Source organism: Watersipora subatra, chromosome 2 (genome assembly GCF_963576615.1).
Source record: "Watersipora subatra chromosome 2, tzWatSuba1.1, whole genome shotgun sequence".
NCBI lineage: Eukaryota > Metazoa > Bryozoa > Gymnolaemata > Cheilostomatida > Watersiporidae > Watersipora > Watersipora subatra.
The window spans coordinates 7,580,370-7,688,801 of NC_088709.1; the positions used below are offsets into that span (position 1 = coordinate 7,580,370).

General features: G+C 34.7%; 3 protein-coding genes across 5 annotated transcripts; 1 reads left to right on the forward strand and 2 right to left on the reverse strand.

Annotated features, from left to right (window-relative positions):
• Positions 1–3,129: 3,129 nt before the first annotated feature.
• LOC137387909 (FMRFamide-activated amiloride-sensitive sodium channel-like) lies at positions 3,130–24,605 on the reverse strand. Its single transcript, XM_068074422.1, has 12 exons — positions 24,545–24,605; positions 12,883–12,996; positions 12,564–12,713; positions 11,974–12,120; positions 10,784–10,981; positions 10,068–10,231; positions 9,064–9,197; positions 8,599–8,714; positions 7,240–7,315; positions 6,955–7,012; positions 5,545–5,740; positions 3,130–3,248 (listed from the first exon to the last, which is right to left on the reverse strand). The coding sequence occupies exons 1-12, from the start codon at positions 24,582–24,584 to the stop codon at positions 3,130–3,132; spliced, it is 1,512 nt and encodes a 503-aa protein (XP_067930523.1). The 5' UTR covers positions 24,585–24,605.
• Positions 24,606–32,953: 8,348 nt separating this feature from the next.
• LOC137387657 (FMRFamide-activated amiloride-sensitive sodium channel-like) lies at positions 32,954–58,973 on the reverse strand. Of its 2 annotated transcripts, none has more exons than XM_068074138.1 (13): positions 58,829–58,973; positions 50,933–51,282; positions 47,215–47,343; positions 42,037–42,186; positions 41,796–41,942; positions 41,142–41,351; positions 39,990–40,153; positions 39,072–39,205; positions 38,409–38,524; positions 36,275–36,350; positions 35,778–35,835; positions 34,966–35,167; positions 32,954–33,381 (listed from the first exon to the last, which is right to left on the reverse strand). In XM_068074138.1, the coding sequence occupies exons 2-13, from the start codon at positions 51,144–51,146 to the stop codon at positions 33,224–33,226; spliced, it is 1,758 nt and encodes a 585-aa protein (XP_067930239.1). In that variant the 5' UTR covers positions 51,147–51,282; positions 58,829–58,973; the 3' UTR covers positions 32,954–33,223. The 2 variants fall into 2 exon arrangements, with proteins under 2 accessions (XP_067930239.1, XP_067930238.1); XM_068074137.1 differs by lacking the exon at positions 58,829–58,973 and adding an exon at positions 51,366–51,388.
• A 411-nt stretch (positions 58,974–59,384) lies between these two features.
• LOC137387266 (dnaJ homolog subfamily B member 6-like) lies at positions 59,385–89,939 on the forward strand. 2 transcript variants are annotated; one of them, XM_068073610.1, is made up of 8 exons: positions 59,385–59,546; positions 65,649–65,771; positions 74,147–74,250; positions 75,147–75,335; positions 84,067–84,093; positions 85,532–85,691; positions 89,261–89,371; positions 89,470–89,939. In XM_068073610.1, the coding sequence occupies exons 2-8, from the start codon at positions 65,677–65,679 to the stop codon at positions 89,624–89,626; spliced, it is 843 nt and encodes a 280-aa protein (XP_067929711.1). In that variant the 5' UTR covers positions 59,385–59,546; positions 65,649–65,676; the 3' UTR covers positions 89,627–89,939. The 2 variants fall into 2 exon arrangements, with proteins under 2 accessions (XP_067929711.1, XP_067929712.1); XM_068073611.1 differs by lacking the exon at positions 84,067–84,093.
• The last annotated feature ends 18,493 nt before the right edge of the window (positions 89,940–108,432 follow it).

Genomic DNA, 108,432 nt, shown 5'->3' on the forward strand with positions numbered 1-108,432 from the left:
TTGTTCTTACGCGTCTATTTTATCGTCATTGTAATGCTGTCACTTTTAGCACTGATATCTTATAACTTACCGTAAAAAATCGTTAAACTTTTTAACCTTGCCTCGAAGGAGTACATATCATTGTCTGATAATCATGACGAGCCTGTTGGTCACCCGTGATAATCGAAAAGTGCTGCAAAAATTATTTGCGAAGTATGGGTCACATGATCAGAGAACGACTTGACGATTGAATTATGCCGAAACAAAACTGTGAAGTAGCGAGCATCTGTATTTGATACGGGGTCTTCGGTAAAACCCGAAGTGTTTGTCATAAACTAGCACTACGATAAGTTTTATATTGAGCTTTGTATTGGCCTTTCAATTCATGTGAGAACATACGTGACAAGACGATAACCAAATTTCGTGGCTACGTCATCAAAATAAAGAGATTCCAATCTACGGCCGCTTTTTGTTTTTGAGCTTTTAAGAGCTTGTAATCACATTTCCACATATTTGGTACTTACAACACAACAGAGTAAGACATAGTGAATCTTTTGATACCAAATAACTGTAATGAGAATTTTGTTGCTAGTCAACCTTTAACAATATAGAGCTTACATCGGTGGATGGATGTCTAGGAGAATTATTGTCTCATGCACAGTGCATGCCACCAATCTACTCAAAACTATAGTAAATCGCTATACTAAAATCAGAATACACTATGCCGCTTCAAAGCAGGAATCTAGTTCAACCAACCTTAGACAAAAGCTATCTCGTCTAGTTATTTTCAGTCATGTCTAATGGGTGTTTAATACAGTGGTCCAACTTAACTGCTTCTAAATCTCATTTGATTCATTAGTTCGTTATTAATTTAATTTTTATTTGGTCACTCTTTGTATTATCAATGATATAGAAGCTTCTAATTTCATTGGTATTATCCACTACCGTGTGTCTAAGATTCTTTCCTTTCTCATCCAAAATCAGTTTTATATATTATCAATAAAATATGCAGTCTCAGATGCACAAACTATGGAAAAATTGAGCAGTTTTTAGTGTTAAGTCAATAGGAGTTGATAGATCAGCTCATTCGCTTTACACATCACCATGACGTTGCGTCATGCTAATTATAGGCCTCACTTGTTTTGATTATTCTATAGTATCTATGGTTACGTCTATAATTCCTGGAGACTATGTCTGCGGTTATGGAAATTGTGTCAACTGATTGATCAATGAAAAGATAATAGAAGAAAAACGGTAAGAAATGATGCAATAGTAGTGTTTCGATGAACACTGGCTGTAAACTATCCTACTGAAAAGTGTCATCTATCAATCAAAACTAAAATCGGATGAATATAAAATAAAAATATTTATTTCATCAATCTATTAGCTCTCAGCTTGTAGGAAAATTCTCCTGCAGGCAAAAATAACTTGTAGGTGTGATTTCTTGTAAGCAAAATCACTTGTAAGTGTACCCTCTCGTAGGCGCAATGTTTTGTAGGCGTGTCTCTGGACATCCTCGTCAACTGAAAACCAGCGTGTTAAATTGTCTTCTCTATCATGAAATAAAGTGGACAAGTCAGGATGAGTTTAACCGTTCATAGTTTCTTATAAGTACAGTCACTGCATATTTTCGGCATTCTTTTTTCCCACATTATTCACTGTTAGCAGCTTCTTAACCAGTCAATTTACATAAAAAATGAAAGCGTACAAGGTATAGATTTCAGCTACTATTACATTTATTGCATTTTATTACATCTACTTATTACATTTATTGGAGTAAAAGAATATTTTGAAAAAAAACAGACGAACGTCTATTTGACACTGGACTAAAGCAAGATTTTATAGGCATGCTTTTTTTAAGGTAATAGCTAGATGTGATGACAGCCTGGTAGCGACATCTCATACTGCCTCATCCGTGTGCACAGTACAGCCTTTATTGACAGTTAGCCTTCTACATATATATGTAGAATATATAGATGTATATCTATATATTCTACATATATATGTACACTGTAGAATATATAGATGTATATCTATATATACTGATATTTATATAAATCTCAGTGTTTGTTTTTTAATCCTGTGTCCAGTTAATCTAGCGATAAACAGTATACATGAACTGGATTTTGTCTCTGAACATCCAGATCTAGAGGCGGCGAGCTTAACCAATAGACTACTGTAACAGTACCCAAGTGATAGGCCTAAATGATTTTTATGGCATTCATTACATCAGTTAAAATACTCACTTGAAGTCATTAATTAGCAAGGTTGACAGTTACGCCGAACAGAATTATTATTAAGTCGTCTGCAAATATGGCAATTGCTCTAGTAAAGGTAAGCTTTTTGTAAAGAAGTAGCTTACCAGGTAAGTTACTCAAATTCATTGGGTAATATTTTTATTCTCCATGCAATGCCGGGCATTCACCTAGTTTACATATATGTCTGGTGAAGGTCATAAACCTCAGATAAGTAATCATAGCATTGGGTGCAATAACACCTGCACATCAAATGTGGCTTGCTAAAATACCTGCGATCATCAACACATGTAAGTTACAGAAAAGCGGCTGTTGAGAATAGCTAAGATCTTAAGGCCATGCTCAAACTCCCAGGTTTCGGGTAGGAGACCAGAGCTCGAGTAGACATTATCATTAACTTCTAGGTTAACTGGGGGAGGGAAACATTTTATATGTGTATATAGAATGAGGTTTAATAGTTCACTTCTCGTACTCACGAGAAATCACATGATATTTTATAGAATATATTTAAATATGGTGACTGAACAGCAGCCTTAAGCATTGTCAATAAATTAACCAGATATCAATAGCAGTAACTTCATCTATGATAACAGCATACCATGTGAGAAACAAGCTTATATTGAATTGAACTCAAAGTTTTATTCAAGCAGATACATACTCACTAAAAGTTACGTGGCTACCACAAAAAACAGAGCCTAAAATATTTTTGTTCACATTGACATCATAGGAAGTCATAAAGTACAACCTTTTCAAAAAAATTTATAGTTTTGGCACCATATAATAAAAATGAAAATTTTAAAAAAGCGATCATAGAAAAAGAAGTACAATTTGTTGAAGTATAGAGTTGATAAACAGCACTTCAGCCTTCTATGCTTATTCGTAACTATGGCAACAACTATGAGTGTTTATTTACGCTGCACCTGCAGCACACATAGGTTAGCAAGTCAATGGCAAACTCAAAGATCTCAAAGAGTGTCAGCGCAGACCATCCGATCCATAGGCCAAATGCTCCTCCTACAATATATTGTAGCAATTAACTCTAGTCGCAGGAACACCTTTCTTAGGGTGATAGAAAAGTAAAGATAAAGCTGGGAAACGAATCTCCCATAGAGAGGCTGAAAAATGGGAAATGAGGAACCTGATTTCATTTTTTAATGCAGCTATAAAAAAATTAGATATGTTTTGTTTTAGCTTATCTGTAAGGGACTAGCAGAAAAATTATTTGTCTTGAGTAATCAGACATCTATCAACTGATTTATCATAGTCTAATACTTGTTAGCCTTAGGGTCAGCTTACAAATATTTGATATAAAGACTGCTGATGCCTACGTTTAAACAGTATGAACTGAAGCTATCATAACATTATCAGGAGAGTAAACTGCATTTGAGTGGGAACAACACTAGTCATCAATAATTTCACCTGTTATGAATAGATGTACATGAAATATTAAAATGCTGTCAGTTAACCTTTAACAATAGCTCATAATGTAGTCGATTCAAATAACTCTGTGATGCGAGTTCACTACATACATTGTAAATACAAACTATCAAACGATATACGCAAAAAGCATAGATTTATATGCTCACTAATTCTTGTCTCTGCATATAGTGTTACAAGTTCACAACATCACACATTACACCGGTAGATAAGAGTATTGTTGAATACTGCTTTGCTTTTTGATTAAATGCAGTCTCGCAGCTGTCAGTCTGAAGTTTCAATAATTATTAATAATTCAAGTTTAAAAAAGGTTTTGGTTTTATTGATGTTCTATATTATTGGAAACATAGACATCAACATTTGTAATTAGATTTAGTTTAAAGATATGAAATCTTGAATGCCTTTCCTTAGCTCGCACCAATAGAATGAGTCATCTTTTTGTAGATTACAACAATAGGAGACATGTATTCTGGTTGAACATCTTCACATATCATAATTCTGGTGACAAATGCAATTACTAGGTCTCTGTGATTAGACTTGGCTCTTTAAAAAAATCATTGTTTCCTAGTAATATCAGTTATCAAAAGCTTGTTATATAAAATGTTTGTTCCAACTGTCTCTTATGTTATTCACAAGAACTCTTGAATGTATATTAGCAACTGTAATTGTCTGCAGAATATTGGTTTGTATAATTATTTGTGTGAATATAAATGTGAGAGAAAAGTGTTTTATTATGACCTACAGGGTTGGCATAGTATTGCCCCGTGGCGGTTATTACCGCCGGTTTATACCGGTTTTTACCGCCCCAGGAAAAACTCATTTTTGTCCAAAAGTGGAAAAAACTAAAAAACCTTTTTTTGACAAGTTGAGTAATGCTTAAGCAAAGAACAACAATACAATTATATCATTAGCTGTCAAAGAGCTTCTTTATGGCTCTTTAACAGTACACAGACTAAAAAAGCACATACCCTTTATAACTGGTTTATTTACTAAATATTGAATGAAAAGACCAGATCACAAGATAATATTCGTTTATTTACATATATTAAATAGTAATATTAAATGAAAAGCAAAATTCATAACTGTGAAACATGACAGTAAGCATAATGCAACAATTAGAAAACAATTGAAAAATGGAAACACATGAAGATAATGCCAAGTAGTCCAGACCGGTGAACTGAACAAACAGATTAGAGTAGTTAGAATTGATTGTCTAAGAAAAGTTAATCCTCGTATTCGACCGAATCATACTCTAAAGAAATTGTTTTTAGGTTTTGGTATCAAGCTACCAGTTTGGACGCTTTCTCCATTCCAAGCCTGTTGCGCAGCTTGGTCTGCACTAAGGAAAAAGTGCTAAACAATACACATCAAAACAGTTATATTATTGAACTGTAAAAGGCTCATCGTTATTTAACGTTGGCCCGTATCTTGGGTGTTGGTTTTTTCTCCTTTTCCCAACTTTTCATCACTATTTTATCTCCATTGCTATTGATTGATATAAATATGGAGTCACACAACTAATTGTTTAGTCCAATTTTCTATTTTTATTAAATTTCATTGTTTAGTAAAATATTTTGATAAAAATTCTGGCGTTATAATATTTCCCAGTTGTTCCCGGTTTTTACCAGTTGTTCCAGTTTTTACCAGTTTTTTCCGGTTTTCACCAGTTTTTCCCGCTGCCCTGGGAAAAACAGTTTTGCCCGGAAAAAATGCCAACCCTGATGACCTAATTATGAACAGCATGGTTTGTGGCTTTATATATTAGTCTATTTAAGTTTGCAATATCATACTCGTACAGCCGGGCACTTCTGTGCTCCTAAACATGTGTATAGCATGCACTTTGTTCCTATTTGTCAACTGTCATGACACTTACCTAAGTCAGAGACAAACTGATAATCACCATAGCTCGCAACTTCAGTATATGTCATATAGGTCATAGATTGGTAATAGACGTTTATCTTGAGAAAATTTGCTCTAATGCCGGTAGCTATCTGGTTTTTGCCATATATATTAGTTAAGGAAGTCATTAAGGAGCCATGTGTTGCATTCAGAAGGTTGATGAAGTCACTCTGCATAAAATAAGGGATTTGTAAGTAGCGATAATAAAATCATTAGAATGGGAACTAAAAAAATTGATCTGGATACTGTTAGAATAATCACAAGTGTCATTACAGACAAGTGTGATTATAAAGAAGCGTGGTGATAAACAAGCGTTATTACAGACAAGTGTGATTATAAAGAAGCGTGGTGATAAACAAGCGTTATTATAGACAAGTGTGATTATAGGCGAGTGTGATTATAGACAAGTGCTATTTTAGACAAGTGTGATTATAAGCATGTGTGATGGTAGACATTTGTGATTATAGACGAGTGTGATTATAGACGAGTGTGCTTATAGACAAGTGTGATTATAAAGAAGTGTGATTATAGACGAGTGTGCTTATAGACAAGTGTGATTATAAAGAAGTGTGATTATAGAGATGCGGGATCATAGACAAGTGTTATTATAGGCAAGTATGGTTATATACCAGTGTGATTATAGACAAGTGTGATTATAGACAAGTGTGATTATAGACAAATGTGATTATAGACCAGTGTGATGATAGACGAGTGTGCTTATAGAAGAGTGTTAGTAAAGACAAGTGTGATTATAGACAAGTGTGATTATATACCAGTGCGATTATAGACAAGTGTTCCTATAGACAAATGTGATTATAGACAAGTGTGATTATAGACATGTGTGATTATAGACGAGTGTGATTGTAGACATGTGTGATTATAGATGAGTGTGCTTATAGAAGAGTGTTAGTATAAACAAGTGAGATTATAGACAAGTGTTATTATAGAATAGTGTGACTATAGATAAGTGTGCTTACAGTGGATTGTGATTATAAAGGAGTGTGACTATAGATAAGTGTAGCTATAAAGCAATTGCGCAATGAGTAGATCTCAAATATTTCTTGTATAGATTGGCAGACCCTGTCATCTTGTTGATGTTTCAATACTAAATGGCTATGTTGAGCTGAGAGTTCTGAAAAGTTAAGTTTTTTGGATGACAATAGATGATCTATTATACAAATTACCACAGTAGTGTCATTACTCTCATTAAGTTGACACTTGTACTAGGGAATATCAAATATTCTACTCAGTTATGTCAGTACTGTAATGCAGAGTTGAGCACTTTGTAAATTGAACAAGTTCTTAAAACTCGACCCACACAAGGCACATGTGAGTAGAAAAGGACGAAAGTTACACAAGCCTTGAAAATGGTAAGGATACTTACAATATAACTAATTGCAGGATAGAGGGAGGTGGATAATGAACTTTCAAAGGTAGATTCTCTGCAAAACAAAAACCATTATTTGTCAATGAGTGAGCTTTCAAATGATATAACACATCACACCTTTGAGATACCAACTAGTCCAACAGTTTTTGATTTTGTTTATGCGCTAACCTAATACAATACATACATGTATATGGAGCAGTCACTGCAAAGCTCTTAGTGTTAGAACTCTGAGATAATACTTGAAGACAATATATAGTTTCACAGGTATCAGGTCATACGTACACACACGGCTGAAAACATTTAGCGCATGGAAGGCTCCGGTCTGCAAAGTTCTCTTTTACTGTTATGGTACAGTTTGCTAAAACACAATGCATAGGCATAAATGTTAAAATACAACTATTATGAGTTTTGAAGATAGATTCCTCAAAGATTTCTAAAGTGAAAGTATTCTAAAGTTTGCAATTATATTCTGGTCAATTAGTTTAAATAAGTATGTGGTTGTGAGCCTACATTTCTTGAATTAGGTAGTTGAACCAAAACTGTGAAAAGAGCCTCTAGAAGCGCCTTACAGTTTGAAAGGTTGACTTGCAACAAAATTCACATTAGCCTTATTTGGTATCAAAAGATTCACCATGTCTTACTCTGCCGCGTTGTAAGTGCAAAATATGTGGAAATGCGATTATAAGCTCTTAAAAGCTCAAAAACGGTTAATCGCCGCCATCAGGAAAACGCTGTAGGGTGGAATCAGTTTATTTCTCTGACATACTCAAGCAATTTGGTTATTGTTTTGACACATGATGTTATCACGTAAATTGAAAGACCATTAAAAGGCTCACTATAAAACTTCTCGTAGCACTAGTTTATGACAAACACTTTGGGTTTTACCAAAAAGCCCGTATCAAATATAGATGCTCGCTACTTTACAGTTTCGGTTTGGTCTAATCGTCTAGTCGTAATCTTATCATGTGACCCATACCTCCTGCCAAACAGCGTGAACAATTTTTGCAGCATTTTTCGACTATCACAGGTGACCAACAAGCTCATCATGTTTATCAGAGGATGATATGCACTTCTTCGAGCTAAGGCTAAAAAATTAAACAAATTTTTACAGTGGGTTTTGAGATGTCAGTGCTAAAAATGACAGCATTACGATGATGATGAAATAGAAGCGTAAGGACAATAAACATAGTTTTATTGAATGTGAGAAGTATATTTGTGAAAATATTTCGACGAATGAGGTTGCATGAAAGTGCAAACAGAAGCCATCTTGTTCAGCTATGTCCCATTTGAGCCGTTTTGTAAAGGGATTCTAAGCTACGGCGTTTTCGTGATGACTGCGATGAACTGTTTGTTTTTGAGCTTTTAAGAGCTTGTAATCACATTTCCATATATTTACACCTAAACACAGCAGAGTAAGGCATGGTGAGTTTTTTGATACCAAATAACTGTAATGTGAATTTTGTTGCAAGTAAACCAACTCAAAAGCTGTTACACTGGTTGAAGAATAAATATAAGGTCATAGAATTAAAAACAGCGAGCTATGGCAAGTAAGGCTTACAAAACAGCAGTAAATGTGTAAACCATAGCACAACAATTAAGCTTGCTTGATAAAATAATTCAGTATTCGTAACGATAACTCACTTTGAATTACGTTGTTTAACCTGCAAGGACCTGAAGCTGAAGGGAGGCCGTTAAACACAGGTGAACTCGAGTCATACGGCAGATCTGGATGAAAGCATCTACATAGATTTACTAACCTGTAAGCATTTCATAGACCACATTGAATCACCCATAGATTATTAGCTTCCCATTATATCACAGAAACAGCCAAAGTTGGTTTTAATTTATTCTTTGAAGTTATCTCACCTTAGTAAAAACAACTCTTATATGCAGTTAAAAAGATTGTTGTGGAGTCAAACACGTTTGATCAGTATTGAAAGTTGCAATTGTGTAAATAATCATTCTACAAAAAAGGCATCTTTGTACTGTGTCAACTAGACGCTAGCAAGAATACATCGCAGTCCTGGATAACTACTTGTTGTAGTTCTGAATAATAGTGGAGAACAACGGTGGGCAGTGCTCTAGCATCTGCATGGATTGACTCACTCTTTCTGGTAACACGTCTGTAAGCAGGCCCATTGGGTATAGCTCACATTATATGGAAGGTGGTACATATTTTCATTGTTTTGTGTAGCTGTTGTACAGTTACCATATTTTCCAGATTTTCTTGTTGTAACTATCTACAATATGTGAAGGAAAATGTGAAAACATGTGAAGGAATGGTGAATAGGCTAAATATACATTAAGCAACTCTACAATGATGTGAAGCAGATGGATGTAATAGTGAAGAGAGCTAATTGATGTAAAGGTTGGAGAAACTGATACAAGCACACATGGATAAAAATATGGATGTCAAATGTGGCCAAACAGTTTGAAGTGAAACTGATTAAAACTAGTAGATGTAAAGCTGATTGGAATAGATAGATATGTGCCATAGACATAGATAGATATGTGAAACTCAGTATAACAGACTAGCGTATCTGATCAATATTAACACCTGTAATTTGTCAAACACTGTTGAAAATTAGAGTATAATCCTAAATGCATGTGAGAACATGGAAGAGTGTTAGCAAGCTGTGGTAACTAGTGATTATGATAGTGTGGACTACAGTAGCATTACATATTACTCTTTCATCTTATACACACCTAGAAATATTTATAACTGTGTCATGTTTAGCATTCATAGATGTATGCAGCATTAACCAGTAGAATATTAATAGTTTTGTTTCATTGTTAAATTTTATACTCTGTTAATCGCATCAGGGTAATTTCCTTAACTCGTTAGTACTACTAGAGCTGTTTAACATGTTATATGACTGTTTGCACGCGTTACAATGTGATGAGTGTTGGGTACTGTTGATCGAGGTCTAATAGTATAAATGCGACAGTATTTGCATATCTCTACCATTGCTTCCAAATGAGGAAGTTGGAGATATATCTGAATATCATGGTGAGAAGCATCAAGAACATGCAGTGTAACAAGAATACATACTGAACAGTAAAAGTACTGATACATGCTCATGATAAGGTAATAATGCAGCTGCGCTTACCTTTTTAAGAGCGATGTTACTAATTTGACCAGGTGAGGCAGTTATACCATCTCGATCAGGAAACGGCATGGCATCCTGATCATGAATGACAACTCTTATTCCAGCATCCTCAGTCAGAAAGGGCAGGTAGTCATACTCACCAATATTAATTGTGAGAGTTAAACCTGCAATATGTAATAGGCCGCCATAGTAATTTCAGAATTGCATAGGGTATTCCTACACTGAAGACAGTAAATAACTTTTGCAAGAAAACAAAAAAATAGGTAGTGCCCAGGTTAATATCATGCTTGCCAGCAAGCATTTTTTACTATAGCATAAAAGCAAAAACCATTTAAAGCCTGCTTAAGCAATCTCGCATTTTCTCTCAATCATGACAACAAGCTGTCAAGTTGTATGTTGAAAACTCAGCAGCATGTGATGTTAGTCAAAGGGATTTGTTTGATGGTGTTAATAGGCTATTTTAAAGATATGTGTATTTATGATAATAAACATGAATTGTATCATAATATGATAATATCAAGTTAATGCTTACTGACAAACACAAACCTACCACCACCTGGAATTATAAGGAGCGAAGTTCAAAATAAAATCAAAAACTTAGCAAACTTGAAAAACTCTACAATAAAGCTGTCAACACTACAGCATTAAACCATGCTTGTTACAACTTTTCTTACAGTGGTTTGAGTTGTCCTACTGTCATGCTTGTTATATCATACCATTGGAAGCTCCAGCCAGGCTGCTCTTGGCAACACCAAATTTTCCTGAATTGAATGTGTAGCAGTTTCCATAAGTGCTATCAAAGTGTCTCCAGAATGTTCCGGCACAGTTCTCACTATTATAGGTGCAGTAAATAAACATGTCAGCCTGTGAGTAGCCTAATAGTTCTTTTTCTGCTTCATTCAACAAGGCAATTTCTGAAAGCAGACAATGCATACCAATAGTTGTCTTCTCAGTTGCAGGACAACTCCTATTACTAATCTTTAGATCCACCCTGCTTCACACATTTTAGCATTCATTATGGAGCTGAAGAATTTGCATAATGTGATGTTTTTAGCAGACCAATTCAGAAAACGTTTGAGAGATGACTGAGACACTTGAGAGTGGGTATATGCTTTCTTTTTAATAAATTTAAAAGTATAATTTGCTGTTAAAGCCTTAGCAACCAATAATGGATGCTTAAAAGCTAGACAACAGACACACTTCACTTTTTAATTCTACATCAACTTTGCCTATGTTTTAGAAGTAGCAAAAGAGCTTAGTTTGTTTCTAGATTTGTTATGATCTGAGCATTAGAGTCTAAAAATAAGCTGTTTTAATTGATTAGCAGCGGATACTCCATTAAAAACTCTACATTGTAACGTGTATTTATTAACCGTGATACAATATAATGTACAGGTTGATTATCTAAAAGTAGCATAACTAACAGGTTTGTTAAGTTAACTAGAGATAAAGTGAGTAAACTGAGAGAAATATGTAGACGTACCATTAATTTGAATCTTGGGCAATATGCACAATATATGCTATATATTATCCAATATTGACTCTGTGTACAGTGTGCGTGAGAGCTGTGTATATTATACAACTGAGTAAACCTTTTGCGTTGATGGTTCATATTTTAGTTACTGAATAACAATTATATTATTATTATTTATGTAATGACTAAATGTAATCAATGATAACAATCGTGCAATTATACATGTAACTGCTAACTGTAACTAAGAAGACTCCCAATTGAGGTATATAATTAATAATATTTTAACACTTAGGAAAACACATTCCTAGTAGAGTACTAGGTGTTAAACACAAACAGGCTGTTTACAGCATAATTAAGATCTTTTCTGTCATGAAGCATCGAATTGGTGCTGTGTGTCTACTATATGGATTTTATATGAATTACTAGAACGACCTTCAGATAGCCTTTTGTATGTAGCTGTATTTGATCGAGTTGTCTGAGTGCCATTCAATAGGCCCTCCATTCTACTTGTTATTATCTCCAACAGTTGAGCAGGAATGTTTGAGCTTTTAAGACCATTGCTGTTGCAAACTGTTACGGCTGCAAAATATTTTAATAGAAATTACTAACTTTGACAGACAGGAAAACTCTAAGATACATTAACCATAATTACATGTTATAAAAAAAATCTACACTATAATGAAAGCCGTGCACATCTGCTTGTCCTAAGCTTGGGTTGGGAAAAAAGATTGCATCATACAGGTTTTGAACTCACAACTTCAAGCATAAGTCTGGCACTCTAACAACCACACCAATCAACAGTCAAATCACATTGCTGAATAGTGTAGATACGGTTGCTACACTTGACTATGTGTCCAGGAACACTTACTAGGCCACCACTTTAACTTCTGAGACAACCAATCGACTTTCAGCGTTTTGTAATAATTGTATGTATAGTTATTACACCTGATGATCTCTCATGGCGCAATAGACTTCCAGGGTACTAGTACAATATATTCTAATGCAGGATGCATGATGCTCACCTGGAAAGTCCATAGAACGAGACTCAACAACCGCTACATTGGTGAGAACATCAAAAGAGATATAGCCGGTGATGAGGTATATGAGATGAAGTATTAGGGACGTCAGCGATGCCAGTGATAGTAAGGTCCATATCGACTTTTTAATACTGCCTTTAGAATAGACCAAAACACTCGTATATATACAGAGCGATTGCAGGTTTTTGGTAAGAATACACTTGTGCTGTAAAACTACTACTAAGCCCTGATAACACAAAGAGAAAACACTCATTGTTAGTTCCCATTGTTTACTCATACATCAACACAGACAGCAGTGGTGTACCTTTAGCTTGGTGTATATGGGAAATTCCATGCGAGGTAGTGACTTCGAAAAAACCAGCAATAATAGTGCCTGAACTTAAAATTTCTTTCCCTTGTTCATCTTCTGATGTTCCTTCTAAATATAACAATTAAAATTCTCATGTCAAGAGTCTAAGTCAATAAGTTGATTCTAGAATCTCCTTCACTTGCCGTACACATAGCATTCTAGTCAAAAAACTCAATACGCATCCCATCATAAAAGTTTTTATGGAGTAACAATCATATTCATTTGGCAAGCTGGTAGCTCTCTGTTAGGTAAATGCGTGTGAACATATCAATTTACAACACCTCAATAAAAGGAAGTTGAAGGATTTAAGAAAGTTAAGGAGTTATTTGATGCACGTTACACATTTGCAAGCTGTTTGTTCTTTACTGAACTGGCTTTGTAACAAGAAGTGTTTAGGAGTCAAACTTCTATTCTTTAAGATAGTCATTTGTGTTTTTATTTATTTATCATAAACATTGTGTTGTCATACTATACATAGTGCTAGCTATGTCATATATAGAAACATTGTGTTGTCATACTATAAATAGTGCTAGCTATGTCATATACAGAAACATTGTGTTGTCATACCATACATAGTGCTAGCTATGTCATATATAGAAACATTGTGTTGTCATACTATAAATAGTGCTAGCTATGTCATATACAGAAACATTGTGTTGTCATACTAGAAATAGTGCTAGCTATGTCATATATAGAAACATTGTGTTGTCATACTATACATAGTGCTAGCTATGTCATATACAGAAACATTGTGTTGTTATACTATACATAGTGCTAGCTATGTCATATACAGAAACATTGTGTTGTCATACTATACATAGTGCTAGCTATGTCATATACAGAAACATTGTGTTGTCATACTATACATAGTGCTAGCTATGTCACATATAGAAACATTGTGTTGTCATACTATACATAGTGCTAGCTATGTCACATATAGAAACATTGTGTTGTCATACTATACATAGTGCTAACTATGTCATATACAGAAACATTGTGTTGTCATACTATACATAGTGCTAACTATGTCAAATATAGAAACATTGTGTTGTCATACTATAAATAGTGCTAGCTATGTCATATACAGAAACATTGTGCTGTCATACTATACATAGTGCTAGCTATGTCATATATAGAAACATTGTGTTGTCATACTATACATAGTGCTAACTATGTCAAATATAGAAACATTGTGTTGTCATACTATACATAGTGCTAGCTATGTCATATATAGAAACATTGTGTTGTCATACTATAAATAGTGCTAACTATGTCATATATAGAAACATTGTGTTGTCATACTATACATAGTGCTAGCTATGTCATATACAGAAACATTGTGTTGTCATACTATAATTAGTGCTAGCTATGTCATATACAGAAACATTGTGTTGTCATACTATACATAGTGCTAGCTATGTCATATACAGAAACATTGTGCTGTCATACTATACATAGTGCTAGCTATGCCATATACAGAAACATTGTGTTGTCATACTATACATAGTGCTAGCTATGTCATATATAGAAACATTGTGTTGTCATACTATACATAGTGCTAACTATGTCAAATATAGAAACATTGTGTTGTCATACTATACATAGTGTTAGCTATGTCATATATAGAAACATTGTGTTGTCATACTATAAATAGTGCTAGCTATGTCATATACAGAAACATTGTGCTGTCATACTATACATAGTGCTAGCTATGTCATATATAGAAACATTGTGTTGTCATACTATACATAGTGCTAACTATGTCAAATATAGAAACATTGTGTTGTCATACTATACATAGTGTTAGCTATGTCATATACAGAAACATTGTGTTGTCATACCATACATAGTGCTAGCTATGTCATATACAGAAACACTGTGTTGTCATACTATACATAGTGTTAGCTATGTCATATACAGAAACATTGTGTTGTCATACCATACATAGTGCTAGCTATGTCATATATAGAAACATTGTGTTGTCATACTATACATAGTGTTAGCTATGTCACATACAGAAACATTGTGTTGTCATACTATACATAGTGCTAGTTATGTCACATACAGAAACATTGTGTTGTCATACTATACATAGTGCTAGCTATGTCATATACAGAAACATTGTGTTGTCATACTATACATAGTGCTAGTTATGTCATATATAGAAACATTGTGTTGTCATACTATACATAGTGCTAGTTATGTCATATATAGAAACATTGTGTTGTCATACTATACATAGTGCTAGCTATGTCATATATAGAAACATTGTGTTGTCATACTATACATAGTGCTAGCTATGTCATATACAGAAACACTGTGTTGTCATACTATACATAGTGTTAGCTATGTCACATACAGAAACATTGTGTTGTCATACTATACATAGTGCTAGTTATGTCACATACAGAAACATTGTGTTGTCATACTATACATAGTGCTAGCTATGTCATATATAGAAACATTGTGTTGTCATACTATAAATAGTGCTAGCTATGTCACATACAGAAACATTGTGTTGTCATACTATACATAGTGCTAGCTATGTCATATACAGAAACATTGTGTTGTCATACTATACATAGTGCTAGCTATGTCATATATAGAAACATTGTGTTGTCATACTATACATAGTGCTAGCTATGTCATATACAGAAACACTGTGTTGTCATACTATACATAGTGTTAGCTATGTCACATACAGAAACACTGTGTTGTCATACTATACATAGTGCTAGCTATGTCATATACAGAAACACTGTGTTGTCATACTATACATAGTGTTAGCTATGTCACATACAGAAACATTGTGTTGTCATACTATACATAGTGCTAGTTATGTCACATACAGAAACATTGTGTTGTCATACTATACATAGTGCTAGCTATGTCATATATAGAAACATTGTGTTGTCATACTATAAATAGTGCTAGCTATGTCACATACAGAAACATTGTGTTGTCATACTATACATAGTGCTAGCTATGTCATATACAGAAACATTGTGTTGTCATACTATACATAGTGCTAGCTATGTCATATACAGAAACATTGCGTTGTCATACCATACATAGTGCTAGCTATGTCATATACAGAAACATTGTGTTGTCATACTATACATAGTGTTAGCTATGTCATATACAGAAACATTGTGTTGTCATACTATACATAGTGCTAGTTATGTCATATATAGAAACATTGTGTTGTCATACTATACATAGTGCTAACTATGTCAAATATAGAAACATTGTGTTGTCATACTATACATAGTGTTAGCTATGTCATATACAGAAACATTGTGTTGTCATACTATACATAGTGCTAGCTATGTCATATACAGAAACATTGTGTTGTCATACTATACATAGTGCTAGCTATGTCATATACAGAAACATTGTGTTGTCATACTATACATAGTGCTAGCTATGTCATATACAGAAACATTGTGTTGTCATACTATACATAGTGTTAGCTATGTCATATACAGAAACATTGTGTTGTCATACTATACATAGTGCTAGCTATGTCACATACAGAAACATTGTGTTGTCATACTATAAATAGTGCTAGCTATGTCATATACAGAAACATTGTGTTGTCATACTATACATAGTGCTAGCTATGTCATATACAGAAACATTGTGTTGTCATACTATACATAGTGCTAGCTATGTCATATATAGAAACATTGTGTTGTCATACTATACATAGTGCTAGCTATGTCATATATAGAAACATTGTGTTGTCATACTATACATAGTGCTGGCTATGTCACATACAGAAACATTGTGTTGTCATACTATACATAGTGCTAGCTATGTCATATATAGAAACATTGTGTTGTCATACTATACATAGTGCTAGCTATGCCATATACAGAAACATTGTGTTGTCATACTATACATAGTGCTAGCTATGTCATATACAGAAACATTGTGTTGTCATACTATACATAGTGTTAGCTATGTCATATACAGAAACATTGTGTTGTCATACTATACATAGTGCTAGCTATGTCACATACAGAAACATTGTGTTGTCATACTATAAATAGTGCTAGCTATGTCATATACAGAAACATTGTGTTGTCATACTATACATAGTGCTAGCTATGTCATATACAGAAACATTGTGTTGTCATACTATACATAGTGCTAGCTATGTCATATACAGAAACATTGTGTTGTCATACTATACATAGTGCTAACTATGTCATATATAGAAACATTGTGCTGTCATACTATACATAGTGTTAGCTATGTCATATACAGAAACACTGTGTTGTTATACTATACATAGTGCTAGCTATGTCATATACAGAAACATTGTGTTGTCATACTATACATAGTGCTAGCTATGTCATATATAGAAACATTGTGTTGTCATACTATACATAGTGCTAGCTATGTCATATACAGAAACATTATGTTGTCATACTATACATAGTGCTAGCTATGTCATATATAGAAACATTGTGTTGTCATACTATACATAGTGCTAGCTATGTCATATATAGAAACATTGTGTTGTCATACTATACATAGTGCTAGCTATGTCATATATAGAAACATTGTGTTGTCATACTATACATAGTGCTAACTATGTCATATATAGAAACATTGTGCTGTCATACTATACATAGTGTTAGCTATGTCATATACAGAAACACTGTGTTGTTATACTATACATAGTGCTAGCTATGTCATATACAGAAACATTGTGTTGTCATACTATACATAGTGCTAGCTATGTCATATATAGAAACATTGTGTTGTCATACTATACATAGTGCTAGCTATGTCACATACAGAAACATTATGTTGTCATACTATACATAGTGCTAGCTATGTCATATATAGAAACATTGTGTTGTCATACTATACATAGTGCTAGCTATGTCATATATAGAAACATTGTGTTGTCATACTATACATAGTGCTAGCTATGTCATATATAGAACCATTGTGTTGTCATACTATACATAGTGCTAGCTATGTCATATACAGAAACATTGTGTTGTCATACTATACATAGTGCTAGCTATGTCATATACAGAAACATTGTGTTGTCATACTATACATAGTGCTAGCTATGTCATATACAGAAACATTGTGTTGTCATACTATACATAGTGCTAGCTATGTCATATATAGAAACATTGTGTTGTCATACTATACATAGTGCTAGCTATGTCATATATAGAAACATTGTGTTGTCATACTATACATAGTGCTGGCTATGTCACATACAGAAACATTGTGTTGTCATACTATACATAGTGCTAGCTATGTCATATATAGAAACATTGTGTTGTCATACTATACATAGTGCTAGCTATGCCATATACAGAAACATTGTGTTGTCATACTATACATAGTGCTAGCTATGTCATATACAGAAACATTGTGTTGTCATACTATACATAGTGTTAGCTATGTCATATACAGAAACATTGTGTTGTCATACTATACATAGTGCTAGCTATGTCACATACAGAAACATTGTGTTGTCATACTATAAATAGTGCTAGCTATGTCATATACAGAAACATTGTGTTGTCATACTATACATAGTGCTAGCTATGTCATATACAGAAACATTGTGTTGTCATACTATACATAGTGCTAGCTATGTCATATACAGAAACATTGTGTTGTCATACTATACATAGTGCTAACTATGTCATATATAGAAACATTGTGCTGTCATACTATACATAGTGTTAGCTATGTCATATACAGAAACACTGTGTTGTTATACTATACATAGTGCTAGCTATGTCATATACAGAAACATTGTGTTGTCATACTATACATAGTGCTAGCTATGTCATATATAGAAACATTGTGTTGTCATACTATACATAGTGCTAGCTATGTCATATACAGAAACATTATGTTGTCATACTATACATAGTGCTAGCTATGTCATATATAGAAACATTGTGTTGTCATACTATACATAGTGCTAGCTATGTCATATATAGAAACATTGTGTTGTCATACTATACATAGTGCTAGCTATGTCATATATAGAAACATTGTGTTGTCATACTATACATAGTGCTAACTATGTCATATATAGAAACATTGTGCTGTCATACTATACATAGTGTTAGCTATGTCATATACAGAAACACTGTGTTGTTATACTATACATAGTGCTAGCTATGTCATATACAGAAACATTGTGTTGTCATACTATACATAGTGCTAGCTATGTCATATATAGAAACATTGTGTTGTCATACTATACATAGTGCTAGCTATGTCACATACAGAAACATTATGTTGTCATACTATACATAGTGCTAGCTATGTCATATATAGAAACATTGTGTTGTCATACTATACATAGTGCTAGCTATGTCATATATAGAAACATTGTGTTGTCATACTATACATAGTGCTAGCTATGTCATATATAGAACCATTGTGTTGTCATACTATACATAGTGCTAGCTATGTCATATACAGAAACATTGTGTTGTCATACTATACATAGTGTTAGCTATGTCATATATAGAAACATTGTGCTGTCATACTATACATAGTGCTAGCTATGTCATATACAGAAACATTATGTTGTCATACTATACATAGTGCTAGCTATGTCATATACAGAAACATTGTGTTGTCATACTATACATAGTGCTAACTATGTCATATACAGAAACATTGTGTTGTCATACTATACATAGTGCTAGCTATGTCATATATAGAAACATTGTGTTGTCATACTATAAATAGTGCTAGCTATGTCATATATAGAAACATTGTGTTGTCATACTATACATAGTGCTAGCTATGTCATATATAGAAACATTGTGTTGTCATACTATACATAGTGCTAACTATGTCATATACAGAAACATTGTGTTGTTATACTATACATAGTGCTAGCTATGTCATATACAGAAACATTGTGTTGTCATACTATACATAGTGCTAGCTATGTCATATACAGAAACATTGTGTTGTCATACTATACATAGTGCTAGCTATGTCATACACAGAAACATTGTGTTGTCATACTATACATAGTGCTAGCTATGTCATATACAGAAACATTGTGTTGTCATACTATAAATAGTGCTAGCTATGTCATATACAGAAACATTGTGTTGTCATACTATACATAGTGTTAGCTATGTCAAATACAGAAACATTGTGTTGTCATACTATACATAGTGCTAACTATGTCATATATAGAAACATTGTGTTGTCATACTATACATAGTGCTAGTTATGTCATATATAGAAACATTGTGTTGTCATACTATACATAGTGCTAGCTATGTCACATACAGAAACATTGTGTTGTCATACTATACATAGTGCTAGCTATGTCATATATAGAAATATTGTGTTGTCATACTATACATAGTGCTAGCTATGTCATATACAGAAACATTGTGTTGTCATACTATACATAGTGCCAGCTATGTCATATACAGAAACATTGTGTTGTCATACTATACATAGTGCTAGCTATGTCATATATAGAAACATTGTGTTGTCATACTATACATAGTGTTAGCTATGTCATATACAGAAACATTGTGTTGTCATACTATACATAGTGCTAGCTATGTCATATACAGAAACATTGTGTTGTCATACTATACATAGTGCTAGCTATGTCACATACAGAAACATTGTGTTGTCATACTATACATAGTGCTAGCTATGTCATATACAGAAACATTGTGTTGTTATACTATACATAGTGCTAGCTATGTCATATACAGAAACATTGTGTTGTCATACTATACATAGTGCTAACTATGTCATATACAGAAACATTGTGTTGTCATACTATACATAGTGCTAGCTATGTCATATACAGAAACATTGTGTTGTCATACTATACATAGTGCTAGCTATGTCATATACAGAAACATTGTGTTGTCATACTATACATAGTGCTAGCTATGTCAAATACAGAAACATTGTGTTGTCATACTATACATAGTGCTAGCTATGTCATATATAGAAACATTGTGTTGTCATACTATACATAGTGCTAGCTATGTCATATATAGAAATATTGTGTTGTCATACTATACATAGTGCTAGCTATGTCATATACAGAAACATTGTGTTGTCATACTATACATAGTGCCAGCTATGTCATATACAGAAACATTGTGTTGTCATACTATACATAGTGCTAGCTATGTCATATACAGAAACATTGTGTTGTCATACTATACATAGTGTTAGCTATGTCATATACAGAAACATTGTGTTGTCATACTATACATAGTGCTAGCTATGTCATATACAGAAACATTGTGTTGTCATACTATAAATAGTGCTAACTATGTCATATACAGAAACATTGTGTTGTCATACTATACATAGTGCTAACTATGTCATATATAGAAACATTGTGTTGTCATACTATACATAGTGCTAGCTATGTCATATACAGAAACATTGTGTTGTCATACTATACATAGTGCTAGCTATGTCATATATAGAAATATTGTGTTGTCATACTATACATAGTGCTAGCTATGTCATATACAGAAACATTGTGTTGTCATACTATACATAGTGCCAGCTATGTCATATACAGAAACATTGTGTTGTCATACTATACATAGTGCTAGCTATGTCATATACAGAAACATTGTGTTGTCATACTATACATAGTGCTAGCTATGTCATATATAGAAACATTGTGTTGTCATACTATACATAGTGTTAGCTATGTCATATACAGAAACATTGTGTTGTCATACTATACATAGTGCTAGCTATGTCATATACAGAAACATTGTGTTGTCATACTATACATAGTGCTAGCTATGTCATATATAGAAATATTGTGTTGTCATACTATACATAGTGCTAGCTATGTCATATACAGAAACATTGTGTTGTCATACTATACATAGTGCTAGCTATGTCATATATAGAAACATTGTGTTGTCATACTATACATAGTGCTAGCTATGTCATATACAGAAACATTGTGTTGTCATACTATAAATAGTGCTAACTATGTCATATACAGAAACATTGTGTTGTCATACTATACATAGTGCTAGCTATGTCATATATAGAAACATTGTGTTGTCATACTATACATAGTGCTAGCTATGTCATATACAGAAACATTGTGTTGTCATACTATACATAGTGCTAGCTATGTCATATATAGAAATATTGTGTTGTCATACTATACATAGTGCTAGCTATGTCATATACAGAAACATTGTGTTGTCATACTATACATAGTGCCAGCTATGTCATATACAGAAACATTGTGTTGTCATACTATACATAGTGCTAGCTATGTCATATACAGAAACATTGTGTTGTCATACTATACATAGTGCTAGCTATGTCATATATAGAAACATTGTGCTGTCATACTATACATAGTGCTAGCTATGTCATATACAGAAACATTGTGTTGTCATACTATACATAGTGCTAGCTATGTCATATACAGAAACATTGTGTTGTCATACTATACATAGTGCTAGCTATGTCATATATAGAAACATTGTGCTGTCATACTATACATAGTGCTAGCTATGTCATATACAGAAACATTGTGTTGTCATACTATACATAGTGCTAGCTATGTCATATATAGAAACATTGTGTTGTCATACTATACATAGTGCTAGCTATGTCAAATATAGAAACATTGTGTTGTCATACTATACATAGTGCTAGCTATGTCAAATATAGAAACATTGTGTTGTCATACTATAAATAGTGCTAACTATGTCATATACAGAAACATTGTGTTGTCATACTATACATAGTGCTAGCTATGTCATATATAGAAACATTGTGCTGTCATACTATACATAGTGCTAGCTATGTCATATACAGAAACATTGTGTTGTCATACTATACATAGTGCTAGCTATGTCATATACAGAAACATTGTGTTGTCATACTATACATAGTGCTAGCTATGTCATATATAGAAACATTGTGTTGTCATACTATACATAGTGCTAGCTATGTCATATATAGAAACATTGTGCTGTCATACTATACATAGTGCTAGCTATGTCATATACAGAAACATTGTGTTGTCATACTATACATAGTGCTAGCTATGTCATATATAGAAACATTGTGTTGTCATACTATACATAGTGCTAGCTATGTCAAATATAGAAACATTGTGTTGTCATACTATACATAGTGCTAGCTATGTCAAATATAGAAACATTGTGTTGTCATACTATAAATAGTGCTAACTATGTCATATACAGAAACATTGTGTTGTCATACTATACATAGTGCTAGCTATGTCATATATAGAAACATTGTGCTGTCATACTATACATAGTGCTAGCTATGTCATATACAGAAACATTGTGTTGTCATACTATACATAGTGCTAGCTATGTCATATATAGAAACATTGTGTTGTCATACTATACATAGTGCTAGCTATGTCATATATAGAAACATTGTGTTGTCATACTATACATAGTGCTAGCTATGTCATATATAGAAACATTGTGTTGTCATACTATAAATAGTGCTAACTATGTCATATACAGAAACATTGTGTTGTCATACTATACATAGTGCCAGCTATGTCGTATACAGAAACACTGTGTTGTCATACTATACATAGTGTTAGCTATGTCATATACAGAAACATTGTGTTGTCATACTATACATAGTGCTAGCTATGTCATATACAGAAACATTGTGTTGTCATACTATACATAGAGCTAGCTATGTCATATACAGAAACATTGTGTTGTCATACTATACATAGTGCTAGCTATGTCATATACAGACACATTGTGTTGTCATACTATAAATAGTGCTAGCTATGTCATATACAGAAACATTGTGTTGTCATACTATACATAGTGCTAGCTATGTCATATACAGAAACATTGTGTTGTCATACTATACATAGTGCTAGCTATGTCATATATAGAAATATTGTGTTGTCATACTATACATAGTGCTAGCTATGTCATATACAGAAACATTGTGTTGTCATACTATACATAGTGCCAGCTATGTCATATACAGAAACATTGTGTTGTCATACTATACATAGTGCTAGCTATGTCATATATAGAAACATTGTGTTGTCATACTATACATAGTGCTAGCTATGTCATATACAGAAATATTGTGTTGTCATACTATACATAGTGCTAGCTATGTCATATATAGAAACATTGTGTTGTCATACTATACATAGTGCTAGCTATGTCATATACAGAAACATTGTGTTGTCATACTATACATAGTGCTAGCTATGTCATATACAGAAACATTGTGTTGTCATACTATACATAGTGCTAGCTATGTCATATATAGAAACATTGTGTTGTCATACTATACATAGTGCTAGCTATGTCATATACAGACACATTGTGTTGTCATACTATACATAGTGCCAGCTATGTCATATATAGAAACATTGTGTTGTCATACTATAAATAGTGCTAACTATGTCATATACAGAAACATTGTGCTGTCATACTATACATAGTGCTAGCTATGTCATATACAGAAACATTGTGTTGTCATACTATACATAGTGCTAGCTATGTCATATATAGAAATATTGCCTGTCTAGTAAAAGAACTACTAGGGCTAAACTAACTCGCTTGCATTCGAAGAGTTCTTCTGTTGACAACAGACATCTCATGGACCTCAGACAACCCCCCGTCACCATCAGTTATAGGACTCATGTCTGCTGCAAAGCCGCTAGCTGCAGTCGTCATATTCCACTTGGTTTCAGACTATTTTTGATTGTTCTGAAAGGAAATAACAAGGGTAAGTATTAAAAAGGTGAAAACCTCAATACATAAGCATATGCGCTGGTCGCACTAAAATTTTATAGTCTTGTAGTGAAATTTTATAAAAGAAATATGCCAAAAAGACACTAATTTTTATTTTAAACAATTAACTTTATTATATCTATGCAGTGCCTATAAAAATCTTATTGATCATTTTGTAGTAGTTTTGCACTATGCAAAAGATTTGCTTTTAGGGCTATTTGCACAGAACAGGTGTTCTTTCTAGTTGCTGGAATAAGCAGAGCTTTACTACAGAGAGGGACAACTCTCGATTTGATGTCTTAGTGCTTAATTTATTTAAATCAGATTTTGCAAGCAGTTTTTGCAGAGCTTATGGCGCCACCTTCTGATAGCTAAATTTCCACTTGTGTAGAAACTTGCTGCTCTTGCAGTGATTGGCTCTCCTTACATACATGCATAAAGCTGGGAAAACTTGGGGCTATTTTAGTTTGTTTTATCTCCAGAGTTTCTTGTGGCTATATTTTCCAAGTGCTGTGAGCTTTATATCCAGCTCTTCTAAGCACTACTCTATTGTTTAAAATAAGATTTTTTGGCAGATCGTTAGACACCCGAGCTATAAAGATCTTCACAGTTTTGTCATGATATAGTTCGGTTTGTATAAGTATCGTACGTTTCGGACTATTAACCGCACCCCTATATAAGCCGCATTTGCTTTTGTTTCCAAAAAACCGATAATTAAGCAATACATAGGCCGCACCTTTTGTATAGGCCGCAGAACTTATGACGGTGTATTTTAACATGGCAGCAACGTCGCTGGTTAAAACGGAACAGTGCCGTTAGGCACTCTTCCGTATTAACCAACGCTTTTTAACCCAATGCCTAATGCATCACTACCGTTAGGCATTGTTTCGTTTTTTCTTTCACCACTAAAAGCACACTAACTGAAGATTCCGGTTAATGCTACCCAGAGGTGAAAGAAAAACCACGGAATAGCCGCACCCTTGTATAAGCCGCATGGCTCAAAACATCAAAAAAAAGTAGCGGCTAATAGTCTGAAAACTACGGTAGTATGATGAATTCAAATTTGCTATCATTCTTTTTCACCTTTTACAGTTACTGGAAAGTCTGTTCAGAATAACACATATAATTAGCCAGTGAGTATGAGAGTAAAATAAAACAGTTAACTAAATCATTGGTTGAGATTTGACCTTCACCTAATATATTCCGGGAGGCAACTGCAGCTGCTGGTTACTAACTCTTTAAAAAGGCAAAGAGTTATATCAAAACTCTAACCAACGTATCTTCACAGCCGTTTGATACAACCAGCCTTTTAATTTCTTGTCATTAAAGAGCAGCCATGACCTAGTGGTCTAGAGTGTCGGACTTATTATCAACAGGTTAGGGTTCAATACCCAAAAAGATCACTAGTGGTGACAAGAATGACATCCAATCTTAAATTGCTATATGCAACTGAGCATGTCCCCAGTCATCAAGGTTCTCTTCACACTAGGTTCAGACAAGTCTGGTAAAGATCACAGAGCCATCGTTTGTGCAACTATGCTCTTAAAACACGCGCAGCTTCTACTTGCTGTAAGCTAAGCAAACATCGTAATCAATATTTGAGAGAACGCTTACACATATTACTGCTAAACATGGACAACTACTCCTGGAAGTCTTTGAAATTAACCATTTCTTCAAGAGTTTTGTTTTGAAAATTCAATTTGGTTTTTGTTTAAAATTGCTCCAAGGAAGGCTGTATTAAACATAAGTGGCTTTAAACTGGTACTTAGGCTAACAATAGCAAACAGTAGTTCTTATTGTACTGTCTAATTGGCCGGCAGAACAGAGTAAGTTCAGTAGGTAAATTGCTATCATGTGAAAATAGAATTATATTTATATTACTGAGACAAGAAAACAAATCATAACATTGTGTACACTGTGCCAACGGCTTTATAATTCTTTGTGTACTGATAGTTCACACTCCATGATATTCCTGTGTTTACTAGGTTTACAAGGGCTTTATTTCCTGTCAATTACCTGTCGATGTGATTCAGTTCACACAATGTTACCACATGAAAAGAAGTTGTCTGTTTACGACAAGAAATTCCTGCGTTACCAAATTGCTTTGGCTAATAATTATGAGGGATGTTAGCTTTTAGCAGGCTCCTTTGTTGATATTGCATAGACTGACACAAGTTCAATAAAGTTCAATATATTTATAACAAATGGAGATTGTCATAAATGTACCAATGGAGATTGGCACACACTTCTTAAGACCACATTTGGTGAACCACTTCTCCTAAACGTAAGATACAAAGAAATCTACTGCTAGATCTGTAAGGAAAGAAGACTCCGATTTTAGTGATTTCGTTTGTTCTGTTAATTTATTATTTTCTTATTTAATTTATTTCTGTCTCTGTCATTACCAGGAGAAAGAGTCTATTAAGTGCAACTAAACATGAATAATGAATTGAAACAACAATGGCGTGTAAAAGTCGAAGAACAACAATTGTCGATAATGGTGATGAACTTGGTGTCAGGGCCGCAGTGGTAGTTAATAAAAGTGGGCCGATGTTCTCCAGTATTTCTCTCCGGTGAGTCAATAATAGGAAGACTCAAAAAGATGACTTCATGTATGACTCAAACTACCTATAAGCCGTATGATGATGCATAACCTCACAGCTGTCTCAACTGACTTGTACGACTAGAATAGGTGAGTGGAGATATTTACCAGACATTCCATTCCCTCTGCTGAAGCCAGACCTTATGTATGTGTAGGTTATGAAACCCCTAGCCTATGAATTAGGAGCTATTAAAAGCTCTGATAGCTTACAATAGCTTAGTGATTTGCATAGCCTTCTGGTATGTATTTGGCCTATTCCAAGGTGATCGACTGAACTAGCAGACAGCACGCGGCCTAAACTGTATGTTAGTCAAAAGGTAGGTACCTTGACACTCTCGTCATTCCTATATATATCACCTATGAGTGAGATTATTATGAACTAACAGATTAATCAGCTATGGAAGAGTTAACCATGATCTGGCTTACTGACCTGAGACGTTATATCACAGCATGAATGTTCATGTTTGTCTTTTTATCAAGCTCTGTTCCTGTTTGTCAGATTTACGTGCAGGTTACTCCTAGAGATTAAGATAACTATAGTTACACTACTTACCAACAATCCAGCCATAACTGAATTGTTCAACTATTTAGCCCTGGACTTACTTGTAAATAGCTTCTACAGCTCGAGGCGTGAGACCATATGCGCTGTATGACTGAGACTGTAGGCTACATTGTGGAGAGAGTTCAGTGCCCTCTCGTGATTATGAGGTACAATAGTCTGCCTTTTCAGAGTTAGCTGCCTTCGTTAAAAATTGTTTAATGAAGTAATGCTTTAAAGTGTGTCACCTTCTCTTAGGTAAGAGAAGGTAACTCTAATTTCTATGTCATCTGAACATAGTCAGCTCTTATTCAAATGTATAGTAATGCCTTAAAATTTATATATTACTTTGTGGGCAGTAATTTCATTTAGAACAGAAATATTTTTAAACCCTGTCATACAACATCCATAAAATGAAACAAAATGACAACAGCTAGTCACTAAAGAAAATAAACAGTTTAACGTTTAATATTCAAAATAACTGTTTCTGCTAAGAGAATGGATATTAGGTAGAAGATTGTTAAAGCAGCTAACAATGATTTTTTCAAAGTATTTGCTAGATGTTGCATGCAATTTGTTCATATCAAGTAAGTTGAAATGAGGTGAAAACCTATAACTGTCCCGTAATAGACTGTTGAAAATGGTCCAATTTTCACAACAGATCGCATCGCTAACTTATGTACTCATAAGGTCTCCGCAGCACGCTACTCTTCCAATTCATGCGATGCCTACCATAACATGCATGTCACATTTTCATGTTTGAACAGGTTAAAATGGTGTTCTGTAGATTACAAGCTTCATTTATACTTTTTGGTTTGCCTTGACTTTCATTAATCATTTTCTTTACATTTTAATGCTTATGTTTTGTACAAGTAAGAGCAAGGAATAAACCAACAGTGATAGTAGTCTTGATCAGAAAATGATGCCATCAGAAGTTGCAAAGCTTTCCCGGTTTGTGGTTTCTCATACTTTGCGTTGGCCACTTTTGTACACCCCTAATTAAGGACAAGATCATAAATGTTGAAATTTTAAAACAGACAGGCCTATTATCGATGGCTGATAGCCTTATTAAAAAATCTGAGATGATTGAGTCGTGTACACAGAGTGCAACAAGACCAGCTCCGATGTCAACTATTATCTAGTCACATCTATGTGATGGTAGGAGAAATCGAGGAAAGCCAAAACACTGCTCGAAAGATGTAGCTAAGAGAAATTTAAAATAGAGGCAAATAAATACAAATTCATGGCAGCTGATTTGATCTGATTAGAGATTTGCTGTCATATGCATGCCGCAATCATAGATAGTCGTAGTTACCTCGAAAGACTGCGAAAGAGAGATCATTAAATATATAGTTGAAGAAATCTTAGTCATTCATATTTTCTGAGATGAGGTCTATTTTTTTCCCAAAATGTCAACCGGAAATTCTGCGATGAAAAGCTTACAAAAGCGGCTAACAATGTTGGCTTGATTGTGTAGTAAGTGGCTAGAAAACTCTGAATGCTTACGGGCAGCTTCGATACTATGAAAGATGTGAGTGTTGTTACTAGGCAATGCTAGTTCTATGAAATAGAAAGAAATGGAGAGCAAAACTAACAACAATTCAGAACTAAAAGGTTCAGTCGTGAGAAAAACTCGAAGTAAAAACTAGGATTTTTGTCACAAAAAATAAGAAAGATTAAACAAGCTAGTTTTTAAAATTTCTATCTCTACATCGATGTCACTCAGAGGAAGCTGACAGCTCGATCAGTAGTAGAATCATATGAATAGGTGGTATAACTATTGTAGAATAAGAATAAAATCTTCACTCATCTGAGGGGAGTTGAGCTTCGTGTCTCATTTACCAAAACTATGTCAAGGACATGAGACTTATAGCACAGAGTATATAGCACAGCATAGACTTCTCTGAGCCCTTTGGGATTACTATAAATGCTGCTCATGAGACAAAGGTTGTTGATAATTATAATAGCTGTTTTAATTTTTCATGTGTTCTTCGGTGAGAATCACCAGACTGCATACAACTTCAGTTCATGCTCTGTTAACAAGTGTTGGTTTCCTGATTATTCGCAAATGTACTTGAAAAGGTTTGCTGCTCAATAATTACTAAAAATCGGTTGTTAAATACATTGCATCACACCATGAGCAGCGAAAAGCTTATATTCTTCAATAGAAAAGGAAGTAGGTAAGTAGCCAAGGCTTCAAAGTGTGATGAATTATGACGCTTTATTTCTGAAAGTTTCATAATCATATTCTTCAGGTTTATAACTTATAGAGTGAATTGATTGATAACCAAACAGTATCAATGTGGAGGAAACAACTCTTGTTTACATGTTTGTGGCACCTAGATATCTAAACGATCAGAAGAGCTACAGCTACTCATAAATCAGAAAGAGACTATTGACAACAACTTCACTCCTTATTTTTTTGCTGTTTGTGTCCTTTCTTGACCCATCTGAAAGTTCAGTTTGGTCTTTAACAAATATTACCAAGTTGGTAAAATTGTAAATAAGTTTGTCATTCGAGTCTTTGAAGCACAAAACAAAAGATGAAGCCTCCCTTGCTTTTCAATTAGATAAGCATTTTCCATAAGCACACTTGTCATGCTTCTCTTGCATCTCTTATGGGAATGAATACTTTATCTAACTAAGAGTCGAGAAGTAGTGTGACGAGCCACATTTCTTTTAGGATTGTACAGATGGACTTACGTGTCAGCTGGGCTGACCAGATCTACACTGTGTTGTGTTATCTCAATCGGATTTCACCACAACTATCTGCAAATCGCCAGCTTAGTTGAAGGAAAAGCAATGGCTTATGTGAAGAGAATTACATCATAGAAGGAAATTGAAAGAATAGTTTAACTCTAAACTTAGACAAAGAGGAAGTTGTTTAGAGGCTCCTTTAGGAACGTATTTACACTAGCTTTTTATCAAATGTAAACAGGCCTTTCCCAACTTATATTTACATGTAAAAAGAGACCTTCCTTAAAAGAACGCTAAACCCTGAGAATATCCTTACTTCTACACCTATGAATAACATCCAGCCCCATCAAACATATGGACTGAGAAGACACCGAAGGATGAAATCAAACGATACGAGAGCAAAGTTTGCTCCACCTATCTGTATAGATCCATACGAAGAAGATCTAGCGCAATAATCCTTACCTTTAGTCTGTGTCTCTACGGAACTGTCAGTGTGACTCAGCACTCATCTAGCCCGTTATCGTACTCCACCTATGAGCTCTGTCTGCCTTGCGCTGCTTAACTCACTGATTAACTCTCTTATCAACTTTCTATTTACAGTAGTCGTAACTCCTAAACTAAGTGTACTTAAATCCCTCAAACCAAACTCTCTCTCACTCTATAAATAGCAAGAAAGAAGCTGAAGACCGCTCACTAACCGTCATGGAGGTCCAATGTTAACACGCTGCCGCTTGTGTATACAATCAATATAATCAATATAATCTTGAATAAAAATTAGTTGTCAATCTTATTTCAACAGATTGTTTCATGTGAAGTGGTAATAGAATCCTGAAATCAAGAATAGTCTGCAATAGTTCTTTGATGTGGCATTAAAAGAGAGGTGATGGTAGACATCTATAGCAATCGGCATGAAACAAGCTTGCAGTCGTTAAGCAGAGAGGTGATGGTAGACAACTATAACAATCGGCATGAAACAAGCTTGCAGTCGTTAAGCAGAGAGGTGATGGTAGACATCTATAGCAATCGGCATGAAACAAGCTTGCAGTCGTTAAGCAGAGAGTAATTTCTTTGCTTTAGAGATATACAGTAGCTGTTATAGTTATAGATCTACCTAGTAATTTGTTGTGTTCTTCGTCATTTATGGCATAAACTCACTTTTTTTATTATCTCAGTAATAGTAGTGGTGTAGCCTAAGAGATTAAAAACTAACTTAAAGTGAGGGTGTTATGATTTATGTTTGTCTATATTCTTACAGCTATTTACAAATAACTATACAACCTTCGATGCCTCTTCATATCTTCTGAATAATAGCTAAAATGTGGGTAACATAAGAGTAGGTCATCATAGGCTTCATCTAATCATCTTTCAAAACTAAATCACTCAGGATTAGTAATTGCTTTTAGACTATACACTGAGGTTACTATGGCAACCTTGCATCCATATCCATACTCCTTCCTATATCTACTTAGTAACCTCGCATATATGTCCATATTCCTTCATATATCTACTTGGTAACCTTGCAAATATATCCATATTCCTTTATATATCTACTTGGTAACCTTGCATATATGTGCATATTCCTTCAAATATCTACTTGGTAACCTTGCATATAGGTATATATTCCTTCAAATATCTACTTGGTAACCTTGCATATATGTGCATATTCCTTCAAATATCTACTTAGTAACCTTGCATATATGTCTATATTCTTTCAAATATCTACTTGGTAACCTTGCATATATGTCTATATTCCTTCAAATATCTACTTGATAACCTTGCATATATGTCTATATTCCTTCAAATATCTACTTGGTAACCTTGCATATAGGTATATATTCCTTCAAATATCTACTTGGTAACCTTGCATATATGTGCATATTCCTTCAAATATCTACTTAGTAACCTTGCATATATGTCTATATTCTTTCAAATATCTACTTGGTAACCTTGCATATATGTCTATATTCCTTCAAATATCTACTTGATAACCTTGCATATATGTCTATATTCCTTCAAATATCTACTTGGTAACCTTGCATATAGGTATATATTCCTTCAAATATCTACTTGGTAACCTTGCATATATGTGCATATTCCTTCAAATATCTACTTAGTAACCTTGCATATATGTCTATATTCTTTCAAATATCTACTTGGTAACCTTGCATATATGTCTATATTCCTTCAAATATCTACTTGATAACCTTGCATATATGTCTATATTCCTTCAAATATCTACTTGATAACCAAGCATATATGTAAATATTCTTGAATATGTTTACTTGGTAACCTAGTACTGTACATATGTACATTTATGTGTATGTCTTTACTTTAATGGTTTCTCAGTGCCATCTTACTGTCAACAGTGTTTGACAATTATACACAAGCAATTGGTTGCGGAGTTAAAACTTTTGTTTTTCTCCATAAATACATAAAAATGATAAAAGAGAAAAATCGGCTCAAATCAAATGATGTCTAAAACGCCTATAAAAGCAGTTTCTTACACAGTTAAGCACTTAGTGCAAACTTGAATATAAAATTTGATTATCAAGCACCCTCGCGGACAGGAGATGGAGGTGAGTCAAGTGAAGTCTCACCAAAACTTAATAAACCTGGTAATTAAATACTATATAAAAACTTATGTGAGTCTAGAAATAGAGTCAATCAAGAAGGAGAAATGTTTGAATTGGATACCACTCTTTCTTTCGTGATTGGTCTATTTGAGTAGAAACAGAATAGATATACGCAAAAGTCTGAGAGGAGTCCAAAGAACTCAAAAGCAGTGATGACAGACCATCCCATCCACAGCCCAAATGTTCCACCTTAAATAATAGTGATACAAATCAAGCTTGAGGTTGTTGAGCAGAGAGTAATTTTCTTGCTTTTCAGATATACAGTAGCTGTTATAGCTATGGTTCTACACAGTAATTTTTTGTGCTCTCACATTCTTTATTATTTCAGACCATACTTATTCTACATATTTGAGAAGTAAGTTTTGTAGCCACTCTGTCACCAAAAGTATTTATCCTATCCTATTATTGACAATAAGGGCTGAGCAACTTATTAAGATGATACTAACACTACAAAAGCCACCAATTTTCTTTCAAATCGCTACACATATAAGCATGTTTAAAAATCATGTTAAAGTTGGCCCTATTTGTCGACGAGTATAAATTTAGCGTTTATGGAAGTTTTTATCATAATATGCAGACATTGCTGTTACTCCGAAACCATGCTGAAAAGGCAGTAAATATCAATTAATATTTAATAATATTCATTTGTAGAACATTCTTAGCTTTCCATTGATGCGTATAATACCAACATTTTAGATGGTCCTATAATGACAACCAGCATTGTAAAAAAAATTGTTTGGTAAAATCGATTATTGCAGACCCCATCCAGAGTTTTTCCTGATAATTATATTACTGCATTACTATCATAACTTGCACCAATTTTGTATTATCAGATGAAATGCAAGTTACTATCTACAACTAAAGATAAGTTATGACAAGCTTCCTGTCACCAGCTGTTATATCAAATAAAATAAAAATTTGTAGCTTTAAATTTTTATTGGCTTAAGGTAATTGCTTATAACAGTGATAACAATAATAACAGGAATAACAAGGATGACATTGATAACAGTAGTAACCGTAATAACAGTAACAACAGTAATAACAATAACAACAGTAGTAACAGTGATAACAGTACTTAATACTAATATACCTAATACTAATACTATATATACTAAGTACTAATATACAGTACTAAATGGGAACGCCTTTAACTAATTTGGCATGATACAGTTTGTGTGGACACCGCATAAGTTACATTACCCAAAAATACTGGTGCTTATTTTGATATATGTTTCAATAAACTTTTTTGTGTACCAGAAAAAAAACACGTTTATTTGCTTTGCGTAAATTCTATAGAATGTTTTAGTTAAACATATAGCAAAATCATAACACCCTTTTAGTTGAAATTTTGGACGGGTTTTCGTTACAAAGTAAGAAGTTTTTGTTTGTGCTTCCATTCTCAAAGTGGCATGAGCCAGCTTACTCAGCAATGGCTGTGTAATCCATAACAGTGTCTACGATGAACATGTAGCGCTTATGACAATAGCAGACTTGACAATTTTAAAAGTCTTAGCTAAGAATTTTACTATAATAAAAGCTGTGTCCACCCATCTGTCCAAAGCTACGCTTAGAGGTTGAGAAAAGATATTGCATTGCATGGGATTTGAACTCGGAACTGTCTCCTCAGTTTACCCACATCCAACAATCAAACCATTCACCCACTAGCATTTCAGAATCATAGTACTGTATGTATAATTATTACATATGACAACCTCTCACGGTGCACCGGTCTGCCTGGGTATGAGTAATTGTAGAATACAGAACACAACTTACCCAAATCAGAGACAAACTGGGCACCACCGTAGGCTGGAACTTGTTCGTACATTGAGTAGCTCATATCCTGATAGAAAATATTTAACTTGAGAAAATTAGAGGTTATAGGCTTCTCAGGGTCACTATCCAAGTTGGGATATTGTGTTTTGATGACTTCATAGAGAGACGGATGAGTCATATTGAAGTACTCGATGAAGCCATTCTAGAACAGGAGCTATTTTATATTAACAACTAGGTGAATGCCTGGCATTGAACGGGTAATAAAAAAGTTTTTGCATAAAAAGTTTGTTTTTAATTGGCTAAGTTTCTTTACCCAATGAATTTAAGTAACTTAAGCTAGTAACGTAAGCTAGTCTAAATCTTTACTATAATAAGAGCCATTATTATAACTTAGCCAGTGTTAAGAAAAAAGATTCCATCCTAATCTCTCACGAAATGATGATCTTCAAGTGTGCTAGGTGAAGAGTGAAGCATGCTATTTTAACCAAGCAGGATTAAATATTATTCCATTGTATAGGAATGTAACCGCTTGACCGGATAGACACGCCTGCCTGTAGACCTGGAGGTCGCGAGTTTGCATCCAGTGTGAGGCAGATTTTCCGTTCTTACAACTATACTTTATTGGAATGCAAAGCCTAAAACTGTAATGGACACACAAACGCCGAACAGACAAACACTGAGATATATATATATAGATTAAGATTATCTATACTGATGGTGTATATGATGGACCCTTGGATAGACAATCAAGCAAGCCAAAAGTTCTGGTGTTTTTGTTTACAAATTTCACATAATTCCTTTTACAGACTCACCATGTAACTGGCAGCAGGGAACATGGAGGTAGAGAGGTACGCATCAAACTTTATCTGCCTGTGCAATAGAACACGATAGATTTCTATCACACCAAGCAGTGTATAACTACTACATATAAATAATCTAGCATAAAATAAATAAACATTGATATATTTATAAACAACTATGTTATATGAATACAAAATAAATAAACCTTGATATATTTATAAACACCTATGTTATAAGAATATAAAATAAATAAACATTGATATATTTATAAACAACTATGTTATATGAATACAAAATAAATAAACCTTGATATATTTATAAACACCTATGTTATAAGAATATAAAATAAATAAACATTGATATATTTATAAACAATTATGTTATATGAATATAAAATAAATAAATCTGTATAGAATTAATAACGAATATCTTGAGAAATAGTTTATAGGTATACATAGAAGACATTCCAAGTAGTGCTGCCTCTGTCATTGCCTCTGTCACTACTTACTCGCATTGTTGGAAACAAAATTCACATTTGAGCTGCCGTGTGTTAAATGCTGTTGTGACCCTGTGCTTGCATGACTCTACAAAAACAACTAAAACTGTGTAATGCTGTAGAATTATTTGAGGATTTACTGTTATAATTGCACTGTGCACTTCGCCTAAGAATATTCCATTCATAACTGAATGACACTGGTTGTTGGTACGTAATCACAGGTGTGCATAGTACTAGTAGATGAGTCAGCATTAGAGTGGCTATTCATTTACATGACTTTTCGAACATTGTGAAGTTGAGTCAAATAATATAATGTTTTTGCTTATTGTATCAAACTTTGACAAAAAACAATAACAAGGGAAGATAAGTCCACAGCGTAAAGTGCAGCCTTGAATAGGAATAATTGAATTCAACTAAGCATCATCTGTGTCAGGCTATGAAAATTCAAATGAATCAATAGCTTTTCTTTTTATCGAATTATCAGAAGCACTGTTGTTGAATTGTGGTTAAAATGCTCAGATCAAGCAAAAGTGTGGTTATGACATCTATAATTGCAAAGAGACAAACAAAATAGAGACGCGTAACACTGTAACTTGAACACAATAGACGGTATCAACTATAACAACGGCAATAAGCAGTGACATCATTTCGGCATGTACTTTTTTTTGGAGCATTTTTACTGCAACCAAGTTTGGTCGATTTTAATCTGGAAACATCCTGTCAATCAGATTACCTCAAACACCAAAAAAAATCGCAAATGATTAAAAAATACTGATACTTTCTTAAAATTTATTATTTTATTAAAATTTTGTGTAAATTCATTTTTCAGTATTAGCAATTGATGCATCCTCTTCTCACTATTTAATTATTATATCAAAACTGCTTGAGCAAAATTTTCCATATAGCTCTTTAGGAAAAACGAAAACCAACAACAAAGCTTGTATGTGTTATTCTTGTTTTGAGACTGATTTGAATAGAAAAATGAAAATGAAAGACCTTTGAACAGAAAATATTTTGTCACAGTTAATTGGTATGCTTGTTACAAGCCAAAGTCTGCTGGGTCTAGAGAAATGCCAGTTTTTCGTTTTGCCAGAAATTGTCAGTTTTCTTTTAGAGCAACTAATATTATATCTTAAAGCGGAAAGCATTTGCTGTTATACACCAGAGCCTCTATATAATCATGTGAAAACAAAAGTTTATCTTCCAAGACTTACGGATTCCACAATACTCAGGTACCTCTTATGATTATTAATATAATTTGCTAATATACGCACATATGAACAATACAAATTTTTTATTCACTTTTGGAATGAGAATTTTTATTTTTAATTCTCACTTCAAAAAGTCATAATTACCAGAGAATTTTTAATTTGTTAGGAATTTAATTTAATTTTTAATCTGAAGTGACATAATCAGCAAAGATTACTGCAATATAAACAAATACTTGAGATATCTAAATTTTGAAGATCATTATTTAACAGTATAATATTATCCTTATAGTTATAGTTTTGACATCCTTATTGAATAAGTCTGAGGTGGTTGGTCCATGTACACAGAATGGAACATGACTGGCTGCCATGTCAACTATTATACTCGCAACTATATGATGGTGAGCAAAATCAAGCAAGGTCTAAATTCTGCTATAAAGATGTAGCTAAGAGGAGTATAAACTGAATGCAGATCAATACAAACTCATGCCAGATGACTGCTTGTAATCGAACTGATTAGAGATCTGCTATCATATGTAAGACACAACCATAGACAGTCCTAGTCACCTCTACTGACTGCACGAGAGAGAGAGAGAGAGAGAGAGAGAGAGAGAGAGAGAGAGAGAGAGAGGGAGCGAGGAGAGAGGGAGGGAGAGAACAACCCTTTTGTAACAACAAAAGGGATTGGATGTTACATTGGTTTGGATGTTACAAACAGCTCATGCCTTACTGTTTGAAGAAGTACCTCAATTATGCATGTATGTAGTATGTCTGTACCGACAAGATTTTCTGTAAAACAACTATCAAACTCCTGCAATGACTAGTGACATTTGCTCATAAAAATACACAAAAAACTCTAGTTATAGAATATGTACTACACTCGTTAGCGGCTATACGTGTATATTGTACATTATTCAAGCAAATCTACACCAACTTACGGTCATTGTCAATCGCCATTCGACAAGGCATGAAGACTGGTTCATAGTCTGCAAAGACTTGCGATTTGTTGCTATAGGGAATGCTTGGATCAAAGCACTTGCACATCCGCACTAAACTAAAATAATCAGAACTTCATGATCATCAGTCTGCACAGTTCACTTGTTTATATTATATATTACAGTTTAGTGCATCCCGCTTTATTGCAATTTTGCTAGTTTGCAGTGGATTCGCTGGTCTGATTTGCATGTGGAGGCAACTCCTCTGACAGCCTCTCCAAGGCTTCAACACTTCTATGATGCTTATGTGCTGCACATAGGGTTTCATCAGTCCTTGAGACAAGAACAAGAGCTGGTCTGCTGTATACTAGATAGAACTTCATGCAGAAGAAGTTCTTAGACTCATAGACTTAGTTCTTAAAATACACAACCAATAGATTGTAGATTTAGACTTTGTTCTTGCTATTTCAGTGTTTAATATAGAACTCATTTTTTTATTGTTTAAATTTTTAAGTAAATTTGTTTTTTACATAACAAGCTTTCACAATTTCTGTTACAGAAATATTGTGTTAATTAAAACACTATTTTTGAGTTGCTTGAAGTTTTTTCATACTTTTCTGACTATTATAAGTCATGCGGTGCTATTGTCCACTATAGAATACATACTGTTTCTGGTAACAGGTTCGAAGGCACGCCCATTCTGTATAGCCAACTGCAAAAGGCACTGCGTAAGCATTCTCACTGTTCATATCACTTGTTGTACAGTTTCCATAAGGTTCACTGAGTCTCTTCACTACACTCTACAAGGAACAACATACACGCATGTTGACAAAATTTTGTTTCCTTGTAAATCATTTCACACGCTGCTGTCATATTTGTCTCAATCTTCTTTTGTCAGTTTTAGTTCCTCTCACTGATGACTCCAGCCACAAATCACATTTGCTCCTTTTTACTATCCACACACATCCACATCTTTACTTTTTCCCACTCCCCCCACTTTATATCCTTGTTCCCTTAAATTTTCAAATCCTCATTCTTTCTCACCCACTTGCCATGGCTTTCATAATACTTCTTTGTCTGACTGTTGTGCCTAGCACACTCACACTATCTCAACTTTAGACCTGTATGTCTCTAGAACTTCAAACTCTAACATTCTAGCACATTGCTGCCTTTTACAGTCACACTCTCGCAATCTCATGCTCTCGCACTTTCACATTTTCACACTCTCACACTTTCTCCCACTCGCAATCTCACACTCTCGCACTCTCACACACTCGCAATCTCACACTCTCACACTCTTGCAATCTTACACTCTCACAGTCTCGCAATCTCACACTCTCACAGTCTCACATTCTCACGTTCTCGCACTTTCACATTTTCACACTCTCACACTCTCGCAATCTCACACTCTTGCAATCTTACACTCTCACAGTCTCGCAATCTCACACTCTCACGTCTCACAATCTCACGCTCTCGCACTTTCACATTTTCACACTCTCACACTCTCACACTCTCGCAATCTCACACCACCTTCCTAGCCATTTGTCAATAGATTCTCAGTACTTGAATAGCAAATTCTTACACCTTTCTTATGGCTATATCGCTTGTATGTCCAGGAGCTGCAGATATTCCAACTGCTTCAGGAAATGGCATTGCATTCTGGTCATGAATGACTATTCTGGCTCCTGCCTCATCGGTCTCCGACGAGAGATACTCATAAACTCCAAGGTTTAATATCAGTTTCAAACCTTTAAAAACATTAAAACTTTCTGTAGCCTTGAGTGTTGTGTTACCATGAACTAATACAATCTCTTGTGAAAGCCGTATAATTATAAACATTTCTGATGCATTAGCTATAAATATTTAAATTGCCTGATAAGATATCCTTGACTTTTGAACATCCTTGTATAAAATCCTTCCACTTTAAATTCTCTCCCAAGACAGAACTTAAGAGCTCTAATTGTTCAAGTATTGTTCTATAAGAATCTACCTTTTAATAGGTCGCTATTGCTAGAATTAAGACTACAAAAGTGGGTTATTTGTTTCAAATTAAAGAAAGCTTGTAACGGAAGCATAAAAAATGGTTTAACAACTGTGATGAAAATTTTGTGTGCCATTTTTTAATGGTGAGTTTTGCAGCTGCTATAAAGGTTACATATGTTTACAACATAATCACTGGCTTCCCAAACTTTGTATAATCTAAGTCTGTATGAAATTTTATCAGTTTCCTTTCATGAGCACTCTTTGGTCAATACTCCGCAAGTCTTAGCTTAGTCTGAAAGTTGTATGTTTGTAAGTTGCACACATGTAAGTTGTATCTTTGTAAGTTGTATGTTTGTAAGTTGCATGTTTGTAAGTTGTATCTTTGTAAGTTTTATTTTTGACTAACCTAGTTTAGTGCAAATTTTATGAACACTGCGGTCCTTAGCTCTCAGTTGTATAAACTATAAAAATGGTGATCACTAGCTCTCAGTTGTATAAACTATACAAATTGGTGGTCACCAGCTCTCAGTTGTATGCTATGCAAGAGTACCAGCATAATAATACAAACATCCAAAACAATTCACTTACAACCCATACTCCAAAATATATTTATTCTATCTGCTTATCTGGGACATAGTTATCAGAACTTGACAAAGACAAAAATAGTATCAACATCAGAAAGCTATTGAGAAAATGTTTACCAAGTAGAACCTAAGTAACCTCTGGTGTTGACCAGGGACCAGAATTACGTACCATATTTAGGCCCAGCTAGATAACTGTGCTTTACCATCAGAGAAGTGTCCTTGCCAGAGTTGAATGTGTAGCAGTTGCCATAGCCACTGTCATAAAATTGCCAGAATTCTGTCAGATTGCAGTTTATTCCATTATATGAACAGAAGATGACTGTCTCCTCCAGAGTGTAACCAAGGGCTATCTTTTCTTCTGTGGCCATCATAGCTAGCTCTAAGTAATATAGAGTCAATAAACCATTTAAAATATAATATGTATACATTATATATGTGAGTATATATATATACACATATATATACACGCGCACATATATATATATATATATATATATATATATATATATATATATATATATATATACACACACATATATATACACACTTAGTAAGCTATATTAGCTGGATACAGTTATTAATTATTTCGATGATGTCACTTTCAAAGTTTTAAAGAAAAAACTGTAAAGCTTTGAAGTTAGAAAACGGTCATAACTTTTAAGGTTTCAAAAAAATTTTCAACGTTTTAAAGTTAAAATATGCCATAACAATGGCTGCTATTTTGTCATATTTATGTCACTATGGCTGCTATTATTTCATAGTATTTTTTAAGCCAAAATCATAGTAGCAGATAATGAACAGTACTTATGAACGCATGCCTTACCTTCGGTAATGCGTATAACAGTGTCCATGTTCCAGACTCTGTCGTCAGATCCATTCATACGCATCACTTGATCCATATCAAGCAAACTCTGCAACTTTTTGGGGATTTTCGAGTTTTTTATTGCATTATTGTTGCAGATTGTAACAGCTGTAAAAAACATTGACAGAAATTTAATTTGTAAACTCACAAGAACTTATTTGTGCTTTAAAATATGATCGGTTAGGAGAAATTCTCTTATTACCTGGAAATACTAAAGAACGTTCCTCAAACATTTCAATATTTGTTGTGGCAGCAAAGCTGATATAGCTGCTTATGACAAACCGAAGATGGCCAATGAGAAAGGCAAATGTGGCCACAGACAGCAAGGACCAAACCAGCTTCTTTATAATACCTGAGAAATATAAAAAGCCTTATAAATGTACTTATCATTTGCATTTCCGCCGTCTCCTTGCTTACACACTGTCTTGTGACATCTTGACATTCCGTGAGCAGTATTATAGATCATTGGAAACAAGTACATGCAAAAGGTTTGATAAAGTCATAAGTTTGTCAACAGAGACTCTGCACGATGCCATGATATAACAGAGCTCTATAATGAGTGTGCTAAAGTGGTCAACGGCAGCAGGTAATTATAGAGTTCAATGTCAGCAGGTAGTCAGCATTCAATGTCAGCAGGTAGTCAGGGTTCGATGTCAGCAGGTAGTCAGCATTCGATGTCAGCAGGTAGTCAGAGTTTAATTTCAACAGATAAAGTTCTGGGTAGCTTCATAAAGAGATACCTTAACAACATCATTTATACCTTTCAAAAAGTTGAAAAACTTCATCAGGAAGTTGTAACTTAAATGCAGTACATCCAAGTAGAGTGTACTTATAGCACAGGGTGTTACAAATGAGATTTAATAACAGTACTAGAATAGGCTTTAAAATAACAGATTACATTTTTAGAATGAGTTCCATCAGTTTATCCATCGCCAGTACATCACTCCTTTAAAGAGTCCTGAAGACATAAGGCCTAACTAGCTCTAGTTTCGTACTATAGCAGGACTGACTAGCATTACCAACACATAACTATGAAAGGGAAATCGCTAGTCTTAAGGTAACACAAAGTAGAACTAGCCTTCCTATTGGTTGGTAGCTTGTGTACAAGCTCGACAAGACGAGTCATATCTATAGAGTATAGACACTATAGATATATATATATCTATGGTGTCTATAGAGTATAGACACCATAGATATATATATATATATATATATATATATATATATATATATATATATCTATGATAGACACTAACATCAGCTTCACAAACTAGCTTGTTAAACACACTGATTGGAGTTGACCAATGAGCAGTGACATAATAGACAATGAAAGCATCAGTACGCCCACACAAAATAGCTTTAGCTATCTTCTGACTTTTAGCTAGTTTGAGGTTGTTTATTTTTTGAGTTAACTTTTTCTGGTTTCTAATTTCCTCATATTTGAGGTCAACTCTAAGATAATGACCAGAATATCATTGCAAGCTGTCTATTCTTGTCATGTGAATCAGTTTGGCAAAACAGAAGGAACTTTTAGTGTAAACTGACAATCACTCATCTTTGAAAAAAACCTTCTGCTAACGATAGCATAGCTCAGAGATATTATGAGATATAAATTCTGCCGACTATGACATAACATAATATGAAACACTATGGTATAATGTAATATAAAATACTATGATACAATATTATATAATCTTTACTATAATAAAAGCCTTGTACGTCCGAAGGCCCGCTGAGAGCATTTGGAAAAAATGCATCACACAGAAAATGAACTAGGATACTCAGCCTGCCAGACCAACGTACTAACTACTGCATTACTCATCCACCTTCCCGTGTCTTGGACAAACTATGCACACACTTATTACACATGAAGATCTCTCTTACTACACGGGACTGCCAGGGTACTAGTCTATATATATAAATCCATAGGTGTTTGTTAGTTTGTTTGTTGCTCTGTCATATGTCCAATTATAGTGATAAAAAACATGAAAGGATCACTTTGCACTGAAATTATACTCAGAAGCACTAGTTTTGCAGATGGGCATGCTAACCATTATGACCCCGCCCCCCCCCTACTGCCACCTTGCCGTCGTATAGAATAATTGTGAGCATACCTATTACACATTCCAATCTTTACTGGTGATTAGTTAAAATACGCCCGCTGCATGCTTCAGCTAGCACATTTAAACTACTAGAAAATAAATATGTGCCAGATTTCTTCAAAATACTATAAATCTATATAAATTGCAGTGTTTGTCTGTCGTTTGTGTGTCCAATAAAAACGATTAAAATCTATGAACGAAAAATCTACTTTGCACTGTGTTGAACTTGGAACCACCAGTTCTGCAGACACCCGAGCTAACCACTGCATTACGTTGTCCTTGCCATACTATAGCATAATTGTGCATATACTTAAGCAGTTACTATTATCATGCTTAAAGATCATGATTACATAAGAGATCATGATGCGTAATGTGATGATGTGTAGCGACAAGCTGGCTTCACGGCTCTTATTATACTAAAGACTTAGACTAGCTTAAATTACTAGCTTAAGTTACTCAAAATTCATTGGGTAATTATATTACTACCCATTGGGAACTGCGGGGCATTCAGTAGTGTATGTATATATGCATGCATAGCATAAACTTAATTAAACCTATAGCACACACAGAAATAAACAAGCACTTTATTTAAAAGTTATAATGGTAAATTTTGTATATGTTGATTAAAAATAAATATTCTGTGCAAAAACCTTTTTATTACCCGTGCAATGGCAGACATTCAGCTAGTATAATATAATATACAGATTGTGCTATAGAAAGAGCTGTAAGAGAAAAGACACTGATTTACATATGGTTGAGGTGAATTAATAAAACTTTGTAGACAAACGTATTTGTAAATCCGTATGATTTCCTAGACTGCAAAATTGACTGAAAAAGAAGTTCTAATAATATTCTAACGTGTGAAACTTTAAATTGATCATACCCTATTGATTTAAAACTTGCAGCAACATATCCATATTTTACCTTTGGTCATAGCTTTCACACACTTCCTATCAATGGCCGCTTTTGAATTGTTAAATGTTTAGAAAAACAAATTTACTCGCGGTGTAACAGTATGATTTCTACAGATGGTTTGTGAAACAGAAATCGAAGTAACATACTATTACTATTGTTATTATTATGTTTAGCTAATAAAGGTAATCTTATAGTTTGCAAATTTCAGCAGTTACTAAAATCCTATTCATTCAGATTCATGTCAGCATGCTGACTTTTGAATGAGCAATTTGTAGACGTGACAGATTTTTAGCATGGGTTCTTCAAACCTTCATTTAAGGTTTTCTTGAATCCTCAAACTATAAAGAGCACAACCATCAAAGGAGTTTCCTGTAGACATATAATACCACTCTTGTTGCTTCACAATTTAAAAACATTCCTCAAAAGTGCTTCTAACACGATTAATGTTATTTTTATAGAAGCCATAACTTTACACATCAAGATATGCACTAATATGCTTTCTTAGAATACTTAACTATTGCCACGGCACACTGTGTACCTTGAGTATTATGTCAGCACACTGTGTACCTTGGGTATTATGTCAGCACACTGTGTACCTTGAGTATTATGTCAGCACACTGTGTACCTTGAGTATTATGTCAGCACACCGTGTACCTTGAGTATTATGTCAGCACACTGTGTACCTTGAGTATTATGTCAGTACACTGTATACCTTGAGTATTATGTCAGTACACTGTATACCTTGAGTATTGTGTCAGCACACTGTGTACCTTGAGTATTATGTCAGCACACTGTGTACCTTGAGTATTATGTCAGCACACTGTGTACCTTGAGTATTATGTCAGTACACTGTATACCTTGAGTATTGTGTCAGCACACTGTGTACCTTGGGTATTATGTCAGCACACTGTGTACCTTGAGTATTATGTCAGCACACTGTGTACCTTGAGTATTATGTCAGCACACCGTGTACCTTGAGTATTATGTCAGCACACTGTGTACCTTGAGTATTATGTCAGTACACTGTATACCTTGAGTATTGTGTCAGCACACTGTGTACCTTGAGTATTATGTCAGCACACCGTGTACCTTGAGTATTATGTCAGCACACTGTGTACCTTGAGTATTATGTCAGTACACTGTGTACCTTGAGTATTACGTCAGCACACTGTTCACCTTGAGTATTATGTCAGCACACTGTGTACCTTGAGTATTATGTCAGTACACTGTATACCTTGAGTATTATGTCAGTACACTGTATACCTTGAGTATTGTGTCAGCACACTGTGTACCTTGAGTATTATGTCAGCACACTGTGTACCATAAATACTGCGACAGCACACTGTGTACCTTGAGTATTATGTCAGTACACTATGTACCTTGAGAGAAGTAAATGTGGGGGATCCCATGGGAAGTACACTATGTACCTTGAGAGAAGTAAATGTGGGGGATCCCATGGGAAGTACACTGTGTACCTTGAGAGAAGTAAATGTGGGGGATCCCATGGGAAGTACACTATGTACCTTGAGAGAAGTAAATGTGGGGGATCCCATGGGAAGTACACTATGTACCTTGAGAGAAGTAAATGTGGGGGATCCCATGGGAAGTACACTATGTACCTTGAGAGAAGTAAATGTGGGGGATCCCATGGGAAGTACACTACATGTATATACCTTGAGAGAAGTAAATGTGGGGGATCCCATGGGAAGTACACTACATGTATGTACCTTGAGAGAAGTAAATGTGGGGGATCCCATGGGAAGTACACTACATGTATATACCTTGAGAGAAGTAAATGTGGGGGATCCCATGGGAAGTACACTATGTACCTTGAGAGAAGTAAATGTGGGGGATCCCATGGGAAGTACACTACATGTATATACCTTGAGAGAAGTAAATGTGGGGGATCCCATGGGAAGTACACTATGTACCTTGAGAGAAGTAAATGTGGGGGATCCCATGGGAAGTACACTACATGTATATACCTTGAGAGAAGTAAATGTGGGGGATCCCATGGGAAGTACACTACATGTATATACCTTGAGAGAAGTAAATGTGGGGGATCCCATGGGAAGTACACTACATGTATATACCTTGAGAGAAGTAAATGTGGGGGATCCCATGGGAAGTACACTACATGTATATACCTTGAGAGAAGTAAATGTGGGGGATCCCATGGGAAGTACACTACATGTATGTACCTTGAGAGAAGTAAATGTGGGGGATCCCATGGGAAGTACACTACATGTATATACCTTGAGAGAAGTAAATGTGGGGGATCCCATGGGAAGTACACTACATGTATGTACCTTGAGAGAAGTAAATGTGGGGGATCCCATGGGAAGTACACTACATGTATATACCTTGAGAGAAGTAAATGTGGGGGATCCCATGGGAAGTGGTGAAGTTAGCAAATCCAGCAAAGATTGCCCTACCAGTCAGCTGCTTGTCTTCCCTTTCCTCTTTAGTGATGCCCAAATCTGATGCTGACTCTAAAACAGAAGCTAACATTTTAGTGCTCGATAGATTACTCCTAGGAACTAGGGCTAGGCTATACTTGTTTAAAAAAGCATCTTATGACTACAAAATAGAAAATATTATGGCTTAAATATGCTGGGAGCTGACGTCTTTTGTAACCAGCGCATGAAGTAATGTTCAATTTTAAAAAGTGAGGCGTTCAACTGCTTTTGTAATGAAAAGAAACACATTAAAGATGGAGGTTACTCGTGTCACACAGCTACATGATATTCTGGAGATGTTGCTACTGGATAGTGGCTTGTTCTGTCAAGAAACATCAGGTTTAATGAATTTAACAGTGCTAGGGTTACGAGCATGAAATAGAAAGTGTCTCAAGTTAGCTGCTGCAGTGAACTAACTAAATATATATATATATAATTGTGAAAGTTTGTCGTCATCTGTCATCGTCTGTTTGAATGTCTGCCTGTCCGGTTATACTGTTATAGCTAGAATCTTCGAATGAAAAGAACTCACATGATTTGAATTCATGGAGATTGCAACCGCAAGCTTCAAATCACGTGTTTAGCCACTGAGCTATACAGTCCTTATCAAAGCTATTATCATATGTCATATATCATATACCACATACCGTACGCACACGCATACGGTGCAAAAGAACATACCAAATGTGCACTTTTGATTATTAACTAATACTACCTTTTGCATTTGTTATTTTTTGAAATTGTTTAAAAACTAATTTTTTGCTACTATTGCCTATTTTTTTAATTTTTAAATGTGCAGTTTCAATTTCAAACTTTTATTTCTGGTTAATACTTTTTACCCGGACAACTGTATTAGCTCAAGTAGGAATAGCCTCTACATTCTCGCTCCGTTCGGTCAGACAAAGTACCAGACAAAGACAGTCTGATATCTCATTTTTACATTTGTACCAGCATCGAGAAGTACCAGTATCTTTGTATTCAATGCTTAGATGAATAGCTTCTGCTGGAACAGTAACCTTTTTTATACACACAAACCTCTATGCACGAATTGTAATTATTAATTCAACATATCAAAAATTTTTATTTTGTTTTATCAGTTTGTATTAATGTATCATTAGCGAATCCTCTCTTATTGTAATCGTAGCAAAACAGACTTAATATAGCTATTAATTGCTAATTATTTCACATTTACGTTTAAACACATTTATAGTTGTTTAATTTTGTTTCTTAATTTATTTGACCTGCACAAAACATCTTCCTCATGATATGAAGTTTGGAAGTTACAATTGTTTGACAAAGTTTAAACACCTTTACAGTTGTTTTACTTTTTCTCATAATTTATTTAAACTGCACAAAACACTTTTCTTATAATATGAAGTTGAGAAGTTAGAATGTTCATTGTTTTATATGCTAAACAGAAATAAATTTTTTGTGCAAAAATTTTTATTACCCGGGCAACCCCGGGCATTCATTTAGTCACATAGTAAAAATGTCATGAAAAACACATGAGATCCTTTCACTCAACAAAGGCTGACCTATACAGGCAAACAAAGCATTGGTTTGCTCTAAAGGCAGATACTATTTGCAAACAAAAAAACTTTAATAATACTATTTTTCACCATATAACAATAAAAGTAATACACACGGTAGTACACTGATGGCAGAGTTGCTACTGGCACCATTAAACTAATACTGTTAATTATAATAACTATTGTTATTATATTCGTATGAACTATGGCAACACAAAAAGTTGAAAGACATGTTATAGAAGTATTAGAGAAAGTCACTTATAAAACTAAAATGATTGTAGGTGATACAGTGAACAGGCTGAAGCTGTACTCAACTTATCTGCAGGAATTAATAGCATTGTCAGAATATTAGCTGCAAGTATGAAGAGAGAGACAAGGAATGTGGAATAATAAGTACTAGAGTCAAGCTCACCAGAGTGCCCGTGCAGCTACATAGAAGGAGAGGAAGAAGAGGGTCAAGGCCAAGGGAAAAATTACAAATATTAACTGCCATGAAGAGTACAGGGAAAGGTTCTATGAGAAGGATCAATATACAGAAAAAACAGAACAGTAACAAAGATGCAGGATGGAAAATATTGATTATGAACTGTTCTTTAGACTACAGACTGAAGAAATTAACATTTAGAGAGATCAAAAAACAAACTAAAAAAAGAAACGGACAGTTTGCTAACTTTGGCGCAAGACCAAACATTCCTAGAGGTGCGTTTACACCAGAACGCTTTATTGGAGTTGCTTCAACGCTGACAAAGTCTGTTTGGCATAAAATAAAAACGGTTGACAAAAACAGCTTTAAACCCCAGTCACCAATGCAAGATTGGTGAAATGCCGCATGCTATATGTTAGCCTGTTTTTGATGGGCGTCGTTGACGGAGTACAACATGGAATTGACCAATCATAAATCACAATGTTAACAGCACCAAAAATACAAGCAAATGAAATGAATATAGATGTAGTATTTCATTGGCTAAAAGAGGTGACCTATTTTATATAGTCGGGGTTTGAGTAAAGTGTAAAGTCTCTGTAAAAACATCTATTTCAAATCATAAACAGACTAAAAGCCATTTCAACTCTATCAGTGAAAACACAACTCCGACAAATTGTTCTGTGATGAACCCGCTCTAGAAGTATAGAGAAAGTTAGACTTGAAAAAAGCAACTAGACACAATACTGCACAGAACGTGTGACGAATGAGATGCAGAAGTATTTTCTACACAGAGTGTTGCAGACTAGCAGGAAGTAAGTAAATACTTAGATATACTTACATTACACATACATTACATGTATATGTAATGTAAGTATACATAATGTAAGTATACGTAATGTAAGTATACGTAATGTAAGTATACATAATGTAAGTATACGTAATGTAAGTATACGTATTGTAAGTATACGTAATGTAAGTATACGTAATGTATTTATATAATGTAAGTATATGTAATGTAAGTATACGTAATGTAATTATATGTAATGTAAGTATATGTAATGTAAGTATATGTAATGTAAGTATATGTAATGTAAGTATGTGTAATGTAAGTACTATATCTAATGCAAGTACATGTATATGTAATGCAAAACATGAGGTTGATATGTTGAAAGCTGAGGACTGAACAAGGATTTAATAGATGACCAGAGCAGAGATAATGAAGAAAGGAAAAATGTTCAAACTAGTAGTAATTGAGTCAAGAGCTGATATGCTAGCAAGAGAGAAAAAGATTGATCTTCCCTCGTGAAGATGTAATGCAATGAAGATGGGAGAAATAAAAACACTGAAAGAAAAGTCAACAAAAACCGAGTTTTGATTAGAAGCTAATGAAAAATCTGGAAGTACGTGTGCTTATGTGATGCTGATAGCTATCAGAGCGGTAAGGGTATGACAAGAAATAACAAAGTAGAAGTACGGAGAGAAAATTTCATAGTATAAGGTTTGACGCTGTCAGAAGTGGTTATGTTAATGAGAATAATCCAAAACACCAGGCTCGTTATTTCAGTCTGGCCCGATCACTGATAATTCAATACCAGAATGTTCCAGAATATCTAGCTGTAAAGACTAGCGGTGATAATGGTAAACTTGGAGATGGAACAGACTTACAGACCTGTATGTATCTTGAGCTTATTCTGTTGACTTGGCACAGTTTGGGCACGTCGCACTCTGTAGTAGGTGGGAACACCGGTGAACCAATACCATTTCGTTTTGCGACGTTTGCTTTGATTTAGCGAATTATGATGCCTGCTACTTCGCAGTTCTTCTGAGAAGACAAGGTTTCTCATCCGCTTCATAGACATCCTTGGGACATCGCTGTCCTGCATAACTTGTTTTTTCCTTATGTTTTCTGGGTGTCAGAAGGTATCACATTACCGAGGAGTTGTTGACAGCGCTGCTAACTAACTTACAGTTAGTTCTCTAAGTTGATTGTTAAATGGAACGTCTGGAGTAAAGAGCTGCCTATAACAATATAAGTACAAAAGTATAAGTGATGCTGGCAGCTGTTAATAAACATGAAAAACGGCTCATGGTTAGTAACTCACCTGCCTCTGTTAGTCACTGTTGGTTATGAGACACATTCAATTAATACTAGCCGAGCTCAATGTTCTTACTACTAATAAGTCTAATAGATTTTGCAGACTATGACATAGTTATTTATGTGTGATTGCGGAAGTTTTAAGTATACACATATTGTGAGCAGTCACGCGTGGAGTTTTTTATTAGAAAATGCCTCTATATTCAGCTTTGTAAAGTTAGTTGAGAAGGCTTTTTAGAGCTTATCTACTTTTTAAAACAAGTGATTTACAAACCACTAATGTATTTTCGCTCTCAGAGCACTCACTGCTTGAAAGAGTTTGCGTCCAACACAAGTCTCAAATTGTTGATGTTTCGTGTTGACCTTGACAGTGAAGATTATGTTTGAGTATTGCTAAGTATTTAGAAATTAAAATATAGTTTTTTCTTATTGTTTGAGCATGTCTGTGCTGGGTTATTAAATTGTTTACTGTAACTTTAGATACCTCCATGTGCAGATGTTAATGCCTATACTTAAATCTTAAATTGATGAAGAGTTTTGGCTTTTCACTGCTAGTTTGACAGTGACAACTACATCGAGTGTTGATTAGGTAGTCAATAAAAGAAATAGTGAATTTATAGTTAGACGAGTAAAGTCTAAGTTTGAGTAGTTAATCTCCTTTACTGCTACGCGCCAAATTCTTTACTCGGTCAAAAAGATTATTAAAATGTATAATAATCTAACAGTAAAATTTAGTGGTGCAAAATTATCCTGAAAAAAATGCATTCTTCAATTTCTAATTAGATTTGTGCTAAGTTTTAAAAACTTTTTTACCAAATTATATGAGTAAAATATCGAAAAAGCAGTAACTACTGATAAGTGTTCACAAAGGTTTGTGGTCTGCGGTTGCCAGTGCCTTACATTTGCCGCTGTATAACATTGATCAATGGAAAGAAGATATAGTCAGTTACATATTGGGTTACTAACAAAAACCATCTTATTCAGACTACAACCAAAAGTTGGAATTTCTGTTATTTATATCTGCTATTTCTGATCTTTGTTAGCTATCTGCTAATTATATCTGCTAATTATATCAAATATTTATATTTGCTATTTCTGCAATATTCTGCTAGACTGAAATTTTTTATATTATAGTTGACAAAATAAAAACAAGAGAAGATTCTGCTGTGTATTTGTTATTTCACACGATATTTGCTAGGATTTGTTATGTCAAACTTTCATCAGAATCTTTGTAGATCGTAACCTTAGTGTATGCTAGCCATCACTACTTTAATGCTTACGTTAAAATTGGTAAAAATAGACCATAAAAACAAAATTATTGTTTTGTATGATCTTAGATAGGATATATTTTATTAAAATAAAACACACAGTCTATTTTTACGTATTTTTATGTATGGCACACGGTACACAAGACTGAGAAAATGGAGCTGGTGTATAAGTTGCTACAGCAGTACAGTACATTCCCTAACCTAGTCTGATCTATTAATAGATTTTTTGAGACAATCGCTGTATTTTAGATATTACCCGCTTAGATATCACCCATAAACAGTTCGTGGTGTAAAATAATAAAACGCCCTTGAATTTTTTTTCTAATTTTGAAACGGATGAAAGTATTTTACATTAATTATAATGCGAGAGTAAAATATGTACTCACCATAAGTCCTGCATCACAGTATAGTTAACATAACGTTTGTAGGCCCAGCAGCATCAATGCGGTAAACAGCCCTTACAGTTAGTTCTATTGTGAAATGCTATGAGAATGTAATGTATCAAAAGAATATAGTTATACTTACAATGTAAAACTAATAGGTTTCTCCATAAATTTTAATGAAATAGTTGAAGCTTCCAAGTTGTTATATACATGCCTTCGAGGAAACTGATGACAGTATACGTGTGGAGAGCAGCACGTGAGTGTGGAAAAAGTATATGAAAGCACAAGAGAACAGGAAAGGCTAATGAGAGCAGGGTTAGAGGGAGCAGAGAAAGAAAGAGATCAAGACAAGAGAGAAGGAGAAGTGCCAAATCAGGAAAAGAGAGTGGAGCTAGAAGAGACAGTGACTAGAATGAGAAAAGCAAGAATGAGAGAGAGGGGGGGAGAAGGAAAAAAAGAGTGAGAAAGCAAGACGAAAGAGAGAATGAGAGTGCAAAACCAGGGTCATCAACTTGCTGTTATTTCAAGCTAGCTTAGACTGCTTTGCTGTTGTCAATTGATGGTGTGCTTCCACACTAAGACAAAAACAGGCAGCTTTTTCTAGTTAATCTTGAGCAGTCTATTGAAAGCAACCCAGTCAGTGCCACAAGCCGCAAAAGCAATGCTTTCGCAAAAATATATACATGTACAACATAGAACTAGTTTTGTACACAGTAAGTACGAATCTAATGATATTTGGGAATAGGCGATGTTTGAATCTACGGATATCTTAAACCTTCACACAATTGAGAGAAAACAACTACTTGTATATTGTATATCAATGCCTTTTGTCATAATTAATTATGCAATTTAAGGTTTATGGCTTCATATCTTGGTGTTCTGCGTGTCATCTCGCATATCTTCACCCCTCATCATCTCTGAAGATTTTGCCATGAATAAGTCTAGTGGAGTAACGTCTCAACCTTGGATACCCATGACATGTAGCCATTTCTAGTTTTATGTCATCAAAGAATCAGTTTCCCTCATCACTAGCTTTCATCGGACAGGGTTCTGGTATGGTTGGTATTTAAAATGGTGACTTGTTCATGTTTTTTGTCTAGTTCAGGTCTTTAAAAGGAAAGCGAAAATCCCGTCTATAGAAAAAATTATCTTCACAATTGAATATGGTATAATTGAAATATCCATATGTATTATTTATCTAAATTATGATAAAATATTATTTAAAAAAGCATCTACTTAAAATTTCAACACATGTTCTTTCAGATTTTGAGTACCAGTAGGTGGCCTATTTCTGATGGCTTATTTCCAGAATACATGCTAACGCTTAATAAAAAGGAGAGAGAGAGTTTTGTTATCTGTTCATTTAATTATTTGAATGAACAAATACCAAAACGAACCACTCTTCACAGCTACCCAAAATGAGTATGCATGGCTTGACACAAAGTAAAGATATGTACTTCGAACAACTCTGGTTAAATGTACATTCTTTGTTTACAGAAACTTTGGACTAGAATACTTTGTTCGCCGTTCCAATGGCTTCGAAGATGGAACTGGTGAGACGATAAACCCTAGGAGAGTATTAGTGCACCTTAACTGGTAGAGGATCAAACGGGAAATATATTATAAGTTTTTTATTCTGAAACGGTTCTATAATATTGAGACTCATACCCGCATAATTGTCTCAGGACTAAAAAGCCCAAAAGCCCAGGCTCAACTTGAAACCAAGCATTCATATATTCAGCTTTTTCTGACATAAGGACTAGCTGTTGGCCAGAAGGGTGGATAAATCTTTCTACTCACTCATAGCATTTCTAATTTTTGTAATACTGTCTTATATAACCATGCAGGGCCTGCCAGAATTGGAAAACATATAACTCCCCAATAATCGGCATGATTAAATGACTGCGAAAATATTATCTCTGATTCTATTACAAAGATTTATGTGAAGGATAATCATAGACTGACCATGTTGCCAAGAAACCTCTGTTGACATGCTTTTAAACTTGAAAGGGAAGCAGGGTGTATTTTAATCACTTATCTTGATATTTATCAGCCAATACAATACTATCGCTCAGCCTTATTACAGTGCCTATGATTACGACACTGACATCCTTGACCCATCTGGTTATTAATGTTGATTAAACAGATTAATGCTCAGTGCAAGCATATGATAGTTCTAAAAAATGAGCTTGATGACCTTGCCAAGTTGGACAATTCTATAACTGTGATAACATTAATAATCTTATAGCCTTTATAATCTTATAGTCTTGATAATCTTATAGTCTTTATATTCTTATAGCCTTGATAATCTTAGTCTTGATAATCTTATCCTTTATATTCTTATAGCCTTGATAATCTAATAACCTTGATAATCTTATTACCCTTATAATCTTATAACCTTGATAGTCTTAAAGCCTTAATAATCTCATGACCTTGATAATCTCATAACCCTTATAATCTTATAACCTTGATAATCTTATAACCCTAATAATCTTATAACCTTGATAGTTTTATAGCCTTGATAATCTTATAACCTTGATAATCTTATAACCCTAATAATCTTATAACCTTGATAGTTTTATAGCCTTGGTAATCATATAACCTTGATGCGAAAAGGTTACACTTCAAGGTTTTTTTGCAGAGTGACACCTTACACATTGTTGCCTGCCTTATTTAATGTCCTAGACTCCTACTACTTTTAGTAGTAGTTCCTCTAGATTTTATGTATAGACAACATACCATTTCTGATTGCTATGGTACTGTTGTGTATTTCACAAGACCCAAAAATAATATCAATAATACCGATTCAGTCTAAAATAAATAGGCCTTAATATGCACACAAAAGGGATGTTATGAAAGACAGCTATGTCTTTGACACTCTCTAGTATGACAAGATCGAAAATGAGTTGTGCTTAGCAAAACACCGCCCTGTTCTTGAATAAAAAAGTTATACAAAGACATAAAAGTATTAAGAGTTATGCATTTATAATTTATTGCTGCCATATGATTTTATGTTGAAAAGATGAAGATATGCTATGATATGCTAAGACATGCTATGATAACAAATATCCTAATGGTGTTTATGGTGCTTTAAAACAGATCATCTGAAATGAATGAGTAATTGTAAGAAAAAGTTAAAATAAACGGTGATAACAGAGTAAAAAGCTAAAGATACTTAGTTGAAAAGATATTTTGGGGTCTGCACTGTTATCCAATTTTGCACTTAGTACGTACTTCATTCGACGACATGATCTACATATTTTGTCTCTTAAGGAAAAGCTTTGACAACATTTCTATGCTCTTGCTTTTCTATGATTGTCTGTGTTTGTTAAAACATACATGTAAAATACAAATGAATCAAAAAAACGAAAACCCTGAGTAACTTTTAACAGAACACGAATAGCTGACACTATTCTATTAAATTGACTTTTGTTGCAAAGAACATAGAATGATTATAAAAAGGTTTCCTGTGATTACTTAGATGTTGACCAACTCCTTCCATCTTCCAACTTTTCTGTTTTCTTAAATCGTCTCTGATTAAGTATTTGAATGTCTGAGAAATAGCTAAATAACGGAAACTAACTCACTAGTTGCAGATCCAAGGAGTCTTAGCTTAGCCAGTAATAGTTACCAGTCTCACAAACCGTCCTTGAATGATCACTTGGAAAGCATTTCTCAATTTTATATAACATGTTGCGATAAACTTTTTTGATATCAGTAGGCTTATTTTCTTTATCTTTATCAAAAGGCTAAAGTATTAATTCCTACCGGCACTGCTGCAGTATTCTACACTCACTATACAATGGCAGGAGTTGTCCTTGCTTTCTAAACAGGAAGGTAATTCCAAGTAGTATGTTTGTAGTCTCAAATTTCGACTGAAGTGTGTATTTTGCACATGCTGGTGTTTCAGTGCATGGGTTAAAGTTATAGTTGGAGATTCTCTTACTGCTATCAGGTGCCGCCAATTGACTATATTATTATATATATTACTATATATTATTACTATTATATTATTACTATATATTATATATATTACTATATATTATTATATTATTCGTTCAAAGTATATCCCCTAGAAATATTTACCAGTCTGTCATCCTTTCATCATTAATGTTGTTTGTGTTTTCTACTGTCAAAAGTGTAGGTGCTACTGTAAGTATAATTAACAAGTTTTAATTACACAAATACCCAAATGTTTTGCCTATGATTACACATACAAAAATTATCTGTAAACATGGGCTAACCAAATTTTTAGAGAGTATTCTACAGACGTGACCATAAGTATTAACACTGCTGCCTTCATTGCCTGGTCCATTTAGCAAAATTTGGATTAACTCTGAATAGACTTTACTTACTGCATAATTTATTTAAGCCATGTATATTGCACCTCATTAGAAAGCTGAGAATCAAATCTTTTCACTGAAGAATTGGCTTTAGAGATTGACTTAAAATTTTACAAAATGTTCTGTCGGTTTCACATGCCCCCAGAAACTGCTGGAATAGTTTTTGTTTTAGACAAAATATTTTTAACGAATATAAAATTTTTGGAAGAATCATTTGATGTATATATTGTCTGGTATGGGTAGCGCAGAGTGGCGGCCAAAGAGCAAAAACATAATTGATGTCACAAAATGATGAGGGGTGTTAATACTTCTGGCCATGACTGTATATGTTCAATAGTAATTATGACATAAACTTTCTAGCCTTTTATGCTGTAACCAGCTTGAATAATGAGAGGAACAAGCTGGGTTGTTCATGCCTTTTTGGTCTCTGTGATGCTTTCTTGCTCCATTCTTTGATTTGCATAGTTTCATCTCTCCAACTAGAAGCAGTTGGACTCTGGGATCGATTTTTTTTCAGTTTTATGTCTATCAACAGTCATGAAAATTTTTTAAATTATTATTTTATTGCACTTCTATTACTATTGGATGCAACTCTACATATGCTTGGGCCCTAAGGATGTACGCCAGTTCTAGTCAACATATAACTGTTTATTGTAGTGCTACAGATGAACCTTACCATCCCTACGTCCGATAGCAACAATGGATTTTCAAATGCAAGTAATTGTCTTCTGAGTTTGCGTAACTTAAATATTTTAAATCTCTGGACAATTTTAATTGAAGGAACATAAATTTACAATTACAAATGAATGGCAGTATGGTTTACAAGCTAAACATGTGGAACTGCCCGTCTTGATTGCTATAGAAAAAATTTGGCCACAGAGCCGACATAGCTCATTTTTATTAAAAAAATTAACCTAACAATTTCAGTTTAGTCGACTGCAGATATGCTTTGATGTGACATCTTACAAATAGAGCTAACCTCTGACACAGTGGGATAACATGAGAAGATGATTCCTTCCCAAATATATTGGCCTTTGCCATGGCAATATAAGTTGCTGTTATTGATGATCAAGAAAGTATGTATTTCACATATTTTTGCTAATAAATGAAAATAAAATGGTCTCAATATGTGTAAGCTATGACATGAAAAACAACCAACTATACTGGAGGTAAAAGCGCTATCGACAATGTTAGCAAGTATATATACATGTATATACCTAGCCGAATGCCCGGCATTACACGAGTATTAAAACCAGCTTATAACAGTTGCAAGTAATGTAGTTGCCTGCCACTTGCCATTAACCTGGCACATTGCCAATGGCTAATTTGAGTACGCTAGTAATGCTAAACTTACTAATAAGAGCAAGCATAAAATGATGTTGCGGCATAACGCAGAGCGGTATATGTATTTTTACCATAGACCTATTAAATATGCTTTAGTATACTATTAACTATGATTAGGTCTATGATTTTTACCCACAAAGCGACATAGCATATATCGCTCAAAGAATCCATCTATCTCGCGTAGCTCAATGGTTGAGCACATCGTCTGGGGAACAGGAGATCTCGAGATCAAATCTTCTTCGAAACGAATTTTTCATTCCAAGACTTTATTGGCATACACAGGGATTCAGATGTATGGCTGTCCATATACATGGACAGCCATACATCTGAATGGTACTGAATGAATACAACTGAATGGTCATATGGGGATGGTAGTACCATCCCCGTATGGGATACCATACTATCCTAGTATGTGATAGTACACTCTCGGTCGAGTTTCCCCGAAATGGATACCGTATATCATTTCACTAAACTGACGGCACTCACGAAAGACGATAGTGGCCTGAAAAGCTCTGAGCATTTGTACCTTCGCACTTACGAGAACTTATATAGACTTTCCGAATCTTTACCGACTATTCAAAATCGAAAGCGCTATTGTTGTCACAATGCACGCAACACTATTTGTAATCATTGCTGAATGACTATAAGTTGACGTCGTTGTTTTTAACGAGCATTACTTTGAGAACTGCTCACTCCGCTGCTGCATCGTTGTAAGGGTTGTTGCTAGTCCTTAGAGTTATAATAACCAATATTTTCTACTGTGTAGATACCAGAAACTTTATGTAGCCACTAGTATTGCATCTACAACACCAGCTTCTACGAAAAATCTGTAAAGTACTTATTTTACTCTGTAAGTATAGCGTCAGACATCTCTTGTCAGTTGGTCGGTATGATGAGAATCAAGAACATATTTACACTTTTGAGCCACTTTCATCCTGCTGTTGAATTCTGCTCGTATATCATTACTAAACTATTGTATCAGAGCACACTGGTTTGTTAAATAACATCTTTCTCAGTTTTACTACTCGGGTTTCTCCTTTGCAAATACGTTTTAGGCCGTATTAATTTATTGAGAATGGTTAAAACTAGTTTTACGCAACGAAATGCTTTGTTCTGTCAGTATACCTTTTTGCAAATTAGGCGTTGTTCAAAACTTATTTTTAGCGCTGTTTCAGTCGCACGCATTAATCTAGGTTTAGGTAAACAATATTTGGAACAACTAGCCAATCTTGTTCCAAAATTTACGACAAGGCTGCATTAAACAGATTGTTATTACTGTTGAGACTTGACTAAATAATTTTATAAAGTGACTAAACGAAACATGGTAACGTACAGTTTGTTAGACAGGAAAGTTCAGGTTCTGAAACCATCAACTTGACCCTAATATAATTGAGTTGAAACAACAATACTAATCACAACAATACTAAAATGATAACTGTTCGTCAAAATAACGAGCAACGAAAACTAACTTGAAACAAGCCTTGAGAAAATATAATCTAACACAATTGCGCTAGTAGTGAATAAGGAAGGATGAAAGTGATACCAAAAATATTGAACAAAAAATAAAAATTTTCATGATTCAATAATTTCTTCCCAAGGCCGATGCCAAATCTCATTGATACCTAGTAGCATGGTGGCTATATTAAAAAGTTTTTGGCACATCTCAAACTTCTTTTATGAAACTAATCGTTATCACAGTAAAAATAGCTATTATCTTTGGGCTTTGATTGCCAAGCATGTATATGACAATTCTATTCAGTCTGGTACTGCGATGTTGAAAACAATTTTACAACATACACTTTATAACTTTAAACGATTTAAGGTTTTAAATCTTTTAATCATCGACTTTCATTAACGCTTAACATCTCAAGTCGATGAATATTTACTTGTGCACATTGTAGCTTTAACCAAATGATTTTGGCGTTTAGATAAATTGAAGAACATGCCTTTTTCATTGTATGTACATGTTGAGAATTTATTATTTCCTTTATATTCCAGAAAAGTTTGGGTAAATCTAGTGTTGAATCATAATCATGTATTAGTCACTTTCATGGTCAACAGGTTTCCTTGAAAACTAACTCAAGTGGCTAACATGATGTCATCCTGTGTCCTCCGTCTGATCTCAAATATTTTCCCTCTGGTTTGAAGCATGTTTGAATGTGGTTTTGGGTAGATTTTTCACTTTTTTGCAAAGTTTTGTTCTAATTTATCTGTTCGTATATTATTATTGCTGTAAAACTCAGCGTTGGTATTTTTGATTGTTTGTGCACCTTATGTCCAGTTATAGCGAGTAAAATCTAGCAGTATAAAATTTGATCGTAGAGGATTTGATCTTGGAACCTCCTATTCGCATGGTGACAAGCTAACCTACTAAGCTACACGGAATACAATGGAAATGTTGGTTAATAGTCATTGTCTGGGTTGAAATACGCATAACGACTCTGTGTTACAAGCAACGTCACTAAAGCTTGCTCTTATTAGTAAGTTTGGCAATACATATATGCCTATTAGCTTACTCAAATTAGCCAAGTGCAACTACGTTACCTGCCACTATTTATTTATAGACTGCTTTTAATACCCGTGCAACGTCGAGCATTCGGCTAGTTTAATATATATATAGTCAAACTTAGATAATTCGCCCTCGGTTAGCTCGAACACATGATTAACTCGAACGGTTTTGTTTGGTCCATTCTCATACAATGGTAAATTGCTTTAAATGACTCGACCTCAACTTGGTCAACTCTGACAGTTTTTCTGCCCAACGGCTACTGAGACGGTTGTTATCACTTTAGAATATCACTTTATTCCAAGCCATAGAGATAAACCTCAATTTTTAGTAGTTCTTAGACGTCGTTATTACCATCATCGGCAAAGTATTTTTGTTAACGACTTTTCTAAAGGTTTGCAAAAAATCAAATTTTACCAAACATCCGCTTGGTGATGGCCCTCCGAAAGCATAAAAAAGTGAGCTAACCTTCGAAGAAACTTGATGAAAAATCGGCAAACTTGATATTGGTTAAAATGCTCAAAAGAAAAAGATGTCTTTTCTTCTGCGCATTTCAACAGCGATAAAGTTTTGCCAATTTTAGTTTGAAAACGTCCTGGCAATCACATCACCTAAAACATCAAACCAATCTCAAGTGATAGAAAACTCTTTCTTATTCCATTCTTATTCCATAACTATTCTTTCTTATTACATTTTTTAAAACTGTACAGTAGAAGCCTTTTAATTTGCAACAAGCCATCTATGCATTTGATTTATATATAGTTTGTATATGTACATTTATCTACTAATAAATACCTGGACTTGTGACAGTGTTTTGATAACTTGAACGCTCTGATAACTCGAAGACTTTCGTTCGGTCCCGTGAAGTTTGAGTTATCCGAGCTTGCCTGTATATGTGAATTATTAAATGGTGTTAACATAAATTTTAAAATGACATTGCTATCAAAAGTTTTCAATATTGCTGTATCTGGAAAATGGATGGAAATGATTGGTACTTGTTCAACTATTAAATGATTCTTATTACCGTTGTTACATGGAATCCTCGGGACACCCCAAGTTGGAGCACCCCATATGAGAAGTAATTATCTTTTTGATCATTCTATGATCTCACTATCCGTTAGATTGTCCTGAGCGGTCACCTCTTGAATGTGTAACTCATGTGGGACAAGTACAGTGGAGCACCATGCTGCTCTTTAGCTTGTAAGGCGGTTTTTGTTATTAAACTCATCTATAACTCAATATCTTCTCTTCGTTGTTAATCCAATATAAAACTCAATATCTCCTCTTTCTAATGATCAATGTTATTTAGCTGCAAATGTAATTTCCTGGCAGTGGCAGACACCAAACTTTTGTGAAAACTTATTGACAAAAGTTCTTGCTTTTTTGATATTTTACCGCTGTAATTTGGGAATAAAAATTCAAGTCAGTTAGTGCAAACCTACTCAAAAAATAAAGAATGTGTTCCGTTTTAGGTTACTTTTGTACCTCTAGGCATAAATTTAAATGTTGGACTATTAAAACTTTCAATCAGTTTTATGGTCGAATAAAGGATTTAGCATGTCGCAGTAAAAAAGTTAAATACCCAACTCACAATTCACTCATGTAACTATAAATTCATTATTCCTTTTATAGACTAACTAATCAACACTCGGATGTACTTATCACTGCCAATCTAAAATCGAAATGTCCAAACTCTTCATCAATTTATGACCTAAGTACATAAATTTGCATGTAACACATGGGAGTAATAAAGTTGCAACAAACAACATAACTCAGCACAAACCGGATCAACCGATTTGAAATAAAAAACTATTTTTTTCAACGCTTAAGCAACATGCTGACACAAATTTTACTGTCAGGCTCAACGCGAAACATCTACAGTGTGAGAATGTTCATGGTTGGCGTGCTATAAATGGTTGAAATAGCAACGATTTCTGACATTTTATTTGCGTTCAGAAATCATTGTAAAGCGCGCAGACCTACAACATACGTCAATGAGAATAGTTTTATTACTGGTTGTAACTACATCTGTCTTTTGCATACAGTACTCTATGTGATAGTTTACTAATTTTGTAGGTCGCTCGAGGTCTGATATTATGGGCAACTTTTATGTTACAATTGTATATTTCTTTTGCCTTGTAGCTACGTGAGAGTTTCTACATTTTAAATATGAAAGTTTTGTCGCAAACGAATCTTCAAGTAGGTGTGACGGGAAATGGTTACAAGACGAACAATTTTGTTTTGATCACAGAATATGCAACGCAGATCAATGATCAATGTAGGCTGTTTTTGCTATAGCTACATGTATATAACAGACTACCAACTTAGCTAAATGCAAAGCTTTGCCCTTGCAGCATCGGATTATTATCATGCAGCTTTCTTGCAAGCTTTCTAGAACTTTCTTTGAGATAGCGTCATATTCGTTGAACAAGAAAATCCTGTTTTCAAAGTTGTGAATGCAGTTGTGATTGAAACTAGTTACTTCAAGTACTCACTACTAACAAATATGTAAGTTCAGTCTGTGCTGCCGTTTATCTTTGCTAGTTCTATTACAACTCTATTGCTAGTTCTATTACAACTCTATTGCTAGTTCTATTACAACTCTATTGCTAGTTCTATTAAAGTCTTACTAGTTTTTGAAAGCTATCAAAATTATCACTGTTCCATTTTTATCAAATTTGGTTGAAAATTCTAAAAACAACACAGGCAAAATTACCAGGATTGGACTGCACTAGATATATGACAGCAGTTCATTGTTGTCTAGGTTTGATTACATAAGTTGTATAAACTATCGTTCAGGCAGCAGTTGCAACATTTCGTCAGTAGTGTTTGAATAGGCTGTCATGTAAGAGGCAAATCATTAAGACAGCTACGCTGTAAATTCGATGTTTACGTATATCAAAATAAGAAAGAAATTTGCCAGAAGGTTCTGTCGAATTTTCAAATCAAATGCATAGCAGCTGTTCACTTTTTGGCTCAAATATTAAATGCAGTCTTCACTGTCCTAAACCATGCAGAGTTTTTCTCGAATGTTCTTGTTGTACTTCCTCGTGCTCACTCTTTCAAACTTATCCGTTAATTTAAGTAATCCATCTTTAATTCTATTGCCGCTTTGTCAGGCGAAAGGCAAAGCAAATAGCACCTGATGTGATCTCTGTTTGCACTCTATGTAACAATGCAATGCGACCAGCCAGTATGTCGGTTTTATTTAGAACTCATGAACACAAGGTGTGTAGTTAGTCTAATCAATTAAAATCGCAAAATTACTAGTGAGCTCCTATATTTTCCGCTTACGTCTGGAAAGAAGTGTTCATATTGAGCCAACACTCTTTGCTCAAGCCTGCTAGTAGCTGTCTTAAAATATATGTCATTATAGAATATTTGGTTGCTGTTTTCCGTTGGTAAGTTTCCCTGCAAGTGTAGTGGCCGCGTTTATAGATTTTATTAATTGAAATGAAAGCAGAAGAGGGAGACTAGAGTACATGCCCATAACCTCTAGCATAGCAACTAGAGCACATTCCTTTATCAACACTCATCATTTCTCGGCATTGTTATTTGGTTGCTAGGATTATCTGTATCTGCGGGATCTGTGTAGCAACCTGTTTTGTATACTGTTTTTCTTGATGTATGAATCCTCTATTTGTCAGAAGAGCTATCATACACTTAACGTTGTTAGCACACTGATTTTAACACACCGGTCTGTGGCTTAGTTACAACTGAGGCAGCTTTCTCATGTGCAGAATCTGTGCATTGTATTGGTGTTCTATTATTTTAGCGTGGTACACGTGTGTGGGTATTGATCACGCTGAGACAGGCATCAGCTAGATAAAGTTTGAGCAACCCGTGTCTTTGGTTTTTCTTAGTCGACTTGAAAATGGGCTTGCACAAAATTTTAGTTGATTTTACCGGAAAATATCATTATTTTTGTGACATTTGCGATTGTTTTTAGCGTTTGAGGTGATGTGATTGCCAGGATGTTTTAAGATTAAATTCGACTAAACTCGATCTGGTTAAAACGTTCGAAGTCGTTAGTATTGTGGTTGCCTCTTTCATTATTGATAGATTATTGATACCCGTCATTACAGTCAAGTCGGATACTCGTCTCTATTTTGTCTGATCTCTTTGCCGAAGTGCAACTATAGACTTCATAATTGCACTTTCACTAGAGTCTGAGCATTTTAACCACGATCAAGTTTTATCGATTTTAATCATGAAACATCCTGGCAGTCAGATCACCTCAAACATCTAAAACAATCGCAAATGATAAAAAAGTACTCATATTTTCTAATAAAATCTACTGATATTTTGTGTGAGCTCATCATTAAGGTCGGCTCTGTAGTTGTCATGTACTACACATCAGGACAGTGAAAACAAACCTCTGTCATTTGATTTTCTAAACTTTAGTTTCAATTTTCTTCATTGTTTAGTCAAATGCCATCTGTGCAGGTAATTGTGACATGCCCCACTGAGAGCTATGACGGCAAGAACAACAGAGTGTAGCGATGATTACTATGACATGCTTGGCATTACCCGCAGTGCCACCTCTTCCGAAATAAAGAAGGGCTACAGGTAATATGAACAGCTTTTAATAGTGTCAACTGATGGGATGGATTTGGCTGACTGAAATTACGGTCTGCAAATCTCAAAATATGCAACCAAGACACGGCATACATGACCGCGCAGAGTAACACTTTTCACTGACATAAAGTTAGTGCAGGGTTCAGGTGTTTTCACCTCACGATGTTTAATGCTAGGTTGCTTTCAATAGCAAAAACAAAACACAATATTGAAGAAAACAGTGTTATATAGAGGGATGATGTAGTATTAGTCATATGGCATTATAGTTTGCAAAACAGTATTTAAAAATTAAACATGTGAAAGATATCTGAAATAGCACAGTGCTAAGTTGTTTGGCAAAGACTTGCCAGAAAATTTTTAACTCTTTCTATACAGAGCTCATCATTTTAAAAATACATAAAATTACACATATTTTCATGTATTCATTCTGCACATTATTTTTGTGTAAAGCAGTTGAAACAGTATTTGGACGAATCTGAAGCAGGTTTGCAAAGCTAACTTCATTGCTGCTGACCTATATCGACTCCATCCTTTGCCCTTCTGTCGGTATACCATATATACAAAGAAGGTTTAATGCAGGATGATACAGTCTTTTGAGTTTTTGCTTCACCATTACTGGTTTGCTGATATCAAAACGGATAAATTATGCAAATTTGGATTGTTCGTCTCGTCTTTTACTATGAAATAGCATGTTTTTGTATTGCATAAATCTTATTGCTCGCGATGAAATAGCACTCGAAGCATGATAGATGAAACAGCATTTGAAGGTGTTTTCCATTAACATTTTGGATTAACATTTTCTAATTTCTATTGTTGACGATTCCAGTTAATTTGTTTGTCGTTGTAATAAGATCTTCATCCGGCTGACACTGAAGAAGATGAGGAGTGAAAAGTTGATTTGTATATGAAAATAACGAGAAAGTAGATCGTTTGCATAAATTTCAATACATACTCGATATACTTGTAAAGGATGTTTACAAATATTTTCTAAAATAATATAAAGCAGTTAGACTTGAACCAAAAAATCTTATCAGTTTGATAGTTATCTCTATAGTTTACTTTTTCAAATCATTTTTACAAAGTTTCGCTGTTTAGCTGCTGATCTTACATAAACATTAACTTATTAAAAATGCAAGGTGTCTTTGTAAGACCTGTACCACTCATGATTCGCTGGCAGAGTATAGTACCTTGTCAATTTATAATAATCTACCTATCCTTCGTTTTTTCGTGACGTCATTCTATCGTTGTCTGCCATCTTTATGGACAACTTTTATCGTTAAAAACACGAAGCTTCTGCAATTAATTATTGCAAACAATGCTTTTGTTTGCATTTTTTTTATTTTAGTATCAAAACAACACCGAAAAATACTATTAATCAAAGGAATGACGATCGTTTTCTACAAAGATGGCAGCTTTTTCGTGGACGAGCGCATGTGCAAACAGCGTGACGACGTCGAAAAAACGATAGATATAAATCTCAATGTTTCTCTGTTCAGTTATAGCGATAATGTTTTAGGAATGAAAGTCCACTGCGCACTAGATTAGAACTAAGAACCTCAGGTTCTGTAGTCAGGCTAATGCGCTATGTCATTTATCTAATGCGCTATGCTGTCCAACTGGCTATACTATGGAATAAATTGGAAAAATACTTATTACACATGCCAATGTTTCATGCAGGGTTGGCTCGGTTTAAACCCGGTTTTAACCAGTCGAAAACACCGGGTTTTTCATTATTTTTTGTGAAAAACATAATATTTTGAGCTCCTCGTGGTTCATGTGTGGTAGAAATGCAAATATATGTAATTATCAGCTGTGGAAGTTTATTTGGGACACAGTAGTAAATTGATGGCAAAGCTCAAGTTGAAACTACATGAAATCCTAGCACAACAATGAATTAGTGAATTTTATTTTCAATTGTTTTTATCAAATGATATAAGGATCACTTTAATGATGAAATATAAAAACCATGTGAAACATATACTAATCCAATTATCGTCTCTAATAATGAGTGAATATTTTCTCAAGTCTTGCCAGGGAGAAAGGATTAGTTATAATTAGAAATTAAAACAATAAAATCCTTTTGGGCAAAAGCTTCAAGTTTGCAAAGGATATTTCATTTATTGGGCACAAGCCAAAGTAGTTGGATTGTTAGAATTCAGTTTATCAAGTTTTTCGTGTTTTGAAAAATTGAAGTTGTGCCTTGAATTTCCAACATGCCTCGCAAACACGATCCCGTTTGGCAGTTTTTCACTCAAACTGCAAAAGGCAAAGGTTTTAAGGCAAAATGCAATAGGTGTGCTGTCATCATAACGCGAAGTCACGCAGATAAGCTTAAAGCTCACGTAGCAAAATGTCAAGCTGAAAACACCAATTTAGACAGTGATGTTAGTATTGAGGCGATAGAAGTTGAGTAATCTGCCACTGTTCCAAACACTAGTAATGCATCTGCATTATGCTCTGCTCTACACTATCACACGACTAATCACTTGGATCAAAACTCCTAATACATAGAGCTGTATGTAAAATATTCACGTTATGTGATAAGATTTCTGCTCTGTATTTCATCAATCATGTTTAATTAAAGACTCATTCCGAAATTTCCATGTTTTCTCTCTTTTCCCATAACAACTCCCACAGTACCATCTTTAATAGATGATTCCACATATGTATGTTCAATACTCAATCATGCAGCTATAGTAAGTGATGTTAATTAGACTTGAAATTGCAAAAACCTTAGTCAAAATATAAAAACCGGTTTAAGCCATAAAAACCGGTTTAAACCAAAAAAACCTGGTTTTTCATAAAAACTGTGGTTTTTTCCAACCCTGGTTTCATGGTTTCACTCTCAACACTGTAGCTAGTGTCCTGAGTGAAGCCATACCAGAAGAAAAATGAGTGTCCATAAATGAAAAAGATGCTTAGACAAGGTTTGCAATTAATATAAAGTTGTTGTAGGCACATCAGCCAGTAGGGGAGACTGGGGTAGGTTGAGCGCTGTTTTGACAAAGTTTCTTAAGTTCTCACCCAATTGATCAAACGACTTCAAAATTGGGGAAAAGATGCAGAGTATATGTGACTAGCTACCACTGAAGTCATTGATGTTAAGAATCAGCTGATACCAAACCATGATGGAAAAAGTGGCCCGAAAAAAATGGGGCAGGTTGATCACACATGGGGTGGGTTGAGCATTGGTGTGGGACAGGTTGATCATACATGGAGCAGGTTGAGCTAAACTTGAATTTGAGCGTTTTTGAAACACTCACAACCAAATTTATGTTTTTGGTGCATTTTAGTAAATCTTAGTCATATAACTGCACATTTTCATGAGAGTACACAATAACATAAGAAAGTTGGCTGCCAATTAAGCCAGAGCTACTCACTCAGTAACGGATAAAAACTGAATGTAAAATAATTGAACTAAAAAGTCACCAAGAAGTACCTTCCATGTGATTTTCAGAAAAGTGAAAAAATAGCAGAACTAAACTTCTTTCTATAGTATGTAACAAGTAGAATTTCCAGCTGACAAAAGCGCTTATGCAACATCTATGTAATTATTGGTAAAAGTGAACATAAAACATCAAGATGCAAGAGAGTTGAAAACCTTCAATGTTTGTTAATGAATGAGTACTCCTGTTCTTCACAAGTTAGTAAGCAGATAAACTAAAACGTTTTTGCATGTCCATGCAATAACTATGTGTAACAAAACAATGACTGCCATTTATGGATAGTTTAGTCGGCATCAACATCCTCAAGGAATTTCACAAAACGATTACCTACAATTGGTTCTGGGAGAACTCTCATAACTTCAGAGCCAACAACCCAATCTTCTTCCATTGTAGAACTTTTGCTGGCGATTACTTTTTTCAGGAAAGTTACGAACCGATCTCCATCACTTTCTATCATAGCCACTACCGATAAATACTTCTTATATCGGTTTCGCGTTTTACCGTATACCTTGACCAACACATAGTCGCTAACTCTTTCATTGAAATTTGGGATAACATCAACTTCCTCCTCATCTGTTAGGTTAGGACACTCTATTTCTGGTTCTGTATCTGATGACTCAGGAGCTTTTGATTTCTTGCTTCTCTTCCCTTTATTTTTCTCAGCTGAGCAACTGGCTGGTCAAGCCCTTGGTGCTGCCTCAGCCTCTAGCTGCAGCTTCATTACGGTGTCAGTCAGTAAGGGTGTTCGACCTCTTTTACGCTCCCATTCTTTGAGGGGGCCCAGCTTTGGGCGCTGGAAATAAATCCGAGGGAGAAACATATTTATCGCTCTGGTCTTCACCGGTCGATATCTCTATACCCACAGAGGGGTAGCCTGGACTTCTGAAGTAGATGTTGAGATTAGAATTCAAAAAATTTGATGTTGAGGCGATAGGCGTATCGTATTTGTAACATCTACCTGATGTTACATATGCATTATCCGGCTCATGTCTGTCCATGATTTCTGCAGCTACGAAATCAGGCTCCTTAAAGATACCACAATTTAAAAGGTCTATTCCTGTGGTTTGAAACCCTGACAGAATATTCCGAGGGGTCATGGCGTTTATGGCAGCATCCTTGATGAACTCACTAACATTGAAAATCTGTATGGTTTGGCCATGGTTATTGCGCATCCAATCATCAGCTGCTTGGTTATAGTATACTTTGAGCCGTCCATATATCGAAATGTCTAGGTGTTGAAGTTGATGGCTTGTATGGGGTGGTATTGTGAGCATTACTATCCCATTCTCTTTAGCCTTTCAGATCCCCTGAATGCTAACATGAGATGAGTGATTATCGAGAATCAAGAGGATTGACATAATGACCAAGTGCATAATTAATGATAGAATTTGAGAACTATTTTGTAGCTAAGCATACTTTATTGTCACTACACAGGTAGAGAAGAGAGAGACTAAGTAAATGAGTATCACCATAACATGTGAGGAGTCACTAACATATGATTGGCTAACAAAAGGACAAGCACCACTAACAAACAGCTGTGTAAAAAAAAGATTCAAAACTGGACATCAATAGTTAAAAGAGAAGGCTGTTTCTAAATGCTAGACCACCGACTGCGAACTATAAGATTACAAGAAAGTCTTATAACAACAATTAATTTATCTTATTTCAGGTAATATGGCCTCCAGTGTTACTGAAAACAGAATTTTTTTTGCCCAATTCATGGTTTTATCATAGGACCCCTATCTGGTGGTTAAATTGTCTTGATACAATCATCTTTTGCATGCAGATATACATGGCTAGTAGAGCAGTTATCTTTACGACCATATCAGTCTATCATGGGCTACCTGATGGTAACATTGTAATTGTTCATAAAAAATAAAATAGGACAGGTTGATCACCGCTCAACCTCTCCAAAAATGCAAATGATCAACCTGCCCCAATGTGCCAATTGTGGAATTTTCATAATTTACAAAACCTGCATTGAAACTAGGTATGCACTATTTTGGCATGGTAAAAGATGTATCTTGCTAAAATAAATTGTAGTATATGAATGTTCAACAATGAATATTGTGTCCAGTAATTGGATACCCAGTCAGCATCAAATATGAGATCAAAAAGTGTAAAAACAGAAAAAATGCTTTAATTTTTTTACCTCATGTCTTCATCTGCTGAGTTGACCTTTACCTTTTCCTTAAAGGTTTTCCACTATACTGATAAGATAATTGATGAGATAAACATACCTGCTGCAAGAAATCCAATGATCAATCCGCCCCCATGATCAACCTACCCCGGTCTCCCCTACAGTGCGAATTACACAGAAATATACACATTACACAGAAATTAACCGAACACCTTCATGTAAAAGTTAGAATGGTAAATGTTGTATATGTTGATTAAACATACTGTAAAACCTCTATTTGAACGCCATGGCGCTCTATTTTTTAACCCTTCCCTTAGGGTGGTGCTTTATTAAACATGACCTTCAAATAAAGGGTGGCGTTGTATTTCCCAAACACCTCGTCAGGATGTTAAGAAATAAATTTAACCCTTGCACGGACAATTCGAATGTTGTCTATATTTTGCACTCTCTTTCGGGCGGTGCGACATTAACCTTTGTGGAGGCAAGAAATTTGCTAACTTACCTCCAACTTGTAGAATTTTTTAATAAAGATGCATGAGGAAGCTGATACATGTCTCTACCAGTTGCTCTATTTATTGCTTGCAATTAACCAACGATGTTCTTTTAGCCTGCGTTGCCATTTGTTAGAGCTTTTAAGTTGTTTATTTCAAATTTGAAGGTATATTTTTATTTTATAACTATATTTAACAGGGGGCATAAAAGCTCATTACACTCATCGATATGTTTATTACAGTTGGCAACCAAAACTGGCTTTTTATGTGCAATGGTACAGGAGTTACGAGCGTTGATCCATTGAAAGCTGAGTTCATATTATCGCGATCATGCTATCAAATAATATGCTATAAATATGCAAATTTATAAGTTTTCTAATATCTATCAAATACTACAAATATATATTCAAGAAAAAGTGACAAACAAACCATGATTATAATACATGCAGCAACAAACATTAATATTTTAAAACAAATATTTACATTTTTAAAAGAAAAATATTAGAAGTATATTTAATATAACAAAATTTTTTGGAAGAGCAAAACTGTTACACGGTGCCATTTTGAATAGAAACTTCTAGCGCGAATAAAGAGAAACAGCCTGTAATCAAAATAGCCTCAAATGTTCACCTCAAAGTAAATAGTAGCACGTTTTCCATCATAAATGCGAAAACCTTTCCTCATACATCGAAGTATTAAGACTTTGTTAAAAAACAGGAACTACTATTAGCCTGATACAGTTACTAATTATTTTTTTGGTGTTGCAATCAGTTTCTATTGAAGAAAGTTAAAGGCCCGAAGTTGAAAAATGGACTCCGATACGAACAGAAACAATGGACGAATTAATTGCTGTTGATGCAATCGAGTCATTATTAGCACATTTTTTTAGACACTTTTCTACTGATCACTTGCTAATATGATTTGTGAAAACAAAGAATGTCAAATACATGTAGTATCGGTCAAATAGAAGTAGCATTCAAATAATGTGGCGTTCAATTGAAGGGTGGCGTTATATTTTTTAACCTTTTTCCTATAGCGGCGTTAAATATAGGTGGTGTTTATGTAGAGGTTTTATGGTAAATTTGCTGTGCAAAAAACTTTTTTGTCACCCGTGCAACGCCGGGCATTCATCTAGTAGTATATATAGGATAGTAATAGATCAGCCTTGATAAACTGTAAAGTTAAATTGTAACCTAAGTTTAAATTTGCAGTAGTTACTTGATTGTCGTCTCCAGTAAGATAGTAAGAGTATTGTTTTAATAGTTAAATACAGCTAGGAGACAGGGAACAATTGAGTAACTCTGCCGTCAGTTATTGAATGTGAGCTGCAATAGAACTTCCACATTTCCAGAAAATCATGGAACTTTTGAAATAAACCATTATATACAGTTTTAAAAATTAAGAATTTCTGCTTTTGTTAAATATACGCAATTTAAACGCATGGTAATTATTGTAGCTTTTTGTGAGGTATCTGTTTTAGACTATTCCTAATGTTATTTGGCATCCACACTGAGGGTTTGTCAGTGTTAGGTATGTTATCAGGCATTACAAATGAACTTCAATATTGACTTAGCCTTTTATCAATGATATAATCTTACCATGTCTATGTACCATTTCTGTCTCCGTTATCTAAATATCCCGAATTATTTTTATGACATTCTCTACCTTTAGTTTCACATAACTGACGTGTGAGCTAAGCGATAATTTACCACGTGTTTCTACACATCTGCTTGCTGATATACAAGTATTAACATGCGCTTGGCTCGCAACCAAGGAGTCATGACTCCAAGTTCCACCTGCTGTTCTTTCGACAAAAGCTTGTCAGCAAGCTTATTAGGTCTCTGAGAATGAGAGCCTTAGGATAAAGGTCATCTTATATGATAGGGAATACAATAGATGCTGTGAATTTCCTTTTATTTGTTATGTGAAAGAACCACTTTCATCTCCATTTCAAAGAATAGTGGAATTGGTAGTGGTCTCTGTTGCTATTTGTGCTAGTTCACTACAAGTTGACAGTCGCAGCAACATCCGCTGTGTCCAAAGATGTATGCATTGTCATTGCACGCTTTCTTTGCAAGCTACTAAAATGGTTCTAATCTAAAATTCATCTCTACATTAATTGCATGAGAAACGCCTCGTCTTGGTTTTTGACTGAATTTTACTGTGGACGTGTAATTCTCTATGCGGAAGTTGAAAGCGATTGACTGAAAATCACAGAAACAGTCATTTTGTATGTCATTTTTAGAAAATATTCACTTTTAACACTTGACATAGTTCTTTTCGTTATAGAACGCAGGCCTTGAAGTGGCATCCAGACAAGAACCCCGACAACAAGGAGGAGGCCGAAAAGCGCTTCAAGCTAATTGCGGAGGCATATGAAGTCCTCTCAGACAGTACGTTGTTTCAGTCTTCTCCGAATTATCTTATAGCTCAAATATTACACAGGCGAGATACAACTGTCTTTTATTTTTTGCTGAGAGATGATTTTACAGAGCTATGTCAATGTTTAAATCATGAGCGGATACAGCAATACTACGTTATAGTGTACACTCTGGTAAACTGTCAGCTGGTCATGGCTTAAATCTTGATTTCCTAAACCGAGTTCTGATCGTATTTGTATTAACACAGCTTTTGATGCACATCAGTCTAAGAATGAGCATTCATACCATTAACTCTTTCACTACCGCATTAAATTCTGACCGAACGATTATTCTGCCCAAATTAATTCGAACAGGTTTTCAAAAAAATGATATACCGCTAGTATTTAAGCAATATCTCGAGAATAAATACAGATATTGTTTTACTTTAAAATGCATCTTATTCAGAAAAAAATTATCTACAAGTATGAAATTGTTTAGTAAATCTTTCTCTCGTTCTTTTTCTTTGCTTTGAACGAACGCGGTGTGTTTCTTATTGCCATGACGATAACGATCTGGTTTTGCCGTTTTGAAAAATAATTAGAAATGGAATTGTTGAGCCAAAAAATTTTCAATTGGTTGCGCATGCTTGGTAACGAGTTTGTATCATTAGGTACAAAATTTTAATAGTCTAGCTAATGTGTGGGCTTTGTAACAAGAAGAAAAGTGAACCTTATTGATGAGCCGATACATCGACTTCCGTCTGTACTTATATTACCGCTCAAGCCAATACATCGGCTTGCGGTAGCGAAAGAGTTAATCGAACCATTCATACGTCGAGAGACTGATCTTTGATACATTATCATTATTTCTTCAGTCCCATTTTACCCATTCAGTTCTCTCATTTCTCTTTCGCTTTGACTCTATTTTAGAAGAGAAAAAACGTATCTATGATAAATATGGCAAAGAAGGGCTTAATCCCTCCAATGGGCACAGCTCGTCTTCCTCCCGAGCCAATCACTTCGATGGATTTCCTGGATTCACTGGCTTTCACTTTCAGGATCCCTTTGATTTGTTCTCTCAGTTCTTCGGTGGCTCCGATCCATTTGAGAGTGCATTTAGTAAGTTAGTTATTACTATACATCTCTATGGTGTCTCTGACCTATTTGAGAGTGTATTTAGTAAGTTAGTTATTACTATACATCTCTATGGTGTCTCTGATCTATTTGAGAGTGTATTTAGTAAGTTAGTTATTACTATACATCTCTATGGTGTCTCTGATCTATTTGAGAGTGTATTTAGTAAGTTAGTTATTACTATACATCTCTATGGTGTCTCTGATCTATTTGAGAGTGTATTTAGTAAGTTAGTTATTGCTATACATCTCTATGGTGTCTCTGATCTATTTGAGAGTGTATTTAGTAAGTTAGTTATTACTATACATCTCTATGGTGTCTCTGATCTATTTGAGAGTGTATTTAGTAAGTTAGTTATTACTATATACATCTCTATGGTGTCTCTGATCTATTTGAGAGTGTATTTAGTAAGTTAGTTATTACTATACATCTCTATGGTGGCTCCGATCCATTTGAGAGTGCATTTAGTAAGTTAGTTATTACTATACATCTCTATGGTGTCTCTGACCTATTTGAGAGTGTATTTAGTAAGTTAGTTATTACTATACATCTCTATGGTGTCTCTGATCTATTTGAGAGTGTATTTAGTAAGTTAGTTATTACTATACATCTCTATGGTGTCTCTGATCTATTTGAGAGTGTATTTAGTAAGTTAGTTATTGCTATACATCTCTATGGTGTCTCTGATCCATTTGAGAGTGTATTTAGTAAGTTAGTTATTACTATACATCTCTATGGTGTCTCTGATCCATTTGAGAGTGTATTTAGTAAGTTAGTTATTACTATACATCTCTATGGTGTCTCTGATCTATTTGAGAGTGTATTTAGTAAGTTAGTTATTACTATACATCTCTATGGTGTCTCTGATCTATTTGAGAGTGTATTTAGTAAGTTAGTTATTGCTATACATCTCTATGGTGTCTCTGATCTATTTGAGAGTGTATTTAGTAAGTTAGTTATTACTATACATCTCTATGGTGTCTCTGATCTATTTGAGAGTGTATTTAGTAAGTTAGTTATTACTATATACATCTCTATGGTGTCTCTGATCTATTTGAGAGTGTATTTAGTAAGTTAGTTATTACTATACATCTCTATGGTGTCTCTGATCTATTTGAGAGTGTATTTAGTAAGTTAGTTATTACTATACATCTCTATGGTGTCTCTGATTTATTTGAGAGTGTATTTAGTAAGTTAGTTATTACTATACATCTCTATGGTGTCTCTGATTCATTTGAGAGTGTATTTAGTAAGTTAGTTATTACTATACATCTCTATGGTGTCTCTGATCTATATGAGAGTGTATTTAGTAAGTTAGTTATTACTATACATCTCTATGGTGGCTCTGATCTATTTGAGAGTGTATTTAGTAAGTTAGTTATTGCTATACATCTCTATGGTGGCTCTGATCTAGTTGAGAGTGTATTTAGTAAGTTAGTTATTACTATACATCTCTATGGTGTCTCTGATCTTTTTGAGAGTGCATTTAGTAAGTTAGTTATTACTATACATCTCTATGGTGGCTCTGATCTATTTGAGAGTGTATTTAGTAAGTTAGTTATTACTATACATCTCTATGGTGTCTCTGATCTATTTGAGAGTGTATTTAGTAAGTTAGTTATTACTATACATCTCTATGGTGGCTCTGATCTTTTTGAGAGTGCATTTAGTAAGTTAGTTATTACTATTTTACATCTCTTCGTTCTCTAATGCATGCTCAGTGGAACATCCAATCAGAGTAAACCCTTGAATCATGGTAAACATTGCCTTTTCCTAGTTTGGTATGCTCTGGTATTATAATCCCTTTTGATTAACTTTATAAAGGAATCAATCAAACTGAGACAAGGTCCTTAGTGATGGCTGCTTTCGTCAAACCTTTCTCTGTTAGTGAGCCTAATTGGATACATTTTTGGAGCATAGATATTTATTATACCTCCAATATCAGCAGAATTATCTTCACATTAGCAATGATGTAGTACAATTGCTTTGGTGTTTAAGTCTTTATTATGTGAAATTGTGTTATTGTGTTCACAATGCTTTTATTATCACTAGCTAGCAGTAAAGGATATTGGCATTTTCACAGCATTAACTAGTAATTATGTGGTAGTCTAGGTGAGGGATACATATTCACTCAGTAACTGCCATTCAAAAATTTACATTAATTATTACAAACAGGAAGTGATGCCAATTGTTAGTGTCAACTAAAACTGCAGCGAAAAGAAAGTTTTGTAGTATTTAATAGTTGAGATTTTATTACACGCGGTAGTATGCGTATGGTGATCAGATATCAATAGTTTCGTCATATTTGTTGAATTATGGTAGTTCATAGAGGTTTCATTAGGGTTGGTATGTATATGCCTCTACAACGCATCACTGAAACACGGCCTGGGATTTTCATCAGTGTTTGCTGTATGTAGGCTACATGTATTTTCTGTTGGCCAAGTTACATACAATTTCATGTAATGGCCATTTCTAGTGCTTGTTATTAAAAGCTGTGTGTAGAGAGGATAACTCTCAGTTCATCGTATTCACTTACTAAACTCTTGTAACAGTTAAGGCCATAGTGTTGGTGGTGCATAAGAGCATCAGTAAATGGTAAAGGTAAAAGATGCTTCTATGAAATGGTTTCAGACTCTTTTGTTGTTGTGGCCATGAATTGTTACTATATACATCCTGCAGTACCTCTGCCCTTGTAGCAGGCTGCACCAGTATTTCCATTCAACGATCTTTTTGTATTTTCATCATTGCTGTCCCAAGGCAAAGCGTGTTTCAGGCATGAATTGTTCATCGAGCTGCTTTGGAAGTTCTTGATTATTCTGAACTCAACTTGTCATGTGCCCTTTATTCGATTAAATATCCCTTGTAAGTTGTACCTGGTTTATAAAAAGTGCTTGTCACAACAAATATCTTGTGATAGTCAGATTGTATCTATCCTTGTGTGCAAAGATTTAAAAATTTGAAGTGATTCCTAACATGAATTCTGGAAAGCTCTAACAAGGTCATCTGTGACCTAAATGCTTGTCCTGAATATTTTAAAAGCTCTGATTTTTTCTGCTAGATCAGTTGCTACAAAAATACTTCCTTTCACTCGCTTATAAACTTTTCTTTTCACTTACAATAAGCATGATAAGCACTCAACATATATGATAACTGCTTGCTGGTTGGACTGGTAGCTAAAAGGTACTACTGAATATTCATTCACTGAGGTCTACCTTATGCTACAACACAGCTATGGTGCAACAATCTAATTTCTTTCAACTATATCAATCTCCGGAGAGTGGTAGTAATAGCTTCTCTGTCTAATGGAGTTGTCTTCTTATCAGTACATCAACTTTTGGTAGGAACATGTGGACACCTCCCATAGGCCACTGAAATTTTTGACAAGCTCTATGGAGCTATGAATTACCAGCTATGTATTATTGTTGATATTTGTCTAGCAGTAGTTAGAATGTTCATCAAAGTATTACGCCGCATCATGTATGCAGAAAACTTTGTACGAAAGCTTTCAACTGTAACTGATTTTGATAATAATGCGTCACCACTCAAGAAAAACAATCATTCTTGGCACATGGTTACCCGGGCAATCAGCAACTTACGTACAGCTCTATAGAGAACAGATATACAAGATAGATCAAAGGAACGTTGCGTGGCTATGTGCTCACATTATCGTTGTGTAGCGTTAAACATTGCAAGACTCCGCTTGACCGCAGAAATTTTAGCAAAGGCTCCACTAAAATTTGTGGTTTAAACGCACCGTTGTGTCGGATTGTGAGCCGGGGCATTAGGCCACTGTGTGCTTATATTCAGCTACTGAATATGTTAGAATCGGGTTGCCTTTAGTTAGCTTGGCTGACCGGAGTGCGTGAGGAGTCAGAGGTAAAATAATTACCGATATGGAAAGGAAAACGAAAGCCTACACAGTGGCAGTCTTGTTTGTAATTGTCGACAGTCAAAAACATTGGATTTATCGTGATAATCAGTTTCGAGTTTCTTCTTCAGTAGCATTTCATAATCTTTATGAACAGTGCATGAACGTGTTTTACCTTGATGCACTGCAAGTAATAAATTGATTTCTGTTCACTAAAGAAATATTGTGAGGTATCAATAATGAATTTTTTATTCATGTCAAAAATATCCATTGGGGGGTTGTCTTGGCTAGCTAATCCATAGCTCACTTGTCTCAGCATTTATAATGACTGCTTCATTGGTGTCACAAACTAGTTTCAAGTTTCTGTAATAGCTTTCCTCATATCTACAATAGGCTTCACCATATTCTCTTGTTTAGTGAGTTGTCTCCACAGTATTAGCCAAAAAGCGGATGACTCCGAATGTCTCTGTTTTTTCCGTTATCAACTTGAAAAGGTTGTTACTATCATAGGCCTAAGCTTTTTATGTTTAGGAGTTCTTGCCAAGTTTGTACCAGAAGCAGAAATTTCTTAGCAGTTATTCCCTGGGTGTTACGATTATTTGCTTCTGTTGTTGCATATGATTGTCTGTATTATTCATGAATGAATAGTGGTTAGAAATGGCAACTATATTACAGTAAATTTGTTAAATACTCTTTGATATGAGATGTTTGTAGTCTTTCCATGAGAGCTGGTAATGATTCACTAGCTATACAGCCTTTTTCATAATTGAAACATTGCAAATTTATCTTTTCTCACACATGAATCTAGCAATTTTGAATAAATTTATAAAAGGTAGATGTTTTTCAAATTTGGTACATGTCTGCTCCAATTTTCTTCAGTCAGCGAAAGGAGGTATGACACTGACAGTCTACATGTTTTATCAGCATAGTTACATGAGCACACACTTTAATCAAGAGTAATTTTTTTATGAAACAATCAGTAGCGCAGGTCATAGCTTCTTCAAGCTCTGTCACCCTATCAATCTATTTCAAGGTTAGATTGTAGTTGAGTATGGGATACTTTTGTGGTTATATTCTTCAGTAAAAGAGGAAATACATTGTGGGGATTTGCCACGAGTGAATTTCAAAGAACTAATCCACTGCTCTTGCTTCACTCAATAAAGTAATGACTGTTTCTGGTCCTTGTTATTAAAAGCAGTGCGTAGAGAGGATAACTCCCAGTTTGTCGTATTCATTTACTAAAATTTTGTAACAGTCAAGGCCATAGTGTTGGTGGTGCATAAGAGCATCAGTAAAAGGTCAAGGCAAAAGATGCTTCTATGAAATGGTTTCAGGGCTCTTTTGTTGTAGCCATGAATTGTTACTATATACATCCTGCAGAACCTCTGCCCTTGTAGCAGGCTGCACCAGTATTTCCATTCAACGATCCTTTTGTATCTTCATCATTGCTGCCTCAAGGCAATGAGTGTTTTTAAAGGTTGACTTGCAAAAAAATTCACATGACAGTTATTTGGTATCAAAAGATTCACCATGTCTTACTCTGTTGTGTTGTAAGTGTCAAATATGTGGAAATGTGATTACAAGCTCTTAAAAGCTCAAAAACGAAAAGCCGCCGTAGATTGAATCTCTTCATTTCGATGACGTAGCCACGAAATTTGGTTATCGTCTTGTCGCGTATGTTCTCACGTGAATTGAAAGGCCAATACAAAGCTCAATATAAAACTTATCGTAGTACTAGTTTATGACAAACACTTCGGGTTTTACCGAAGACCCCGTATCAAATATAGATGCTCGCTACTTTACAGTTTTGTTTCGGCTTGGTCTAATTGGCAAGTCGTTCTCTGATCATGTGACCCAATACTTTGCAAATAATTTCTGCAGCACTTTTTGATTATCACAAGTGACCAACAGGCTCGCCATGATTATCAGACAATGATATGTACTCCTTCAAACTAAGGCTAAAAAATTAAACGAATTTTTACGGTAAGTTATAAGATATCACTGCTAAAAGTGACAGCATTACGATGACAATAAAACAGACGCGTAAGAACAATAGACAGAGTTTTATTGAATGCGTGAAGTATATTTGTGAAAATATTTCGACGAATAAGGTTGCAAGAAAGTGTAAACAGAAACCATCTCTCACAACTACATCACATTTGAGCCGTTTTGGAAAGGGAATCCAAACTACGGCGGTCTCGTGTGGCTGCGATTTTCTGTTCGTTTTTGAGCTTTTAAGAGCTTGTAATCACCTTTCCACATATTTTGCACCTACAACACCACAAAGTAAGACATGGTGAATCTTTTCATATCAAATAACGGTAATGTGAATTTTGTTGCATGTCAACCTTTGAGCATGAATCGTTCATAGAGCTGCCTTGGAAGTTCTTGATTATTCTGAACTCAGCTTGTCATGTACCCTCTATTCAATTAAACATCCCTTGTAAGTTGTACCTGTTTTATAAAAAGTGCCTGTCACAGCAAATATTTTGTGATAATCAGCTGGTATTCATCGTTGTCTGCAAAGATGTAAAACTTGGAAGTGATTCTAAACATGAACTCTGGAAAGCTCTAACAAGGTCATCTGGAAACTAAATGCTTCCTGTTCTGAATATTTTTATGGCACTGAGTTTTTCTGCTAGATCAGGCGCAGGAGAAACGTGTCCTTCGCTTGGGTTAGAAATGTAAAATTGCAATCGGAATACTGTCCAATGAAATTGAATTGGATTGTTTAACCAATCATAGACTTGCTGGCTACTGCGATGCTGGTGGCATTTTATTGTTGTCTATCATTAACTTAACTTTAAAAACACAAACTCTGTTTTATTTAGGATTTCACATTGTTCCACTCTGACAGCAGGTATATTAGACATTCCTAGAACGTAAACCTCAATTTATATATATTCCACTTATGTAAAGTTTTGGCTTCGTATTACATAAATAAATTCCACATAACATAAAGTGTAATGTTGGTGCAAGTTCAGAATTATATTTGAATCACAAGATTCCCATCGTTAGTCTTAAAAATATCGTGTTCTCTTTTGTTGCACATGGAAGAAAACTCAGGTATAAAAGTATCTCTATTATATATACAGACACTTTTCTACTTACAAACGTTCATGTTATGAACAATGGTAGATATGAACGTTGTTGCGTACATATCAAAAATTGTTCGTAAAGTGAAACGTAAGATATGACGTTCGTACAGGGATGCCATAGGTTAGATTTTGTATTACATCCATTTAATGTATTTGCATCCATTATTCATCATGGTTGGTGAAAAGCCAAAGGTTTCTAGTGGAAGTGTAAAAAAGAGGCCATCAATTTTATTTGAAATGAAAGCAGTGTAATAAAGAAGCTTGATGCTGGTGAAAAGATGGCGAGTGTTGCACATGCGTATAACATAAGTTGTTCAACTGTCGGTACGATTTGCCAACAGAAAGACCGTATCATGGAGCACGTGAAAGGTGCAGTGCCGATGCAATCAATGATCATTAGCAAGAAAAGAGGGAAAACCTTGGAAGAGACAGAAACTTCTCTGAAGAAGTGTTCATTAAATGCAGTACAAACCAATATAGGTTACTTATACAAGCCTCAAACATACTTATATAATCCTTAAACATATGCTTTGTACAAAATATCTACTGAGACAACTTACGAATCAAACCGGCCGTTCAGAATGTATCTCATTTGTAAGTTGGGGAGCATTTGTACTAGTACCCTGGTAGTTGAGTGTGCCTTGAGAGATCGTCATGTGTGCCGGATAAAGAAAAGAGAATAAGTAGCTGCTTAAATATTCAGAAATACTTGAAGGCGGTCGATTAGTGCAGATGTTAGTGTGTGGGTCTTTCAAGCTGAATGTCATGAGTTGGAGTCTCACTGAAAGTCATGTTTTATACTAACCTCTAACCTGGTTTAGAACAGGTGGATATCGCTTTAACTATAGTAAATATATATGTTTGATCTATTTATTTTAAACATGTGCAATATTTTTTTTTTCTTTGCAGCATAGACCTTGTTATATGAAAAAAGTGGAAAATGTGATTTAAATTGACATTAAAGGTGTGCGTTCCCCTTAAAGAAAAAATTGTCGTAATCACAAACCCTAAACCATGTGTAAGTGTTAAAAAAGAGAAAAGTTGTCAATACAGAAAAAGAAAAGATAAAGAAAAGAGAATAAGTAGCTGCACAATTATTCATAAATACTACAAGGCGGTCGATTGGTGCAGATATTAGTGTATGGGTATACCAAGCTGAACGTCATGAGTTGGAGTCTCATTGAATGTTTTATACTAACCTTGACCCTTGGCTTCTGACAGACAGTCAGAGACTACTTTTATTATCTATAGTGAACATATATTTTTGTATAACTTTATTTTAAACCTAATTCTTTTTCTTTGCAGCATAGAGCTTGCTGTGTAGACAAAACTTAAAACATTGATTCAGTAAAGGTTTGCACTCCCCTTGACTTATCGTAAAATCACTGTAATCACAGACCTGGAACCGAGTGAAAGTGATAAGAAAAAGGAGAAAAGTTGCTACTATGAAGTAATAATACCACAGTTACTGTACAGTCATTAGATTAAAAGTTTAGCCCTGGTTTCTTCCTTTTTGAAGGTTTAAAGGGGTGAGTTTGGGAAGATCTTGGAAATGATTAGGCCATTTACATTATTTTATTGTTTGTATGAAAACCCGTACAAGTTCTGGGAAAAGATTATTTACGCCGTAGGAGCGTTTACTCTACAACATACATGTATATCTGCGGAGTTCTGGTGCCATCATTGTTTTCATTATATATTTATAATCTTGAAATGTCATGGGATGCATCCAGCAATCTCTGTTTTATAGGGTCATATCCTATGCCAAGATTCAGGGGTAAATTAATTTACATATAATTGCATACCTGTGAATTGTGCGCTCGCTCTTGGTTCAGTGTGCTATGAAACTGCGTGGAGTTATGGGATGCTTGCTTGGTGAACCTACATGTCCTTAATTTCTTTTTGGCTTTGGGCAGTGCTCTAATCAAGAATGAAAGTAGTTTACATGTAAGCTTGCATGTCATGGTTATCATACGCATGCTTCCTTTACCCATCTGCTACCTTGCCTTTGAGTTGCCATGGATAGTGGAGTATTTTGCTGAGAGCTATTTATATAAAAACAGCTTTCTACAAAATCTTTGTACAAGTTCTTTGCTGGTCTTTGTGGTATTCTATGAAAGAATCTGATATGTAATGAGCATGTAATGTTGTTCTGCATTAGGTCTATGCTTTGTGGCCAAGAGAGTTTTTGCACAATACATTCTTTTAGTGTGACTGTTACTGTTGACTCTGTACTATTGATTCAGTTACTGTCCCCTCTCCATTGTCGACTTTCCGTTGTCGGCTCTCCACTGTCGACTATCCATTGTCGACTCTCTATTGTCGACTCCATTGTCGACTCCATTGTCGACTCTCCATTGTCGACTCTCCATTGTCGACTTTCCATTGTCGACTTTCCATTGTCGACTCTCCACTGTCGACTATCCATTGTCGAGTCTCCATTGTCGACTTTCCATTGTCGACTTTCCATTTTCGACTTTCCATTGGCAACTTTCCATTGTCGACTTTCCATTGTCGACTTTCCACTGTCGACTCTCCACTGTCGACTCTCCACTGTCGACTCTCCACTGTCGACTCTCTATTTTCGATTCTCTATTTTTGACTCCATTGTCGACTCTCTATTGTCGACTCTATTGTCGACTCTCCATTGTTGATTTTCCATTGTCGATTTTCCATTGTCGACTCTCCATTGTCGATTTTTCACTGTCGACTTTTCACTGTCGACTTTTCACTGTCGACTTTTCACTGTCGACTTTTCACTGTCGACTTTTCACTGTCGACTTTTCACTGTCGACTTTTCACTGTCGACTTTTCACTGTCGACTTTTCACTGTCGACTTTCCATTGTCGACTTTACATTGTCGACTTTCCATTGTCGACTTTTCACTGTCGACTTTTCACTGTCGACTTTTCACTGTCGACTCGCCATTGTCGACTCGCCCTTGTCGACTCGCCCTTGTCGACCCTCCGCTGTCGTCTCTCCGCTGTCGTCTCTCCGCTGTCAACTCTGCGCTGTCGAATCTGAGCTGTCGACTCTCCGCTGTTGACCCTCCGCTGTCGACTCTCCGCTGACAACTGTGACTGTAGACATTGCTAGTAACTAGGCTCTTGTTATATTTGCTTTGCTTGATTTATAGCTAGTTTCCCTCTTTTGGTCTTGTCATCTATTCATTACCATCTTTTTGCTATCTGCTCTACTCACACCTTCTGTTTTAGCTCACCGTAGCAGAGGTCAACGCACAAATCAGCATATACATCAGACTGTTGGGGACTTTGGGTTCCCTGGCTTTGGCTTTCCGAACGGTTTTGGATCAGGAGGTTTTAATGGTGGATCCATCCTTGCAAATCAAGATGACTTCTTTGGCAACGGATTTGGGTGAGTTTTGGTGTGCACAGCCACATTCTATTCAGAAAGCAGTTGAAGTATTTACTGCAAGTTTGCTTTCTGGAGGTGCTACTTGTTGCGGGTGTTACTTAGACTTCACTATTTTTCATCATGCTGATGATGCACAAGTTTCTCATCATCCACAATATGGAAATGTAAAAGATCCGCCAAATTAAGCGAGTTTTGTTGCTCACAACTCTTTATTGAATGTTTTATACTTTTAAACGACAGAAACCTGCAAATGATGCGCAAGAGAATGCCTCGCAAGCTATTCCATTTTTAAAATTTTCACACTTCACTCGTTTTTGTTTCAAATTAAGCAGTTGCGAATTCTCTGTTTCGAATGCTAAGCGTGATAAGTCTGTCGCTAATTATTGATCTATGGCGTAGAATTCCTAACCTTTTTTAACAGAGCGCTGGCGTTATTTTGCATCATACCAATGTCCATTGAAACACTTATCGCACGGTAACGCAATGTGTGCACAACTCCGAACTCTCAACTTGACTATGTTTTCATAACTGATGCGCGTCATGGAAACGAAGTGACTGCAAGTGTTGCTTCAGATATTGACCCTGACCAGTTACATGAACACAATTGTAGGTCTGCTTCCCCGCGCTCGGCCCAGCCTTAACATCGATGTTCTTTTTTTTCTACGAGACCTTCTGGGTTGTTCACAAAACATCGTGAGCTTTCACGAAGCATAACTAAGGTCTGAGCTAGTGATGAAAGTGAATTAGTGAACCTACATTTGTAAGATATATAACAAACACTCCATAAAAGTAGTGTTTCCTTACTCTATTAGCTATCTCTATTATATTTACAAAATTTATGTAGAGAAATATGTACACAGTCTAGCTGACAAGGGATCTCCCGACGCTTTACTACTCACTAGAAGCAACCATAACATCTTTAACATCAAGAACCTATAAACACCCATTTAGGTATTGCTCTTTGCTTGGTAGTTCCAGTTTTAATCAGATCAAATTACCATATATCTTAACTAAATTAGATGGTAGCAATACAGAAAGTAGGATAACTAGTAAATATTTAGTGTTCAAAATAAAAACATTTTTGTTTAAAATGAATGTATTTAAGTCAAGAGCAAAAAATAGACCGACCACTGTCACCAGTGATATTGAATAGGCTGATAACTATTACTAGTAATATTGAATAGACTGGTAACTGTCACTGGTGATATTGAATAGACTGATAACTGCCACTGGTGATATTGAATAGATTGATAACTGTCACTTGTAATATTGAATAGACCGACCACTGTCACCGGTGATATTGAATAGACTGATAACTGTTACTGGTGATATTGAATAAACTGATAACTGTTACTGGTGATATTGAATAGACTGATAACTGTCAACAATGATACTCGGGTATTACCGTAAAACCTTTATTTGATTGCCATGACGCTCTATTTTTCAACCCTTCCCTTAGAGTGGGGCTTTATTAGAGGTGATGTTCTAATAAAGGGTGGTGTTGTATTTTCAAACACCTCATCAGAATGTTGATAAGTTAAATTTAACCCTTTCACGGGCGAATGGAATGTTGCCTATATTTTACAATCTCGTTAGGATGTTGCGATATTAACCCTTTCGGATGCAATAAATTTGCTAACTTACCTCCGACTTGTCGTAGATCTTTAAATAACTATGTGCGAGGAAGTTGATACTAGTACGTCTCTGCCAGTTGCTATCTATTGCTTGCGATTAACCTACGATGATCCTATAGCCTGTGTTGCCATCTGTTGAAGCTTTGAAGCGTTTTATTTTGAATTTGAAGGCGTATTTTTATTTTATAACTATATTTACCAATTATATTTATATATATTTATTATATTTACCAATGTTGCATAAAAGCTCATTACACTCGTCAGTATGTTTGTTACAGTTAGCAGCCAAAACTGGCTTTTTATGTGCAATAGGACAAGAGTTACAAGCATCGATGCATTATAAGCAGAGTTCAGATTACCGCAATTATGCTATCAGATATACTATAAATCTGTAAAATTATAAGTATTTTAATAATAATAATAATCTGTCCATTGCCCCAGAAACATTAAAGAACTATTGGCATAAACAAACCATAATTATAATACATACAGCAACAACAGTTAACATCTTAAAACGAATATTAACATTTTTTTAGAACAAAAATACCAGCATCGTTTGCTCGGCCAGTTGTGTTCTGATTGTTGCTTCTGTTTGGGATAATTTTATATGCTTCTTACTGTTCAATACCTTCGATAATGTCTTCTGACCCCAACCCTTCTTCTGCACAGCTGAACTAGTCGATATTAGTGTCTAAACAATTTTTTAGCAGAGCAAAAATTTCACGCGATGCCATTTTGTATAGAAACTTCTAGCGTAAATAAAAAGAAACCACGTGTAATTAAAATAATCTCAAAATGTTAGTCTCAAAATACATAGTAGCACGTTTTCCATTTTAAATGCAAAAACTTTTCCTTTATACATCAACCTATCAAGACCGCGCTAAAAAGGAATACTGTTAGCCTGATACAGTTACTAATTATTTTTATGGTGTTGCAATCAAAGTTTTTAACGAAAAAACATAAATTCTTGGAGTTAGAAAAGGGACTTTGATACGAACAGAAACAGCAAACGAATTAATTGCTACTGATATAATCGAATCATTATTATAATGGTTTTGTGGACACTTCTACTGATCACTTGCTATTATGAGTGCGGAAAGATTGAGAATGTCAACCAGTATCGGTCAAATAGAAGTGGCGTTCAAATAGAGGTGACATTCAATTAAAGGTTTGTACTCTATTTTCCAACCCATCTCCCATCGTAGCGTTCAAATAAAGGTGGCATCAAATAAAGGTGGCATCAAATAAAGGTGGCATCAAATACAGGTGGCATCAAATACAGGTTTTACAGTATTTTCGGCAATAATACAAAAAATTCCCACCTGTATACAAACACTTCAGCTTTAACCATCACATTAACCATGTTAAAGAAACAGTATCGAACTTGCTGTTCATTATTATTATTTCACTGTTAATACAAACCATTAATATTTTCTGTTTTATTGAGTGTTAGTAATTCAAAATAAAATTTAATAATTAAATGTTTATAATGATATATGGACTTTGATTGATTAGCTGAAAAACTCGCGCTTTAAATTGAGGAAGAGGAAGAGGTGGGTCTCAAGTCTGTGGCAACCTGTAAATACGGTCACTAATCCGAAAAGTCTAGAACCACTGGTAAATGCAATGTTACAATGTCCTATACAAGTATGGCACTTTACAAGAACATGTATATATGTACATGTATGTACATGTATGTATAGAAATTGTTAATAGTATAGAAAACAGTTTAGTTTTCTGAAAATTTAAAATTATGGCTCATACCTAATAAAAATTCTGGTTCATATCGAGCTGAAATTCTTATTTTGTGGTTGGGTTTGGAATGTAACCCCGCGACGTAGGAGGGATTGCTGTACTGAAAACATGGGCAGTAAAATAGAATGTGAATATGGTCTAAATTGTTGGTTGTGAAAAAATCGTTAACACTGTTTGCAGGTCATCTTTCTTCTCATCATCATCTTTTGGAGGAGGTGGTGGTGGTGGCAATATGACCATGTCATCTACGAGTACTTCTTTTATCAATGGCAAACAAGTAACAAACAGTCGGTGAGTTGTCTATCCCTGCTATAATCACCTGGCATCTGCCACAGACAGTCAGGTGTCAGACTAACATCATAGCCTGTTAAATTTGTTCTTTTTTGTAGAGTTATCAAGGATGGTAATGAAATTACAACCGTAACAGAGAATGGTCATGTGGTCTCCCGGAAAGTGAATGGTGTCGAGGAGATACAACGAGTTGAAAATGTTAACCAGCCATCATTGGAAGGGCGGACATCGTCTGGTAAACGCAGAAGAAATTAACGCGGCTATAGTTTTTCAAACATCCAGTTCGATGTAACCAACTTGATTTTGTTTAGTTCTCGGAGTTTCTCAGTACTATGCACCATACTCGCTCTGTTTTTGTGCATCATTTCTTCTAACTGCGAGTGCCATACTCTCTTACTCAGCTGCCATGCCAGATCACCGCTAAAGGATCTCTATTTGCTGATCGTCAGATTGTCGAGTACCCAGCACTCAGCAGGTGTCACAAAAACCATTTGTTGTTGTTTTGAAATTTAATTTATACTGATCATTATCACTAGTAAGTATTAATACAAACCAGTTTATGAGGTAAGTGTAAATCTCTTTTCAACTAATTTCTTATGTTATGGTTTCTGAATGCGTTCTTCAAACATGCGTTTATCACTTATAGAGGCTTTTACAACTTTGGCCAGAGTTAATCTTATTATACCAACAGCATTCATGTTGGAGAGCTCAAATGCGAGACCACACGAGACCAAACCTCTAATGTCACTTACGCTAAAACCTCGTTATGGAATTTCTTTGAACCAATAGCCTACCATGGATCCGCTAAGGTTTTAGGTTTAGTAAAATGTTATCGGATCGATATGGTCGTGTAGTTGTAGCTGTTGTTGTAGCTGTTGCTATATTTCTTTTGGGATTAAGCTAGATCTATGCTTTTGGTCAATTGCTCGGAAAAAAGTCATTATGTTTAGGTTTGTCGGAATAAAGCTTGCACCATTATTGGCTGAATCAGATGAAACAGAAAGAGAACTTTTGGTAAGACATGACTATTCAGAATGAAACTAATGTTCTGCTTCATCTTTGTCTGAAGATTCATCCTTTTGTGAGCAAGAGACAACTTTGGTTGTTGTTCTTCAATGGTTTCATGGCCCATGCTAATGCTGTTAATCTTCAAGGTTTCCATCTTGTTGACCGAATTTGTTTTGTGAGTCTATTTGAAGCATTCCTGTTCTAATCTAGTTCTATGACATACCCTAGGACACTTATGTATTCGCGGCATCTAACTTTCGCATTTTCACGGCAACATACTCTCGCGAAAATTTCATGAGCGAAACTAAACTATCAAAACGAACGAGTGAAAACGCGAAATTAAATGGCTTTGTTCATTGATATTCACAATAAAATCGTCATATTAGAAATGCAGGCAAGTTTCGTGTGTGGTTGACTCATTGGGTAATTTTTGCTAAACTCATTATAGCTAATACACCGACTGAGCAGCATGGCAAAACAAATTAAGATAATAAGTTTTTTGGGAAACGCCTAGACAAATTAGGAAGATGATGATATTAGTTTAGTCATTGAATTTGTAACTGATGAGGATGACAGTCGAATAGGGAAAGTCATAAAATTGAATAATAATTATTGTGGTGATGAATTTTATTACCAGCCAAAAGCAATAACAACCTGGAGCCATGGCCACCGCGTGCTATAAATACTTGAATTCTAATATCGGTACCACATAGGTCACTACGGCAGGGACCTTGATGTCATTGATAGTCCAGGAAACAAATGGCAGCAAGCGATCAAATTGTATTATTGATATCGCCTACACATTTCTACCTGTGGTTCACAAATAAAAACTACCGTACTTTTCGGACTATTAGCGGCTAATTTTTTCTGATGATTTGAGCTATGCGGCTTATATAAGGGTGCGGCTAATCTGTGGCTTTTTCTTTAACCGATAGGGGGCACTAACGGGAATCTCCAATTAGTGGCTTCTAGCGGTGAAAGAAAATACGAAACAATGCCTCACGGTACTGTCCCGTTAGGCACTAAGTTAAAAAGCGTCGGATAATACGGAACGGTGCCGTTCTCCACTGTTCCGTTTTATACAGGAAAGTTGCTGCCACGTTAAAAAACATAGTCCTTAGTTCTGTGGCCTATTCAAAGGTGCGGCTTATGTATTGTTTTATTATCGTTTATTGGAAAATAAAGCAGATGCAGCTTATATAGAGGTGCGTTTTATAGTCTGAAAATTACTGTAGTCCCAAATTGAAAAATATTTCGTACCAGTGACCTGGACCTGAGGAATCTAATGATGTTTGTTCCACTGCATTTATTTTCACATTACTATATTTTCGCACTCATCAGAGCTGCGAAATTAAGTTGCAGCGAAATTTTACTCTGTATGCTACTCACGAAACTAAATACTAGCGAAATATAAGTGTCCTAGGGTATAAAATTAGTCAAGTGTTTCAAATGGTTACACTGAAAATGTGGTTTGATTGGATTAGTTTAGCAGTAGTATTTGCAGACAATGTCGCAGGAAAGCGCATGGTGGTAGTGCATAGGTGCTCTGTCATTGAACATAATTTTGCATAGGATACCAGTATAAAGATATTAAGGGCTTCATATCAAATTGCGGGAAAGATTTTAGAGATCACTGTGTAAAAAACCTAATTGTGCTGCAACGATCTCTTGTAAAACATTAGCGTTGCGTGTAAACCTTTTTCGTTGCCCTCATTTTTTATGTGTTAAAGCAAGCGCTAATCTAAAATCTATTACACCAATAAACCAAAAGTATATACTTTATGATTCTGAAACAATGAATGTTTATTGGCTCATGATTGTGCGGATGACTGTTCTAGCCAATGTTGATATTCTGGTTTATGGTAATTCATCCTTCCTGCATCTTCAATTATAGCGAGTGTGGGTGCATAAATCAACTGCTCCGCTAGACTACTACTATAATTATTCAGTAAAAAAGAATGTGAACTAGCAATTGCCGATCTATTACTCATATTTTCATATGTACATTCAGCTGTCATATATGATTTCGTAACTCCACCTTCATGAAAAATACTTGTGACCCGGGCATTAACGGCACCCCTTGGTCGCTTGTGTAACAACACTCCAATAGGAACGTTTGTTGATTTAAAATAGTGTAGTAGTTAACATTTAAGCTGAGAGGATGACTCTTAAATTGCTCTTACATCCTGGTTTTCCTTTTAGTGTCTTCAATACAGTTGCCAAAAATATTTTCCCTTATAACGGTAGTTTATAAACTCGTGGGAGCTTGAACTAATCCACTGTCAATGTATGTTGTGCCTCGTAGGGTCACTCTGTTATAAGTAAATAATAGAATTCAACCTAACCTTGTCTCATCTCTGTACCCAAATGGTGGAATTGAAGCTACTCGGTTTCCCGGCAGCACACAGAAAAAGATTAGGCTTGCAGGAGTTATTGTGCTTGACTAGCTGCCATCATGATGGGCTGATGTAATTGACGCAAAAATAGAAGTTTTGCCACTTTTTGTTCTACAATGAAATTCGTGGAGCTCAGGCGACATTGATGTCCGAGGTCACAGCCGTTGCAGATAGTTCAAGATGTTTTGAGCAGTTGAAGACATCGTAGTGATGTTAGTATAAAAGTGAGAAGACAGTCCTTTGCTACCATACATGGGGGTACTTCTCTTCATATAACAATAGTTACGTACTAAATAGTTAGTCAGATGATATGTATGGTTATTTCAACTTGACAAAAAAAACTTGGTAAAAGCAATCCTCAAACTCAAAGAGATGCATATGCCTAGTACAGATGGTGCAGCAAACATTGTCCCAACTTACTACTTATTATAACAGTCATGCTCATTGAAAAAATGGTCACCTATCATGAATCGAAAGTAAATAAATGTTAATGAACATTTTCATAGTTTTCATTTTCATTCAGTTAGGTGAAGAAGAATCAGCTGCACTATGCCTTTTCTGCAGTGTCCTTGTTGAACAAAGTATCACCATCTGGAATCAGAGATGAGCAGAATGTATAGAGAGTAGCTAATGTTGATTTGACTCCTCATTCATAGAAATGCAAGCGAGTTGTACAAATAAAGACCATGTCTGTCAAATACTGTAAAACCAGTTGCTTGTCCATCCAACTTCCAAAAAGAACTTGTGCTATGATGTCAATAGCATTTTTTAAGCAACTGATGACCGCTTACTATTGAAAATGTTTGTTTGTTTGTATTTTCATCAAAGAATCAAAAGAAAAAACATAATAGAAAAATCAATCTATATTTAATGATGAGGGCCCACGTGCACAATAGCGTAGCTAGTCGAGGTGCAGAGCCCGGGTAGACAGTCAACAAAAACAAAAGTTCAATTACTGCAAAAAAAAGCTATGTCAGAGAGTCAAGGAGCCATTGTTTCAGAGTAGTTCGAAAAACCGTGTGATTTTCAATCCGCCTCAGTCCGACCGGCAGTCCGTTCCAGGCAGCCGCCAGCTGGTAAGCACAGCTGGCCAACAGCGGAGGTCGAAGGTGGCAAGGGAAGAGAAAATTGAGAGTTTCTGGTATCATAAGGTGGATCTGGCTTAGATTTAATATAGCTTTTAAATTCAGAATGAGCCAATGTGCAAATACGTAAAAGATATAATTCATGAATAGGTAGAATATTTGCTTTTTTGTAAAGATCAGAAGTATGATAGGTGGGGTTTATTAAAAATTACTCTCAATAGTCGATTTTGAATTACCAAAATTTTATTTAGGTGACTCTGTGGTGCATTTCCCCAAGCCTCAATACAATAGATAATTTTACTGTGGATCAGACTGTTGTAAAGCAAAATCAAAACATTTCTAGGTAATAATCCTGATGCTATATAAATCAGACCCAAACTTTGTCTAAGTTTTGAACGGAGGCTGTCAATATGGTCTTTCCAGCTTAGTGAGCTATCAATGATTATTCCAAGAAATTTAACGTTATCTGAGTAATTCAGTTGTCTGTCATTTAAATAAACCACTTCGTTTAATTGAAATCTGTTTTGGGGATTTTTTATTATCATATAATTAGTTTTATCTACGTTTAACGTCAGTTTATTAGCAAAACACCAAAATCTTAACTTCTAGGTTCAGGTTGATTTGAGCCATGTCTCTATTTAGATTGTTACTCTCAAAAAATAAAGTGGTATCGTCTGCAAACAGAATTGTTTCAAAAGAATTTGCGCTTTGAACTAAGTCATTGATATAGAGGAGGAATAAGGTAGTACATGTATCTATACTATGTGTAACATGAATCTATAATATGTATAACATGCATCTATAATAATAATAATGTGTAACATGAATCTATAATATGTATAACATAAATCTATAATATGTGTAACATGTATCTATAATATGTATACAATGTATCTATAATATGTGTAACACGTATCTATAGTAGGTATAACACGTATCTATAATATGTGTAACATGTACCTATAATATGTACAACATGTATTTACAATATGTACAACATGTATCTATAATATGTATAACATGTATCTATTGTAGTAAGTTACCTTCGCAAGTTTTAGTTTTAAGCCAGCTTAGAATCTTTTATGGTGCACTTAGAGATGCGTTAATAATCTATTCATAGAATGTATTGTTAGTATTGAAATGTTGGTATCGTTTCATTTGGTAGCAAGATATGTCATGGAAACTAGGCAACTTTACTAGATCAGAAACGGATAAAAAAGTGCAAAATGCTGGAAGGCTGGTTCATACTATATTGCTGTATATCGGTGTTGTCCTCTCGATGATTATTCTTCGATTATGCGCACCATGAACTGAAAGCATTGTCAAGGCAACGCGAATACATCGGAAAAGATTTCTGTTGTCAAACTTTCCTGATAGTTCGCCTCACATCCGCGACAGCCTGTGCAATGTGTACCGCGTCAGAGATGGTGATTAGCCTTTGTGGATGGCTTAATCTAGATTTTCTTTCATGACAGTTCCTGCGGGATTATTATTCAATTGTGTCCGCGACGGCTATGCTGTGAACATTTCACTGATGTAAATATGGATGAGTTTCTGATGGTGTGTTATTGTCATCACAGACGATCACCAAAGCGTGTTAATTAACACCAGCATACTGCAATATAGTGTGACCAGCCTTTATGCTTCAATCAGTCACTTGTTAGTGGTATATAGTGGTAGATGTAGAAAAATGAAGAACCACTTGAAAAATTTTATTAGTGGGTATAATATCATCCGCTAAGTGAACTACTGCATAGAATTTCCTGCCTATAAAAGCAGAAAAAAGAAGTATTTTTTCAATTGACATTGTCTTGCACAATTTGACCTTCCTGTTTGTACTTTACTAGTGCATTCCATCATAAAAAGCAATCGATAATAATCCGTAAAATATATTTTTATAATAGAAACAAACAATTTAATGGATAAGTATTTTGTGCACCTGAAAGTGAGCATTACACAGTTATTACTCTCCCACAGGGAAAATATGGTTGTAAAACTGCTTTGAAACACGTGACTATAAGAATATAACCCAAGAGCTGAAGAAAGTGATTTGGAGTCTCAAAATATACTGAAACCAGATGCAATATTCAGTCAACAAAGAGGTTTAAGAATTACGAACACCGGACAGCTAGTTTGGTAGATAAGCTTGACATGTGCAGCAGGCCATTGTAGTCTAATATGTACAGTAGTCTAATATGTACAGTAGTCTAATATGTACAGTAGTCTAATACGTACAGTAGTCTAATACTTACAGTAGTCTAATACGTACAGTAGTCTAATACGTACAGTAGTCTAATACGTACAGTAGCCTAATACTTACAGTAGTCTAATACTTACCGTAGTCTAATACTTACAGTAGTCTAACATGTACAGTAGTCTAATACGTACAGTAGTCTAATACGTACAGTAGTCTAACACGTACAGTAGTCTAATACAGTAGTCTAATACTTACAGTAGTCTAATACTTACAGTAGTCTAATACTTACAGTAGTCTAACACGTACAGTAGTCTAATACGTACAGTAGTCTAACACGTACAGTAGTCTAATACGTACAGTAGTCTAACACGTACAGTAGTCTAACACGTACAGTAGTCTAATGCGTACAGTAGTCTAATGCGTGCAGTAGTCTAATGCGTACAGTAGTCTAATACGTACAGTAGTCTAATACGTACAGTAGTCTAACACGTACAGTAGTCTAATACTTACAGTAGTCTAATACTTACAGTAGTCTAATACTTACAGTAGTCTAATACTTACAGTAGTCTAACACTTACAGTAGTCTAACACGTACAGTAGTCTAATACTTACAGTAGTCTAATACTTACAGTAGTCTAATACTTACAGTAGTCTAATACTTACAGTAGTCTAACACGTACAGTAGTCTAATACGTACAGTAGTCTAATACTTACAGTAGTCTAATACTTACAGTAGTCTAATCCGTACAGTAGTCTAATACGTACCGTAGTCTAATACGTACAGTAGTCTAATACTTACAGTAGTCTAATACGTACAGTAGTCTAATACTTACAGTAGTCTAATCCGTACAGTAGCCTAATCCGTACAGTAGTCTAATACATACAGTAGTCTAATACGTACAGTAGTCTAATACTTACAGTAGTCTAATACGTACAGTAGTCTAATACGTACAGTAGTCTAATACTTACAGTAGTCTAATACTTACAGTAGTCTAATACTTACAGTAGTCTAATACTTACAGTAGTCTAATACTTACAGTAGTCTAATCCGTACAGTAGCCTAATCCGTACAGTAGTCTAATACGTACAGTAGTCTAATACGTACATACAGTAGTCTAATACTTACAGTAGTCTAACACGTACAGTAGTCTAATACGTACAGTAGTCTAACACGTACAGTAGTCTAATGCGTACAGTAGTCTAATGCGTACAGTAGTCTAATGCGTGCAGTAGTCTAATGCGTACAGTAGTCTAATGCGTACAGTAGTCTAATGCGTGCAGTAGTCTAATGCGTACAGTAGTCTAATAAGTACAGTAGCCTAATACATACAGTAGCCTAATACATACAGTATTTTAATGTATACAGTAGTCTAATATGTACAGCAGTTTAATACACACAGTAGTCTAATGTATAGAATAGTCTAATACATACAGTAGTTTAATGTATACAGTAGTCTAGTATATACAGTAGTCTAAAACATACAGTAGTCTAATACAGATAGTAGTCTAATGTATACAGTAGTCTAATATGTACAATAATCTAATGCGTACAGTAGTCTAATGCGTACAGTAGTCTAATGCGTACAGTAGTCTAATGCGTACAGTAGTCTAATGCGTACAGTAGTCTAATGCGTACAGTAGTCTAATGCGTACAGTAGTCTAATGCGTACACTAGTCTAACATTTACAGCAGGCAGATATGCTCAGCATTGATAACACTGGTAACAGGGTAAGATACTTGCTCCAATCACCTCTGCTCAGTTTTCAAACTAACTGTTGTCAGCACATCAGCTTTAAATTTGTAATTTTTGACTTTTTAGTTCAGGAAAATGGTATAATACTAACAACAATTTGAAATTTTGATTAAAAAAAGTGTTCATACAGTACACACAACTGAATTCTACTTGTTATCACTCCTTAATTTTATATATAACTTAGTTGCAATAACAAATAATATTTAAATATAACAGTTAAATTCATCTCAACAAAGATCTTACCTGACTAGTTCTCTTCTGGCTTTTCGTTGCATATTGATTTATATTGGTTATGCAATATATTGGTTATGCAATATATGTGTAATTGTTCTGTTCGTCGAATGGGAATTCAGAAGAAGACTCATCTGAAAAGCAACAATCACAAGAGAACATGTATTGGTTGATGAAAAGTTGCAACTAGCTTGTTCAGCCATTACGTGTGTACATATTATTACTTATATATTATATAATATATATTATTACTACCAGATCAGAGTGTATTTAATTTTCATTGTGCTGAATACTCAATAAAAGTAAAGGTAATTGGCGTTGCTTTAGCAACAATTCATTATATCTCTATCCATATTGAGTACCATTTAATTTCTGCCTGTAGACAGAAAGTAGTATTCTTGATTTGGCAAATCCTATAAATAAACTCATATAGTTTGGCTGAATATTTTGGTAATATAACTAAAGTGTAATTTTGAATTACACTCAAATGTGACTCAAATTTATATTATGTACAATAGGGCAACTAAATCAAAATTCAATGCGCGATAATTCCATTTTGTCTTTGCATCAATGCATCTATTAAAATCTAAACGTAGCTTTTCAATCTTCACCAAGAAACAGTTATGGTTGCTTTAGAATTAACCTTTACTCAATAAAGACCTAATATGAAAAGCTGAGAGCAACTGTAGAGAATTCAAATTGCGAAGCACATTTTTTCTATATAATATAATTTCTTTAAAAAGAACCCTTGGAAGTATGTAATATGTATTAACTATATGTATATATACTTATAAATATTTACACTGGTATAAATAAATTTATACTTATGCTACTGACGGTACTGCTTCAGCTATTGAAGCTTCATCAGTGTGGCTTAAAGTCTGCAAGAGAGATAACTCCAACTGCCAATGACAGTTGACTTCTTGCTATTAAACAACTACACGTAGCTTGTCTCGGCCGTTAAGAAAACCCATGTGTGACACAAGAGTGCTCTTAGCTCACAATTTATATATGATACATGTACATATATATAAGTATATATATATTTTATGCAGTCCAATATTATTATCTAATTACATAAATATTAATTATTTTGAAGACACCTTTCTACAGATCACTTTCTATTATGGGTTAGCGAAGATTACAATGTTAAAGTGGCGATCAAATGTAGGTGGCGCTCAATTAAATGGTGGCGCTCTATTTTTCAACCCTTTTATAGTGGCGGCCAAATAGAGTTGGTGTTTAAATAAGTGTGACATTCAATTAGGGGTTTCCCGGTAAGCACCAGTATAAGCTTCCCACAACATTTTTATCCTCAAGCCATGCTGTTGACATATGCACAAATGGTAGCATGGTATAATAATAAGTATTATGAAACACTATCAACATATAGCTATAAAAATCCTTTGTCAAGCGTTTATCATGATTGTGCACTATCACAAATGCACTCTAAGCCAAATGCGTTCTATGAGAACCTAGTCACTTTTGCGATTTTTTTCATTGAGTGCAAAAATTAAAATATGGAATGACTTTTATTTTTCTTTACATAAATCATTTATAATTTACATAATTTAATTTACATTATTTGACTTGTTTCTATATTTGTAATAAACATGAATAAAACTTTAAACTTGCGTCATTGCATCTAATTGTAAATAATTTTTCGTTATCAAAGGGCGACAACTTCAAAAATATAGATCATGCATTTTTGGCAAAAGCAGTAAAACTACAGCTAACTTACTTTTTAAAAATTGGTTGTCAGTGTATTTATTATGCTATCAAAAAAGTTCTAGAAGAACCAGCTAACTAGCAAGTGTGAAATGTTACAATGTGCACGCTTTTTAGCAACATTATAAGAAAAACGTTGTCAGAACATTGTTGTCAAATTCATTTGAGAGTGAAAATGATGTGGCACCATAATGTTCCAGTTATATTGCATGTCAATGTTATTTGGATGCTTCCACTCCAACATTCGAAAGTAATTTTCCTGTAACATTGCCTGGACATTCATTTGAAGGTGAAAATGATGTCACACCATAACCCTCCAGTCACATTGCAGGTCAATGTTATATGTACATCTACAGTCAAACATTCTAAAGTAACCTTCATGAAACATTGTTGAGTCATTCGAAGATAATGTTCTCTAACAGTGTTATGATAACGTTAGCAAAGTTTATTCCTGTAATATTCTATAGGACGTTGCGATAATATTTTTGCACAACATTCTGCAAAATATTCCTGCGACATTGTTGTAACATAATACATGTACAATAATGATCACCAGATAATGTTTGTAGAACATTATGAAAACGTTTGCTTGGAACATTTTAGGCATAATGTTGCGAAACATCCCAGTAACGTCTCTGTTAGTTGGGAGGCAACGGTGAAAGCTTGTACTGCCCCATGTCAGTAGATAAAGACAATAGCACTGCAGTAGTAGTTTTAACGGCAAGCTTAGAATATTCAATGTGCACTTTCCATATTAGTAGAGCATCTCATTGCTCAAATTGCAGGAAATTGATTTCCATTAAAATTTTGATTTTAATTTCCAATTTGAAAACTCGAACTTGAAATCTGAAGTTTCAGATTTCCATAGACTGAATAGGATAGTGTCCAAAACTCTGGACACATTCAGACAAAGAGCCAGTTGCCTCAGGATTCATTTATGCTTAAAGCAGCCAACTTTTAACTGTGCTACAAAAGTGGCAGCAAGGAGAAATGTTGAATCTCACAGATGCATCTCAAGCTGCTGCCATAGGTAATCTCTTAGTAGCTTATGCGACGAATATGTAACAACAGTTTTGTCGAGTTGCTCTACTATAAATATGCATTTAAGTGGAAAACTTTTATTTTGGCCAGAAAGAGTTATTTTCTAATTACACAACGCTACTAAATTTGATTGGTTTACAAGTCATATAACCTGGAAGCCATTTTTATTTACTTTCTTTCAAATTTGAAGTATCTTGTTAAATACACCAGAACTGTGAAGATTGAAACACCTTAATAGCAAGTGCAACAATGTAATTGTGTAAACTGGTATAATAATATGAAAATGCAAATTTTTGTTTCTATATTACAAAAATATAAAATATATATAAAATATATATTTTTTATTTTATAAAAAATTTATTTATAATATTTAATTAATAATATTTATTTTATAGTTTTTATATTACAAAATAGGTACAAATTGATGTAAATTGAAGCAAGAAATTAAATATATTTTTCTAATTTCAGTCTGAGCGCTGTAAGGTTAATTCCAGGATTGGGCTTTCATGAGTCTGCATAGTCTGACATTCACTCATCACTCCGTGTAAAAACAAACATACACACTAAACCTACCTCGAGGTAGAGCAGGTAACTCCTTTTTTGTCATGTCTTTATTTCCATTATAATTGTGTTGTAGGTTGTTCATAGCGGCCGCTGAAAGTTTATAGTGCAAACTGCTAGTAAGTTAATAAGCAAGTCAAACCTTCCAAGCTAAACTACATAATAAAAAAATATGTCATCTGTGTAGCTTATGCGTTTGTAACAACTCATCACCGATGGTTTAGGAGAAAATGACCATATTGGTTTACATCTGTAGAAGTGAATAGTTGAATTCAATAAAAATAATCTCAATTCCATTCTATTACTTACAGGATTAACTAGTTTCATTTGAAATTAACTTTCTAATGGCGATAGCAACAGGGTTTTACAAAGACAACATTTTATGAATATAAATTTTAAAGACTGTGTGTCTGTGTATCTGTGTGTGTGTATGTCCAGCTATAGCGAATAAAGTCTAGCAATGAAAGCATCGCCACGAATTAGAACTTCAAACTGCCAGTTAACAAGGCGACAATCTAACCCATCAAAGCTGCATGAGATATAATGAATGTATTGGGCAGATAGTCATAACATCAGTTAAAATATGCATAAAGATGCTGTGTTACGCGCAACGTCACTAAAGATTTCTCTCACGGCTCTTATTGATAGGTTTAGTAATATATTAGCTGACTCGATTTAGCCAATGACGACTACATTACCCGCCACGGTTTATAAGCTGTTTTTATTACCAGGGCAACATTGGGCATTCGTTTAGTTTTATATACAGTGAACCCTCATCATACGATTTTAATTGCTTGCAGTGTTGGCAGCGTAAGACAAAAGTTTTGTATAGAGTAGTATAAAAACCTATAGTAATTATCGAATGCAAACACCCCCCTGGTAGAAATCATCAAAATTTTATATACGTACTGTACATACTAAAAATTTATAACAAAATAGCATGTTTGTAATAAAAATGAATAAAACTTTAAACTTGCATCATTGCATCAATTGTAAATAATTTTTCGTTATCAAAGGGCGACAACTTCAAAAATATAGATCATGCATTTTTGGCAAAAGCAGTAAAACTACAGCTAACTTACTTTTTAAAAATTGGTTGTCAGTGTATTTATTATGCTATCAAAAAAGTTCTAGAAGAACCAGCTAACTAGCAAGGGTGAAATATTACAATGTGCATGCTTTTTAGCAACATTATAAGAAAAACATTGTCAGAACATTGTTGTCAAATTCATTTGAGAGTGAAAATGATGTGGCATCATAATGTTCCAGTTATATTGCATGTCAATGTTATTTGGATGTTTCCACTCCAACATTCGAAAGTAATTTTCCTGTAACATTGCCTGGACATTCATTTGAAGGTGAAAATGGTGTCACACCATAACCCTCCAGTCACATTGCAGGTCAATGTTATATGTACATCTACAGTCAAACATTCTAAAGTAACCTTCATGAAACATTGTTGAGTCATTCGAAGATAATGTTCTCTAACAGTGTTATGATAACGTTAGCAAAGTTTATTCCTGTAATATTCTATAGGACGTTGCGATAATATTTTTGCACAACATTCTGCAAAATATTCCTGCGACATTGTTGTAACATAATACATGTACAATAATGATCACCAGATAATGTTTGTAGAACATTATGAAAACATTTGCTTGGAACATTTTAGGCATAATGTTGCGAAACATCCCAGTAACGTCTCTGTTAGTTGGGAGGCAACGGTGAAAGCTTGTACTGCCCCATGCCGGTAGATAAAGACAATAGCACTGCAGTAGTAGTTTTGACAGCTAGCTTAGAATATTCAATGTGCACTTTCCATATTAGTAGAGCATCTCATTGCTCAAATTGCAGGAAATTGATTTCCATTAAAATTTTGATTTTAATTTCCAATTTGAAAACTCGAACTTGAAATCTGAAGTTTCGGATTTCCATAGACTGAATAGGATAGTGTCCAAAACTCTGGACACATTCAGACAAAGAGCCAGTTGCTTCAGGATTAATTTATGCTCAAAGCATCAAACTTGTAGGATAGGAACTGTGCTACAAAAGTGGCAGCGAGAAGAAATGTTGAATCTCACAGATGCATCCCGAGCTGCTGCCATAGGTAATCTCCTAGTAACAACAGTTTTGTCGAGTTGCCCTACTATAAATATGCATTCAAGTGGGAAACTTTTACTCTGACAAAAAAGAGTTATTCTCTAACTACACAAGGCTACTAAATTTGATTGGTTTACAATAAGTCACATAACCTGGAAGCCATTTTTATTTAGTTTCCTTCAAATTTGAAGTATCTTGTTAAACACACCATAGCTATGAAGATTGAAACACCTTAATAACAAGTGCAACAATGTAATTGTCTAAACTAGTATAATAATATGGAAATGCAAATTTTTGTTTTTATATTACAAAAATATAAAATATATATTATAAAATATAATTTTTTATTTTATAAAAAATTATAAAAAATTTTTATTTTATAAAAAATTTATTTATAATATTTAATTAATAATATTTATTTTATAGTTTTTATATTATAAAATAGGTACAAATTGATATAAGTTGATGCGAGACATTAAATATATTTTTCTAATTTCAGTTTGAGTGCTGTAAGGTTAATTCCAGGATCGGGCTTTCATGAGTCTGCATAGTCTGACATTCACTCATCACTCCGTGTAAAAACAAACATACACACTAAACCTACCTCGAGGTAGAGCAGGTAACTCCTTTTTTGTCATGTCGTTATTTCTAACATAATTGTGTTGCAGGTTGTTCGTAGCGGCCGCTGAAAGTTTATAGTGCAAACTGCTAGTAAGTCAATAAGCAACCGTCAAACCTTCCAAGCCAAACTACATACTAAAAAATATGTCATCTGCGTAGCTAATGCGTTTGTAACAACGTATCACCGATGGTGTAGGTGAAAATGACCATATCGGTTTACATCTGTAGGGATGAATAGTTGAATTCAACAAAAATAATCTCAATTCCATTTTATTACTTACAGCATTAATTAGTTTCATTTGAAATTAACTTTCTAATGGCGATAGCAACAGGGTTTTACAAAAACAACATTTTATGAATATGAACTTTAAATACTGTGTTCTGTGTATGTGTGTTCTGTGTATGTGTGTTCTGTGTATGTGTGTTCTGTGTATGTGTGTTCTGTGTACGTGTGTTCTGTGTACGTGTGTTCTGTGTACGTGTGTTCTGTGTCCACCTATAGCAATTAAAGCCTAGCAATGAAAGCATCGCCACGAATTAGAACTTCAAACTGCCAGTTAACAAGGCGACAATCTAACCCATCAAAGCTGCATGAGATATAATGAATGTATTGGGCAGATAGTCATAACATCGGTTAAAATATGCATAAAGATGCTGTGTTACGCGCAACGTCACTAAAGATTTCTCTCACAGCTCTTATTGATAAGTTTAGTAATATACTAGCTGACTCGATTTAGCCAATGACAACTACATTACCCGCCACGGTTTATGAGCTGTTTTTTATTCCCCGGGCAACATTGGGCATTCGTTTAGTTTTATATACAGTGAACCCTCGTCATACGATTTTAATTGCTTGCGGTGTTGGCAGAGTAAGACAAAAATTTCGTATGGAGTAGCATAAAAACCTATAGTAATTATCGAATGCAAACACGCCTCTGGTAAAAATCATCAAAATTTTATATACGTACTGTACATACTAAAAATTATTAACAAAATAGTATGTTAACCTTAGTAACTATGGTTACCTACAATAACTTTAGTGTATTTAGTGGTTATGATCTGCAAAGAGATGTGACGTTATAATTTACTACGTTCAGTACGTACCATGGAGAGTTCTTACCTGTGAGGCAGACGTATAAGATAAACGTTGGATTTAACTTACATGACTCTAGCTTACTAAACACATATTCAAAGCTAAGATTTAGTATGTATTTTCCAACTATTTTACTGAACTTCAACTTGTTAATCGCTAATATTTTATCACTTTTCTACTGGCTTCATTTTTACCGTAACTAATAACAAATAACTGAGTGAGATCAAGCATCGTTCCCCTTTCATTCGTTGTTAGAGAATTTCGATGAATAGCATATAGGAATAATTGTTATTTTGACGTAATGAGTACACCTACTGCCAAATTTGAATTTCAAGAGAATTTTTGTTGCTATCGTATGATGAAAAATATGTAGTATAGAGGGCAAAAAATCATAGTGTTCTACAAAATGCTCATGAAACCTTTTAAAAGATTCTTTGATTAATTGAATCTGTTGAAATCCCAGCTTTTTCTACTTTCAATTTTCTAAATTAAAATTAAGTCAAACTGATTTTCTCAATATTTTGAGTCGTGTCATGAACCTGAATGGTTGTTGTGATTGTCTGTAGTAATCATTAATTCGTTACACATTTTGCTAGAGCAAAAATGAGCAAGGAGAGTAACATTGTTATTACAAATTGCAGAACACCTACAAGTATATTATATAACATTTATGCTGGCAATAGTTTAAAAAAGAAATACAACGTCAAGCAAGGATGTCATGACCTTCCAAAGTAAGGTCAGCTCTCATTGACGGATCTACTTGTCAATGCGATGCGGTTCGCGCACTGACATCTACACAGCGGCACAGCAAATATCAACACTACGAGATGACTATTCATTTCGTGGGTGTGTAACCTTTATGGTCGGAACTAGATGAAGACAACTGAAAGTGAACTCTTATTACTCTGGTGAAGAGGTGACGAGGCGCGTAGTCTTTACTGTAGGAAAAACTAAACCTGTCAGCCAAAAGCCACACTTATAAGTTAGAAAAAAGATTGCTTTTAATAGAGTTTGAACTCATGTCTTTCGGCTTAATAGATTGAAACTTTACCTCCTCTATCACCCACACCAATTCGCTGCATTTTGAAATAGTTTTGCAGTCATTACGCCTGAAGATTGCTCACCATACACAAGACTGCCAGGGTACAGGTGGTTATAAAACATAACGCATGCCATTGAGAATAGTATATCATACTTACGTGCCAATTTATTTCTGTGCTTTTTCAGTCGAGCTAAATATGTTCGCCGAACTGCAAAACAGTTATCAGTAAAACTGCATGGTGGATAAGAAAAGACGTGAGTAAGAAACAAGACAAAGACAAAAGACACCGAGAGATTGTATGATAGTCTGTCTGTGATCTCTAAGCTTATTACACAATTAACACAGATCTTATGTGTACTGAAACAGCTATAAGTATGTCAATATCTGTATATGTTCGTTTACATGTCTTATTTGATTTCGAGTAGATAGGCTTCAAAACACAGCTTGGTTGCTGTCAAACAGTTCTTATTGGTTCGTAATTGTTACTTCCTGTTTGTAGTATCTTAGGTTTATAGTGGTAAAGCCTAGGATCTTAGGTTTATAGTGGTAAAGCCTAGGATCTTAGGTTTATAATAGTGGTAAAGCCTAGAATCTTAAGTTTATAGTGGTAAAGCCTAGGATCTTAGGCAAAAAACTAAGGCTAATCAACTTGGCAGCTATTAATTCCAGTCAGAAATTCGAGTTAGCAATGCTCGTTATTTATTGAGTAGTTGGCTTACAAATTTGTTCTGCTTAAAACAATATAATATGCTTTATATAATAATAAACCAATATATATTTGTACCACATAATTTAAACAGTTTTCTAAACAAATATATATTACAATTTAGTTTGTATGTATGAAATAAACATAAAAGTAGTTTCAGTACCTTATGATTATTTTTAAAAAACCTTTGATTTGATACCCTTTGTTACAGAATATTTTCAACTATAGTTGATTTTAAATTTAAGAATAAGGTTTGTCTCATTTTGTGAACTACATCCCAAGCGCTTGGTAAATATTAATGTTGGTTAATTTATATAATTGACAAATATTGAGTCAATTTCTGGTAAATACGCAGGCCTTGACAAAGGACTCAATGCTACTGTACTCACTCGAGGAAGGTTTGCTAGATATTTACACTCGCTGCTTAGCCATGGTTGGCTAGCTAATTGTGAGCCTGTGAAAGGGAAACTAAACAGAGTGCTAAACTTAATCATTTTTAACCATAACTCTATCCTGTGCTGATACAGACAATCTTTTCTTGTTAGATGTGATGAACTTGAAACTATTTAAGATAAAATGGTGAGAATATCATTCTGAAGCATGCTGACTCTTGCTGACTTTCAACCTACAACGTTTATGATGTGATTAGTTTTACTACCAGCAACGTATATGAACAACTCCTGTCATTCATGACGGGTGCCGCCCCACCCCACCCTCTCTAATGTAAGACTTGAAGCAATGCTCAGCAAGTAAACTATTTGATCATGTAAATATGTGGCTCATAGGTGAAGGCGTCTAAGACTGTTCCAAAGCATTCCATAGAGAAAGAAAGCATTCTTCTACTCAGAGCTACAAAATCTGAACTATGTTGGAGTAAACTAGAGTACACAACTCCAAAAAGAAAGCTAAATTGATAACTTTAAAGAATGCATTCAGTTTACTTTAATTTACTGAAGTATTCCATAAAGAATAATCAACACAGAATTAAAGCTTTGATAGAACCTGCTTACCAGAGTTCATGTAGACCCAAGCGATTATGACAGCCAATACCACTAGGGTTAGAACAAAGCAGCACACGACTGCGATCACGATGTACTCCGTTTGTAGTTTTGTCAAGCGTTGTTGATAAAAAGCTATCAAATAAAAGCGGGTAAGAAATACACAAACAGCATGATTGAAGTGTTTATTGAGATACAGTCAAGCCATGACTCACATTTTGATTTTTCAGCATACGCCACGACATTCTTGCAGATAGTTGAGAACTCCAAGAAATTTCAATTCGAACGATGTTTGGAGTTCCTAAGGCCTCACATTTTGGTTAATAAAAATTAAACTGTTAAAAAAGTAAAAGAAACATAAATTAAGTTAATTTAATTAAACTTTACATCATTCATATTAGAGTGAGTCATCATGTCTCTTGTCCATCCCTGCCCTCAAGCCCTTTTATAGCCTCGTTTGCATTTTGGTCCATCTGTCTTAACAGGAAAGTAATTGTAAAG

What these genes read in the sequence shown, in the direction of transcription:
- LOC137387909 (XM_068074422.1), bottom strand. Translation starts at nt 24,584, where the DNA reads ATGTCTGTTGTCAACAGAAGAACTCTTCGAATGCAAGCGA. An exon ending in CCTGGCTGGAGCTTCCAATG is followed by an intron (nt 10,232 to 10,783) that starts GTATGATATAAC and finishes TACATATTGCAG; the next exon opens with GTTTAACTCTCACAATTAAT. An exon ending in AAATGTTTTCAGCCGTGTGT is followed by an intron (nt 7,013 to 7,239) that starts GTACGTATGACC and finishes TTTGTTTTGCAG; the next exon opens with AGAATCTACCTTTGAAAGTT.
- LOC137387657 (XM_068074138.1), bottom strand. Translation starts at nt 51,146, where the DNA reads ATGCAGGACAGCGATGTCCCAAGGATGTCTATGAAGCGGATGAGAAAC. An exon ending in TGTTATACGCATTACCGAAG is followed by an intron (nt 41,352 to 41,795) that starts GTAAGGCATGCG and finishes TATATTACTTAG; the next exon opens with AGCTAGCTATGATGGCCACA. An exon ending in GCGATATAGCCATAAGAAAG is followed by an intron (nt 39,206 to 39,989) that starts GTGTAAGAATTT and finishes TGTTCCTTGTAG; the next exon opens with AGTGTAGTGAAGAGACTCAG.
- LOC137387266 (XM_068073610.1), top strand. Translation starts at nt 65,677, where the DNA reads ATGACGGCAAGAACAACAGAGTGTAGCGATGATTACTATGACATGCTT. An exon ending in TCCATTTGAGAGTGCATTTA is followed by an intron (nt 75,336 to 84,066) that starts GTAAGTTAGTTA and finishes TCTGTTTTATAG; the next exon opens with GGTCATATCCTATGCCAAGA. An exon ending in TCCTATGCCAAGATTCAGGG is followed by an intron (nt 84,094 to 85,531) that starts GTAAATTAATTT and finishes CTTCTGTTTTAG; the next exon opens with CTCACCGTAGCAGAGGTCAA.